This window comes from Leucopleurus acutus, assembly GCF_964270905.1.
Source record: "Leucopleurus acutus genome assembly, chromosome: 6".
In the NCBI taxonomy this organism is placed as follows: domain Eukaryota; kingdom Metazoa; phylum Chordata; class Mammalia; order Artiodactyla; family Delphinidae; genus Leucopleurus; species Leucopleurus acutus.
This window is the reverse complement of record NC_139149.1, coordinates 82,258,586-82,402,764: the sequence shown is the minus strand read 5'-3', so window position 1 is coordinate 82,402,764 and position 144,179 is coordinate 82,258,586.

Genomic DNA, 144,179 nt, shown 5'->3' with positions numbered 1-144,179 from the left:
TGGACATTTTCTGAAATTACATCACTTCCACTTACTACATCCCGTTGACTTGAAATCACTCACGTGGGTCTTCTTAGCTACAAGGAGCTGCTTTTACAAAGGAAGAAGAATAGAACTGATTTTGGAGCACAGCCAATAGTGTCTGCCTTAGTGGGCTCATTCCCTGGTGGCTCCAAGTTTTACAAAGTTGATCCTGTGTCCTGGGGTGGTCAAAGATCAGGAACAGGGATGGTGTGTCAGTTAAGCTTCACACAGGAAAACAAAACCATTCCCTGTCTTATGGGAATGAAAGGGGTGATATAGAAATAAGGAAATGCAGGTATGTGGGAAAGAGCTGCATGACTAAAGGTCACGAAGGCTGCAGCTGAAGACTGGAGAAATGGTCACTGCAGACCTCCTTTGAAGACTCAAACTGAGTAGTTCTCAAAAGTTTCATGGGGAAACTGCTGAAATTCTCAAAAGATTCTACAAGGCTCGCACTAAACATCTGAGTCTGTATAGCCTCGTGGGTACCCCCAGTAACCTGGAAAGTCTCTGTGACCTCATTTCAACCGTGTGACATGCCATAACTCCTAAAAATAATGACCTCTCCTCACTTTCATCTTCCATCTACTTGTATTCCTTTCATTGACAAACTCTGACTTAGAGCAATATGGGACAGGAGCTCTGGGAAGTGTGGCTTTGGGGGACAGAAACAATGCTGAGTTAACAAAAGACAATCAAACATAAGAGGTCTGAGTATCATTTATCACCAAATTTGTCTCACTAAGATCAAAATCCTGCCCACAGGCCAGCAATTAAGATGGATCATATTACTATGAAAAGTGGATCATAGTATTATGACTTCTAATGTCCAACACCTTAGCACTCCTTCCTTCTGCCAAAATCAGAAAGTTATGGTATAGTGTGAGAATGCTCAGTGACAGGTCCAGGTTCTGTTGCTTAAACCATTCAAAATCACTTAGGAGGATGGACCTTCAAGATGGCAGAGGAATAAGACATGGAGATCACCTTCCTCCCCACAAATACATCAAAAATACAACATGTGGAACAACTCCTACAGAACACCTACTGAACGCTGGCAGAAGACCTCAGACCTCCCAAAAGGCAAGAAACTTCCCCGTACCTGGGTAGGGCAAAAGAAAAAAGAAAAGACAGAGACAAAAGAATAGGGACAGGACCTGCACCTCTGGGAGAGAGCTATGAAGGAGGAAAAGTTTCTACACACCAAGAAGACTCTTCACTGGTGGAGATGGTGGGTAGGTGTGGGTGAAGCTTCAGAGCCATGGAGGAGAGCGCAGCAATAGGGGTGCAGAGGGTAAAGCAGAGACATTCCTTCACAGAGTATCGGTGCCGACCAGCACTCACCAGCCCGAGAGGCTTCTCTGCTCACCCGCGGTGGTGGGCGGGGGCTGGGAGCTGAGACTCGGGCTTCGGTCGGAGCGCACGGAGAGGACTGGGGTTGGCTGAGTGAACACAGCCTGAAGGGAGTGCACCACAGCTAGTGGGCAGGGAGTCCACGAAAAAGTCAGGACCTGCCTAAGAGGCAAGAGACCATTGTTTCGGGGTGTGTGAGGAGAGGAGATTCAGAGCGCCGCCTAAACAAGCTCCAGAGATGGACGCGAGCTACGGCTATCAGTGTGGACATGAGAGACAGGCATGAAATGCTAAGGCTGCTGCTGCTGCCACCAAGAAGCCTGTGTGCGAGCACAGGTCACTATCCACACCTCCCCTCCCAGGAGCCTGTGCAGCCCGCCACTGCCAGGGTCCTGTGATCCAGGGACAGCTTCTCTGGGAGAACACATGGTGTGCCGCAGGCTGTTGCAACGTCACACCGGACTCTGCCACCTCAGGCTTGCCCTGCATTTTGTACCCCTCCCTCCCCCCTAGCCTGAGTGAGCCAGAGCCACCTAATCAGCTGCTACTTTAACCCTGTCCTGTCTGGGCGGGAACAGATGCCCTCTGACGGCCTAACGTAGAGGCGGGGCCAAATCCAAAGCGGAACCCCAGGAGCTGTGCGAACAAAGAAGAGAAAGGGAAATCTCTCCCAGCAGCCTCAGGCACAGTGGATTAAATCTCCACAATAAACTTGATGTACCCTGCATCTGTGGAATACCTGAATAGACAACGAATCATCCTAAAATTGAGGCGGTGGACTTTGGGGGCAACTGTAGACTTGGGGTTTGCTGTATGTGACTGACTAGTTTCTGATTTATAAGTTTATCTTAGTTAAGTTTGTAGCGCTTGTTATCATTGGTGGATTTATTTATTGGTTTGGTTGCTCCCTTCTTTTCTTTTGTTAGTTTTTATTTTTAGTAATATATTTTTAATTTTAATAACATTATTTTATTTTATTTTCTAGATTTATTTTTCTTTCTTTCTTTTTTTCTCCTTTTTCTTCTGAGCCATGTGACTGACAGGGTCTTAGTGCTCTGGCCGGTGTCAGGCCTGAGCTTCAGAGGTGAGAGAGCTGAGTTCAGGACACTGGACCACCAGAGACCTCAGACCCCACGTAATATCAATTGGCGAGAGCTCTCACAGAGATCTCCATCTCAACACTAAGACCCAGCTCTACTCAACGACCAGCAAGCTCCAGTGCTGGACACCCCATACCAAACAATTAGCAAGACAGGAACACAACCCCACCCATTAACAGAGAGGTTGACTAAAATCATAATAAGTTCACAGACACCCCAAAACACACCACTGGACTCGATCCTGCCAACTAGAAAGATAAGATCCAGCTTTATCCACCAGAACACAAGCACCAGTCCCCTCCACCAGGAAGCCTACAAAACCCACTGAACCAACCTTACCCACTGAGAGCAGACACCAAAAACAATGGGAATTATGAACCTGCAGCCTGCAAAAAGGAGACCCCAAACACAGTAAGTTAAGCAAAATGAGAAGACAGAGAAATACACAGCAGATGAAGGAGCAAGGTAAAAACCCACCAGACCAAACAAATGAAGAGGAAATAGGCAGTCTACCTGAAAAAGAATGCAGAGTGATGATAGTAAAGATGATTCAAAATCTTAAAATAGAATGGAGAAAATAAAAGAAACGTTTAACAAGGACCTAGGAGAACTAAAGAGCAAGCAAACAGTGATGAGCAACAGGATAAATGAAATTAAAAATTCTCTAGAAGGAATCAATAGCAGAATAACTGAGGCAGAAGAACGGATAAGTGACCTGGAAGATAAAATAGTGGAAATAACTACTGCAGAGCAGAATAAAGAAAAAAGACTGAAGAGAATTGAGGACAGTCTCAGAGACTTCTGGGACAACATTAAACACACCAACATTCAAATAATAGGGGTCCCAGAGGAAGAAGAGAAAAAGAAAAGGATTGAGAAAATATTTGAAGAGATTATAGTTGAAAATTTCCCTAATATGGGAAAGGAAATAGTCAATCAAGTCTAGGAAGTTCAGAGAGTCCCATACAGGATAAATCCAAGGAGAAACACTCTGAGACACATATTAAACAAACTATCAAAAATTAAATACAAAGAGAAAATATTAAAAGCAGCAAGGGAAAAGCAACAAATAACATACAAGGGAATCCCCATAAGGTTAACAGCTGTTCTTTCACCAGAAACTCTGCAAGCCAGAAGGGAGTGGCAGGACATATCTAAAGTGATGAAAGGGAAAAACCTACAACCAAGATTACCCAGCAAGGATCTCATTCAGATTTGATGGAGAAATTAAAACCTTTACAGACAATCAAAAGCTAAGAGAATTCAGCACCACCAAACCAGCTTTACAACAAATGCTAAAGGAACTTCTCTAGACAGGTAACAAAAGAGAAGGAAAAGACGTACAATAACACCCCCAAAACAATTAAGAAAATGGTAATAGGAACATACATATCGATAACTACCTTAAATGTAAATGGATTAAATGCTCCAACCAAAAGACATAGAATGGTTGAATGGATACAAAAACAAGACCTGTATATATGCTGTCTACAAGAGACCAATTCAGACATCAGGACACATACAGATTGAAAGTGAGGATATGGAAAAAGATATTCCATGCAAATGGAAATCAAAAGCTGGAGTAGCAATTCTCATATTAGAAAAGAATTACACTTTAAAATAAAGACTATTACAAGAGACAAAGAAGGACACTACATAACGATCAAGGGATCCATCCAAGAAGAAGATATAACAATTGTAAATATTTGTGTACCCAATATAGGAGCACCTCAATACATAAGGCAAATGCTAACAGCCATAAAATGGGAAATTGACAGTAACACAATCATAGTAGGGGACTTTAACACCCCACTTTCACCAATGGACAGATCAACCAAAATGAAAATAAATAAGGAAACACAAACTTTAAATGACATATTAAACAAGATGGATTTAATTTATATTTATAGGACAATTGCATCCAAAAACAACAGAATACACTTTCTTCTCAGGTGCTCATGGAACATTCTCCAGGATAACTCATATCTGGGGTCACAAATCAAGCCTCCATAAATTTAAGAAAATTGGAATCATATCACATATCTTTTCCAACCACAGCACTATGAGATTAGATATCAATTACAGGAAAAAAAAGTAAAAATTACAAACACATGGAGGCTAAACAATACCCTACTAAATAACCAAGAGATCATTGAAGAAATCAAAGAGGAAATCAAAAATACCTAGAAACAGATGACAATGAAAACACAATGGCCCAAAACCTATACAATTCAGCAAAAGCAGTTCTAAGAGGGAAGTTTATAGCAATACAATCCTACCTCAAGAAAAAAGGAATATCTCAGATAAACAACCTAACCTTACACCTAAAGCAATTAGAGAAAGAAGAACAAAAAAACCCCAAAGTTAGCAGAAGGAAAGAAATCATAAAGATCAGATCAGAAATGTATGAAAAAGAAATGAAAGAAATGATAGCAAATATCAGTGAAACTAAAAGCTGGTTCTTTGAGAAGGTAAACAAAATTGATAAACCATAAGCCAGATTCATCAGGAAAAACAGGGAGAAGACTCAAATCAACAGAATTAGAAATGAAAAAGGAGAAGTAACAACTGACACTGCAGAAATACAAAGTATTGTGAGAGATTACTATAAGCAACTATATGCCAATATATTGGACAACCTGGAATAAATGGACAAATTCCTAAAAAGCACAACCTTCCAAGACTGAACCAGGGATAAAGAGAAAATATGAACAAACCAATCACAAGCATTGAAATTGAAACTGTAATTAAAAATCTTCCAACAAACAAAAGCCCAGGACCAGATGGCTTCATAGGCGAATTCTATCAAACATTTAGAGAAGAGCTAACACCTATCCTTCTCAAACTCTTCCAAAATATAGCAGAGGGAGGAACACTCCCAAACTCATTCTACAAGGCCACCATTACCCTGGTACCAAAACCAGACAAAGACGTCACAAGGAAAACAGATGTGGTACATATATACAATGGAATATTACTCAGAAACGAAATTGAGTTATTTGTAGTGAGGTGGATGGACCTAGAGTCTGTCATACAGAGTGAAGTAAGTCAGAAAGACAAAAAAAAAAATACAGTATGCTGACACATATATATGGCATCTAAAAAAAATTATAATGGTTCTCAAGAACCTAGGGGGAGGAGAGGAATGAAGACACAGACATAGAGAGTGGACATGGGGAGGAGGAAGGGTAAGCTGGGACAAAGTGAGAGAGTGGCATGGACATATATACACGACCAAATGTAAAATAGATAGCTAGTGGGAAGCAACTGCATAGCACAGGGAGATCAGCTCAGTGCTTTGTGACCACCTAGAGGGGTGGGATAGAGAGGGTGGGAGGGAGACGCAAGAGAGAGGGGATATTGGGATATATGTATACGTACAGCCGATTCACTTTGTTATACAGCAGAAACTAACAAAACAGTGTAAAGCAATTTGACTTCCATAAGGATGTTAAAAAAAAATTACTTCTCAGCTCGGTGAATGTGCCATGCTCTGTGCTAGTTGTGTGGCCTGGGAAAAGTTTTTTGGCTTCTTTGGATCTCCAGTTCTTTCATTAAAAATAGGTTAAACACTTACTTGTAGAATAGATGTGAAGATAAGATAAAAGAACATGCAAGGAAAAGCACTCAGGCAAATGCTTAATATGCAGTAAAAGTTCATTTCACACTCATAACTCATTTTTATCAAAAAGGTTCTATAATCAGTATATCACGATATTCAATCCAGTGCCAGAAAGTCATATCATTCTAGGCTAATACCAAATTTGTTTCTTATACTGAGTTTGCTTAATACACTTTGTAAGTACAGTTTGTAAATATACTTTGTTTAAGAAATATTATTTTAACATAAATATTTTCAATACTAGAACCAATTCTTTTCTGTGAGTAAAACTCCTTGGCACTGAGAAGAAGCTGACTCACCATCTATTACAGATGTGGTTGTAATAATTTTTGTGCTGGTTTATTGGCAAGAGCAGGTGAATTAAAAATTAACCTTTACACCCTGAGATTCAAGTGATGTATATCTTCATAGTTTATCTATTTTCTTTATGTCTTACATTTTTCCAAGGATAATTTTAGGCTACTATTTCCTTGTTTAAAGGAGATTTTAGTTTTTCAAGGAGGTGAGGTGTAGGAGAGGGGACAGGCTGTGTGCTGGCAGGATTTGCCAGTAAAACTCTGAGTCCATGGGGTATGAAAAGCCATTAAATAATAGAAAGAGATTTTCTTCTGTGGGCCATCTATTTATTCATAGGTTAACAACTCCCATGTATCCAGGCAGAGAGCATATATGAAAGAAGGAACCAGGAAGGCACTTCGTAGAACAGGTGGATCCCACATAGTCAATAGTGGCAGTTCAACCAGTACCCAGTTCTAAAAGATTGCTGTCAGATTAAGATTGTGTACTTATGATTTCGGGTGGCCTCAGCCTGCAGCGGCTTGAAGCAGGGTTTCGGTTCCCTTCCAGAGATTGAGGTCGGGTCACGGCAGTGAGAGTACTGAATCCTAGCCACTAGGCCAGTGGTCAGTGACAAGGCCCTGGCTCTACGGCTTTGCAGAAAAGGAATTCCCCACAAGACGGAAAATAGTGAAACAAGTAAAGTATTTATTAGGAGAAATATAGAGTACCGTACATGTGGATAGACACACGGCGGGCTCAGAGAGAAAGTCGCGCCCTTGGGGTATTTCTTCTGGGTTTCACATATTACCCAGCCTTTGGCCAATCATTTTGATTTGCCTGGTTCAAAGTCCATATTTGGTATATCTCAGGATCTTCCCATGTATGCACACATCTCTTAGCCTAGATGGATTCTACCAAAGAGGCTTATGGGTAGACTTAGCCACTTAGCATCACTCCCCTTTTGACCTCCAGGGAGCCTTTCTGTGTACGTGTAGTCAGGGAGGTCTCCTGACTTCAGGAATGAGGAATATGTGGTCTTTTATCTTCTATCTGTGCAGGGCCCAGACTCCTCTCTCAATTGTCCTGTTATTATCGTCTCGGAGTATTGGTCCACAGAGAACAAATTCCAACTGTTTGCCCTGGGGACGCATCTATCTTCTGCCTCACTTAGAGCTTTTGTTGTAACCAATACAATTTTTTAAAAATACTATGCCTGCCTGTTAGTTAGATCCAGACTACAGGACACCAGCTTTCAAACTATGATTTCAGACTTAATCCAGCAAATGAAATCCATTGCTCTCTAAGTGCTAAAGTGTGCAGGAATGTTCCTTTAAACTCTTCCAGTCTAAAAATGTTACTCGGTATTTTTGCCCAAACATCTTAGGAAGATGAATCAGTCTCTTAGATTCTATCAGATAGTTTCCTTTTGGGGATTCGTAAAGCAAAGTGATTTCCTACCTGCAGTCAAATAAGAGGGAAATTGGATTGCTTTTAGAAACTGTGGTCAGAGAGTTCTGAGGGGTGAAACAAGGCTGACCCTACAGTTTCTTCCTGGCACTGCCAGCAAGGCTGCTTCAGGTTCCTGAACCCATGGTTGGCCCTTCACAGGGAGATTCGCTCTTCCCACTGCATGTTTATAGGTGCATATTGGCTCCTGCAACTAAACCTAATAAGCATGGCTCCTCACCACTGTGGCATAATAAAAATATGTTTGTAATTTAATCATAGTTTATTACTTATTAAGTTTAATGGCCCATGCCTCATAAACCTGGTGCTATTCTTTTGGTGGTGGTGGTTGCTATGGGTCTAAATACATATTTGCCATGTTGTTTGTGCTGATTTCTCTAGTTCAGTAGTGCTACTGCAGTTACCATGCACCACCAAATTTTGTTAGGCCACGTTTGAATTACATGGGGGAGCCTTTCACCAGACTTTGCATTTAATCCAAATGGCTTTGTCTTTGGCCTCAAGTGCATGAGCACTCAGAACACAGAGACATACAATATTCATTTGTCCGATGAGGTCCATTGACTAAGATTTTTCTTTGCAATGGTCACTTCTCAGGCTATTGGTTCTAGAATTAAAACCTTGGAATCAACCATTATAACACCAGCTGAGGTGCTGGTCCGTTATCTTTTAAATTGTGCCATGGGCACAAACAGGAATTCCATGGCTCCAAAGAAAAATGGCTACATCAGAAAAATACTTAGGAATACAAAGAGAACTTAACTCCCGAATCCATCTATTATTTCCGCCTTAAGGCTCTGATTGCCATAGCGACAAATATTTTCTTGATCTAGCCAATTAAAACTGACTTTATAGAACATTAGCTCCCCCAAGAACTCCTAAAATTGTTACATGAAGGTTACTTCCAGTGAATTTTGCTTTAAATGAAATAACTGTTCTTTTACTGAGAAAACGTATAGTTAATATTTTAAAAAACGATTTATTTCCATAGTCATGCAAAGAAAAGCATAAGAACATTTGAATGAAGAGAAAGTTAAGCCATCTTCTAATTCAAAATTAAATATCATGAGATTTGCTTTTAATTTTAATTTCTTTATGGGTCATCTGAGCATATGGGTCAAGTTTTCTTTTGCCTAATTTCTTTAATAAAATTATACTTCTATCTATCTGTGAATTATTTAGTTTGAAATGACTAGTAAAAGTGGAAAAGCCTCTTGGAAAACTTGGATAAAGACTACCTTTAAGGAGATTTAAGTCTTCACGTTTTTACATTAGTCTAAAATATAACTAGATTTGACAATCTTAGTGTCGTTAATTGGTAGTATACTCCAAGGGTCAGCCTACTGAGCTTCCTTAGGCAAAATGACACATCTAAAATGCACAGAAAGTAACTGACCAAGAAACAGCCACTGGAAGCAAGATGTGGGAAACACATGCACATAAGAGAAGTAGCATGGCTTTGGAGCCAGAAGAGCAGGGATAAAAATCTCAAGTCTGCACCTGACTAGCTATATTCTTGGGTAAGATACCTAAGTTACCTGCATCTCAGTTTCCTCATTTATAAAATGAAGATCATAATAGTTACTTTTCAGTGTTGTTTTGAAGTTTAAATTCTGGAATCTGTGTAAGATGCTAGCACAATCTCTAACACATCACAGATGCTCAGTCAATGTTAATGATTATTATTATTACTCGTATGTATGATATTAGGGCAATTAGTGTACTCATTGCACTATCTTCTCTGGCCAATGACATTTGATGAAACAAAAATACCATGTCTTGTGTGTTTAATTGAAACTCATTTAGGATAAAAAAAATACATTGAGAATTGCACGATTCTTTTGGAAAATAAATCTCAGACATTAGTTTATATTAGGACAATGCTGGGGAGGTACAGGAGGAGGGAAAGGTAACTTCTGGGGGTTCATTGTAACCTTGCTTCTCTATTGGAAACAGCAGGCAATTGTGGTATGCATATGATGTGGCTTCTCTTCCTCAGTGATCATGCTGAGACTAGCAAGTGACACTCAGATGTTAGCAATTTGGGGTCACATTTGAACTGGTGACTCAGGGGACAAGTATTCTATATCCCACCAGTTCCTTTAGTCAGCTCCTGAGTCACAACTTCCTTTATTTTCTCAAATAGAGGGAGCTTGCCTCCTGGGAGCCATTTGAACTGAATAAAATATAGTGTTTGAGATTTGTTATAATCTCTAGTGTTATAGATTTGTTTGAGACAATGCAAAAGAAAGAAAAACTACCTAGCTTCTCACATTTAAGATATCACATAGCAATATGAAAGCTTTGAAATCAGGTTGTTGTAGAGTGAATTTTATAAGTTCATTTTTCTCATCTTTTTGCAACCCAATGAAGATTTGTGTTCTCCAGCATAGAAAAAAAATCTATTACTGATCTTCTATAGAGGGGTGATATAGGACAAATAAGAAAGCTCTGGGTGAGTTTGTAAAAGAGAAGAGAGAAAGCAATCAAATATTTGTTCTGATTTGCTTTCTCTCTACTTTGGTCCTATGGTACTGGAATGGTGTTGTGATACCTAGAACCCAGAGGGGGAAGGACACATGGGACTCTGGAAGGGGGAGCGCCATGCCAACATAAGGAGGGTCCAATTAGGAAGAGGGAAGAGCAGGCATGCCAGACAAGCTAGTTGGTGATTAGCGGAGGGGACCAATAAGTCAGGGGAGCTTCATGAGGGACATGGCGACTTAAGATCTGTACCCCGGTGAACTGACGGGAAGCGTCTCAGTGCCAAGATGGCCATGAATAAAAGAATGGATCACAAGCTCATCAGAGATTTCAGAACTGCATGCCAGCAGGGCAGATAGTAGGAAAACATTCCATCCACCTGATCCTCACCTTAGGGAAGACATCAAGGGATACAGGATACAGCCTTTTACGGAGCCTTTTTATCCAACCTAAGGGACTGTTCGCATTTTTGGAAATTCCTAAGTATTAGGTTGGCCCAAAATTTCGTTCGGGTTTTTCTGTGCCATCTTACAGAAAAACCTGAATGAACTTTTTGACCAACCCAATATTAAACTTGAGAGGAGGGACTTCCCTGGTGTCACGGTGGTTAAGAATCCGCCTGCCAATGCAGGGGACACGGGTTCAAGCCCTGGTCCGGGAAGATGGCACGGAGCAACTAAGCCTGTGTGCCAGAACTACTGGGTCTGCACTCTGGAGCCTGTGAGCCAAAACTACTGAGTCTGCGTGCCACAACTATTGAAGTTCGCGTGCCTAGAGCCCATGCTCCGCAACAAGAAAAGCCACCGCAATGAGAAGCCCGTGAACCGCGACGAAGAGTAGCACCCACTCGCCGCAACTAGAGAAAGCCCGTGCGCAGCAACGAAGACCCAACGCAGTCAAAAATAAATAAATAAATTTATTTTAAAAAAAAGTCTTGAGAGGAGCATTTTTTTTTTTTTTCAATCTAGCAAATGCAGGCTCAGGAGGTTTACCAGTTTACTTCTAGATTAGAGAATGTACATTTTCTCATCATTCCCCTTGAGTTAAAGTTTTAAACTATGACACTTGTAACCCATATGAAAAATTGTGTTTAAAAAAAGAATGCTTCATATTTTGGTAACTTGCTATTGCAGGGTTTGCAACACCTTTGCCATTTTCTCTTTCCCAGGGCACACTGCCTAACTCGCAGTTCTGGGTATCCCAGGAAGGATCATTCCACATATGCTCACAAAGAAGTCTCATTGGAAATGGACCCAGTATCATTTCTCTTTTTCTGCTCTGACATCCTTAGGTGTCTGGTTCTCAACCCCAGCTGAACATTAGAGTCATGGAGAACGTGAAAAAATAGACCCATGCTGGGGATATTTGAGCTAATTGTGCTAGAGTGAGGTCACAGGCATGAATATTTCTTAAGAGCTCCCAAGTTAATTTTTATCTGCAGCCCAAGTTGATGACCAATGCCTTAGTGTACTATGCTCAGGAGTCTGGCCCCAGAGAAGCTGTATGAAGGCGCCTTACCACAGCTGACAGGGCTGATACGTGGCTCACCAATTTGTCTTTCCTGGGAGTTGCTGCTACTTCTCCCAAATACTGTCCCTTCCCTTGGCAGGACCACCTTAGCCTGGTCCTTCTGGTTCCTGCAGTGGTACTGTTGATGTGCCAGAGTCCTTGAGGTAACTAATTGTGCTTCGCCCATCCAGTAAGAGGCTTAGCAAGGATTCAAACTCCTGACGCTAACTTTATTACCTCTGTTCTCTACAAAAGGAAAAACGAGTACAATTCAAGAGAAAGGAAGTCTTAAATCAGATTATGTGTTCAGTCAGTACAAAGATTAGAAACTTGCCAATATGATGGGAGAGAACCACTTAACTACAGTGATAATTCTCCCACCCTTAATCTGTATCTGAAGAGGATACAATACTACCCAGGACTGGAGTAGGAGAAAAGTATTATAGACCGTTCTGATATCTAGTGGGAGAACATTCATTCAACAAATTACATCTAATGATGATGACTCGGTGTGAAGCTCTGAGCTAGGAGCTGAAAATAAAATAAGTAAGAGTCACAACCTCCTGCCTTTGGGAAACTCACGTTTGTTTGGTTGTTTCCAATTTTATCAACAACTTTTATTTACTTACTACTGTATATTTGAAATATTTTTATCTATCTGTATAGGAGCATACAATAATATACAGTTTCACTTATTTCCAATTGGATTCAAAATAGTTATCTTACGAACAGATATCCTTCAAAATAAGGACAATATGATATAGCCTGGTGAATTAAAGTGAATAGGGTAAGAAAGAAATGGAAAGAAAATTTCCTAAAAATAAATGAGTGCTGCCAGCAAGTAGTATATTACTTGGCTGCCTCCTCCTGGCAGTGCTGGGGGCCGATGACTTGATTTAGCTCAGACTTTAAATAACCTCATAAAAGAGTCCAATCCACAAAGTATTTACACCTTTATTGAAGTAACAAACTTTTTTATTTTATAAAATAGGTAAGAATTCTGAGGGTAAATGTACTGAAGGGAGTAGCAATTGGGAAAAGTCAACACCTATAAAGTATTATAATAAATTTTGCTTTCCAATGGAAAAGAATCTGAGATGATTTCATGAGGTATTCATGAGAATGGGGCAAGAGGTCAGTGGCCTATGAAACCCTCAAGATCACTTCAACACTATCTTGGTGTATGCCATAAACACCATCCAAATTCAGCATGGGAAAGAACCTGTAATGGGAACACAGTCCACCCTAACTGGTCTTTCCTCTGAAACAATAGCTGAACTGATCTGGAACTAGAAAAACTATGGGTGGGACCCCAGTGATAGGTTTTATAAGATGCCAATATATTGGAAACTTGGTAATAAAAGTATATAAAATTTTAATCTTCAACTTTTTCTTTTAAAAAAGGTGACAAAGCAAATGAGGAAGTGATGTGAAAAGGTATTTTTAACAGTGTCAGGAGAGCAATGAATTTGAAGTTCAAGTCAGTTATTTTGAAGATATTTTAAAACTGAAAACAAACGAGAAAGAATTTGACAAAGATTGCCGATTCCTTGTCTCTCCCTTTCAGTATACAGTCTATTGCTAAGAATGATCATGCGATATGGACAATAAAGAGATTCTTTTGATGCCTTCCTTTGCAACTTCTTTTTATATTTCTAAAGATTTCTGTGTTTCCTAATAATCAGGAATCCTTCATCCTTAGTGCTACTTGGCTAATTTTATTGAATAGCCACATTTGGAGTGAGTATTCATCAGATAATGAAAGGACTGAGACAATTTTTTCTTTTTTTTTTTTTTTCTTTTTGGCCAAGCCACGTGGCATGTGGGATCTTAGTTCCCTGACCGGCAATCGAACCCACGTCCCTGCATTGGAAGTGCAGAGTCTTAACCACTGGACTGCCAGGGAAGTCCCCAAGACACAATTTTAAGGCAAGTTTAATTAATATTTTTATCAGAATATGAGTTATTTATCATTAACATTTTCATAGCCAATAAGCACTTAATTAGGCTTATAGATGCTTAGTGTATATTCTTGATCATGAGACTGATGGGAGAATCTGCTTTCAAACTAGCTGAGTGAAGTCCTGTCAATGTACTATTTGCAGAAAAAACCAGAGTAGAGTCAGACTTCTATTATGTTACCTGTGAGTATTCTTCAAAATGTATTTGCATACCACAGTTCTGATGAGGGTAATGTCATTCGCAGTCATAGTAGGCATCATTTAGTGTTTAAGTTGAATTGTTTAAAGAGATATGAATGGAGCATGCCTTTTGGCTCTGCTTAGCCACGGCAAATTCCTGACACCAGGTAATCTACTGGCATGCTGAAAATCTGCCCCTGGAGGCATTCAAGCTGGTCCTTCAGAGCCAGCTTGTGAAACCTCAAATAGCTATACAATTAGACAGCATAGAAGGGCCATAGCTCAGCCTCTGAATACCATTGAGGAGATTCTAATTTTTGGAGGAATCAAGTGAAGCTAATATCTCTATTTCTAGCCCGCCTGCTTTTGGTCTACAGCTCAGTAACAGCTAGGAAATCAATGGCAGAAAGAACGCCTTGGTACCATCATTCTATGAATGCCTTTTGATATCCAGAAAGGTGGAGATTGGTCATTTTACCTTGGCTTAACACAAAGATCACATACATGTTGTTATGACACTGAGCAGAAAAATCCAAACACAGAAAAGAGTACTTGGTGTAATCTCAGCTGGAGTGTTCTCTCTAGCCCCCTGTCCCTCTTTATTTATTTATTTATTTAATTTTTTTTTTTTTTTTTTTTTTTGCGGTACGTGGGCCTCTCACTGTTGTGGCCTCTCCCGTTGCGGAGCACAGGCTCCAGACGCGCAGACTCAGTGGCCATGGCTCACGGGCCCAGCTGCTCCATGGCATGTGGGATCCTCCCAGACCGCGGCACGAACACTGCGTTCCCTGCATCGGCAGGCGGACTCCCAACCGCTGCGCCACCAGGGAAGCCCCCCGTCCCTCTTTAATCCCCCTCTCCTACATGATTTGCTAATCTGAAAACAAACCCTTTTTTGTGTCATCCTCATCCATCCAGTTCTCAGAGTACGATGAAATATCTCCCCTCCCCCCTTTTAAAATTCTTGGGTGTTAACATGCATAAAATTACGTGTCCATCATAAGAAATACTAGGTATAGTTTCCTTTGTGAGAAGGTGCTTAATTTATAAGTTTAAAAAACAATCTTATTGATAACATAAAAGGGAGTTAAAAGTACCATTCCAAACTTTTTTTTCAATGGGAAATGTGGGAAAGAGTGTGCTACCATTTCATGGCACGTTGGACACTTTCACTTCTTCTCTGGGTTCATAGCATTATTTCTGGTGCCATGGCAATAAAGGTAGAAATTTTATTGAGTTTGTGCCTGAAAAAATGTGTGTACGTATTTGTAAATTAAACTAAAAAAAATACTATATTGATTAAATGGATCAAAAATTTAATCATTTTGTAGAAGTAGTGTAATTCAGAACCAGATGAGGGGAGATTAAAAATGCACATCACTAGGTTAGACAGGGGGTCAAATGATCATATCACTAATCACAAATCCATTCTGAGCCGGTCAGGGAACTTCCCAGGTGCCTTTGTGGAATGATCTCCCTGTGCTTACTTAGGTGTGTCTCTTTGTTCCTGTGTTTGTTTAAACATATAAGCTTAAGTCACATCCTGTTATCAATCATAATAGCCACAATGAGAAATTCGGCTTATGAAACAGAAGACCTTGACCCTAATTAGCAATCAGGTGAGTGAAGCTACTTTTGAGCTTAGAAATGCTGTGTATCAGTGTATCATCACCCAAATTCTAAATATTATCTGGAGACTAAGACTATCATTATAATCAAATATTTTCCCAACTTGGCAAAAGCCCTGGAAATTTGGATTTATTTGCCAATAGACCTAAATGGATAGTGCCAAGCCTTTACTTAGAGATAGGGTTGATCTGGGTTAGTTAATCCAAATTACAATGATTTTTAGAAATAAGTGGATAAGAATGATTGCCTGTCGGTAGTAGCTGGGAATAGCAAGGTGTTTGTAAGATTGTTGAGCAATTCACATTAGAGCTACATACCAGGATTTGGTTCTTTACATCAGCAATCTCTACTAAGTTCATTTTAATCCTGATAAATTTACGATCAGAGAAATCATTCATTCATTCATTCAGTAATGCAATCAGCAGCCACTCTTTGGAAAGCCTGCGGTGTGTCAGTCATTCTGCTTAGGGTGGAGAATTCAGAGAAAAATGAGATGACCTCTTCACATTCAAGAAACTCACAATTCTTCACAGTGACTTGAATATGGTTAACTAACACCACACATTTGAAGTATGACTATTTTGATAAGAAATACAGTGAATTAAAGGGATACCAACAACAGAAGTGCTTCCTCCAGCAGATTTTATTTATCTCATTTAATAACTATTCTGTTGTTTACAGGATTCTGCTCCTCTCGCCTGCTACTTTGGGAAAACACAGGGAGAAATATTGTTCTCCCAGATCTGCACTCAGGGTTCCCCTTAGTCCCACCTTTTTATAGCTTTTAAAATATGTTCAACTTTGAAATCAACGGCTGTAAAAGGAGCAAGAGAAGTGACATGAAAAACCTTTAATGAATGAAATTTCAAAAATGTATTGGCAATGACTCTCATCTACTTTACCTTGACAAAACAAAACAAAGCCCCCACACAAAAAATCATGGCTACTTTCCTTAAAGCAGTTAGCTTTCTGACAAACAATACAGGGTTGGTAGAAGTCCTACTAGCAGAGGAAACTCTGTTTGTGCTTCTGAGTGACAGGCCCACGCCAGTCAGTCCCCTGACCAGCGCTCTCTGCTACAGCAGCAGCAGCATGAAAAAACAATTCTTTTCCCCAGCACTTCAAACTAAGATGGGCCATAATAAATGCTTTACTCTCAGAGTAACAGAGCTCGATCTGTCTTTTCATTAACTATGCAAATTATGTAGACGGCAGAGGGATTGTTTTTCAAAAGTATAAATCAGTGTCTTCTATTTCATGGATAAGAGATCAGAACTGAGGAGAACATCAGCTTTCTAAGGTAGTTATTCCAGTAAAGTTCATGTGCTTTCCTAAATTAAGGCAGTAAGGACAGGCAACTGAAGAAATAGATGAGTTGAAGCAAGCTGTGACATTTCTTTGGGCAAAAAATTTTTAAATTTTTAAAAATTGGTTAGGAACAAATGGACTACAAAATGTCAAGTATTTTATACTCTATATGCATAATCAGAAGTCAATCTGATATTGAATTAATAATACCAAACCGTGAAATATTAGTAGATCTAAGGATAATGGGATTCTCTTGCTTTATAGTAATTCTCATTTGCTAGAGTACAAATAATAAGTCCTTGTGGCTTACTTGGATGGAGAAGACAGTAAATGAAGATATATTTAGAATTTTCTTTTCATAATAACTTCCTAAGTATTGCTTACTGTCCACAATGAATAAATCTAATTTTACTTTCTCTTTTCAAACACTAAATATTAAATAACATTTTCATAGTAGGAGTAAAATATCATTTTCGGATAAGATTAACTCTTATGCACAAGCTTCTACATAGTACAAAAGATAATTAATGATCAATATACTGTGAATACACAATAAAGTTAAAAAAAAAAAGATCTAATTTAAAATAGTGATGAGATCCCTGATTTTGGATTCTTGAGCCCACATTCCTTAAAGAGTAGTGCCAATTTTCACACGAGGAAGCCTAAAATTATCAGAGTAAAATTAATTTTAACTCACTTTAAAAATCCACCTATTTGAATATATACATATGTATCTCCCCAAGATCATTTTTAGGAAGAGGGAGAACATAAAGAGAAGGAAACAAACTTCTATTAAATGTCTAGCATAAGGTTATTTTTTATCCTCACGGCAATCCTGTAATGCTGGCTTTATAATCCCTGCTTTCACAGAGGGAGTACTGCAGTCTTGGAGAGTTTAAGTAACTTTCCCAGGATTGTAAGGTAAGTGGCAGAACAATGAATCACTCTCCGAGAGTCTACCAAAGTTTTCCATCTTATGCACCTCTGAAACTCTGGAAGGGCATCACAACATAAAAGGTTTTTGCTTTTGTTTGTACATTTCTTTGTTTGACGGGAGAATATAAGGTCAAAGAGGTGATACTTTGGGTTCAGTGTCCAGAGGCCTAAATTAATAAATTTCCTTTCTGGGAAATTACCTAGCATGTGAGTACTCAGAGGTATGGGGGTGGGGGGAGGGATCTGTCTTTCTTGTCATTCCTGTTATAATTAGAGGAATAGATCCAACTTGTCTCACTGATTTGGTATAAGGAATAATTAATTTAAATTGTTTGACATCAACATAAAGACACTGAATTTTTAAACTAAATGTAATCTTTAATAATTGGTCTCAGAAAGCTGTATTTTAACTTCAAAAACAATTTTTCCTTCTCTCAAAATGCGATTTCCACAATGGTTTTTAGTGGCTCAGTGGGAAGACTGCCATCTACTGAATCAACAATACCTTTTCACGGACTACCTGAATAATTCTTAAAAATCAATACCATATAGAAGCTAAAGACATATCTATATGAATATATATGAAGACATATGTATATATTTTCATATATATATATATATATATACACACATGCACAATGATAGTCATTTTACTTTCGTTTTGAACGCTTACCTGTGATTTGTTCTTTGACCCCAGATATGTAGAAAATGCATTCTTTAGAAATTCAGATATTCAGCTAAAAGATCTAATTTGTAAAGAATTAGATTTATGTACTACGAAGAAATTCTAAATGTTAACCTAATTCTCTGTTCCATTGCTTTTTGTCAGGTCTTGCAGTCACGATATGTCTGATGATCTTAAACATATTATTTTCTTTGCTCTCTCCCTCATGTCTCTGCTCCTAACTCACACTTCTCTCATAAATCCAGACATGGAAAGTAGAGTTTTTCCAAGTAATTTTTATAATCATTTTACTTTCATTGTGAACATAGGTCTCATTGTCTAAAAAAGTCTGTCACTAAGTTAATAACAATATGAAAGGACCATCATCCAGGACAGCCTTTGTCCTTCAGACACTCGATCCTTCAGCCAAAAGGAAACTGTTTATTTTTCAGTTTAATTGTAATTAGTAACAAAGTCTCTAATCATGCGGCTTATTTGTTGAATGTGTGTGCCCCTTTCTTGCACTGAGCTGCCCATTTTCCTCTCTTCTGCTCAGTGACAGCCTAGCCCTAGGAGTCAGCAGAAAAACAGCATGTTTCCTCCTTCTACTGAATCTTTTTGTTTGTTTTTGGTTTCTGGGATATGTCACTCTTTGGGGGGATAAAAGTTTGACCTGGATTCCCTCATACAAAGGAGAGCCAAGTTAGGATTTAATTTTTTTCCTTAGCTCAGGACCCCACTAAGGAGGCACATAGGTTTGGTATGAAGAATCTTTCCATCTATTTGGTTATACAGATATTACTTTTCTCTTGATTGGTATTACTAGTAAAATGCCATGAAGTTTAAAAAAACTCTGTTGAGGGGACATTAAAAAAATCACTAGGTTTTCAAAGACTATCTTTTAATATAAGATTCAAAATCACCATAACGAGACATAGTCTTAAAGCTTAAAAATGGTCAGAAAAAGAAGAAAGAAATCTACACTATTTCTTCATTCTAATCGGTTTCAATATATGCTTATAATATATAGTAATTTATATTATATTATGTAATGAAAATATAACAATAACTGATGCATAGTATATACAACAAAATTGGTCACTTATGTGTTTTCACTTTCACAGAGAGTTAAGTCCATAAATTTTGCAGTCATTGTTAAAATATTTACCTCTGTAAAATTTTTGTGGTTATAAATAATTTTAGTAAAATCCCTATTTGTATCACTTTAATAACAAAAGTTACTTTATGCTATAGCTTTTTGGAAATTCCTCAACTTCCTCATATATATCTTTGCAGTTACAGTTTCTCACCAAAAGTTCAAAATGGGAGGGGAAAAGTTACATTCATACTCACAGACTTGTTGGAAACCATGATTTAAAAATGAATAATACACAAATTATTCCAAAGTAAAGTTATTTTCATTGGGGAAGAAGAGACAATTTTCCAGGGAAAAATAATAGAAACTATATATTTGATACGGTTGAAGCCGTTTTAAAGTTGTTGAATTTTTAAGTGTGATTCTGCCCAACATGTATGTTAGCCCAACTTTTTAGGTCCTCATACAACCTCAGTATCTCTGACGCACCTAGGCATATCACATAATTGAAAGGACAACAGAGAATCCAGAACTGAAATATGTAACCTGTGGTAGTTCATTATAATATCTAATCCTTAGTTGTTGTTGTTGTTTTCCTTTCATCTGTGAAACGTAAGACTTTGGGGCTTTTGTTTCTAAGGTCACATCCAGGTTTTTTATCCTACAATTCCATGAAATGTCTTAAATAATCATCATCTTCATCAGGTACTTCTTTCTTAAGATATATCCACCTACAATTATAACTGGATACTCACTTCTCTCTGTAGCATCTCTGTTCTCCATCGTCAGTCCTCTGTTAAGTAGAAAGCCCATGAGTGTTTAAGTATATAACTTTGACCTATGAAAAATGGTTAAGATACCATAAAAAAAAGGAAAGAAAAAATACGGAAGTCAACAATGTACTAATAGAGGATCAGAAAAGAAATTTCTCTCTTTGAAAGAATGTTCTTTCTTGTTATCCTGAGTTTTCACCTAAAATTCAATTAGTCTTTAGATTTTCTCAGTTTTTATTTTTTCTTTGTTCTTTTCCATATACCTTTGTTCTCTATTTACTGCCCGTTTATAGCACAAGGGCTAGGCTTGCAATTAGTTTATCTCCTCCAATACACATTTCACTTTTACCACCAACATTCTAACCAGCCCTTGTGTCAACTTTATCTTCCTGCACCCATGAACTGGTCCTGTCTGCTTGACTGTGATGCAGGGGTGATTTCAGGACCCAACACGTAGGGAGACATAAGGGTGCAACTTTCTTCTGGTTTGAGTAAAAGACTAGAGATCAGGAAGTTTCATGTTTTTAAACTTGATTCTGCTAGAAAAATAATTTGTCAAATATAGTTTTAAAGTTTATGCAAGTATCCTTTTCCTCTCCTCATTGTAACAGCTATAAATGATCAGTTAATATACCTCTACGGGGGATAATACTAGTTTAGTCTAATAAATTTACCAGGTTTTCTCTAATACTTCCTAATTCCATCTAAAGACAAAGGTTACCATGAAGAGTCACTTGGGAAAAAGAAGTGCTGGTCATAGTTGATTTCAATTATTCTGTTTAAGATTATGTCAATGTAATGCTTGGATACTGCTTTCCCAGTGGTATTTGTATTATAAGTTATTCAAACTTGATTAAATCTAGTCCTGGTAACCATATTAACTAAGAAGACATATTTAAACAAATTGTCTAAGTATTAACAAGGATTCAAAATATTTATATCCTTCAAATAAAAAGAAAACATATTCCTTTTGTTTCTTCGATTTATGACTAGGAAAAAATTTTGATGGAAATACTGATGACTTTAGTTTTCTGAACCTAATTCACAGGCAATATTTAGAGGAGAAAGTAAAATGTCCATTGTTTAAGTCGTGAACAAAAATAGGAACTTTAAAATTATGAATTGGGTTAACATCTGTTGGGCAAACTGTTTGCTTAGCCTTATTTTAACATTTCACTTCCCTCACTATCCCCTCTGTCTCTCTTGCACATCTGGGAATGTGGTGAGAGTACCACAGAGGCAATTATAAAGCCAGAGTCCAGTTAAGGGCCCTGAATTTTCCATTTTTAACCTCTGCTGCAACGTAAGGATGAACCAAGAGTGGCCTGTGTGGACGCCACAGGAAGAAAGATCTTGATTTAAAATATGAATAAAACCAAAGTTGCAACCAAACAAGAGGGAGAATCTTAAAAGGCCAATTGACACAAATAAAACAAACAAAACTATAAAGAGTCCATTTTAAACATGCTATTAAAGTTGCTGAAGTATTTTCCTTTGAAGGAGAGTATATCATCTATTGAAGAGAAATATTTTGGAAACAAGAGTTAAAAGTTAAAACTAGTGGAAACTAGTTTCTAGTGGAAACTGGTTCAAACAGGCAGGATATAGAAATTATCAAGCACACAGGCTTTCGTGTAAATCAGCTTTGGGTTCCTATCCTGGCTCTGCCATGTCCTGGTGTTGCCAGGGAGCAGATCACATAATTTCTTTAAGCCTCAGTTTCTTCATATGTAAAATGGGGATATGATGATGATGATGATGGAATTGGCCTCATAGAGTTACTGGAGGATTTAAGACAATAATGTACATGTATGCTTATCACAGTGCTTAGCACGTGATAAACAAAATGAATATTACTAACAGCTGCTGGTCATAATAAGACTGTTGAAGAAGGACCATGATACTGATGATTTATAGTGGCATCAAAAAAAAAAAAGATTTAACAAATAAATCCCAATAGAGAAACTATGACAATGATTTTTATGATGAAATGGGAAGCAAAGTGACTTGCCAAATAGCATGTGGAAGAACACATTATCTGCTTTTCTGCCTTTTTTTTTTTTCTTTTCTGGCTGCGCTGCAGCTTGTGGGATCTTAGTTCCCTGACCAGGGACCGAACCCGGCCCTTGGCTGTGAGAGTGCAGAGTCCTAACCACTGGACCACCAGGGAATTCCTACCTGCTTTGTCTTGACTATCTGGAATTATCATGGTTCTAGTGCCTTTCCTATAAGCCAGCTGACTGAGTGAGGATGCATTCTAATAAGGCATGATGGTAGTTGTACTTTCAGGAATTAAAACTGAAGAGAAAAACCGTGGTGATATCTCAAAATAAGTTAAAACACCAATCATTCCTCTCCAATCATTTCAGTCTTATCTTCTTAAAAAATTTACTATGTGGTGCCAGTAAATTTTTTTAAAGGTAAAACTGATTCCTGACACTCATCTACTTGGAGGTTTTCAAAAGTGCGGCAGTGCTGTCAATGTAAATCCCAGAGTATCCTACAAAGTCCTCTGGAATTGCCTCTATCCTCATCTCGGACCACTCCCCTGCATGCCCCAGCCTACCAACCTGTACTGGCAAGTTGCTCTCATGCCCAAAGGTCTCCTTTGCTTCTACTTCTTGACTATATACCATTGTCCCTTCTTTGAACACTCTATCTCCAGCCCTTGGACAGGCTAATTTTCCATTAAACTGTTAAGACTCAGCTCAACCACATTCTTCCTCGGGGAAGATTTCTCTCTCCTTATGTTGCACTCCAGCTGTTAGGGGTACCCAGTGTGCAATTCCCTATGCCTGTGAAACTGCAGTGCAGTTTTCTTTTACATATTTGTATCCCTGGTATCCCCTGTCACTAGATTGTGAGTTTTTGAGGTCAGTAATAATGTCTTGTTTCTCACTTAGAGTATAATCTCAATAAATATCACATGAAGGAACGATCAGTTCCTATGAAGCTCTTCTAGACCTACCTGACTTTTGTATATCAATGTGAATATTCATAGTTACTAACTTTCTATTCCTTTGGATTAACAACAGCCAGTTCCCCAAAAGTAAGACTCCTTGAGACTTAGGTCTTAAATACATAAATTGAGAACAAACCTAAGAAAATTATGGTACCCGCAATACACACCATAACATTTGGCAGGAGTGTGACTTGGATTATTTGATCATAGATTCAAGGAGAATTCTTTGACCTCATGCGTTATATTTGAAGAGTAATATCAATTTGGTTCTTATCCCAGTGGTAGAGATCTGGATTTGCCCTTTACATAAAAACAACATGTAGGATTCATCAAGACCAGTTGATGTTTTATTCATCATGAAGTGCATCACTGGCATTTTATGAATGTTAAATAATGACAACAGTGAGGTTAATCAAAGTCTGGTTTTAGATATGTCTGTGCTGAATGGAAAAAGTTAACCTCTCTGTCTCCACTGGCATCTGTTTGAGTGTACTCATGGCTCTTGGCTTGAGGATTACTACACGTGATTGAGGCACAGACGCTTTCACAGTAGGATTACATGGTTTGATCACTGCCATCTCAAGCACCCTCCCAAACATCTGCAAGCGCGAATTTAACAAATTTGTCTGCCATGTCATTGTTTTATCAAGTTCTTCATTTCTAAGTAACATTTTTAAGTTTATTTTTTTGTACAACCTTGGGTTGTACACTTCTTTAGCACTGTGTTATATGTATGTATAACCTCACATTCCTCAGGCTCTCTGAAGAAAAATGAGATGCTTTTAAATACAAAGTTGTAGATGTCTAAACTATAGGAGCAAAGAGGTGTTTCTAAGATAACTTAAGATAGTCTTAATTCTGTTAAGGGGGGAACTGAATACTTAGCAAGAATGGTTTATTGCCATTGACCTGATTCTTATATGCTTCTCATTTTGTCTGCTGTACAATACGCCTCTTCATGTAGTAAATTCCATGTGCCGAAAGAAATGGGTTCAGTTCACAGGAATGTAAAACTATGTCCAACTGTATTCTATAATAAGGAAATTGCCATAAATATGAAGTAAGTCAAGTCATTCAATTATTGCCCCTTTTCCTTTGAAGTAAAATGATATTTTGTCCAATTGAAAATACAGTAGCTTATCTGTTCATAATAAATTTGTAACCTATCAGAAAGCCATTCATTGCCTGGGAAATCCCATTTTCCCCCAATTATGCTACTCCATGTGTTTAATCGTTAACTTGAAAAGAAGAAATTCAGTTGAAGAAAAAAGGAATCATAAGTCTTCATTGTTATTGCTAAATTATCTCTTAATTAGTATGATGGTAAGCACTGAATGGAAAAAAAGAAAAAAAAAACCTAAATAGCTTTTTTTCCCCTAAACGTAGAAAAGCTTAAGATTTTCTCTGCAAATTGATGTTAAATACCAAATATTTATTTAAAATAAAAGGCTCCCACCATCATAAATAAAGGACAGATTGAAATTTAGAATAAAGATTTAGCTCTGATTTCTTATATAGCTCTCTGATTTCTTGTTTCTTTTGATGAAAGGTAATATAGTTTTGAAACCCTAAAAATGTACCTTTAATGAGTTCCTTGGGATTCAAATAAAGATAAAAATAATATTTTCAAAGTCCAGATAAATGAATCAAACCTATTTATTGGTTTTGCCTTTGGACTACATATGTTTCAAACTGGAACAAAAAAGTGTTTGTCTTATAAGTTCCAGGTCCAGTGAGAATATCAAAATGAACAAGACACACCCCTTCACTTGAGTTCAGTTTGGAGGGGAGACAGATATCTATATGGAGGTAGAAGGACATTATAAAACTCATGGGAAGCAGCCGCATAGCACAGGGAGATCAGCTCAGTGCTTTGTGACCACCTAGAGGGGTGGGATAAGGGGGTTGGGATATGGAGGGTGGGAGGGAGATGCAAGAGGGAGGAGATATGGGGATATATGTATATGTATAGCTGATTCACTTTGTTATAAAGCGGAAACTAACACACCATTGTAAAGCAATTATACTCCAATGAAGATGTTTAAAAAAAAACACACTTAAGAATAAAAATTCAAGGCTAATTTCTATGTGCTCTTTTAATTACTTCGTTTCCACAAGCGAAACTTCCTTTGGCCTTTCTTGTATAAATAGTGAAACAAATACTAAATTCTACTTGTCCTTGTAGGCAGCTGGTGAGAGCTCTCTAAGAGGTTATCAGTGTCTTTAGGTTTCCTTTTGAAGCCGGGTTTAAAGAAAAAATACTAGACCATAGATAGATAGTATAAATGTTTGAAGGTAACTGAATACTTCTTTTCATATTTTCCCTTTCTCATTGTTCCTGTCTCCTTTCCCTCTGAATGGTTGCTTATTATATATATTTTTATATATCTATATATGGAGAAGATGGGCCTGAAAGCATTTTACGAAACATAATTACAAGATACCACAAAAGCCACAAGAAGAGAAAGAGAGCTTAAAAGAAAGAACAAACTAAATCTTCATATTTTACATCCAGTAATTCAAGTGCCTTGGTATGGTAGAATGGTAACAGAAACAGGTGAAAATGCAAAGGAACTGTGGCTTTCAAAGTATAGGGACTTCTTGGGAAGTGGAAAAATCTCACTGTGGAAAGATCAGGTTCTTGAGATTAAAGGGCAAAAATTTAGGTATTTTTAATGTGGGGAAATAACAATATAAGTTTCATAACCAGTTGCTTTTATTTTATTTAATGTGATTTATTGTGATTTGGAACAAAATACTTTTTTGTATTATTTTAGTAAGTCTTAAGTGTGTTCCAAAAGCCTGATTCTGAGACACTATCTGCAAGAGGCAATCCAGTGTGTGTATATAAGCCCTCCCTCTCCAAGGCTACCCCTTTTGAACTTTATTCGGAGGGGATTGTGAGTGAGTATGTGCGGAAGGGGAGTGGATATAAATGTGTTTTTCTAAGCAATTTCCCTTTAATTAAAAATGTGTTTTGGATTTATATTTATTTACACTTGAATTATCAAAATGTTCCTTTGGAAGAATTTTTTCCCTTTGAGGCATCTTAACTCACCCTCCCGGAAGCCACATTTTGCCATAAGTAGAAAAACTCCACACCAGGAGGTTGGAGTTTTGTTCCAGACTCTAACCCTACAATTTTGTGTGGGTTTTAAACTTGGCGAAACGTATGATCCCATCCCTAATCACAATCCGTAATAGTACAGTGTGTGACAGTGGGGACAGAAGAAGGACTCTCCTGAAATAAACCAATAAATCCACCTGGGAGAATTGTCTGTGTTTTACTGTTCCCTCTGTTCACTGATGCCAAGAATTTTTCCTCCAGACAAACCTTTCTTTTGTCCCCAAGATATTTGATAAAAAGAGATCCTGAAGCCTGGTAACATAACAGTGTATCTCATACTTTAAAATTACAGGTCTAATTACAGAGATGCTCATCTCACTCACTACCCACCATTTGTTTTAAATGTGCAACTCACATGTTCTTCTTTGATTCTTGGAACCTGGACCATATTCCACGTAGGAGATTAAGACACAGCTGTCTGTATGACCCATCGGGTTCTGTACTCAAGAGAGAGTTTTACTTGTAAACTTTCCTTTCTCAAAGGCGGGGTATAAAAAAGACAAAATAGAATTTACACATAAACCCACTAAAATTGAAGATTTTTATCTATCATCTCCTTACTGGGAAAAAAAAGAAGGTTTTCTCTGAGTCATCCCAATTAAGCCAAACATTATTTCCTCCTCTGAGGGGCTTAGATGGAGGCCTGGTTAATCCTGACAAAGAGTCCTTAACTCAGCTAGTTTTGCTTCCTGTAAATGTGGCCTGGCCTGGCCCTCTAGATAACAATGTACTCCACCCTGGAGGATGGGCTGATGGGCTGAGGCCTCTGCTCAATTGTTAACCACAATCTCTAAATCTCATGGGCCAAAGCTCAGGTCTTTTACTGCTTCTAATAGCATATGTGGAAAGTGCAAAAGCATCAAAAGAATGAAAGTAATAAGAGCATCTTTAAAAGGTATTTGTTAGCGCTCACCCCACGGACTTAACTATTATTTAAGGGAAACATTATAATTGTGGTGAAATTATAGATTACCATTTTTCTCAGACTTCCTACAGTTAACCTCTACCCATTATGCTCCTATATTTGGACTAGTCCACTGAGCTACTTGGAGGAAGGCCATTAGCTCAGTGCTTGCAACTGGAGTTATAGGAGAAAAAAAGAGAGAAACTTTTATGATAATTCTTATTTCATAAAGTGTCACGTTATTTATAGGAAAATGAGACAGTAAAGTGTGCTTTCTTTTAAATCTGGCCTTTACTGTACCCTATAATTTATGGTAATATAATAAGTGATTTGAAAATAAAGATTTGAGACAACATTTCAGCATTAGTGTTTTTAAGACAAAACAAACATTCAAAATAAAACCTAAACCACCGAAGTGAACTCTATCATTAAATGCCTACTTTTTGCTAAATTTGTAGTTATGGCAGCTCAAAATCTCAAACTCTTCAATTGCGACCTCTTGCAAAGTAAAATGAATTATATTATTTTCTGTGGCACAAGGGCATTACGGCCCATTATATTTTTCCTCCCCAAAGTCCAAGTGGATTTGCATCAGCTGCTATTAAATGGGATTAATGAACTTAGAGGAATTTAAATAACAGTATGAGATTTCAGAGATGAACAAACTGCCTATAATATTTCAGCCTCCTGATTCTGAATTATTTCAGCTTTGTCTCATCAAGGCTCATTGAATCTTATTCCCTTGTACACTTATAAACCAGTGTAAACTTTTTAGTTTACATGAAGTAAATTAAATTCAAAAACCTCCTTTCCTGCCCATGGTATGCAATCTACTAACACACTATTGTGCCAAAAATTAATGTGAGAAATATTGTAAATAATAAATGTCAGCAGTCCAATTGAGATCATTAATGCTGTGAAACAACTCTCTCACCTTCATTCATTATTATTTCTGTCATTTAAGAAGAGAACACTGCATGTCTGAAGGCCCCTGGTGTGGGGTAAAATGATGATGAGGAAAAATCCCTAAGTTAAGGATGTAATAGCAAACTTTCCTTCCACTCCTACATCCCCATTCCCCATTCCCTTGTCTGGGTGGGCTACTCTAAAATGTTTTTATCCACCTCACTACAAATAACTCTGTCATACAGAGTGAAGTAAGTCAGAAAGAGAAAAACAAACACCGTATGCTAAAAAAAAAAGGTTCTGAAGAACCTAGGGGCAGGACAGGAATAAAGACACAGACGTAGAGAATGGACTTGAGGACACGAGGAGGGGGAAGGGTAAGCTGGGACGAAGTGAGAGAGTGGCATGGACATATATACACGACCAAATGTAAAATAGATAGCTAGTGGGAAGCAACTGCATAGCACAGGGAGATCAGCTCTGTGCTTTGTGACCACCTAGAGGGCTGGGATAGGGAGGGTGGGAGGGAGACGCAAGAGGGAGGGGATATGGGGATATATGTACACATATAGCTGATTCACTTTGTTATAAAGCAGAAACTAACACACCATGGTAAAGCAATTATACTACAATAAAGATGTTAAAAATAAATAAATAAATAAAATGTTTTTAAAACATTCTGTGTCCATTTTACCTTTGCATTCTCAAGCTGTTCACTTTTCTTACAAGCTTTCTAGATAATTGATTTTATTCCAGAACCTCCTTCTGCAGTCAGAGAAACCTCATTATGAGGGCAAAACAGAATCTGCGTCTTATCCCATCGTTAAGGCTAAAGTGTTTCCTCTCATTTGTATTTACTGAAAAGATTAAAAAAAAAAAAGACCCCAGTTTATAAATCCATTTAAAATTTTAGTTTTTGTATGGGGTCTAAAGGAATTCTAGTATCATCTTAAAGTTCTATATTCATGATCAAATTTCTCTACTAAAATCCCTTCTGGGCTAAATGTCCTGCTTCCTCCTCTTGAGGTGTACAGTAAATATCTGTTGAATAAATTTAATTGGAAAGGATTGGTATGGATTAGAGGTTCTCAAATTTGACCCCATGCCAGAATCATCAGAGGCTTATTAAAACACAGATTTCTGGGCTGAACCCTTTTGGTCAGGGATGTAGCCGGAGATTTTGCATTTCCAACAAAATCTCAAATTTTGCTGATGCTGCTGGTCTGGGGACGACACCTGATAACCCTGGTGTAGATGAGCTTGAAGGGCTCTCAATTTCTTGTTTCCAGACACTGAAATATGTGAAATATCTGTGATATAAATGAAAGAGAATCTTGTCTTTTGTCATTATATTTGAAAGACATCCTTAAGATGTCTTGATCCTTAAGAATCAAGTGCATTTTATTGGTTCATCATTCTATTATGTCAATAAATTAATATTATCTCTGGTAGAGACGTCAATCTGACTGCTTTATATATTACTGGAGAAAAAAAATTTAAGTTTTTCACCAGCCTAAAGAATTGGCTTAATTATAGAGTTCTTTTCATGCAATTCCCTTGCCCTCAGGTTTAGTTGTTGTTTAATGAATCTTTTGTGTGTGTTCCAACATTTAAAAGCAGGCAGATGTGAGGAGATATTACAATTTGCAATACCATTTAAGGTATTACACAATTTTTAATAGGTGTCCCAAGTAATAAACCTAGTACAACAAATTCTAAAGAAGCTAGTTCAGTGTTAAGGACTTTGACTCTGCACGTAGAATGCAAACTGTCACTGGGTGCTTCAGGCCTCAGCAAGACAGTATCTCTGGGACCTGCAGAAAGTCAAGCTCTGCATTGTTAACAATCCCTGAATTAATTTAATTCACCTTTATAAGCTGCTCTGTGGACAATGCTTGTCACTAATTTGATCACAAATACTAGGACCAGCCTGTGAATAGGCACAGTCTAATTCCTCTGCCCACAAATAGTGATTCAGGCTGTAGAATGGATTGTCCAAAGAAACACCAGCATCTGGATTAGCCCGCTGTACATCCCCATTTATAAGATTAATAACTTCTCACGACATTCACTGAGCACTAAAGGTGTTCAGTATCACTCAGTGGGCTCCTAAGATGGGGACTCCATTGCCTCAGTAGTTAAGTCAAGTATCCTTTTTGGTCCAAATGTCTGATATGTCATGTCTATTCAAGCTATTGGATAACCCACAGATGCTTCTTGGAAACACCTACAAAAAGGATCAGCCCAGTTGTTACTGGCAGCAGGGATAGAAGAAGGGCCAAACTTTAGAAAAAATTTAGGAAAGGGACCACTAGCCCATCTGGGGTCACACAAAGGCTCTGAAGATTATTTGTATGAAATTTGTGAAGCAAAGGATTGAGAATGTTGTCTATAGACATCCCAAGTCACCTTCTCACTCTTTACCTCACAACTAAACAAATTGGATTCAAAATGGCCAAACAATGAAGACCCTGAGATGGTCCCTTAAAGTCTCACTACTCAAAGTGTGGTCAGCAGGTCTGTAGCTCCAGCATCACCTGGAAGCCTACCAGGAACGCAGCCTCTAAATAACTCAGAATCTTCATTTTCACAAGATTTCCAGTAATCTATATGCATAGTACAGTTTAAGAAGCATGTTCTAAAGCATTTGTTCTTAAAATGTGGGCTACAGACCACCTTACCAGCACCACCTGGGTTGCTTCTTGAAAATTCCTGTTTTGTTCACCATCTGGGTCCCATTTAGATTTCCTTAATCAGAATTCCTGAAGGTTATGCCCAAGAATTTGCATTTTTAAACAAGTACTGTAGGTCCTTGATGCTCCAAATGTGCTCCAAAGACTGATGGGATCAGCATCACCTGGGAGCTTGTTAGAAATTCAGACTCTCAGGCCCCACCTGCAACCTGCTGACTCAGTACCTGCAGTTTAACAAGATCCCCAGGTGTTTCCTATGCACATTAAATTTGGACACTCATTGCTCCAGGTGATTCTTGTGCATGCTAAAATCTAAAAAATACCATTCTAAGATGCATAATATTGTGGTAGCATTAAAAAACACTTTGTGGTATTCAGTCTCCTGTAGTTTTAAAAGGTAAAGAAAGAACTCGACATCCAGTCCCACTCCTAACAATTGCAGGGCCTGGGACAAGAAGATAGTTGAGGCCCATATACCATGGGCCTAAATATTTAAGTGTTTTCAATCAGGCTTAAACAGCTGTAAAATAAAATGTTCTCTGTCCTACTTGCAAAACATTTCCATTCTATTACCTGGAAGGCCAGATTTTAGGATCTTTAGACTTTTTGGATTTCTGAGCTAGAAATGTGGTAGGGCAGAGAAAGCCCAGTCCCAAGCCGTGGTTTGCCACCTGTGCCCTTTCTCCTGACAGTCCTGGCTCTATCCCACTCCCTGAGGCCTCAAGTACACTTTTGTGGGCACCCCTTGGCAACACCTGGGCGTAGCTAGAGGTATGGACTCCGACATCTTGGTCTTTGCTCAGGAGCACAGATCTGGGAAAGAGGCCTGTGCGTGGCCTGGAAGTGGCACAAAGGCTATTGCGAAGGCAGTTCCAGCTTTAGGTTCTCCAGGCATCCTTAGAGGAGAGGACCTGCCCTTTGGGTTGTATGTGCCCTTTGCACAGCAGACTCCTTACCCTGTGGAGAAGGGTTAGAACAGAGCCGGGCATGGGACCCAAGTGAGGGCTCTCCTTCCTTTGGTCTAAGGGTAATACTGCTGGAAATACCAGATGCTGGTAATGTTCTGAATTTACCATATCACAAGGCCATTGATAGGTAGAATCTGGCTAACAACGTGGAATCTAAAATTATGTCTATCTAGGTTCACACCTTAGACCCACCCCTTACTCATTCTGTGACTTTGAGCAAGTTATTACCCTCCAATTTTGTTGTCAGGAAATGAAGGTAATGATGAGAACATCTCATAGAATTATTCTGAGAATTAAATAAGAATATTCATTTAAAGCAATTAGCACAATGTCTGAAAGACAGCAACTCTCAATAAATGCCAGGTTATCATTATAGATGATTATTTTCCCAACATTGCTACTTAGGCATGACTTATACTGACAAAAGCATTTTAATATATATAAATTACCATTTATGAGAATTCACGTTTTAAAGGAGTTGAAGCGTGTTCATTTCTCTTTCAAGAAGCCTAATTCTAAGAGAAGTGGGAAAGACAAAGACAAATGACGTCCTCAGGGGAGAACAGGGTCAAAAGTAGATAATTGGGTGCGTTGTATTTGTTTTTACATGTTTGAGAATAAAGCCTTCATCTTATACATTTATTGAAAGCCCACTACTGTGTATCAAATTTGATGCTATTAAATACTGGGACAAATTTAAAAGATGAGGGGAAAGATTCAGAGGAAAAGGATAAGAAAAAGAAGGTATAAATGGCACAGCAGTATCCCAGAGAAATAAAGAGATTCTGACCCCTGTGTTGGTAAAATTATGGGACTTTTCAGAAGATTTTTCTAATTAATTGTGTTTTCTCTGTAAAGAATAAAGACGGTCATCTGCTGATGTGAGGAGGGTGAAGATGGAGCAAGGAACAAGAGATCATCTACAGAACATTAGGCATAAAAAAGTGAAATAAACCGAAGAGGTAAATACACACATTTTGGACTTGGTTATCTGGATATGGCTGGGTGGGCAAGCTTTTTATGACATTGATCGTGTAGATAATTGCCTCATATTTCCACTGTCTGGGTAGATACTACTTAAGGATTTTAGATGTTTCCCTAGAGCTCTGAACTGTCACCATAGTTCATGCCTTACAATAGAAACTGAACAAGCCTTTTTGGAAAGAGAGAAGAAATGTTTTGCATCAGACTTCATGACATGCCATGCTGCTAATGCGTTTTGGATTCCGCACTCCAAAACATCTGGCAAGGCTCCTATGATTCATACATCCATTGAGAGGTTGGAGCTCCAAATTTAGTTAAATAAATTGTTAAGAACATGTTTTTATTGTATAAACTTGAGCTCCAAATAAGTCCAAATACTCTTGGAAATTTCAAACATGAATCCCATAAATAGTTCTAGATTTTGACTGTAAGAGTCTTAAGAGCTAAAGGATTATTTAACAGTCATTTTAGTACAAGGACATAGCATTGAATTGTTGCTTGCCTTTAACCATTGTGAACAATTTCAGTAATAGATATTTCAATATTGGATGCTTAGCATGGCTACTTCTACCCTACGAGGAAATATGTATACACTCAAAATATTTTGCTGTGTTTTGAGTAAATTTTAAACCTTGAAACTGTTGGCACCATGCCTAGAGTAATTGTTTCCTAGTGAAACATTTTCCATAACAATAATTAAATTTGAATTTATGAAAGTGTTAAGGCTATTTTACATTAAAATGATAATTAACTACAAGGAAGCTAATTTTAAATTTCCTTTCGAAGCTCTAATTTATACATTATTTTGAAATCATTTTTCCCAGTACCTAAAGCAGTGCTTCTTAAACTTCAATGTGTACAAAAATTCCCTTGAATATCTTGATAAAATGCAGTTTCAGATTCAGTGGGTCAGGGGTGGGACTCTTCATGATGCCGCTGGTCTGCAGAACTCACTTTGAGTAGCAAGAATCCAGGATCTTTCAGAATGTGCAACCTACAGGTAGTTCAGGGAATGTATTTTGGGTCTGTACTCTAGCCAAATAAAATAATAAGGGAAAGGCAATTCTGTACTTTAGAATTGTTCTAATCACCATATTTTGTTGATTTGGATACTTTTTTTCTGGAAATGGTAACTTCAGGTAAGCATTATTAAGCCTCAGACTCTCATTATTAAGCCTCTATTATTATTATTAGTTACTGTGTTCATAATTCAGAAAACTCTGCAAGCATTCTGTATGCCGGTAAGCAAGCTTCTTCTTCATTAGAGAGGCTACTCAGAGAAAAATGATTCAATACAGTGTCCAAGATAAAGCACATTATTTCTTGCCATCGCAGAAGTGGAAGGTGTTCTGTGGATTCCTAGGAATTTTTTTAGAACTATTTCTCAGCAGCTAATCAAAAGGGTGTTTATAGTCTAGCCCGCAAGCCCTTGCATGATGTGGCCCCTGCCTAACTCGCCAACTTCTACTATTCCTCTTCCCTTGAGGGAGTGACAACAGCCTTCTTTCACCTTCTCTAGTGAGTCTAGGGCCTTTGCACTTACTGTTACATTTGCCTTGCACACTTTAACAGTCTCTTCACCCTGAATCCCAACACCCAATTAACTCCTGCTTGTACCATACATACATATACATATTATATATACATCCTGCATATTCTATACTATACATCTCAGCTCAAAGGACTCATACAACTCAATAGCAAAAAAACAAACAACCCAATTAAAAAATAGAGAATCTGAATAGACATTCTGCTAAAGAAAAAAATGGCCAACAGGTACGGGAAAAGGTACTCAACATCACTAATCATCAGGGAAATGCAAATCAAAACCACAATGAGATACCACCTCACACCTGTCAGAATGGCTATTATCAAAAAGACAAATAACAAGTATTGGCAAGGATGTAGAGAAAAGGGAACACTTGTGCATTGTTGGTAGGAATGTAAATTGGTGCAGTCACTATGGAAAACAGTATGGAGGTTCCTCAAAAAATTAAAAATAGAATTACCATACGATCCAATGGTGATCATTTCTCAATATATACAAAAAATGAATCATTATGTTGTATACCTGAAACTCATATAATGTTATATGTCAGTTATACCTCAAAAAAACCCCACATGGATTCTCCTCAAGGGCTTCCCTTAGACCCCAGCTCGTGGTAAATTCCTCCTAGAACCTTATGCCTTTTTCCAAATCAGTTAACATAATTAGCAATTATACATTTGTTTCTTCCCTCAAGTGTTTAATGTCTCCCAAACTAAAAGCTCCATGAATACAGGAACTGGGTTTGTTTTGCACCTCCCTGTGTCTCCATGCCAAGCACAGTTCCTGGCATATAACTGGGCTCTCTCAGAGTAAACGGTTGAGGAAAGAAAGCCTGATTATTTCCTTTTTATTGATACGTGTGCTTTGTACTTGTATGGAGCCCATTAACAGGCATTTATAAAGGTATTGAGATTGTCAGGAAAGGGTTTTAACGCACACGTTATCCCCACAACTGTAAGATGGTTATTGACATATAACAGAATTCTAGAATGCAAGGGCCAAAAGGGATCTAAATTTACAGGAGGAAGAGGAAGAGGAAGAAGGAGACTGACTTGTTTATTATCACTCAACTAGTTAGTGTCCAAGGGAGATGAGCACTTAGATCCCTTGACCCACAAACATATGGTCATCCTATAGCACATGTATATTTATATCACAGAGGAAATATTTGCAAACATAGGCAAGAAGGACATTTTATCCAGTTTCGGGTCTCACTGAATGTTGAACTATACAACCATGAACAACACAACCTATGACTAATATCCATAGTATAAGGTAGATTTAGACTATCAAAATAAGGCATCAGCATTTCCCCCAGTTTACGGCTTTTTAAAAATCTTTCCAGACTAATGCCACTTAAATCTGTTTACTCCCATCAGTTCAGGACTCCTATAGATGTATATATATTATGACCAGCCAGAATTAGTTTTGAACTCCTTTATATTTTTTTGATGCCTGGATTATCTATCTTTCTTATGGGTTAAGAGTTCCCTTTAAATTGTTAATTCCTAAGGGCCAGGGGGATCGTATCTACAATTCCTCCTATAACTTCACACATTATATCAAAATAAATATTGTTCACTGACTTTGGCACCAGGAAAATGAAGATCAAAAGGTATAACTTTACCCAAGAGTAAAATTCATTTATTTGTCCCATCTTTCCTTTCCAAAGAAATTTCCCAAATTTGAAATTTATATTTTGTATCAGTTATTTAATTCATGACCCACTTTAACATCCTCAGAAACTCTATCTCCCCTATATAAAATAAAATAAGAAATCATGCAGTAAACCTATTAGTATGGTGGTTAATTCTGATAATAAGTATTCAGAAGGCTCCAAGATGCTGATGAGGGAAACACACATGCGTTCCACATATGAAAAGCCTTTAAGGAATTTGCCAACACTTCATATGTCAGTCCATGACAACCTAATATTAATGAATACATGTCTTGAGGGGAATTCTGAATTAAGTGATAGTTTTTATTAATTTCTCAAACTGCTCTGGCCTAGTGAACCGTGGGCTTTGACTACAGAAGGTAGGGAGCGTGGGCTCCGGCCCAAACACTGTCAAAAGATAAGAAATGGCTCCGACAGACATCAATCTGTTACTGTTCACAGGGCTGTCTCTTCCACTCCTTCTCCTTCAGTTATTAAGCAACAGTGTCAGTCATGGGCCCGATCCTCTTTTCTCTTTTTATTAATGATTTAACATGGATATGTCATTACTGCTCTATACATCTTTATGCAGATGGCACGACTGTGCATTTTAATGGCAAATCTGTTTCTCACTTAACTACTGAACTGCAAAAAGACTTTGGCAGACTGGTTCCAGGAAAACAAACTGGTTTTAAAAGCAGCAAAAACTAAAACAATGGTTTTTGGCTCTACTGCTCATCGGAGCTTGAATAGTGATTACATAAAAAGCCAGAATGATTTGAGAAAATGGCTTATTAGAGGCAATTTTAAAATATTAGAATGAATTTGAGTATATTATATTGTTTTTTGAAAGGTTAGAAGACTGGACCAGAGAAAGAATTTCCTTGGCTTTAAGCTATAGAGGTTTTTTTTAAACAATATGTAATATTTCTCATTTACTAATTAATACCAGCGTTAAGTTTTCTTTTATTCAGTTTTCTAAAGATCAACCATTAAAAAAATGAATTGATCTTAAAAATCTTATTGTTTAATGTATGTACTCAATGAATATAAACTACATCTGCTAATATAATTTATAAGAATGGAAAGCACCTGAAACAAATATTATAATTTGGGGCTGATTTTGGTTATGTAAGTCATAATTCATGTTCTAATATATATAAAATGATTTTTAAATGCCATGCTGTAAAAACATCAACCCATAACTGTTTACTTTTCTCCCTGTCTCTTTTTCTCCCCTATATTTATTCAGTATATCATATATATATATATATATATATATATATATATATATATATATATTTCAGTGAAATTTTTAAAAAATCTATAGTTTTTCTTGACTGTTACATTGTACATGCTCATTTTAGCTATTTTTAAAGAGTATTAATTTTTGCATAATAATGATAATATATGCTCACTATAGAAAATACAGGAAAAAAAGAAATTACAAACCTTGCATAATCTCACCACCCAGAGTGCTTTTATTTTCTTTATTTCTTGTGTAATCTACAGATCAAGAAGATCAAAACTAATATAATAAAAATAGTTAATACTAGAAAGAGACTTGATGATCCTCTAGCCCAGAGATTTCCAAACTTGTATTAATTTTGTGATTCTTTCATTATCAAAAAACTCAATATGCAAAACAAATCAAATAGAATCTGCCCTGGTGAGAATAGGAAAACCAGATGTCTGCTTATTCTGTTCCCTCTTTTCCTCTTCCATTTTCTAGGACAGCAGTTTGAAGTCAGCCTTCTAGCTCAATTCTCTTAATTTACAGGTTAGAGAAGCTGTTTCCAGAGTGGTTACTGACTTGTCCAAGGTCACACCATTTATAAAAGAAACAAAGAACTCTGCCGGCTCTGTGTCAAGTATTAATCAATGCATTGGATTCAGACAGGGTCCTTAATCTAAGAGTACCTACAATGGTATGGAAGACCAGTTATTGCCAGACGGTGGAACATGTAACCACTTAAAAAGAACTAACCAGGGGTAATGGGCTCATGAAGGAATGGCACCCAATTCAGTTCAATCGATTTAATTTGAAAACTGAAACTTCCAAGCCAAAATCTAGTCTTATATAAGGTACAGGTTGAAAACTACTGAATGTTTTTTACTGTTTTCTTCCAGTCTTTGTCTAGCTTGTTATAAATGAAACCAGTGTTCATGGGGTCAGGGTCTATAAATTGCTTTAGAAGTTAAGGGCACTGACCATTTTGGAAACATTTATATTTGTTATAACCTGACGTAGTAGAAATCCAAAAGCACCCTGAAATTACATAAAAGGTCCACTTCCTCTTTTTTTTCTCCTTGTAATCTTGAGAGTATTACAAGCAATACTTTCCTATGTCAAAAACAAAAGAATAATAATGGTCCCCAATGAAATCTCTATCAAAGTAATAAATGTGCATGAGTGCACACACATGAGAGACAGGACACACACACACAGAGTATACGCTAATGGAAATCAAATTGCTAGTGAAAGAATAGTGCAATGCACACATATTCTATAGTCAAAGTACTGTCAGCCTAAAAGTATGTAACTCCAAATGCTGGAAAATAATGCCAGGGAGAAAGAAAAATCCCTTAAGGTTTCCCAGTGAAGACTAGTCTCCTAGTATAGCACATAAAATTAAAGTATGATAAGATCAGAGACCTTAAATCATGTGTGAATTTTATTCCATTGGCAGGTGAGTACTAATATCTCCAGAGATGAAAACCAAATTGGTGCTCTCTTGGGGAAAACTTGGGAATGGATAAGGTATTAAGACTTCTAGTCTAATGGAAAATGCATCCATCCTTACATGGTGGCTGAGCACACGCCTTTTTATATCAACTACCATAGCACGTGCATAGTGGCATCTATAATCATAAATCAGGAAAGAGTTGTTTCAAGTACAGTGTATATATTTTTAAAAGCATCACTTAAAGTATTGTTTCATGACAAAGTGGAACATCATTTTTGTTTTATCATAAATAAAGAGAATGCAGGATAAATTCTTGGCACCAAGTTCCCTGCCAAAAGTAAATGCTGTTTGAATTTATAAGTGATTGATTACTATTATTAGGATTCTCTGATACACTGAGTTAGTTGGTCTCATCTTTTTATAGGCTACATTGACTTCTTTTCCTTTATTCTCCTCCACTGTGACACAAAAACTGTCTACCAGGTGGATAAATCTTAAGGGACTCATACTGTGATGAACTGGTTTTGCAAAATGCTTGTTTTGTTTTTTCTTTTAACTTCCATATATATATATCATCCTCTCTGTTGTAGAAGAAAATGATTGGCAGGATCAGTGTTCTAGACATGATAGTGAACTTTTCTTTAAAAGTTCAATAATTCATCAAACATATTCAAAATCTCTTTATTTAGCACCTACTGTGTGCCAGGTACTGTGGGCAGAAGGGACCCAGCAACAGACAAAACAGATTAAGCCCTGTCCCCACCAAGCTCATCTTCTAGTGGAAGGAGTGACAAGCCAGCAAACAAATATTACAAATATATCCATAAGATGCCCGATGGTAAGTACTATCAAAAAATTAAGGAGTATAAGAGCAAAGGGATTGAGTCATGGTGGGTCAAATATTATTTTATGTATTGGTCAGATGGATAGGATTTCTGAAATATATGGTGCCAAGGCTACATTAGGGAAAATAAACCATTGATGAAAGAAAGGATACACAATCTCAATATCTTGAGAAATCAAAAGGAAAAACAACAGTAAGGGGAACAATGTAATCAGAATGGTTTCTAAAGAAGTATACATTTTTTGGCAATAGAAATTTTAATATTTATTTTTATTTATTTATTTGGTTGCACTGGGTCTTAGTCATGGCAGCCTGGCTCCTTAGTTGCAGCTTGCCGGCTCCTTAGTTGTGGCATGCATGTGGGATCGAGTTCCCTGACCAGGGATCGAACCTGCCGCCCCTGCATTGGGAGCGCGGAGTCTTATCCACTGCGCCATGAGGGAAGTCCCCAGAAATTTTAATTCAAGTTCTAAACTTTCCAGGTTTGTTCTCATAAAGGATTCGGACTCCAGATTTTTTTTAAATGCTAAAGTAATTGTCATTTTGAAACAAAGAAATAATAGAGTATTAGAAATGCAGTTCAAAGGACAGTGCTCTTATGCTACATCTAAACAGTTTCTTGTTTCTCAACTTTGAAAATCATCCCAGGTGGTAGTGATGCCTTCAGAAACCAAAGCGCTGCCAGCTTTGTTTTTTGTTTTGTTTTTTTGGGTTTTTTGTGGCCACGCAGCATGTAGGATCTTAGTTTCCCAACCAGGGATCTAACACATGCCCCCTGCAGCGGAAGCACGGGGAGTCTTAATCACTGGACCTCCAGGGAAGCCTCAGGGCTGCCAGCTTTTATGGTAAGGAAATTGCCATCCTGAAAAGGCCTCTCTGAACATTCAACCTCTTCACTCTTTCCTATCCACTAAGGAAGGGTTATGCATTAATAAATCATTTTCAATGTTAGGTTTACATGGTATTTAACCCTTAGTTTCTTAACATGAACATTGGTTTTAAAATGAGCTAGACAACTCACTTTGAGGATAATTTTAGAAAGGCAACCAAATATATCATTGAACACAATTATTTAATACTTTCTTCTAGAAGTTACTGCTAATCATAAGTATTTCATGTTATAATTATATAATGTACATATATTTAGAAAAATGTAGTTATGTGTATTATTCTCACTCTATAAATTCTCTCCTTTGATTGAGAAACTACTATAGGATGTTAAATTTATAACTGATCCCAGCATACAGAAAATAGAATTCATTTTAAGTTTAATTTTAACTTGTCATTTTATTATACATCCAGACGCATATAGATATTAAGTCATCTGAATTACATGCCCATTTGGTTTTACTTTTAGAAGAATCACCATGAACTGGTACTTTGTTTTAGCTAGGGCTTGTTAGCATAGATACCATCAACATCTACTGAAATCATCTTTAAAAGATCTAGATTTATGATATCTGTGGAGTGAGAGTCACACTGGCCAACATCCAATGAAGGCATTAAAATTTAGAGGCAGATCTTCCAAAATGAGAGAGTAAAATCCTCTTTGTGTATAAATTGTTTTATTAGATAATGTGTTGTTACTGCAATATTTCAATTCAGGTAGAAGGCATTTTAATTAATTTGTGGGTTAAAATACCTATAAGTTTTAATGAAGATAAAATCCACGCCTGAGCTACATGCGTCTTAGCCAGGCTGCAAATGGAGCAGGTCCTTGAATCAGACCTTACTTTGGGACTCATGCTTCTTTAACTTGAGACTTGCTTAGAGGTATAGGCTTATGAAACTTTCTGCCTTGGGTCTCCAATAGTTTCAGCAAGTAAAATAAAATTCAGTATACCTGAAGTTAAGACTTCATACTACCAAATCTGAAATAGCAACGTGTTAGAAATGTCCAGCCCTAAGAAAGGCTTGATGATCTTGGCACCAAACAACACTTATAATGGCTCCTAAACATGTCTTCCACCATTACTCCAAAGATGGATTTTCTCAGTCTTCTAGTACAAAGCAGCATGAGAGGTGCTATGTCTCAGAAATTCTTGACTGACTGAGTAGCACATGTATGATCGTGCAGAGAATCAGAGCAAGTCTTGCATAGGAGCTAATTTACCTAAACTCCTGAGATTGGAAGGAAGAAACTTTTGCATTGCTCAAAAAGTAGCCATTTTTATTAGTTCAATCCATCACTTGTACCAACTGGGCCTCAGTTTTCGGACCAACAGGTCAGAAAATAAGGGGATTAGATTAATCACTAAATCTTTTACAACTCAAAATATCTAAACTTTATTTTCCTGAGTCCTAATATCCATTATTCCTTAAAGAAGAATTACATTTTAAAAATGATCATCCATTACAATATAAATGGGTTACCTAGACACAGGACACATAATTTTTGATGTTGGAGAGGTTTATGATGAAGAACAAGGGCATGGAGAAATAGTCTCAGAAATAGCTTCATGTAAATGATAATTAATAAATTCAAAGAAATAATAGATTTCATATCAAGATAGATTAAGTACTAATTAACTTATGAAACAAATATACCTAGTATTTTAAAGTCAGGATAACCATTTACCTATGAAAATAGCGATTACGGGAAATACATGTTTTTCAAGGCCAGTTGCTTAGTCTTTCAAAATGTCTCATGTACAGTTTTTCCCAAGGTTTCTACAAACCTCCAGCTTGGGCTTCCTCCTTATTTCACACCTAATTACTGCACAGCTACTCACCTGGTCCCTCTGAGTCCAGTCTCTCCCAACATATTCCTCTACCTACAGTTACCTATAAAATACCACTTTCCTTGTATCATATTACCTCCTTCCTAAAATTCCTTTACTGGATCCTCATTTCTGACCAAATTAGACTAAACACAAATACTTCTTTATTCCCTTCGTGTGGAATGTGAGTCTCACTTGTCTACTGAAATCCTCAGAGCGCAGGCTACCATGATCATTCATGCCTCGAGGCCTCACTCATCCTATTTTTCCCTTACTAGGAGCCTTCCTTTCCCCCTTTTGACTATCCCAAGTCCTTTTATATTCACCTTTAAATTCCCATATTAAATCTCTTCTTTTCATGAATCATTCTTTAAATACTTCACTCTCCATTACTCTTCATTCCTTTCTACTCTGATGTTTGAGGTGGCTTTGAATATCTAAAGCAGAGGTAAAAAAAACTTAAAATACCGACAGGAGCCAAGCAGGTTATGTAAATGACTGAAGCAGGCTAGAACAGGGTAGTATGGAGAGATCACGGCAAACCTGAGTGTATGTATTGCACCTAAATGGGACAGCTCCTATTCAGAGCAAACCAACTGTTGCTGTGTGGGAATGCCCACTGTTGCCTGAAATCAGAAATCCAGATTTTTTGTGTGTGAAATGTCCCTATGTTTAAAACACTATGGGCCAAACAAAGTCTCCATGTCTGCAGGCTGAATTTGCACGCAAATTCACCACGAGCTTGTAGTCCCTGGATCTAGAGCATTTACACTTTGCATTACACAATAAGATATGGACACCCACACTCACACACCCCCCTACACAGCCACCCACCCACACACTTATATGTTCAATATTGTTTCATGAAAATTAAAGAGGACTTCTCACTTTCTCTATGAACTCTGTGAATATTTTCTGCATTCTTAAAATGGATAGTCCAATGCTAAATGTGTAGGCAATGCACTTACCTATGTAAATGAGCCATTGCACATGTTTGAAGATACCTCTCTGATGACAGGTAAGCCTCAGTATGAAGTAGTTACTATACCGTCCTAAGCAACAGAAATTTATCTCCTGTGATGCCAGCAAGATCACAGATTTTTATTGATAAGAGAGTCACATTAGACTACATATTTAAATCCTGCCTCGATTTATTACTATTAATACTTAAGTCAATTTGTATCTGTCAGCAAATATCAGATCTGTCACCTTTAGTAATATGACTCAGATGTATTATTAGTAGCATGTGCTTTATAATTTCATTTCCTTGAGACAGACCTCTTTAGTAAGGTAAAGTATCAGGCCAACTTGTTAGAATTAGGCATGCATAAGATCTAGCAGACCTCTGCTACTTTAGCCGATTAAGTAATTCGGTATATCAATTAAGTAATATGGTAGTGTTTACTAATTTTTTAAATTCAGTAATACGGTAAATCTTTAATTGAAACATTATCACATTTCTTTCTACTAAACAGCTCATATCTCCACCCCAGCCCCTTATCTGTTGTATAGAGTTTAATGAATCAGGATCTCATTAAGCAGGTTCACCTAGAAGGATGAGGCTTGACCACTTTCTGGGAAAGGAGTTAATAAACATGGATTTCTAAGAAACAAACTGGATTCTTTGGAAAAAATATCAGGCCATGGAAGTATTGCTGTATGGCAATAGCAAGACAGAAATGATGTAGTCTAGAAGTCACGAAAAGCCTGCTGCTTGGACAAGAACAGAGCAGAGGGCTGGTATCAAACTCAGAAATGGAGATTGTGGGGCAGGGAAAAGGGACATCTGCACTGAGCCACTGTATATCCGTCCAGAAAACTGAGGGCTCTATGACCTCGGAAGACGTGAAGAAGGGCCACTGGGCTGGTTGGGTCTCTGCAGCACTGTCCCAGCTTGCAGTTGTCACCACACTGCCGGGGTGTGCTTTGGGGCTTTGCCTTCCATGGCTCCATCGTCCCTCTGTGGCAGGGCCCAGGCTCTATCCCATGGAAATGACAATGCCTGGGCCTTTGACAGTAGCTGGACCAAGTGGGATGATTCAAAAGAGCTGCATTGTAGGACACAGAGGAGCACCAGCTGTGGAAGACATCTATAAGCCTCTTGGCAGGCCCTGTTCAGGTGGTAACCAGGCCAGCTAGCTGAGCTCCCCAACTTCAGCATGAGCGGTGGTGCCCCCCTCCCCCAACCCCCCGCCCCTTGCATTGAACGGTCTGGAGGACAGTCAGTGCTGGCTCATCTCCCAAGCCGCCCTTAGTGCTTAGTGTTGGCCATGGACTGTGCTGCTGTGAGGACCTCGGGAAATCTCTCCTGCTCACTCTGTTCCTCCCCGCCAGCTCATCACAGCTACCGAAGACCCTGATGACCTCACTCCTCACCCCCTCAAATTCCCCACTCTTCCTGGGATAAGGTTCGTTTCTGGATTAGCTACTGTGGGTAGTCTTTCTGTCCTACTCCCTTATGACTCTTTCGTTTGTTTGTTTGTTTGTTTGTTTTTTGCGGTACGCGGGCCTCTCACTGCTGTGGCCTCTCCCGTTGCGGAGCACAGGCTCCGGACGCGCAGGCTCAGCGGCCATGGCTCACGGGCCCAGCCGCTCCGCAGCATGTGGGATCTTCCCGGACCGGGGCACGAACCCGCGTCCCCTGCATCGGCAGGCGGACTCTCAACCACTGCGCCACCAGGGAAGCCCCGTGACTCTTTCTTTCGATTCTCAACATTTTCTGTTCTCAAAAAGCCCAACTCCTGTAGTCAAAATCTTTGACTTACTGACATAGGATTAAATAGACCATTTTGGAGGCCAGAAGCTGACCAATGACTGTTTTGCTTTTTCACAAAAGCCCAAAGCCATTCAAAGGAATGGACTCTTCCAACTGAACGAGTCGTGGGGGGTCACCCACCAGAACATGTGGGAAAATCAATGCACGTTAATTAATATTTTTAAAGTGTTACTAATGTCCCTGTTTGCTATTCTATCTCCCTTTTTGGATGGTAAGTTCCTCTAGGATAAGGACCGTGTCTCTCTTATCTTTAGAGCCTCCACCATGACACGGTACCAGACATATAAAAGTTTTCTTTTTTTAGTGAATCATTAGAATGAGAAATAAGAATTATAAAGGTGTCTTGATTTGAACTGGATTTTTAAAAGTTATTGTAGACTTATCTAGACAGGACTGTGCAGAGGAGAGGTGATGAAAAGGATACTGACTGCCTTTCTCCTTCCATCCCAAGGCTTTGATTTGGCACAGTTATCCTCTTTAATCTGTCTCAGAGGAATAGTTCTGTTTGCAAATGAGTATGAGGCTGGAAATCTATAGCTAACCCATCAAAGAGTTTAAGAAAAAGTGACTATTCTCACGTTCGTTGTTCGCTGTTATTTTCTGGGAAATACTCCCTGGGAGTGTGGCTTTGAAGCAGTGTGAAGCAGCTCTCAACCTCACACCTCCACAAACTTTCTTTCTGGATCTCTCCCCTTCCCCACCTAACAGCTCCCTTCCCTTAATTAAGGCTTAGTTTAAACAACAGAAGAGGATCTTTCCTTTTGCAAGCCTTTTAATATAAGAGAAAGCCTTTTAATATAAGGCACAGGAGATAAGGTAACATAGAATTAAGCAGAAATGTTCTGATTTTACTTCAGAGATTCTTCCACAGACTAGACCTCCAAGACAGCCTCCATTTCTTACCCAGAGGAGTCCTGCGAGGCAGAGAATGACCGCTGGTCTGGAGAGGGAGGTAGAACCTGGGGACAAAGGACAGGGAGTAAAGGGACTGAGGGAACATGTGTGAGTCGGGGAGGGGAGTGCCAGCTTGACCATCCTTTCTCCCTAAATAGGAGGCCTGGTGCCTCTCTGGGTTACAGTAGTTTTCTACTCAGAAAGCAATTTGAGAGAATATTAGATGAATATGCTTCTAATTTAATTAATCTCATTGTTATCTTAGGACTGTATTAATTTTGTACAAATAATTACACTTACTTTCCCAGGCTCCTGGGCCTTTCACTAAGGAGATCTTGAGCCATATGTTGGTATCGAGGAAGGTCTACTGTGGCAGCCAGTAGTTCTGAATTCACACCGGTGCTGTACTGGAAAGCAGTGGGCATGTGTTGGACGTACACACATTCTAGTTTCCTACGGATGTCTTCAACTTACTTTCTATGTGATATTGGGCCAAGTTTTGAAGATTTCTAAACCCCAGTTTCTTCATCTATAATTATAACTTCCCTCACAAAGTTGGTGGGAGAACTAATTAATATATACTAAGTGCCCAGTAGGTAGTAGAATTCTCTCACTCTCAGCTAGGCAATTTGCAGCCATATAGAAAAACTCAGTGTTCTTCCAATTCAGAATTCTTGGCTGGGTGTTTCTTTGTCTAGCTTTTATTTTTCTTGTCTCACATAGTTTACTTTTAAGGTAAGAAAAAGTTGACAGATTTATGAAAAAAAAATCTGGGCATGAATTTTAATATTTAATTTACTTCCAAAACGCTTTAGAAAAAATGTCTTCATTTTGTAGAAAAGTTACATTCATATTGTGGTATGACTACCAATTCGTGTGGTAGAGAAGTTTGTCTTTGTAGCAGTAAATAGCAATGTAAGTGTATTGAAATATCCGGACATTGTCACCGTGACACTGAGATGACTTAAATTCTCTTTGTTAATGTGGTCTGAACACTTGTGATTTAAATTTGATATTCACCTGTCTTGAAGGAGTGACATCTTTTGATAAGTGCAAATAAGGGAAGTCTTCAGAGAAAAAAACTTTCTTCAAGTTTGCTAAAATTTGTTTAATTATCAGTGTCAAATGACAAGGTGAAAATAGATTTTAGTATCATAAGTATGATATGAATGGAATAATGCAACTGAGTATTGACTCAGTAAAAAATCTTGTTTTTTTTCCTTTTCTCTTTTTTACTGTGTATGCTTTTAAAAATATGTACTACTCATTTGTTAAATATAGAAAATAAAAAAAGAAAAATCGACATTAAGATTGTGATCTGTGAATTATAGAAACTTGCTAAAATGAAAAACAAGCTATAAAAATCCCAACTGGCAAATTATTGGGGATTTACACAAAAGTATATCTTCAAAGATATATGTACAAATATATTTGTGATGGCATTATTCAAATTTGAAAAAAAAAAAAAACCATAGAAACAATCTTAAATTTCCAAATCTGGGAGACTAGTTAAGTGAGTTATGTTGTATGCCCATATGATAGTATACCATGCTGCAGCCCAAAATCATTTCATAAAATACTTGTAAAGAATGGTAAATATTTACATTAAGCTATAATTCATTCAGCAAAACGTCAGTTTACCAAAACTTTTGCATGTCTATCACAATATCCCAGACTTTACCAACTGGCATGGTCAAGAAAGGGTCACAACTGTAAAATAACTTCCGACCCCTCCTGGCAAATTAGTAGAGTCTAGCCACTTTCCTTGGTTTCCACTTGGTATAAGATGGAGTCCTGTGCGTTGTCTTGTATTTGTCCCTGTTGTTCACCTGGTGCCTCCCTCAGACCTAGGTGATGCCAGGCTCTGAAACGTTAGGCTCCCAGACATCAGCTCCCGCCTGGGATGTGCACATCTGTAGTTCTCCACTGACAGCAGCACAGCCTCCACCATACTGAGGGCGGCTGCAGGTAGACTGCTGGAGAGCCGGAGTGGCTGCCAGTACTGCCAAACCTCTGTAGACCTTTCAGAGATAGCCTCTGCCAGAGTCACTTTTGGTAAAAACAGAAATTGTGCTGCCCGCTTGCTAAAGACCTGAGCAGCCTACTAACTCCAGGTCTTTCTACATGTGCCCTCAGTGTGGGTCTCTCTCTGCCCTTGCCACACTTGGATGGATTGTAAAGATACAAGGGAAGAGAGTCCTTGCCTGAGTGATGTTTAGTCAGAGACTGTATAGGAAAACTGCCTGGGCCCCCCGTTCACTAATCTTGGAGTTCATGTTCTCTAACATAAGAGCAGCCCTTCTCCCCAGTGTGCCAGAATGACAACGTCCTTGGCTTTGGTGTGGGGTGTAAGTTACCAGAGGAAACTCTCCCACTTTCTGCTCTCATCGTGATTTTCCTTTCATAGGTTTCTCTGAGACTATTCTGCCACCTGACCTCACTCAACGCCTTTGCCATCCATTGGATGTGTTTTATTAACTTTGAACCACAAAGTGAAAGGTCTCATGAACTCAATCCCTTTTCTCTCAAACTACCTGGAAATGGGCAATCAAGAGTATCACAGGGGATTTGAATCCAGTGATGTTCTGAGTTTAGTTTATCTTTTCAATTTTGTTCTTTGCATAGAGGTCACTGTGTGTGTGTGTGTGTGTGTGTGTGTGTGTGTGTGTGTGTGTGTGTGTGTGTATCAGCCCCTCTCCCTAGTTATAGACAAATCTTCATCTTATGTAAAATACACAAGGAAGATCCACTGCTACCTTACGTTTTCCCCTTTATATCCTTTTAGCCATGAAGGATATAAGGGTATAATTTAGCTTATATCCTTTCAGCTGTGGATAGGCTTCATCCTGAACTTATTTCAGTTCAGAAGCACATTACCATTTTAGGCAGGGAAACAAACTGAGTCTTCCTGTCTGTCTACTTTTTATACCACCCAGACCTACAATTTAATTTTGTCTCTTACGATCCCATATAAAATTTAGTATCCTGTTTTCATCCCTAGCCTAGATCAACATATCATGGCCTCTCCTCAGTTCAAGGATCCGAAGAGAAACCCATTACACGCTTTATCAGATTGGACCTTTGTGGTCCCAGATCTCTAAAATTTGGAACTGTAACACCAGGGATGCCCATAGTTAGCTCTCATGGCTCTTGGTGTTATCAAATTTCCAAGAAAAAAGTCAGAAACCTCAATTCTGAAGTTGCTTGTGTCTTTTGGAGGCTGAGACTTACAAAGGACATATTTTTAATTTCCTCCATCAGAGATAAACAGAGGTTAAAAAATGCATTAAGGACTAGAGAAGGAAAAGAAGAGGAAGGAGGGAGAGAGGAAGGGAGGTGGGAGGAGGGAAGGGAAAGGTAAGGGAAGAGAAAGGAAGGGAAGGGAAAGAAAAGAAAAGGAAAGACAAGGCAAGTTAAGGCCAGGAAGTGAAAGAGGAAAGAAAAATCAAGGAGAGGGTTTTTTCAATGCCTGTGAAAAGCCTGAATAAAGGCAGAAATCTTGTCAGAGAGAATTTATCCTTAAGGTATCAGTACCCAGGTCTTTGATCCCTGAGAGGGCATACCCTACAAATAATGGACTTAGAAAATTCACGATACCTCCTCAGAAGAAGTCTCTTTTTATTGACTTTATCACTCCATCAGCTAAATCTTAAATTTTGACTAATTAGAAATGAACCAAATTAGAGTAACTTCTTCCTCAGAATAAGCCTAGGTAACAAAAGGACAGAGGTGAAAAAATGGCTGGCATTGAAAAGGATCCTATTCCAAAAGAACGTTTGAATATATATTAACATTCAAATACACCTTATGGGAAGCGGTTCTCCCCGAAAAGAGCAAGGAGTTCTGAGTTTGATACATTGAATTTAAAATGACATCTTTAGATTTCAGGATCTTAAGAGTGGAACCATTGGAAAATATTCAGCTGAAATCATGGAGTTTCAACTGGCAACGTTATGAAATGTAAAGAACTATGTTTGATTATTTAGGTATAGATTTTTTTATTGAATATAATTGCTTTAAAATGTTGTGTTAGTTTCTGCTGTACAACGAAGTGTATCAGCTCTATGTATACATATATCCCCTCCCTCTTGGACCTCTCTCTCACCAACCCCCCATCCCACCCATCTAGGTCATCACGGAGCACCAAGCTGAGCTCCCTGTGCTATACAGCAGGTTCCCACTAGCTATGTATTTTACACATGGCAGTGTATATATGTCAATCCTAATCTCCCAATTCATCCCACCCTCCCCTTCCCCCGCCTGTGTTTCTAGCCAGCAAAACAGTATGACATTGTGAGTATATATGTATAAGGCTGTCAGTTGTTCTTTCACTTGACCCCACTAGATTTAAAGTCAAAAAATAAATTTATCTTTGGAATGAAATGAACACTCCCAGGCTAAGTAATAAATGGGAGACTAAGGCAGAAAAAAAGAAAAAAGTGTCAGCTTTCAATTTGTATCATTAGCAAGAGCCATGATTCTAGAAGGTTAGAAGTCAAATCAACCATCTCTCCTTTCTTGGTTAATGAATCGTCTGTGCCTTATCACAAGTTGATAAAAATATATTGTACAGTAAAACTGCAAAACTTAATGCTTTGCCCTAAATTTAAATGATATTGTTTTGTGGTTTTTTTTTTTTTCTTTTCTCTGTAGAGTTTAATACAATTACTACAAAAAGAAGAGGTGGGGTTGCTGGGCATGGCATATTTTGATTCTGTGAAGGAACTCAATTTCTATTTCAAAAGTAAATATCTAAAGTTTCACATTAGTGTTTTATACAACATACATTTAGAATTTAAATATATCATAATAAAGTATGTTAAAAGTAGAAAAACTGATTTTTTATGAATTAGTTCTAGAAGAAACCACTAATTATATAATCTGTATAAAATTTTAGTGATACATGTTCCTAATATTTATTTATTTACATTTTATCTGGAGTGATTCTAGGTTTTCTTTTTTTAGATTAGATTTTAGAAGTATGAACTTAAGAAGCATTATAATAAGTCCACTGAAAAATTTAAGTTCTTTGCTAGGGCTATTTTTAATTAAAATAAAGATTCATATATATACACACACACGTATATCTATATAATTTTATATACTGTGTGTATAAGTTATATAAATTAAAATTATATCCTCTAATGATAAAAGTCAAAAGAGGATTGTGGATAAAACTCAATAGCCTATATTTACACTTACTTCTCTGATAATCTAACTCTGACTATGAAATAATTTGGATCTTTATTTCACAAACTTTGCTATAACAATTTATAGCATGTATATCATATTGATAAGGAATCTTGCATAGTATAAAGAAGAAGCGTTTGTAGTTTCAAAAAGGTAGCAAGATAAATTTAAAAGCTTTAATATCAGAACCGGATTTAGAAAAGCTGCTATGTATTTGAATATATGAAAATATGATAGTTCTAATATCACTAGAAATTAAATAGTAGGAAGCAGATTTTCTTTTTTTGTGTGCCAGCCAGAACTGAAATATATAAATCTTGCACTTATAAATATACATTATCTCATTGTGGATGAACCAGATGGTGGTGAAATGAAACTCATGTACAAATTTTTGGATACAGAGCTGCTCAAGTTTTCCTATCTTCTCAAGGTAGAATGGGAGTGCGGAATTCACCCTCTTCTGTGAGGTGAACTCTGCCCCCAGGAAAAGATGAGTAGCTTAGAAGTCACCTTCTAAGAACTCCTGACTGTCGGCTGGACAAATGCCAATGCCTTTAAATTGAAAATGAACTGAAACTACTGCAAGAACTATCCAGGGAAGCCCTTACATGGTAAAACTGAATGAGAATTTGGGAATGATGCAAGGATACAGAAATTTGTATGTAGCTGGTAGCAGTGGTATATGGGGGGCGAGGGGTGGGACTTTGAAAGGGGGATAACCTGGGTTCAGGCAAGAAGCCTGAACATTGCCTAAAAAACACTTAGAAACAATTCTAAGAGTGACTAAAAATCAGTCTGCCTTTTGTTATAACTGTGCACCAGCAGTTCTAACACTGTCAATAAGATGTTCCTCCATGGGGCAGATGGCTCCCACTGCCCTCCCCGACCTTGGAATACCACTGTTTAGTGGGGTGCATTTTAAGGACAGAAAGGATTACATAGAAAACCTTGAATTTCATTCAAGAGTGTTATTGTTTGCATTATTATTGGCATTGATACTCTGGAAAAAAATTCTAAAGATTATCAGATAAATACTTTTATTTTCTCAAAGAAGTAAGATTTTCATATAAATCTGGCTATATAATTTTAGAACTAAAAAAAGTATAGGAAGACTCTGTTGTTAGAACAGAATACTAAGCATCAATATGCATATATTTCCTGAGCTTGGTCTAGTGATATAATCCAGAAGCGGTATTTTACCATGATTCATCTTAATGCCTAAATTATTAGATTATTATCTCTGTGCTATTTGTTCTTTTTGTTTGTTTGTTTTTCCTATGGAGACCTGGGCTTAATATGAAGAAACAGGTAATTTCAAATCTGGAGCAGGGACGCCGAGCCTAGAACAGCTAGTGTAAGAAAACACAACATTTTTCAAAGAGTCATGGGGCAATATCAAAAGGCCACAAGCGCCAGCCTTAAAAGGGCTCCCACTATTCAAAACTACTACAAGACAGGGCTTTCCTGGTGGCGCAGTGGTTGAGAGTCCGCCTGCCGATGCAGGGGACACGGGTTCGTGCCCCAATCCGGGAAGATCCCACATGCCGCGGAGTGGCTGGGCCCGTGAGCCATGGCCGCTGAGCCTGCGCGTCCGGAGCCTGTGCTCCGCAGCGGGAGGAGCCACAACAGTGAGAGGCCCGCGTTCCGCAAAAAAAAAAAAAAAAAATAGATAAATAAAACATATATATCCTTCTTTAAAAAAAAAAAAAAAAAAAAACTACTACAAGATGAGCGTCAAAAGGAGAATGTGAATTATGGTTGATTGAAAAACATGGAATTTATGAAAAGCCACAACTCTCCAATGTTACACAAAAAAGAGAAAAGTTAATCTAAAATACTCTACAGAAAGCCTAGAGGAGAAAGAGAAAACCCTGTGGCATCCACAGGGGACAGGCAGCAGGCCACAGAGAAGCCTAGCACTGCCTGGGGATGCAGGACAGAAAACCACAGGACCTGTGGGCTACACCTACCTCACCATCCACATCCCCCTCTCTCAGAGCCCCTCGCCCTACCCTTGGCTACTGCAACAGACAGAACCTCATGCTGTGAAAAATGCCAGTTACAGAAAATGTTACAGTCTTAGCAAAGGAAAAGGATCTTAGTGTTTTCCCGAAGGAGCGCTGTGAATGCCTTGGCATGTATGCTATCACCCTCCCCCATGGCCCACCAACCCACCCCTTACAAGTTGACTCTTGCCATTTGCTGACTTGGAAATCCACGATTTCGCCCACCTCCAGCCCTCACCTGAATTAGAGGGGTATTCTTTTCTTTTTACTTTATTTTATTGAAGTATAGTTGATTTACAATGTCGTGTTAGTTTCTGGTATATAGCAAAGTGACGCAGTTATACATATATACATTCTTTTTCATATTCTTTTCCATATGGTTTATAGCAGGACACTGAATATAGGTCCCTGTGTAGAGGGGTATTCCTAAGTTGAGGCGTGTTGAAAAGGGAGCCTGAAAGTTGATGTGTTAAGGAAGCGCATTGTGATGGTCAGGCAGCCTCAGAAGTAAACACTCTTATCCTTCCTTCCTATCAACATAATTATTAGTGAACAACAGATTCTAGCTTTACTTTAGAAGTCTGTGGATTTTCTTCTACACTAATGTCTGTGTGAATGTATATATTAATAGCCACTTTCCATCTGCAAAGGAATTAAGTCCACTATGAGCTTGTGGCACAAATTTTAAGAGAATGATACAAGGGGGATATTCAGTCACTGAATAAATGAAAGTTGATTGTATTTCTGAGAATGTGCTTCTTCACCGTGTTTCTCAGTCTGTTAGATGAGACCATTACAAAATTCTTATGATGCATCTTGCTCCATTCAATGATATGGTTTGACCTTGTACAGGCCATTTAACCTCCATGATCTTCATTATATTCACCAGTAAAGTGAGGTGAAAAATTCCTAACTCATAGAGTTGTCATGAGAATATAAAACTTAGATAACAAACTAATATCTACAACAGGGGATGACATATAGAAGGTGCCCAATAACCATTAGTTCCTTTCGTTAGTAAAAGTTGAATATAGAATTTGTGAGAGAAATCATGTACTGAGCATCCACTGCAAAGCACCAAGCTAAGGTTCAGGTGCCTTACCTGCAGGCTCTCATTAGGCATCATAACAACTGTGGTACTATTATCACCTTTTGCAAATGAAAAGCCTGAGGCTCAGAGAAGAATACACATTTCCAAAGGTCACATAGCTCCTAAATGATGGAGTTGGGATTGGATCTTAGTTCCATCAACTTCAGAGATGGCTCTTCCACGCCTTTCTGCCTGGAAACCGAATTGGAGAATAGAAAATAGAGCAAGTTGGGAGTACAACTGGAGGAAAAGATTATACCAGAGCTTTCCAACCATGCTACAATTTTATTAGAGGAAGAGACTGGGATTTGAGTAAGAGGAGTCCAAATTACAGGGCAAATATTTTGCCTTATCCTGGGGTTCTTGCCCTGAAGTCACCATGGCCATGATGGCCAGTAATAAGACTACATTATTGGGCTTCCCTGGTGGCGCAGTGGTTGAGAGTCTGCCTGCCGATGCAGGGGACACGGGTTCCTGCCCCGGTCTAGGAAGATCCCACATGCCGCGGAGCAACTGGGCCCGTGAGCCATGGTCGCTGAGCCTGCGTGTCTGGAGCCTGTGATCCGCAACGGGAGATGCCACAACAGTGAGAGGCCCATGTACCGCAAATAATAATAATAATAATAATTTTTAAAAAAAGACTACATTATTCTACTCAGGCCATTTTGAAGACATAAAGATATTTTGAGTCCCCATTCTATGTAATATCAAACATATTAAAATGATTCTCATCCCATGATAAATAAAACTTAGTAAACTTTTGAAAGATACTTTTGCTTTTGAGATTGTTTAGACTATGAGTAACAATTTACAGCATGCTATGACGTCTCCAAAAGCATCATGCATACTCAGGATTCTTGTGACATAAGCACAAGACATGAGTCTACAAGTTTATTTCAAATGTGATGATATTTTAATGAACATTAAACTTCTTAAAAATTATCAACTTTGGTAGATTTTGTATTTTGTGGGTGTTTAATAAACCTTTATTATTTTAAATTTTTCAGTTATTTTAATATTTTGGAACTAATATTTTTAAGGTTTTAGACCCTTGAAAAGTATATAGTTCTAGACTTACACTTTCCAATATGGTAGCCACTAGCCACAAATGGCTATTGAGCATTTGAAATATGACTAGTGTGAATTAAGTATGCAGTAAGAATGAAATATACACTGGATTTCTGTGACTTAGTACAAAAAAAGATGTAAAATTTCTCATTAATAATTTTTATGCTTATTATCTGTTGTAATGGTAACATTTTTGATATATTGTCATAATGTATATTAAAATTAATTTCATCAGCTTTTTAAAACTTTTTAAATGTGCCTACAAGGAAATTTAACATTACACATATGGCTTGCATTATATTTCTACTGGACAACACTACTCTAGACATGGATCATCATGTCTAATGGTTAAAATTGTCCTAATCCTTTACATGAGTTTGGTGGTCCATTTGACCTCACCTCCACCCTGAGAAGCTGCATACCTTTTGGCATATAGTAGACTTTTCTCACTATAATATTAGAAACTCTAAGAAATACATGTATTATTTTTATTATCTTTATAAAGAAGTTTTAATTTATAGCTATGACAATTTTCACAGCATCTGTGTTTTTGTTTTTGTTTTGTGGTACGCGGGCCTCTCACTGTTGTGGCCTTTCCCATTGCGGAGCACAGGCTCCGGACGCGAAGGCTCCGGACACGCAGGCTCAGTGGCCATGGCTCATGGGCCCAGCCGCTCCGCGGCATGTGGGATCTTCCCAGACCGGGGCAGGAACCCGTGTCCCCTGCATCGTCAGGCGGACTCTCAACCACTGCGCCACCAGGGAAGCCCAGCATCTGTGTTTAAGAGAGAAAAACAAATACTTTCACATACACACATACACATATATGAATTTCATACTTACTCCTTCCTGCACAGTTTGAGAGTAGATTTACTTATCCAGAATGCATATAAATAAATGGACTTTTTGCTTAGTTTTCAACATTTAATGAGTGTCTGCTGTTTGTTCTAAGCACTTATTTGTATTAATTCATTAAATCCTCAAAACTATAAGATAGGCACTATTACTAGTCTCATTTTATAGAGTGGGAAATGGAGGCATTATGAGGTTGAGTAACTTGCCATGGTCACATAGCTAAGAATTAAATGGACCTGGGATTCAAACCCAGGCAGTATGGCTCCAGAGGCTGTGCTTCTACCATTATTCAGTCTTCCCTCTCGTCAATGACAGTTTTTCACTTTCTAAAGTGAAAAGCAGAGTGATTTAAATTAAGGTTTAATGATTATTTGGTACACGCGTAGTTTCTGTAGTAGCTTGAAGAATCTGGAGACTGCACCTTTCTCCCTACCCCTGTAAATAAAAGTCTCTCCTTTGGCATTATCATCTGGAGGCACATCAGTGTCACCAAGACCAGTACAGGTGTTCCACTGACATCATAAGATCTAATGGTTCACCAGAATTTGCATGTTACGTGGCTTCTAATCAAAGACAGCAGACACTATTGAGGACTCTTTTTTAAAACTTTTTTTGTTTTATTTAGCAAAAATACGTCTTGCTGAGAACCTAGATGCCAATTTCATGTGTATTAAAATATCGGAATTCCCTTCAGAGCTTATAATGGGAATGCTGGCAGACCCTTCCGTGCCTCAGGTTTGGGTGGGTGGTACTACTGTATATATCCGTTGTCATGGCATATTTGTGCAATAAAATTAAAATCTTGGTCAGGAATCAGATAGAAGCTTGATATTTTTGATTCACTCTTTTCTGTTACTGCTTATCATCCTTGACGTTATATTTTCTTGGCATCTTGAAAACAAGGAATCTGGTTCCTATTCCTTTAGGCTATGTAAATATACCCTATTTATATTAAAATGATAAGCAAATATATAAAGTTGGAAAACATGACCAAAGAAAACATTCTTTTCTCTCTCTTTACTAAACACGCTGCTACACTTTTATTATTGCTAAACTTTGCCCATGACAAAAAGAGCCTTCTTCACATTTGAACATATTCAGAGACTCCTTTCATGTGGTCTGAATATATTCTATTGTAGATATTACTGTGTTTATAAAAATATCAAAGCACATATTTTACAACACATAATATGGCAATATATGTTCTAGTATTTGTGGATGATGTTACCATATTTTTCTTTTTTTACAGTTACAAGTATTTCAGTGTTTTGCCTTATAAAACAACTAACTTTTAAGACAGCAAAACAAAGTGGAAAGGAGAATCAGGAAGATATGGATTTGAGTCCAGACTTTATCATTGACTAGCTGTGTGACTTTGAACAAGCCCTCTACCCACCTGATCCTAAGTGTCCTTCTATTTACAGAGGGATGATAGTACCTACTTCCAAGGGTGGTTGTGAAGTATACAAAATTAATAGATATAAAAAACCTCATAGTGGAAACTCAATAAATATTACCTCCCTACCCCTCAATCTCTTTTCTCTCTTTTCTCTTTCACCCATTTAGCAAGTTCAGTTAAAGGCAATTTATATGTGAATGAATATTCATTTACAGTTTTGAAAACTACAAATAAACCACACTAAGAAACATCTTATTCTTTCTATTTTAAAAAGCAAGTTTATTCTTGCTTCTTTTAATGTTTACATTCTGTCTATACATCTTTTGGCTGGTGTCATATTTTTGGAAGGCATTATTAGTATAGCATGGGTTTCAGATTACAGGTTCCTAGCAGATAAGAACTATTTGTGTAAAAGACTTTAATTCTAAATATTACATCATAACATTCATGCATCAATCAATATTTTCTTCTACTCTTGGGTTTCTTGCAAATGATTCCCTTTTAACTGCTATGATTGTAATATAATAGCAAAATATATTTATAATGTATATTATAACTGTGAAAGTTGTATTTATGATGTAAATTGCAGATTAATTTCTGATTGTAGCAGATACTCTTGGTGCCTACCATCTCATCCCCTGGGCTAGGGCTTTAATTTTAGCCATAATCTCATATTTGTGTACAGAGTCCCACCTCAAACAAGTGTGCCACCCCTGCTTTCTCCCTGCCAAGCTAGGAAAGGTACTGGAAACTACTTGACCTGTGCATCTGATAGACCTGGGAGTAGAGACTTATCAACATCCAGTCCCAGGCAACCCTCAAGCAATGAGGGATGGGGGTCACTGGATAAATGCCTCAGCTTCTATCTTTCCCAAGGCTGGAATGCATTTTGTACCCTCCTCAGAAATACTTATGGAATCAAAACCCTGTGTTTGATTCCCAATTGACTCTTTTTTTTTTTTTCACATCTTTATTGGAGTATAATAGCTTTACAATGGTGTGTTAGCTTCTACTTTATAACAAAGTGAATCAGCTATACATATACGTATATCCCCGTATCTCCTCCCAATTGACTTTTATTGGTTTTTCCTCCTTCTCTACCCAGCTCTCTCTGCTCCCTCATCCCTGCTTCCTGGGATCACCTCCTAAATAAACTACTGACACGAAAGTCCTTGCCTCAGGCTCCACTTTCAAAAGAACCCAATCTAAGACCCTGACCTTGCAGTTCTCTTCTTAAAATTCTTAATGGTTTATTTTTCCCTCAGGGTGAAGCCCAAACTCTTTAGCAAGATAAAGAAGATGCTTCAAAATCTAAACTATGCTTAATCTCCTACTGTCTGTCCCACAAGCCTCCTAAACTCTAACAGCGTTCAGCAACTTACCTTTCTGGACTAGTCTATGTTCTCACCTGCCTTTGTATCTTTACAGATGCTTTTCTCGGTCCAGAAAACTCTTTTCTCCCTCTTTTCTCCTTCCATTTTCAGTTCACCAGTACCACCCCTGCCAACAGCCCAATCAGGTGTTTCTATGCACACAGCATACGCCCATTATATTCACCATTCCGTTTTACTATAATTGTAGCTTCCCATCTAGGAACTGGTAAAAATTGGTGGACAAATATCACACCTCAGTTCCTGAGCATTGTCAGTAAGAAAAGAGCTCACTTTGAGGGGAAAGATAATTAGGTGGAACAAAGTTGTCATTGGTGATAAACTATGTTAGAAGTAGGAAAACATTGACTGCCATTTTTTTCAGAGCCTTAGGTGGCTCTGAAAAACCTTACACAATTTTTTAAATTAATGTCAGAATTCAGGGAAAAAGGAAGACCGTAAAGAGACTGAGTTAAATAAAAGTTGTATTGCTGGATATTCTGAAAGAAACTGAGGGCATAAAACAGTTTAGGGGGGTGGGAGATACCCAGCTGATATATATTTTTTCTCTGTACATATATGTTATATTATTTACATATTACATATGATATTATGTATATATGAAAACTGATATATCTATATCTATCTACATAAAAAAAGAAAGTACTTAGCAGAGGTATACCATGGAATCTCAGGAGTGGCAGCTATGGTGTCCTTCTTTAGGCTGCATCAACCAGCCTCATACATGGGGAATGGTTGGTCAGGGTCATTTTTCACTGTATGCTGCATTAGGTTCACAAATTTAGCAAATAAAAATATAGTTTGAATTTCAGATAAACAATAATTTTTAAAGTATAGGTATGTCCCATATATTGCCTGGGAATACTTGTACTAAAGAAATATTTATTTATCTGAAATTTACATTTAACTGGGCATCTTGTGTTTTATATGGTAACCCTATCTGGGAGCCTGGGAATCATGGGAATATTCATGTAAGAAAGAGACTCACAGCTCTAAGTCTCTAGTCTCTTATTTGAAGCCTTCTAGATAAAGGGCCTCAGGGAGGCCAGGGTTAAAGCAATCTAACTGGTGGACTAGAACAAAGAATTACTACCAGTTCATTGTTTTTAGACCGTATAAGAATACCCAAACAGGCCTGGGAAATAACTCTGTGCTTAACCCTCCCTCTTTCTACAATATGAACCCTTAAGAGCAGGTACTATGTTGTATTCACTTCAGATCACCACCATCAAGTAGAACGTATGGCATGTAGTAAGTATCATATGTATACATAAGTAAAGTGCATATTTAGTATATAATGTATATTAATATTTATGGATATACATTAATATATAATGCATAATGATTTATTAACTCAGAGAAGGAAAACTAGAATGTGAAAATGTTATTTTTGGTAAGTTATTTACTTTACAGTGTCATTTATTAACTCTTAGTGTCACGATTCAGATTTTTCCAGTTATTAGCCTCCATTTTAGCTCCTATTTCAAAACATTCATACTTAGAACTAAAAGGTACCTTTTTAAAAACAATTTCTACTCCTTTTCTTTTTTATTCTTCCAACATGATTAAAGTAAATGTTTAAGAATATATTGATTCAGCTCTCTTTCTAGATCCTTATTCTGTAACGGAAAAAATCACCTGCGTGCCGCAGTCTTTCCCTGTCATGGATGCATGCCACAGACTTGGAGAATCTTTTTCTCTTTTGAACATTCCATGTAGTTGTCTAAAAAAGCCCACTAGAATTATTTTCCAAAAAAATTAGTCAATATTAGAAAAATAGAATCACAAGCAAAAGGCAAAAGATCACAATAGCTAACACAATATTGAAGGAAAGAACAAAGTTGGAGGACTTATACAATCTGACTTCAAGGCATACTAGAAACCTACAGTAATCAAGACAGTGTGATACTGGCAAAAGAAGAGACAAATAGATCAGTGGAACAGAATAGAGAATGTAGAAATAAACTCATCTATAGGCAACTGATTTTTGAGAAAGGAGCAAAGGCAATAAAATGGAGAAAAGATAGTCTTCAACAAATGGTACTGGGACAACTGTACATCTACATGTAAAAAAAAACTGAGTCTTAGCAAAGACCTTACGCCCTTCACAAAAATAACCTCAAAATGAATCACAGACCTTAGTGTACAATGCAAAACTATACAAATCCTAGAAGATAACATTAAAAAAAAAACCTAGATGCCCTTGAGTATGGTGATTTTTCAGATACAACACCAAAGACATGATCCATGGAGTAATAATTGATAAGCTTGACTTCATTAAAGTTCGAAACTTTTGCTCTGTGTTCGACAGTGTCAAGAGAATGAGAAGACAAACACAGACTGGGGTAAAATATTTGCAAAAGACATTTCTGATAAAGAACCGTTATCCCCAAATCACCAAAACCCCTTAAAACTCAACAATAAGAAAAGAAATAACCCAAATAAAAAATAGGCCAAAGACCTTAACAGACACTTCACCAAAAGAGATATACAGATGGCAAATAGCATATGAAAAGATGCTCCACATCATATGTCATCAGGGAAATGCAAATTAAAACAATGAGATACCACTAGACACCCATTAGAATGGCCAAAATCTGGAATACTGACAACATTAAATGCTGGTGAGGATGTGGAGTTACAGAAACTCTCCTTCATTGCTGATGGGAATACAAAATGGTACAGTCACTTTGGAAGACAGTTTGGTAGTTCCTTACAAAACTAAATCTACTCTTACCATACCATCCAGCAATATTTATCCAAAAGAGTTGAAAACTTATGTCCACACAAAAACCCACACATAATGTTTATAGAAACTTTATTCATAATTGCCAAAACGTGAAAGCAACCAAGATGTCCTTCAGTAGGTGAATGGATAAACTTTGGTACATCTGGATACTGAACTATTATTCAACATTAAAAAGAAATGGGCTGGGGCTTCCCTGGTGGCGCAGTGGTTGAGAGTCCGCCTGCCGATGCAGGGGACGCGGGTTCGTGCCCCGGTCCGGGAGGATCCCACATGCCACGGAGCGGCTGGGCCCGTGAGCCATGGCCGCTGAGCCTGCACGTCCGGAGCCTGTGCTCCGCAACGGGAGAGGCCACAACAGTGAGAGGCCCGCGTACAGCAAAAAAAAAAAAAAAAAAAAAAAAAAAACATGGAAAAATCTTAAATGCACATTACTAAATGAAAACAGTCAATCTGAAAAGGCTACATGTTGATTCTAACTATATAACATTCCGGAAAAGGCAAAACTATGGAAACAGTAAAAAGATCAGTGGTTGCCAGGGATGGCAGGGGGAGATGAATAGGCAGCGCACAGAGGATTTTTAGGACAGTGAAAATACTCTGTACATTATCATAATGATGGATACAAGTCATTATACATTTGTCCAAACCCATAGAATGTACTACACCAAGAGTGAATCCTAATGTAAACTATGGATTTTAGGTGACTGTGATGTGTCAGTGTAGGTTCTTCAGTTGTAACAAATGTGTCACTCTGGTGGGAGACGTTGATAATGGAAGAGGCTATGTATTTACGGAGGAACGGGGTAAATGGGAAATCTCTGTACCTTCCCCTCAATTTTACTGTGAACCTAAAATGGCTCTAAAAAATAAAATCTTAATTAGAAAAAGTCACAAGCATTCTAGGTGGAAATGTATAACAACCAACTAATTCTCATAAGAGTAGAGGTATTAGTTCATAACTTTTCAATTGTACTGCATAAAGACATTATAAAAGTGTACCAGTCCCCTTTATTATCTTTTGGAGAACAGTATCAGATTTTGCAAGGTTTCCAGGAACAACTCTCTGGTATTTTCAGAACTGGGCTGGGGCTCTGAAGAATAGACTTTTGTTTTGAGATTAGTCACAGATATCATTTCACCTCTCAGTTCAGTTGTTCTTTGTTCTAGAATGAATTAGACATATAATTTAACAAGGCACAATGAACACATAGATGAGTTAAAACCAGACTTCAAGGAAATGGATGGGTGAATTGAAGAAAGATAAGGCTTTTTGCTTCATTAGTGTCTTTCCTGATAAACACTCATAAAGATGGTTCTTCCTTGTTGAAAAGTAAGAACAATCTAAAATAATGATTTTTTTTAGTTTTAAACTTTAAAGATTTTCTTTAAATGGTCTATCATTAAATATTTGATTGATAGTGATCATATCAGCGAGTAAAATTTCAACCACAAAAGAATAAAAAAGAGAATATTTTTTAGCAATGGGATTGCAACCTTAGTTCCCCAGGAAATTTAACAGGTTTGATTCAGATATGATTTTTAAAATTTGATTAGAACCTGAAAAAAAGCCTCCTAAAATAATTCCCCCAAATTTGATCTATTTGGATTTGAAACATGCTCCCTATTAAAATCTGATTCTTTTGTTAACAGGACTTGGAATGCTGCATCTGTTAAATCATAATAGTAAATCCTGGAATCAAAGTTAGGATAATATTTCAAATCCATCATTAGTGCTTCAAATAACAAAAGCTGACATTTTGTGCTCATTTGCAGTCAGCAGGGATTTGGCAGGAAGATATCAAGTAGAGGGTTTCAGAAATTTTTCACAGAACTGATGGGATGTCTATATGGTACTCCCTCTGGTGAGGAGCAAACTTTTGTAACCGTTGTGAATAACAAGATTAAAGCCAGTATGTGCCTGATCAGACCACTCTTTTGCACCTAGAAAATGACAGTTATCCAGAATCTATAAAACTAAGTGGGCAAAATACCCATGGTATCCATGTAGGCCTTATCACTTTATTTTTTCACACTTGATTTTCTGTGTTGGATCCTTGGCAAGTGAACAGATCACTACTCACTACACAAATCTCCTTTTTATACTTGATATCTTTTTAGAAAATGAACAGAAGAGAACTAATGAGAGCATGGCAGTCAACTTCTTTTCTTCTGATTATCTTTACATATGAAAACTAATATAAAATGAACGTTATTTTAAACATTTTTTTATTTAAAAAGATAAAAGTACCTACTATACATATATTTTATTTAAAAATAAAATACAATACTGACTACAGAGTAAGCATTTTTCTAAGTTACGGGGATGTAGCAGCCAGAAAAACAGGGGCTCTGTTCTTACCTAGCTTAGGTGTTAATGGGGAGATATGCATGAAGACACGAACAATGTGGCAAGTTGTGAGAAGTGCCCTAAAGAAGGATAATAAAGAGTAAGGTGGGCAGGGGATGGTCAAGAATGACTAGAAAATGGTCAGCGTGGCCTCTTTGATGTCACATGAGGGAATGAACCTTTGTAGCTCTGGGAGGAAAGAGCATTCCGGGCAGAGAGATTAGTCACATACAAAGATCCTGTGCCATGAATGGACTTGACTTGTTTGAAAACTTGCCTATATGGCCAGGGTGGGGCAAGGTGCCAGGCAGAGAGAAGTAGGAGATCAGGTCAAAGAGGCAGTGGATGGTCAGATTATAGAGGAATTCGAAGGCTGTGATAAGGATTTCACCAGGGGCAGGTGGAAACAAATAGAAATGACATGATCTGGTTTGTGATTTTAAAGGATTCCTTTGTCTACTGTATGGAGCATAGACCATACAGGGACAAATGTAGATGCTAGGAGACAGTAATCCAAAGTCACAGGATTGTGGCTTCGACCACAGTGGGGAATTATCATATTAAGTGAAGTAAGTCAGGAGGAGAAAGACAAATATCATGATATCACTTATATGTGGAATCTAAAAAACGGATATAAATGAACTTATTTACAAAAGAGAAATAGACTCACAGACATAGAAAACAAACTTATGGTTACCAAAGGGTATAGTGCCAGGAGGGGGGGATAGATAAATGAGGAGTTTGGGATTAACATATACACACTACTATATATAAAATAGATAAACAACAAGTACCAACTGTATAGCATAGGGAACTATAGTCAATATCTTGTAATAACCTATAATAGAAAAGAATCTGAAAAGAATATATATATATATGACTGAAACAATTTGCTGTACATCTGAAACTAACACAACATTGTAAATTAACTATACTTCAATTTTTAAAATGGGTAAAAAAAAGAATGACTTTAATGTTTTTGTCATGAATAACTGGTAGATAACAATTGCATTATATTGAGATAGGGAAGACTAAAGGACAAATTTGGAGAGAACAATCAAGAGTTGGATTTCATACATGTTAAATTTGAGCTGCCCATTAAACATTGATGAGGTGATGCCAAGCTCACAGCTGATATATTGATTTGTTAATTGGAGGAATACTAAGGCTGGAAATGCTCATTTAAGAGTAATCATCTATGCATGGAATGTAAAGACATGAGTATGAGTGACATCACCCTGGGAGTGAGTGTAGATAGAAAAGAGAAGAATTCTAAGGATTGAGCCTTCAACTGTCCAACATTTAGAGGTTGGAGAGATAAAAAGAAAAGAGATCATGGGACCAAGAAAGGGTGGTCAATAAAGTAGCTGGAGAATCAAGAGAAAGAAGAGCCTTGGAGTCCAGCTGAAGAAAGTATTTCAAGAAGAAAGAAGTGATCAGCAGTATCAGATGTGACTGAGAGGTCAAATAAAAAGTAAACAGAAATGCGTGTTGGATTTGGCAACTTTATGTTCATAGGTGACCGTAACAAGGATGATTTCTGTGGAATGGTAGGTGAGCAGTGGTATGTTGGTAAATTTTAAAAACTGACCATCTGGGCAAAAAAATACAAAAGCTCTGATTTGAAGCATTTTCCAATATCCATGGTGTAAACACTCCTACCATTGCCAATTTCAAGCTGCCAACATGACATTTGAATGTGGAATTGGAAAACAATGTGCACAATTGGCTCTTGCAAGCCAGCGAAAACCACCCTGGCACACAACTTCTGGTGTGGATAAAAATTTTTTTTAATTCTATTAAAATATACATGCAACAAAGTAAAAATAGCTTATTTATTTATTTTTAAGGTACATTGGAAAGGTTTATGATGTCTAGTGATAAAAAATTATATTCCTGGGGCTAGTTACAAGGTCTTGCCAGTTATGGACACCATAAATGGGTTTAATATTTGGTACAGTAGTTTTCTAACTAACATTATTAAAATGTCTTTACATATTCTCAAGGTTTCAAAAGAGAAAAAAGAAGATCTCTAGATTTGATCTTGAACATATATATCTTGATATTTATTTCTTTACTGGTATTTGTGCAACATACTGGGTTTGTTAGCCCTCTTTTCTGTCCTGGTGTGACAGTGCTGAGCACCTAGTGCACTTATACATGGAATTTAATTTGTACCTTCATTTTTAAATACTTTTTTTTTTTCTTTTTTTTGGCTGTGTTGGGTCTTTGTTGCTTCTCACTGGCTTTCTCTAGTTGGGGCAAGTGGGGACTGCTCTCCGTTCCAGTATGCGGGTTTCTCACTGCGGTGGCTTCTCTTGTGGAGCACAGGCTCTGGGCCCTCAGGCTTCAGTAGTTGTGGCTCACGGGCCCTAGAGCGCAGGCTCAGTAGTTGTGGCGCACGGGCTAGTTGCTCCGCAGGATGTGGGATCTTCCCAGACCAGGGCTCGAACCTGTGTCCCCTGCATTGGCAGGTGGATTCTTAACCACTGGGCCACCAGGGAAGCCCCTTAAATATTTTTTTGAAACTTTACTGGTAGCATGTGTTCCTTATAGAAAAAAATATATAATAAAAATAAGCAAAATAGAATATACTTGTACTTATAATGTACAAAGTATTGTAACCCACAATACATAAAGGACCTCTAAGAATCAATAAGAAAATGATAAACAACCAGTGGAAAGACTGGCAAATTAAACAGGAATTTCATACATAAGAAAGCTCAAATGGCCTATAAACATATGAAAAGATGCTTAATCTAATTAGTAATCAGAGAAATGCAAATTGGAATAATAAAGTGACATGGTTTCACACCTACCAGATTGGGGAAAAAAACTTGTTTTTTAATTGGACAATATAAATTACCAAGGATATAGAACCAGAAAAACTCTAATAGGGGTATAAATTGATATAACCAAATTGAAAAGCTGACTGTCATTAATCAGCAAGGCTGAACAAGCACACACATCTTACAATCCAGCATTTCCTATTTCCCAAAGAGATGCCTACACATGTACACCACAAAACTTGCATGAGGATATCTGAAAGAGCACTGATTGTAGTGTAAAGAAAAAATGAGCAAGCATTAGAATAGAGAAGGAAACTTAGGTCGATTTATATGATGGGATATTACTAGCAGTGAAGATAAACACGCTACTGCTACATACATCAAATTAGATGAGTCTCAAATATGTAATATTAAGTGAAAGGAATAAGTCACTGATGAATATATATAGTATGATTTATCCTATAAAAATGTTTTTAAAAACAGGCAAACAATACACATACATTGGGGGTTAAAAATAGAAGGAGATGGAAGGGGCTGATGAACATAAAATTCAGGATAATGGTTACTTCTGGGTGGAGGAAAGAGGAGATGAGAGTGGAGAGGGGTACACAGAGGGTTTCTATTTTACCGATAATGTTTTTTTATGCCTTAACCTTGGTGGTAGAAACATGGCTGCCCATTTTATGATTTCTAAACTATAAAATGTTTATATGTTGTTTTGCGCGCATGCTGTTTTTCATTTATGTCTAACCTATAGCATAATATTAGTGTATATGTACCAAACATGAACAACTGGAGTAATAAGAAACAGTAGACAGACTTAAAGAGTCGTTATCAGGAATCTAGATAAACAACATAGATCTGATACATCGATAAGAATGGGAATGGAAAGAAAAAATGCAAAAGACAATAGAAAGTATAAAGCTGTCAACCCTGATCAATGGAATAAGAGAAGGGAGGAAACTGAAGATGTCCCCATGCTGTGAAGCCCAGCTGATGCTGGAACACAGCAGCATCAGAAAGGAAATGACTTAAAGCAGGCTGAAGTAGAATGGACCTTATTTGGGAGCAAGGTCAGAGGCAGAAAATAAGATTTAATAGTCATCTAGTTGTTAGGAATATTGACTATACAGTAGTGGATACATTGTCCCAGGAAAAGAATGTGAAATAACAGCATAGGTTATGAGGAATTTCCTTAACAGGGGAAAAGAAGAAAGTTAAGTAAAGGAAGTCTTGCCCTCCTCCAATTTATTCTTCACATTGATGCCAGAATAATATTTCTAAAGCACGAATTGATCATGTCACCTCCACTGGCCAGAACTCTTCATAGCTTCAGGATGATTTCCAAACTTGATAGCTTGCCAGAAAACGCTACTTACATTGTGATCATATATCCAGCCAGCTCCATCTCCTGTGACTGTCACCAAGACAGCTTATATTCCAACCTCACTGAAGGACTGGGCCCTTCTCCCACAGCTGCACAACCTTGCTGTGACTTTCTCTTCTCACTGGGTAAAGTGGATCATCATAGCACACCCAGTGTCTCCTCTTGGAAGCCTTCCCTTACTCCTCTCAGTTGATCAGGCTCCCCACTTCCCCACTTTGTAGAAACCTTTCCCTGGCTCTATGATGCATGTGTCATACTCATTTTTAACCGTTTCACTTTTTGTCTCCTGCTTACAGACTGGACTTTCATTTCTGTATCTGCATTTCTTAGCTATAACTGCACCAAGCGGGCCTTTAATAATGGTCCGCTTGGTGCAGTTATGTGTGCTAAAGAATATGAATGTGTGCTAAATAAATGAATGGATGATCGGATAGGTCAATAGTAAATGAATCAGCCAAAGAAGATGTGAGGACAATGTATCAGGAGAGATTTTGGAAGGGGCATGAATGGGCAATAGTATCATGTTACACCCAGGCTATGGGGAATGTCAAAGGCAAAACACTTTATCTAACACTGAGGCAGTCAGTGGAGAGCTCTGAGAGTTATGGTTCAGCAAATGGTTTGATGAGAAGCCACGAGAAGGCTGGGAGAACGTGGTCAGGGCACTGAAGGTTAAGTGAAGCATGGAGTCATTGTGTGTGATTAATCTTAGTTGTGAAGTCCAGTGACTAAAGGGAACAACAGCGAGGTCAAGGTCAAGCAAAGACTTTTAGTAGAGTATGTACACACACATGCTGGGGAGAAGCAGTGATGGAGGCCGCACTAAGAAGGAGCCACTAAAGAGCAAAAGGGTCCTGGGGGCTGGAAGGTGGGTTTGCATCAATGGCACCAGTAGGCATGGATTCTGAAGAAAGGATGGGATTATGATTGCAGAGAAATTGAAGGTTAAGAGGAGAGGAAGAAGATGAAAGCCTTTTTTTTTTTTTATGAAAGCCTTTTAAAAGTCAGAAGTCTGCTCAGTATTATGTAACAACCTAAGTGGGAAAAGAATTTGAAAAGAATAGATACATGTATATGTAAAAAGAAAAAAAAAAATTCAGAGGTGGGATTATCCCCAGAATGCTGAGGGTCTGGTTGGAAACATCTGCATTAGGAAAATTGCTTGAGTATAAATGGGGTAAGAGAAAGGGATTTAACTGAAGGGTGAAGGTCTGGCAAATGCAGTGTGCTTACAGTTGTCGGGGGGGTTTCACCACATTATAGCAGCACTAGGGTCTGGAATGTATGTCAAAAGCTACTGCTCACAGCTAATGAAGATAAACCATCCAACCTGCCATTTGCTGCCATTTCCAAAGCGTCCAAAGCACCTGTGTAGTTCCTGTCTCCCAAACCTGCTGTGTAGAAAGTACTCAGCACTTAATCCAGACACCTTCCTTTGTTTAAATGTTTAAAGTCCTCTTGGTTCACATCCCTTGACACAAACAATAGCACATTTGCCCTGTCCCTGCCCCCAATACACGCCAAATGTCATACACTGACTATTCTATTACTGTGGTAGTGATGGCTCAAAATTTGAAATTACTTTTTATACGTATATTCATGTTTCTGAGTTTCTGTGTCTGTATGTTAAAATAGGTGGATGTTGGGCTCTAACCAGTGATTTTGATGGCAGCCATAAAATATTATTTATGAATATATTAAAACACTCTGTCCTCGATTTTCCACCTCCTGCCTTCACGGTTGTATAATATCTACTTGAGATCTTGATAACTTTTTGAAACTGCAATGGGTTGTTGTATTTAACATTGTTCAAAACAAACTCCTCTCTCAGATGTCTATAAAATCTTGTTTTTGTAGCATAGTAGTTAATCCCCAGCATCAGACTGGCTATGTCTAAACACTGGTCCATCACTTTCCAGTTGTGCGAGTTTAAGCATGCCACTCTCTCTCTAAGCCTCAGTTTCCTTATCTGTAAGGTCAGGATTAGAGTAGACCTAGCTCATGAAGTTACTGAATAGAGTAAGTGAACCTGGTGCTGGCAATAAGGGTATTCAACAAACATTTATTCCTGGTAGAACAATTATAATGCTATTATGATTTAAAAGGCAAGTTTGCTCTTTATCCTGCATCGCTTTTGCAATAGGTTTTTTTTTTTTTTTTTTTTTTTTTTCCGGTACGCAGGCCTCTCACTGTTGTGGCCTCTCCCCTTGCGGAGCTCAGGCTCCGGACGCACAGGCTCAGCGGCCATGGCTCACGGGCCCAGCCGCTCCGTGGCATGTGGGTTCTTCCCGGACCGGGGAACGAACCCATGTCGCCTGCATTGGCAGGCGGACTCTCAACCACTGCGCCACCAGGGAAGCCCTGCAATAGGTTTTTAATAATAAATAACATATATCTCTCTCCCTCATCCCTTAATCTGGTGGAATAATTGGTCATGTTATTGTGAGGCCGAGACAATCAGTTTCTGATACGTTAAAAAAAATCTGAAAAATGATGTTGGATATTTAAGAGTTTCATAGCTAGAGAAAGTCACGTGAACCATCACATCCAAGGTATTCAGGAGTTAGCATTACAAAGCTGAGGCTGCAGGAGTCTTCCTTTCAAATATGGTTAATAAGAACACATTGAAGGTATGAGCTGTACGGCCGCCTGGTTTGATGTCATTTTTTTAGCGGTTGCCAAAGAAATGAAAGCTCTGTAATTTAGGGTGAGTGAGCTGGGAAAGAATAAGCAAACTAAAAATTGTTAGTTGATTTCAGGGAATGAAGTTGGTCCTCTGGAACCATTTCTCTTTAATATTAAGTGACTCTCAGTTGCTGCTCCAAAAATCGTGACAATGTCTTTGAATTTCGTTTCTGTAAAAAGACTGGGACTTATTAAACCCACCACAGCCCCAGCTTTCAGGACCATATTAGGCATTTGCGAGAGCCTTGCCCCACAGAACGTGATCTAAAGGCTGCCAAAATGAATGGCAAAGAGGCTGCGTCTCAGGATATCATTAGTGGATTACTTCTATCTATAGATTATGTTAAAAGGTTATTTAGCACAACTGTAATTTTAAGCCTATTTCATGTGCCTGGCATTGAGAAAGCAATAAAAATTTGAGTTGCCAACAAACTTTCTAGAGAGAGCACAACATTTACAAAAGTATCAACAGAAAGTCGCCATTAAAATTCAAGTGCTCACGGAGATTAGAGAGCTACAGATCCTAAAATTTAGAGAACTGAGTATTTGTACGTTTTATAATAAAATTAGTTATCGTACAAAACCATGACCATGACATGTGAATGTTATCAAAACAACTGACCAGATGATTTTAAAAAGTAAGAAAAAAGTCCATTGTCTGGTGTCATGGAAAACTGTTTTCTGACTGAAATTTTACTTACCTACCCATTATTTTTAAACTAGCTAAGCTCATCATCACAAAATAGTTTAAAGATCTCAGAGCACTCTCCTCTATGCTCTGAAGATGGAAACAGATTTTTTTTTTTATGTACTGAATAGGCTTTTGATTTAGTACTACTGTTATTGCACTGAAAAATAATACAGCTGTTTTTACTGGTGAAGCACTCTGAGGAAGAATTTTACCAAATGTATCAACTAGCTGCCTTATCATTCAAGTATATCTTGGAAGACCCTCTTACAGGCAACTATTAATTAATCATCAAATATTTATGGACTCCCACTCCGTGGCAAGCCCAGTGCTTGGCATTGACAGTTACAGACATGAACAAGACAGGCATGGTTTCTGTTTCCTAGGGCTTGCACTCTGTTGTGGAAGATGGGCAAAATGTAAATCATTACGAGAGAGCTGAGAATCTTGCCAAGACTGAGTACAAAGCACTGTGGGAACACTTAGCAAGAGAATTAACTGATTTCCAGCAAATAAAAATAGACATTACATTTAGATGAGAAGTACCTCAAAACCCCTTTTATTGGAAGTTCTCTTCAGTACACTGCACAGAAATACTTCAAAGCTGTAAAATTTGTATACCCTGCCACCTCCCCAAAATGATTTGAGGCAGCTAATTTTTCAGTTAGCAAATTAGCCTTCTCTATCTGTAAAACAAACACCAGTACTTTTCTTTCTCTTACCAATAAACTCTAAACAAGATAAGCAACCCCAATCTTTGTTGCTAAATGTAAACGTCAGAGTACTTTGAGCTCATACAAAAGAGCAAAGAGCTCGTTCTAGAAGGCGCGGATCTCTGCACCTCCTTCCATGTACCGCACTTTTAGTTAAAGGTCTGTCTTCATGTCTGCTGCAGCAATAAATATTTTTCCTTTACCACATGACAAGCATTTAATTGACAATCTGATAAATGCTACCAACAAAAAAGCTATCAGTTCTTTCCTTCAGTGTTCTATCATCGATTATCTTACCATTCAGAATATCCATAAAATATTCAGATCACCATGTAATAAGAAGTTGTGGCTGTGTGCCACTGTGAGGTAGCATATGCTCAGCGGCAAATGCTCAGTGACCTAGGAAGTGTGCCTTCCTTTCCTAACACATGCCTTGGACAATCTTAACAGAAGTTCTGAAGTGGCAACCAAAACACACTTCCTTCCCGACAGATGATGCATCCTGTCATATTTTTTTTAGAAAAGTGATTTAATCATTTCAATGAAATGTTTTTTGGAAACAAAGTTGAATTTTAGCAGTTTACATACTTTCTACCTGATTCTTTGCTTCTTTCACTTACTTGCCTTGTGAATGACAAGGATACAAGGGAGAGTATATGAAACGCTAAGCTCTAGTTCTATAAGAATATATATCTAAACGTAAATATAAAATCATTCATCCTCTGTGTATTTTTCCTCTCTCAAAAGGTTCAGGAAGGAGTCAGGGCCTTGATGATCTGATCTCCTAGTTTCCTTCAGGACTATTTTTATGTGAAATAAAAGTAAGCAATTTGAGAAAAAAATGGACTTAACAGTCTTATAGAAAGAAGATTGGACTTTGTCACATGGGTTTGCAAAGTTAAAACTAAAGGGAACTATAGGAATCATTTAGCCAAATCCTCTTGATTTATACAGGAAAAACTGGAACCAAAAGCTGTTAAAGAGATTGCCCCAAGCTACACGGCTGGTTGGGGACAGAAGTGAGAGTAGGTTCCTGCCTTCTTGGCTCCTGGCTTAAATTTTACCAACAATGTTGGTACTTACGAACCTGTTTCCTATTTGTAAAGAAGATTGGTTGAAATTAACAAATGATAATGATGACTGAAATTAAAGAGGCGATGTGACAGACTAGAACAAACACTAATGGAAGGAGTCTGAAACCCTGAACTCATATTGGGTGCCGTGGCCACCTCTGGCCTAAGATAACTCCTGCCCCTTCAACTGCCATGTCAGAAAAGTGACACCCTCTCTCAAGTCTTTATCTAATTATACAGAAAAGAAAATGAAACCCTTTAGGGAAAAAAAAAAGAACAAGTAAATTCAAAACACAATATAAGGAACAAAACCAAAGAGCAAGACTCAAAACTTACGAGTGTAGTTTAGGCCTTAAGAATTCAGGCATCACACGTCTGAGTTCACATTTCACCTCTGCCACTTCACACTGTTTATTTAGTTCACCTCTCTGCCCCTCACTTTCCTCATCTGTCAAATAGATTTAATAATATTTACTTCATAAGGTTGCTGTTAGGACTGACCAAGATTGTGTATATAGGACTGATTTATAACACTGGTATATAAACATGAATCAATTTAACTCTTTTCCATAATTATCTCACTCTAAATTGTGGCAGTTCCTTTGATGACATCATAGTCACATTCCTTAATTTTAAAGTCACTTTTGGTTACAGAATAAGATGTATTTGTATATCAGAATAGTATATATATCAGCATATAAAAAGCTGGGCTTGGAGTGGACCATGTGAAAACAGGAGCAGAGATGTGCCTTTACACTTTTTCTTTCTTTCTTTCCTTTCTTTCTCTTTCTTTCCTTCTTTCTTTCTCTTTCTTTCTTTCTTTCCTTCCTTCCTTCCTTCCTTCCTTCCTTCTTTCCTTCTTTCCTTCTTTCCTTCTTTCTCCTACTTTCCATTCCCAAACCCATTCAGCCTCTAGAACCCAGTCACTTCCGCAGTGTCTCTGTTCCCGCAAGAATGCGGTGCTGCTCAGGTGATTTGCCGTCTGTAGGTGTAAGGAGGTGGCGGCTCTGGCATCTCAAGGTGTCTCTGCCTGCTGCTGGAACACAGCGACCGGTCCTCTTTCACCTCCGCTGCTGTTTATAAAGCCTGGGAGCCTGGTGTTCCAGGACTCCCTGAGAGCTGTGCAGAACTGGGAGGGAGACCCTCTGCATTTTGGTCTCTCCAAGCACCTTTGCTCTGGCAACCCATACGGGCTTCTCGCCTTCAGAAATCTCTAAACTGGGAGTAGACACCTCCAGTCCTCAGGGGGTGTTAACCATTTCCAGCTTCTGTGAGCTTGATGTTTTAACAACTGCCCCACATGTACATGCCAGACATGTCTTGTTCTGGACAATCTGATAAAATGCTTGAGTCACTTTGCCTTGGCCTCCTGCCCCTCCCCCATCACTTCTCCTACTCCCCAAATCATGCTGTTCAAATACAAACCACTGGAAAGAATCCATAGCCCTCAAGCCCTTCTATTATCAGGCTCCTACACTTCGGGTGACTATACACCTGCCTTTACCACCCCAGGGACAGGTACTAGACAACTACAGACAGTCCTTATGCAACAGAGCCTGTAAAATTATTTAAACTAGCCAGTCTAAGCCTGATTGCCTTGCCTCACCTGTTCTTTCCTGTATAAAACACAATAAAGCCTCTTTCCCACAGTTCCCCCTTCTCCCTTTGCCCCATGACTGACTCTGGTGTCCCCATGTGTCTCTCCTGGTGTAGCATCCCCCCTCCTTTTGGGAACTGTGAGTAACAAACTATGGCAATCATCTGCTGAGCTGATGGCCTTATTATACCTCAAGTTTTCTATTAGTACACTATATTTTAAAACACAGGGAATGTCTGTCAAATATCCCTTTCATTCTCCCCGTGTTGAAGGAGCTGGGTCTACGCGTCTTTCCTATTCTCACCACATTCACCTCTGGAGTGAACCTGGGAGGTCTGAAACTCAGAAAGCATTTAACCAGGAAATAAGGTACCAGGCTTTCCTTCTTAAGGGCACCTCCAGTCTTTAACAGTGATGACCCTTCACTTAGCTTTGGGTAGGAGAAACATGTCCCACTCCTTCCCATGGAAAGGCAATATCATAACCTCAATATAAATAGTAAAGCCTACACAAGACCACAAGTCTTTCAGATTCCACTGGAAAAAAGTGGGTGGCTTTATAGATAGTGTTCTAACCAGGTATTCTGACCAGCAATTCTGAATTCCAGTCAATCACATGTTGCCAGTTACCCCTGCTCCAGGAGCAGGGAACATACCTTAATAATGGCCCAATTTTTGGACCTAGGCATAGTTCCACAATCCAGTATCATTTATCTATTGCTTTATAACAAACTTCCGAAAACTTGTTGGCTTAAGCCAACAATAATTCATTATTTTTCATAATTCTGTCCTTTGATAATCTGGGCAGTTCTTCAGCTGGTCTTGCTTATGCTTACTCATGCAGCTGAAGTCATCTGAGAGTGAGACTGGCCTCACCCACATACCTGGCGGTTGGTACCGGCTGTTGGTTGAGGCACCGCAGATCGCTTCCATGAGACCTCTCATCCTTAGGTAGCCTTTATTGGATTTTTTTTTACAGCACGAATTTCTAGGGTCTCAAGAGGATTAGAGCAGAGGTAAGAGGTCTCTTAAGGCCTATGCTGTAGCACTCATATGCTACTTCTGCCACGTGCTCTTGGTAAAAGCAAATCACAAGGCCAGCTCAGACTCAGGAGAGCAAAGAAATAGACTCTCACCTTTTTATTGGAAGAGTGACAATGCCACACTCAAAGGAGCATGGAAAAAGCACATCATGACTAATTGGGGGCCATTATTATAATGACCTTAGACCTCTTCCCTGTTTCCCCTTCCTCTTGCATTGCAGACTCAATGCTAGGAGAAGAGAGAGCATCTTACAAACATGAGGATGAACACAGTATATACTAAGGATGACCTGGGCTCTTTATGACATCCTGGAGTAGCTTCAGCAGTCTTGACTTACTACCACTGGACTTCTTGTTTTGTTTAAAAATAGTTCCGGGCTTCCCTGGTGGCGTAGTGGTTGAGAGTCCGTCTGCCGATGCAGGGGACACAGGTTTGTGCCCCGGTCCGGGAAGATCCCACATGCCGCGGAGCAGCTGGGCCCGTGAGCCATGGCCGCTGAGCCTGCGCGTCCGGAGCCTGCGCGTCCGGAGCCTGTGCTCCGCAACGGGAGAGGCCACAACAGTGAGAGGCCCGCGTACCGCAAAAAAAAAAAAAAAAAGTTCCATATCTGGTTAAGTCACTATGATGAGGTGTTCATATGCATAGATTCAGTTAGGAATGATTTTGCAGCAAGCAAGGTCTCTGCCCTCAAGATGTGTACATGGATGTGAATGTACTTAACCCTATTTATTCTAAATCACAGTTCTGGAGCAAAAGCAAAATCTCACTTATATTCTATTACATATATAAAGAAATTCTCCTTGTGCCTAGCTCAAAATAAATACTGAATAAATTACAGCTGTTGCTATCACAACTTTTACACAGTATTAGTTATTGTTGACCTAAAACAGACTACCAGTTATTTCCCCACCACCACTAACAAAATTATTCAGGATCAGCACAGAATTGCAGTTCGAGTTCTGCAACCACGGTGAGCCATGCACAAGTCCCTGCATGGCAAAGGAAAGAGAACACTTTTATAGAGGGGAAAAGGAAGTGGCGAGGGCCATAGTAAACAAAGACTCCATGGCTTTTCATTGGCTGAGTCCTTCAGGAAAGCAGAGGAGTCTTTCTTCTTCCTGTTGGGCTCTGCTATACTCACAGGGCGTGAGAGCTTCCCCCTCTAGTCTCCCAACTCTATTTGAGGGATCAAGATTTTTCTCTGAAAGCATCACTGATCAAGAGTCAGTTTTCCTGGTTTAAGTGGCTTTGTGTCCTTCAATGCCAGGAAGGACCTTTCCTGGATGTAGTGTCTCAACTGGAGGGAAAGTGCACAGACTGGAAACCTGCTGAGGTCACATGCGAGTAACAAAGAGGGGTAGGAGGGAGAATTCACAGTCACTTTTTATCTAAAGTCCATGTGTTATCAAGATCATAGACACTGGAGAGTATCTGAAGCGCCATGTCGTCATCAAAGTTGTGGTGACAAATTTCCAGTAGGCCTGGTCTGGATGTCTTGGGAAAACTGCCTCATCACATGATGTCTGCTTCAATTCCAGAAAATCTTTACAGTCAGATCACCCACCAGATGATGTGTGGCTCTACTCAGGGTTCAGTGCTTTCTTTAGGTGTGTCACGTGACTCTAACTGTTTATCTTCTGAGTTGGGACGTGCAAGGGTTGGTTAGCAGTACCTGATAAGGACCTTTCCAGCAAAGTTGAATAGACTCTTTCTGGAGGTGTCTTTTCCAATAGACGAAATCCCCAGTGTGAAAGCTGTGATGCATAAAGTCTTCATCTCCCAAAAGTGCAGTGTGAAAATATTGCTCTGTCAAAACATGGTTATTTTTGATAGAAGCAATTAGGCCTTTGCAATATTGGAGTACCTCTCCTTTTTTTTTTTTTTTTTGTGGTACACGGGCCTCTCACTGTTGTGGCCTCTCCCATTGTGGAGCACAGCCTCCGGACACGCAGGCTCAGTGGCCATGGCTCACGGGTCCAGCCGCTCCGCGGCATGTGGGATCTTCCCGGACCGGGGCACGAACCCGTGTCCCCTGCATCGGCAGGGGGACTGTCAACCACTGCGCCACCAGGGAAGCCCCTACCTCTCCTTTTATAAGTTGTGGATAGAAAGGGGCAGAAATCAAGTGCATTGGGCATCCTGTGACTATCTCAAAGGGTAAGAGTTTATGAGTTTCAAAAGGGATGGATCTGAGATTTAGAAGGACCAACTGCAATGCTTTTGGCCAAGGTATTTGGAGGGCCTCTACAAATTTTGCCAATTGAGTTTTAATAATGCTGTTACCATGTTGGACTAAACCAAAGGATTGAGGGTGGTAAGCACAATGAAAGTGCTGTAAAACCAGCCAAACAGGACAGGCTTGTCAAAGTACCTGACTAGTAAAATGGGTTCCTTGATCACTACGTAGTTCGATAGGAGTTCCTAAGATGGGGATAATCTTTTCCAAAATGACTTTAGCCCCAGACAAGGCAGTAGGCTGTCTTGAAGGGACGGCTTCAGTCCAGTAATAAAAACATATAGACCATGACTATAACCATTAAATGGAGGAAGTCGTATGAAATCCATTTGCCAGACCTCAAGTTGTCCATTGGACAATTTTAAATGCCCAGGAGTAGTATGGACAGGAATCCCCAAGGTTGTACTTTGGACAAGTGGGACAAATGAGGTGGACAGTTTTTGCAGCCTTATTAATGCTTTCCCCACCAATGGGGAATGCTATCATTTTGTCACTAGACCGATGGTTTAATGCATATACAGTGGTAAGGAGTGAGACTTTTACAGTCTTCAGTAGGACTGGATTGTTATTTGGTCTGAACCAGAGCTTTCTATTTTTATCAAACCAACAATTGTTGAATTTACAATCTTGTTTTTCCTTTTCTGAGGCCAGCTGTTGGGATCTTCTAGCCAGTTTTTCTAAGTTATCATTTGGGAAAATATCCCTTTATATCATGACAGAGGTTTAGCTGCTGCTGGTAGCTTTAAGAGCAGCATTCCTTGTGGAAATGTCAGCAAGGTGATTTTCCTTAGCTTCCAGAGTCAAGTTTAGAATGCCCAGGAATCTTCATAATAACTAAAGCAGCAGGTAAAAAGTATTGCGTCCAATAATTCCTGAACATGAGTCATTTTTAATTTTATTTCCACTGTAAGTAAGGAAGCCATGTTGCTTCCACAACATTCTAAAATCATGAGCTACTCCTAAATTATGTCTGCTATCAGTATAAATATTGGCAATTTTGTCCTTGGCTAAAGTACAAGCCTGTGTAAGAGCATATCATTCAGCCTGTTGGGCCAAAGTAGCTATAGGTAAATTGTGGCCTCAACAACCTCAAAGGAGTTACAGTAGCATAGCCAGCATCGTACTTGCCATTGTCACCTTTTAAATAAGAACCATTATGAGAAGTCAGTGCTACCCAATGGAATTTCCCATAGACCGTCATGGGGAGTCAAAAGGTGATCCATCAGTGTTAAGTAGTTGTGAGGGACTTCATCAGTGACAGAGCAGAGGAGCAGGGTTAAGATTATCACAAAGTAAAAGAGTTATGTAAGGAGCAGTTAACAAAAGGACTTCATAGGAGGTGAGGCAGGCGACTGAGAAATGTCATGTGATGACAAGTCAGGAGGGCTTCTACTGCATGAGGTACAAAAAATGGCTAAAGGAGATCCCACAACAATTTCTCTATGGCCTTAACCAAAAAAGGAGTGGCCGTGATTCCTCTAAGGCAAGAAGGTAGCCCCGTGCCACAGGGTCCAGTTTCTGGCTATAATACTCAATGGACTGATGAAGGTCCCTGAGTTATTTGGATGAGTACCCCCAAGACATTCCCTTCCTTTATACATACAAAAAGGGAAAAGGGAATCTGATAACTGGGATACCCAAGGGCAGGTGTGTTTATCAAACTCTCCTTTAAAGCCCTAAAAGCTATGTTGTCCTGTTCTTCCCATAAAATTGGGTCAGGGTTATTGTTCTTTAGTAAAACATTCAGAGGTTGGGCCGTAAGAGAGAAATTTGGAATCCAATTCTGGCAATAACCAACTAACCTGAGAAAATCTTGCAGTTGGCACTTAGTTTTGGAGTTTGGGAAACTTAGGACACCATGAAGTCTATCTGGATCTAAGTGTAGCCCTTGTTCAGATGCCCTAAATATCAAACCTGGTTTTGGGCAAACTGCAATTTTTCTTTCGTGACTTTATGTCCCTTTAAGGCTAAAAGCTTTAGCAAGTCGATGCTGTCTTCCTGCGAGGAGGCTTGAGAAGGAGAGCAAAGAAGCAAATCATCCACATATTGCAACAAAGTAGAACCTCTAGGGAAATTATATCATCCAGATTAGTCTTCAGGATTTGTGAGAAATAAGGACTCTCAGTAAAACCCTGAGGCATTTCTGTTGAAGTGAATTGTTTTTATTCCCAAGTGAAGACAAAAAGGTATTGGCTAGCTTCATCAACTGGAATTCTAAAGAATGTACTGCATAAATCAATTACAGTAAAGAAGTTGCTTCCAGTGGGAATGGATGTTAGCAGTGTATGAGGCTTAGGAATAGCAGGGTGTCAAGGGATAACAATGTTGTTTATTGCTTGGAGGTCCTGAACAAACCTTTACCCTCAGCCCTTAGGTTTTCCCACTGGTAAAATGGGAGCGTTACAGGGACTAGTACAAGGGATGATGAAGCCTTGAGCCTTGTAATCTTCTATTATGGACTTTATGCCTTGAAGGGCTTCTTTACTTAGAGGGTATTGATTAATTCTTGGAAGAGGTTTTGAGGGGTCAATCCAAATCTTGATGGGAGGTGTGCTGTGAATTTTGCCAATGTCAGTTTGGAAGTTTTGCCCATAAGGAGAATGGTAGCTGATTCAATAGGGACAAATGATCATTGTTTCCAGAATCAGCTCTAGCACTGTCAAAGATGAAGATGGAACAAACAAAAGATGTCAAAAGGTCATTTAATTCACATGGTTGGCTGCTCTGATGACCACTGTCAAGTTCTAGAATTACTTTCCCCTTTTGGAAGAAAGAAATTCTGGCATGATATTTGTCTAAAAAGTCTTGGCCTAATGAATGGATGGGGTGGAGGAACTAAGAAGAAAAGGCTGTGTATCTCTCAAGAGGCCTAAACAAAAAGGAATAGGCTCAGAGAGAGGAATCTCTTGAGGTTCATTAGAGCTCCCCACTATGTGAATTGTTCCAGTACTCCAAGGCAAGGGCTGTTTTATAGTAGTGGGGTTGAGCACCGAGTGTCGCTCTGGTGTCAATTACAACTGGAAGAGATTCATTCTCAACCTGGAGAAATGTTTCTCCAAGCCAATTAAGAGGGAGGGTTGGGAAGAGCCCCTGTAGTTCATTGGAGCCCCATCAGTGAGAATTGGGAGGATGTTGGAAATGCTGGTTAGAGGGCTGAAGGTGCCTGAAGTGCTTAAATTTGTAACAATCTCTTTTTCAGTGTCCTGGCTCTCTGCAATAATAGCAAACACTAGGCGAGTTTTGGCTTTGTTTAGGGGCCTTCAGTTGCTGGAGTTGAAGATTAAGAATTCTGGTGATCTTCCTTAAAGGTGAGTCATCTAGAGTACGAGAGTGCTGGATTGCCAGATTCACTAAATCCGGAGTGGACAGTTTCCCGTTCCATTCTGATCCTTTTTACTAGAAGGGAGAGGTCCCAGTGCAGCCCATTAATAGAGTTAAAAGCTACCTTGGTGGAATCAACATCTAAAGGAAGACTAGAATTTTCTTTAAAAACGATCTGAAGTCAATTGTAATAGTTATGAACAAGTTCATCAGATTTTTGTGTGCAAGCCTGAATTTTGTTCCAACCAATAGGTTTTGGAAAAGCCCTGGGGATTGCCTGATAAATTTTCCTAGCAGCTGCCCAAGCCTGATAATATAATAAGTTAGCAGGCCAGTCTCCTGGTTGTAATTCTAGAGATCTTTTAATACTTTCCCAATTAGCAGTTTTCATCCAATTCTGGCCCTGGCCTCCACTGACAAGTGTATGATCTAGCGGATACAAGTTGGAGAAACCAGGTTGATAAGTTTGAATAAGCATATTAAATGCCTCAGCAAAGCTGTGAGGATCTTCAGTTACTTTGGGAAGATCATTGACTGTGGCTTGCAGTTCAGCTTTAGTCCAGGGAATATGAGAAATTCAAGGTTTATCCTCTAGATTATCAGAAGGCTTAATATCTCTTGCTGCCTTAAAATTCTTTCTTTACCTTTAATTTTTTTGCCATTTTAATTATGATATGTCTCAGTGTGGACCTGTCTGGGTTCATCTTGTTTGAGACCCTCTGTACTTCCTGTACCTGGATATCTGTTTCCTTCTTTATGTTTTTCTTTTTGCGGTACGTGGGCCTCTCACTGTTGTGGCCTCTCCCGCTGCAGAGCACAGGCTCCGGACGCACAGGCTCAGCGGCCATGGCTCACGGGCCCAGCTGCTCCGCGGCATGTGGGATCTTCCCGGACCGGGGTACGAACCTGTGTCCCCTGCATCGGCAGGCGGACTTTCAACCACTGCACCACCAGGGAAGCCCTCTTTATGAGTTTTTAACCAAAATTTTATCAAAAACATTTTCTACCCCTTTCTCTCTCTTCCAATTCTGGGACCCCTACAGTTGGTATGCTTCGTGCTATCCTAGCGATCTCTTAAATTGTTCTCATTTATTATTTGTTTTTTTCTTTTTGTTGTTCTGATTGGGTGATTTCCATTATTCTATCTTCCAGATCACTTATGCATTCTTTAGTATCACCTAGTCTGCTATTTATTCCTTCTAGTGTTTTGTTTTCTTTTAAATCAGTTATTGTATTCTTCAGTTATCACTGGTTCTTTTTTATATTTTCTAGTTCCTTGTTAAAATTCTCACTATGTTTATCTATTCTTTTCCTTAATTCAGCTAACATTCTTATCACTAATGCTTTGAATTCTTTATCTGGAAAATTGTGGGGGTTTTGGTTTTATTATTTTTTTTTGCAGGGGTTTTCTCTTGCCCTTTCAATTGAGACCAATAGCTCTGTCTTCTCATTTTGTTTAACTTTCTTTATGAAATTAAGTGACACTGTTACCTATTGTGGTCTTGAAGGGGTGTCCTTACCTGGGAGTGTCCCTATACAGTCTGTGTGTACCCAGTGGCTTTGGTGTGAGAGCTGGATTTGACGTGCACACAGGTCATGTCGTCCCTCAGGATATACTGTCAGCTATCACTTTGTAGGAGATGGGGCTGGAGAAGGAAAGGCTAAACCCAGAACCAGGTATGGGCCAGGCTTCCCCTCTGCTCAGTGGTCACCATGACCCTATAGGGGGCAGGGGTGGGTCCCAAGTTGCTGGAGCAGAAGCCTTGAGGTTTGGGTCCAAGCTGGCTCTGTTGCCTTTGTGTGGCCTCTCAGCCTTCCCAACAGTGGTACCCTTGCCCCAGAGGGGAGCAGTGCTGGAGCAAGAGAGATTCGTGGGGGTTCTCAGTATGTGATGGTAGCAGGCTGCCGTAGTCCAGCTACAGAGAGATGTCTGGGCTGTTTCTGATGCACTGTCAGTGTTAAGCGCCAGTAATGGCCCTCACCCTGCTCACACACCCCTTCCGGTCTGCCCACCTCTGACTCATGGTCGAATTCTTTTCTCTGTCATGGCAGCCCTCACTCCAGTGTGGAGGTGCAACATGAAGTAAGTGGGCTGGAGCGCTCACTAGACTTGGGCTGGAGCACGCACCAGGGGGTCATGGGAAACCAGTCAGCCACCCGCATAGTTTCAGTCCCCCATCTCTGCCCTGCAGAGGCTGTAAGTAAGTGAATGCAGCCTCCTCCCAAGTGGAGTCTGGGCTTCCCACAGCCCACTAGTTAGTGTCAAAGGCCCTCCAACCAGCCAAGGGGGCTCATTTTCCTTGTGTTGGATGCCAGGATTGGGGCACCCAATATGTGGCTTGAACTGCCCACTCCCAGGGAGGATCTCTGCCTGAGCAACCTCCCTTTTCCTCTGAGTCCCCTGCCTGGGGCATAGGGCCCAACCTGATCTCTTCTCTTCCCTTCCTACCTGATCAGTATGTGGATCTTTCTTTCCTGCTTTGTTGTACAGGAGTTTTTCTGTCAGTCTCCACTTCTTAGTTTTCCATGAGAATTATTCCACACATAGATGTATTTTTGATGTGTTCATGGTGGGGAGGTGAGTTTTACATCCTCCTACTCTGCTATCTTAATCTCCTCTTCCCATTTTATCTTAAAAATTTTTGTTTGTTTGTTTCAGTTAATCTTAAAATCTGTTTTGCAGAGGAGACAATTTTAGGCTTCTGATAATGTTTGGAAGCCTCAAAATACCAATTGAGATAGGGATTCTATTCAATTCTGGAAATTTTGGAGATATTAGAGTCTAATTCAGTTTTAAGAAAATTCCAAAAGTATGGGGTTTGAGGAGCTTCTGGGTCATTGAACAAGTGGAGGTGCTTGGAGGGTGGTGTACCCGGAGAGGGCATGGGAGCTCCACGTCCCTTCCCACATACCTTCCCCCATATCTCTTCCACCTGGATGTTCATCTGTAGCCTTTTTCATATCCTTCTATAATAAATGGGTAAAACATAAGCAAACTGTTTTCCCAAGTTCTATAAGCCACTCTAGCAAATTAATTTAACTCTAGGAGGGTGTCATGGAAACTTCTGATTTATAGCCAGTTGGTTAGATGCACAGGTAACAACCTAGACTTGCATTTGGCATCTCAGGGCAGTCTTATGGGACTGAGCCCTTAACCTGTGGGATCTGATACTCTCTCCAAGTAGATAGTTTTAGAACTGAGTTAAATTGTAGGACATCCAGCTGTTGTCCTAGAATTGCTTGGTGTGGGAAATACCCATGCACATTTGGTGACCAGAAGTGTCAGAAGTGAGTGCTCTGTGTGAGTAGTTAAGGAAGGACACACAGCAGAAATGAGATTTTCTTTACAATGGATTAAATTCTATATAACTACTAATAGATTTTCAAACTGTATAATGTAAAAAAAATACTAAACATAAATCTCAATTAAATAGAATCAGGATATCAGAAGGAAGAGCTCTCATATTTAACAAGGATAGCAGAGCCCAACAGGAAGAAGAAAGACTCTTCTTCTTTCCTGACAAGGACTCAGCCAATGAAAAGCAGCACAATTCTCAGAGAAGGTAGAGACACTGAAAATGTATTGCAGACTGGAAAGCCGTGTGCTCAAGTGCTCTTTGTTCATTATAAAAAGATGTGAAAAAGGCTACAGATGAATATCTAGGTGGAAGAGATATGGGGGAAGGTATGTGGGAAGGGGCGTGGAGCTCCCATGCCCTCTCTAGGTACACCACCCTCCAAGCACCTCCACCTGTTCAGAAGGTCCTCAAACCCCATACTTCTGCAATTTTCATGGAAGTTTCATCACACAGGTATGATAGATCATTAACTCCTTTTCCAATCCCTCTCCCCTCTCCAGAGAATGGGGGGTGAGGCTGAAAATACCAACCTTCTAATCATGGCTTGGTCTTTCTGGTGACCAGTCCCCATCCAGGAACCCACAAAGAATTACTTCATTAGAACAAAAGACATTCTTATCACCCAGGAATTCCAAGGGATTTAGAAGCCCTGTCCTCAGGAACTGAGGTCAAAAACCAAATATTTCAACAAAAGATGCTCCTTGTACTCTTACACTTAGGAAGATACAAGGGTTTTAGGAGCTCTGTGCCAGGAACAGTGGGCAGAGGCCAATATATATATTTTCTATTATCTCATATCCATTATTTTCCTCACTATAAAAAAAAGCCTGGTATATTATTAAGTAAAAAATAAGTTAAAACACTATAAACTCTTAATTTCAGGATGCCAGGAAAATATACTGAGTTAGTATATTGCTTTTCTTTCTTACCTCTTTTGAGGGCACTCTTTGTTAGTATAACTTTATCTGAAAACAAAGTATGTGCTATTAGAAGTTTCTAACACTAAGCTAGTCTGTGAGAACACCATTAAAAATTTTCTGTCTTTTCCCATTATTTTTAGAGAGAAAAGAATCACCTGTAATTCAAAGTGGTGGGTATTATTCTACAAAAGTCAATACCAGGATGAAAAAGCCACAGAGAAAGTTTCCTATAGGGCTTGATTTAAACTGATATTTTTCTTTTCAAACTTTCCCTAATTCCATAATTTCCATAATTCCTAATTCCATAATTTCCTAACTTCCATAATTCCTGTATGCCTCTCCCAGTCTCTCTAAGAACACATACTTATCCTTATGCTTAAATTTTTTAGAGGATGACATTAGGTCTTGAAGATTTTTTTAATCTTTTGGAAACCTCTGGATTGAAAATAAGAGAAACCTATTTCAATTTAGTTAAAGCAAATTAAGCTGGCCTCAGGAACCAGATCCAGGAATTCAATTCTCTCTTTCCCTTTCTCTTTCTCACCCCCTCCTCCCGTCTTTCCCTCCCTCTCTCCCTCCCGCTTTGTCTCTCTGTTTCTCTCTACACCTGTCTCTAGTGTTGGCTACATCCTTTCCTATTGCAGAGGGGATTTCCCACCACCAGAGAAAACGGCCACTGATAGCACTAGGCTTATATCCTTCCAGATCAATAACCTGAGAGGAAAATGTTTTGTTCTTGCTTTTTGTTTTGGGGGTTTTTGTTCTGATTTTTGTTTTTGCTTTTTCCTCCTTTCCCCCCTCTATCTCAGGTTCAATTTGGAAATCCAGGGAGCTATTCTGGACTAGTTCACGTCAGGTCTAGTCCCTGGGTGGGGTGATCAGGGTGACCAACCATCTAGGAGAAGATACTGAGATAGATTTTCTACAAACATGGCTGCCAACAATTCCTTCCATCTCTTTGCATGCATGACACTCCCTTCATCAGAAGAGGTATCACTTTATCCTACCCTGGAATCCACACTGATATTGTGTCTTGCTATGACCAAAAAAAAAAGCAACCAAAGGTTACTGTGCCAGCTGTGTGTCTAGGCCTTCAGAAGCCTGTCAGTTTCTGCTTCTGCCCTTCTTGGAAGGCAGCTACCAGCTACCATGTAAAGAAGCTTGGGTAAGTAGCAAATGATGAGAGATCTGGTATTGGAGGAAAACCAAGGCACGCTGACCTTTCCAGGCATCCCAGCTGAGGTACCAAGTATGTGACTGAAGCCATTCAGACATTCCATCTCCCACTAAGCTCCCAGCTGAATGCTGCTGCATGAGTGACTCAGTCACCTCCACCTCCACCACTTGGAGCAGAGACAAGCTGTCCTAGGACTAAATTGCAGAAGTTGCAGTTGTCATTCTAAGTCACTAAGTTATGGAGTAGTTTGTTATGCAGGAATAGGTAACTGGCACAGATACAGTGTGGCCAAGCCTGGGTCACGTGCTTCATTGTCTCTGGGGCCAGGAAGCAGTATCTGTTACCAGCAGGAGGGTGAGTGTTAGAAAAGATATGGCTGGGTCAGCTTTTCTCTCCCACCACCTGACAAAAGGCAAGAGAAAGTTATGACCTGAGTAGAGAGGAAAGTGTCTTTTAGGGACAGGCATTCGAGTGTGTCAGGAGTATTAGAACTTCCTAAAAGGGAGGTAAAATGGTGTACACTTCTTATTTGTTCAGCGTTAGCCCTGAACATACTACTGCCTTGTTATTCATGTTGCCAGAGATACCACTGTGTGACAGGAAACTGTTACCTGGAAGGCAGAGACTGGAGAGGAAGAATATGAGACCTTCAGAAAAGTCCTCTGTGACACAAACAAGGGTTTTTAAAAATTGTATCTTAAAACCTCTTATTATTCTTTCACAAGGCTTTTAAATAATTATTCGAGAATTATCTTTATCTGTTTAAAAGAGTCTAAGTTTACTGCCTTCCATGAATGGGTAACTACCTAACTTTGACACTAAAAGACTTAATAGTATTCTATATCACAACACGTTCCTTTGTTCAATGTTTCCTTTATCAAAAATATGAGAGGACTTCATACCTCTGCTGGTTTTTGCAAATAAGTGTCTCTAAAGGAATTATAATTAATCTTATACTAGAACCACATATGCAGCCTGCTAGACTTAAAATCAAAACAAAGTAAATAAAACAACACTTTCCCACCTTTTGTTATTTGCTGAAATTCTCTCTATATATGTGCATATATGTATATATATATATTTTTTTTTTCCTTTTGAATTACCCAGGAAATAAATATAATTGATATGGATACAGGCACCACCAAAAGCAGATAAAATTGGTTTACCATACATAATGGTTCATAATTTTCTTCCATGGTTGGAGAAAATTAGTAGTGTGTGAGAGATGGGTATGGTGCCCATATAAAATAGGTGGTAGAGAGATGGTCTGTGTACCTCACAGAGAATAGAGTCTACTCTGCTACCACAAGTAGATCTTGTCCTCTACAAACCAATTTAGGGATAGCAAACCCTCTAAACTCCCTGAATTGGGCAGTGAAGAAGTCACTAACCAAAATTTCATTCTCTATAACACACTAACCAGCATTCAGATTAGTGGGCCAGGAACAGACTTGCTTTAGACTCATGAATCTCTTATTTTGCAAAACACAGGACAGTATAAAATAAAAAGACAATACATCAAAATAGCAGTAAGAAAACATACCAAGGGGGAAAAACCTTTTTTAAAAAGTAGGAAAAGAATTTACCATTGGCTATATTTATCACATTATCTCCAAGGAAGAATTCTGGCAAAGCAACTTAGATATGGCTGTTTTGATGTCATCATTTTAAAGAATCTACGTCAAAAAGATGGCTTAAAAATGAAATGACACCATGTGTTGATTATCAACTACTCTGAAGAGCTAGCATCTCTGGTCTGTGCTCCATCTCTACCCCCAGCCTGGACTCACCATTAGAGGAGACATTATTTTTGGCTTTGTTCTCTTTTGTTTATGTGATGTGCCCATATTTATAAATATGCATTTCTTTTATAACCAGATAAAGCAATAATGATATTACACACACACACACACACACACACACACACACACAGTATGGTAGAACTGAAGTTGCTTTTAAGGGTTAGTTACTTGTTCCCCAAATTATCATAATTAAAAGAGGTTTAGTAATATTATATTTAGTAATATAATGTATGTTTATTTGTTAGCCAACAGAACTCTTCCAAATGAAATTGAAGCTTTCCTATATGGTTCAGATTAATGGAAAAGAGATGATATTATTGCTCAAAGATCTCTGTCTCCTTCATCTAACGCCCCCAACACACATAGACACATATACACACACAGAGTATAATTTAATATATACCCAATTAAATAAGGATAACTTATTCAGGAAACCTACAAAATCCTCTAGAATGGGGATCTAATCTCCTATTCAAGCCAATACTAAGACAAATCTGTCAGTTGAAAGAAAATGAGTATGACTGTTGTAACTTTAAGAGAAATAATCACATGATATGAGGTACAGACCATTTAATACGCAAGTACGTTCTCAGAGAATCTAGAAACTCTTTTCTTTCTTTGGGTTGCTGGATGACACTTTTTGAGTAATTGATAGTAATAAACATGAAACTCCTAGTTAGACATAATTTATCTGCAAAACCTTTTCTAACCCCCGCCTTAAAGCAAAATGTGTAGATGAAGTTAGTTTTAAAAGTAGAAAGGATATATTTATCTTTTTGAGGTCCACACACACTCTTTTAAGACATCTCAGTGACTCTGCATTCCTCTTAAGATAAAACCAGTTTCCTTCAAAGGGCCAACCTGGCTTGGTCTGCCCTGGCCCCCCTCCCTCTCACCTCCTTTTCACCCCTCCTCTGTGGCTGCTCTCCAGCTGCAGACCCCTTAAGTACACTGTCTCTTCTGTCTTGACCATGCCCGTTACACAAAATGCTTCTTCTGCCTTGGCCATGCCTGTGGACTCATTCTCGACCCCTTACTTTAAAGGCTGTCCTTCAGATTTTAGCCCTGTCTTCTCTTCAGAGTTTACTCCCCTCCCTAAACAGTTTCTCCACCATGCATTCTCATAGCTCACTGTTGCAGTCCTTCAAAGCACTTTATACTGTTGTAATTTTACATTCGTGTGACCATTGACTAATATCTGCCTCTCTCACAAAACTCTAATTTCCATGAAGGCAGGGGCCATGCTTTTTTGCTCATTATTGCATCCCAAAGGCCTAACATAGAGCGTGGACATGGTAGCCATTAAAACCTACTTTAACTAAATGAATGAATCAATTTAAATAATAATTGCTGTTATTCTAGATTTTAGGACTCAGCCTACACTAAAATTAATGGTGTATTTGCACATTTCCACCCACCAAAATTCTGTCTTACTTCTCTTTTTTCCTGACATCTGAGAATGTTTCATGAGATCAGTATACTAGGACTATTTTTCCTCTCCCCATTTATTTTTTAATCGAGTCACACAATTTAACTCACTCTACAATTTGGATATTTAGAAAAAGGAGAGTACTTTTAATTTTGTCTAAATTTAATCTAGTTGTCTTCTGCCAATTACCACCACCTTCATCTGAAACTCCCACACATTGGTTAGCAGTATAAAAATATGGCTTAAAGTCTAGTCAAATCTAGTAATTTCAATAGTTCATTCAGAGATCAGTCCCTCATATATGCATGTGCAATCTCTCAGATAGCCCCTCACTCCTGTTTCCCTCCTAAAGTCTGAGTCTATGTTTGTATGTCTATGATTTCATGACAACAGAAATGGAATGGAGACTCCAGTCATGATGCCCTGTGCTTTCAGCAGGGCAACGCCATTAGTGTTTGCCTTGCTGCCATTTGTGCCTGGAGTGTGATGCCCGGTGTAACTCATTGCTTAGTCCGTCTGACTGTGTCGAAGTTCTTTGACTGGTAAACAAAGCACCTTGCTCCTATGTGTATCTAAAGGTATCCAGCGTATCTAAAGGCTACTGTTCACTGATTTTCTGCCAAGATAGCCATCAAATAAGTTGACACCTTATTGATTGTCTTGTGTCAGCTCTAAAACATTCTTCTCTGATAAGGGGTAATATCTGCTAATAGGTTAATGTCCAAAATATACAAAGAACTCATACAACTCCATAGCAAAAACAGCAGCAACAACAAAAACCAATCTAATTTTAAAAATGGGTGGAGAAACTGAGTAGACATTTTTCCAGAGAAGACATAAAAATGGCCAACAGGTACATGAAAAAGTGTTCAGCATCACAGATCATCAGGGAAATGCAAATCAAAGCCGTTATGAAATTTCACCTCACACCTGTTAGGATCATCAAAAAGACAAGAGAAAACAAGTGTTGGCAAGGATGTGGAGAAAAGGTAAACCTTTTTCACTGTTGGTGGGAATTTAAATTGGTGCAGCCAGTATCTATGGAAAACAGTATGGAGTTTCCTCAAAAAAACCCCAAACAAACAACAAAAAACAATAGTACTACTATATCATCCAGGAATCTCACTTCTCGGTATACATTCAAACGAAATGAAAACAAGATATCAAAGAGATATCTGTACTTCCATGTTCATCATAGCATTATTTGCAATAACCAAGATACAGAAATAATTTAAATCTTCTCAACAGATGAATGGATAAAGAAGAGGTGATATATATGAATACTATTCAGCCATAAGAGAGAAGGACAGCCTGCCATTTTTGACAAGGTGGATGGACCTTGAGGGCGTTATGCCAAGTGAAATAAGCCAGACAGAGAAAGGCAAATATTGCATGGTATCACTTATATGTGGAACCTAAAAAAAGCTGAACTAATAGATATAAGAGACTGGAATGGTGGTTACCAGGGGCTGGAAGATGGGGGGAAAAGGGTAGTTGTTGGTCAGAGTACAAACTTCCAGCTATAAGATGAATCAGTTCTAGGGATCTCATGTACAGCATAGTGATTATAATTAATAATATTGTATTCTATTCTTGAAAGTTGCTAAGACATTAGATCTTAAATGTTCTCACCACAAAAATTAAATGGTAGTAATATAACGTGATGTAAACATTAACTAATGCTACGGTGGTAGTCATTTTGCAATATATATGTGTATCAAATCAACACATGGTACATCTTAAGCTCACAATATTGTATGTCAATTATATCTCAATAAAGCTGGAAAATAAGCCAAAGCATGCTATAATTTTTAAACTTAATATTGTGGGGAGGTTGATACCTCACCTTGGCTCCCCTCACCTGGTCCATATTCTCAACAGCTATTTACACAGCCCAGGTAGAAGTTCACGTCTGGTCTGCTTATGCACATATAGATGCATAAGTGGGGAAAGCCTTTCAGCTCTTCCCTGGCTTGGGGACATGTAAGTTGTCAGGTTTAGGATTTTATTCAGAATGGAACCAAACCAGGTTGATTTCAGAGAGGCCTACTTCATAAAAGCCACCCGATATGAGAAAAGGTGAGATAGCATAGAATTTTGACAGCTCACTAAAGGAACTTTAGAAGCCATGTTGCCCAGATCTTTAATTTTACAGTTGATGAAACTACATCTTCGAGTGGTTAAGCGATTCACCCAAGACCACACAGGGAGTAGATGTCAGAGCCTAGATACAAACCCTTGTCTTTCCATTACCAGCCCCTTGGGTCTTTCCTCTATACCACACAGCCTTTTGGACTCATCATAAGGTGGGATGAATTGAAAAAGTCACCCAGGGCTCAGGCCTCGGTCTTCACTTCAGAGACTTGCTATTCTTGCCAGAGAAGGTTAGAGAGTCAAGATACCCACACCTGACTTCCTTCACTCGCCTCCCAGAAGTAAGAAAAATGGGAACCTTAACACTAAGGATCAATTCCTAGTGAGTCAAGAGATGAGTAAAGAACAAAGAAATAGAAAGACAGAGAAAAGAGCAAAAAATGAAGGATGTAAGGGAAGACAGGAAGAAGGAAGGAAAGCAGGGAGGGAGGGAGGGATAGCAGAAAGAAAGAAAGAAGGAAGGAAGGAAGGAAGGAAGGAAGGGAGGAAGGAAGGGAGGGAGGAAAAAGAGTATGTGCAGGTGAAGTAGAATATTACTAGAACCCACAGGATCACCTCTGGCCACCACACCATTCAGTGGCAAATGCTTCTCTCTGTCTGAGTCAGGGAAAGGAATAGAAGGTTGTAGAAAACTGTGCTACTCTAGTCTAGACCTGTTCTGGTGGGAACAGAACAGGATTAGAAATGTTGAAATTAGAAATGGAGATACCAGAGGCAACTTCTGCATCACTCAAACTGCAGAAGATCTACAACTATCCAGAGAGTCGTAAGGGAGCACACAGCCGTACGTTTAATTTTGTTAATCAGTTTGCATAGCATTTCAAGATTAATGGATGGAATGCAGTTTATAAATGTCAGTTATAGCTATAATATTCACCCTGTACCATAATTTAATTCAGTGGAGCTAAAGGCTAGTAAATTTAGAACCAATAAAAGGAAATACTTCCTCCCATTGTACACTTCACCCCTCTGAGACCGTTGCCAGGAGGTCATTGACATGGTGCCAGCTTTGAGAAAGAATTTGACAGGCCTCAATTAGATATATATCTGGGTAGTCAAAGGGAAGGTGATTTAAGAGTTACAAAATCTTGTGTGGATGCCAAATGTCCCACTGAATCCAGGTACTCTGCTTCCAGCCGGGAAAGAACCTGAAAAAGGACAAAGGGACCCCCTGGAAATAGCCTTCTCCAGCCTTCTGAGAACTGTCTCCAAGTCTCCCTGAAGATTAGGTGTGGGGCATCTTTGAGTCAAAGGACTCCTCTCTCTCTAATCCCTCTAACCCCTCTAACCTCTAATGTGCCTTCTCCCATTGAAGAAATCCATCTTGGAAACAATTCCCACTGGTTTCCACCTCAATTCTACCTCTGTATCAATAACTTCCTTGGAAATAAAGAGACGGCAGAAAGCCCTAAATACTCTTCCTTCCCATTTTAGCTCAGAGCAGGGTCTAATGAGAAAGTCTTTACTAATGTGCCTGGATCCATCTAACCTATGTATTTAGGGGGGCTTGCCCCTAGGGGCAGTTTGGAAATGCCAAACTGAAAGAAAGACGAGTACGTCTGTCTTCTAGAGTAGGCATCCCCCGATATTTACATATTGAAATAAATTGGTTAGTTATATACGTTATTTCTTCCTTCTATTACAACAGGGCATTATCCTGTTTCTTTAAAGTTCTCATATTATCTCTGAATTCTATTTTATTTTATTTTTTAAATTTTATTTATTTATTTATTTTTCATTTTTGGCTGCGTTAGGTCTTCCTTCCTGCATGCAGGCTTTCTCTAGTTGCAGTGAGAGGGGGCTATTCTTCGTTGCGCTGCACAGGCTTCTCATTGCTGTTGCTTCTCTTGTTGTGGAGCATAGGCTCTAGGCACACAGGCTTCAGTAGTTATGGCACATGGGCTCAGTAGTTGTGGCTCATGGGCTCTAGAACACAGACTCAGTAGTTGTAGCGCACGGGCTTTGTTGCTCCGCGGCATGTGGGATCTTCCCAGACCAAGGATCGAACCAGCGTTCCCTGCATTGGCAGGCGGATTCTTAACCACTGCACCACCAAGGAAGTCCTGAATTCTATTTTATAGTGGTAAAGGGGATTTTACAAAATATTTGTTGTAAAAGAGGAGCATGACATCAGAGGGTTTAAGAACCACAGATACAGTGCACGAGTAGCAACATTCACATATACTTGAGTGAAATTTTCCCACTGAGTATTCAGTTTCCTGCTCTGTATCTCAAAGTTGCTTTCCTCAACCTCACTGGTTGCTTACTAAGGCTTCTACTTCTGTTAAATACTGACTTTATTGCGTTTGGTTACTTGCTATTGCTACCTTTATTTTTCCAAGTTCTGGATTTCTCATTAGTTTAAAGGCCTTATTCCCTTGTCCCGAAGTCAAAGCCCTTCCATGTGACTCCTAGTAGGTCCTTCAGTATCTTAGAGCAAACTGTAGCTGTAAGGGTTTTCTCAGGCAATAGTAGAAATCATTGATATAGGGGTTAAGATATCAAAGTTGGAGAAATATTTGTTCAACTCTAAAGAAATTACTGAACATCTCTAAAATTTAGTTTTCTCATCTAAAAATGTAGACACTAATATCAACTTCACTTGGTTGTTTTAAGGGTTAAAAGCGATACCACATGTGAAGGACTTAGCATGGTATAAATTGTAGACATGTGGAACTCTTTATTCTCTGCTTTTAAATTACTTGTGTGATTCTTTTGAATATCAATTATATATTAGGCTTTTAATAATATCCATTTCTTGCAGAGTTTTGTCATTAAGACCTATGAAACTCACCCCAAATTGAATCTGAAATGCACTTACCAGTTATTGGAGATACACTAGTGCAATTGTTTATTATTTCAATTTGATCTTAATTAACAGGGTAAGAGATGCTTTGGATACAGCATGAACGTATTTACTTAATTCTCCTATTCAGTACTCTCAAGGGTGAAAGCTTCTGCTTTAGTGCTTGGTCAAGCCTTAAACTTTATGTATTTTGGCACGGCTCAGTAACAGAAGTGTTCATGGCTGAGACTGCCAAGTACACAGAATAAATATAAATTTTTATCAGTACAGTAAGTGTTCATAATACTGTCAGTGGAAGGCTATGCAGTGCTTTTATGATTCCAAGTATTAGAAAAGCAGCAAGGCTTGGGTGTGGCTGTGGATCCTTCTAATCTAAGCTGCCTATGCCCACAAATCACTATGTACACATAATAATGCCCATATATTTAGCATGGAACAAGCGAGGAACCAAGAGGCCAGGGACCAGGATCTAATCCAAGCTTCACCAGGACTCTCTATGAGCCAGATAAAGTCCCCAACAGTCTTACTGTGATGAGTCTTATTACTGGTAGAGATCCACCTTCCAGGGCTGCTAGGAGAAAAATAAGTGAAGTATCACATGTGAAAATGACATCAAAGTTATAAAACATGACTATACAGTTGTGATGGCCTTCAAGTTGCTGCATTATTGATAAAGAATCCAGAGATTTTTCAAGTAAGCCAGTTGCATTAACACAGGCTATGGGATGATGCAGAATAACCTGTTTTACATTCAGAACCATCAACTTCAGGGGGATCTTCAGAAGTCATGTTGCCTGTATCATTCTACTTCCAAGAATTTCAATTTTAACAAATGAAGGTAGCAAAGAAACCATCCTTCATACACTCTCCTTAGAGTTGATGACCTACATTTTTATTGTCTATCAACTAGCAAATCCTGGTTAAGCAAGATCTGTGCTGAGCTATGAAACATCTCTCAAGAAATGAAGGTACCACCTCGTGTATCCTAGGAGAGATTCTAGTGTAGTGAGGAGAAATCAAATAAGGTCACAGACAAGAAGAAACAGCCTCTATAAAGCAATGCCTCCTGCAGCAATTTCAATCTGTTCTTCTTTTCTTGATCCATCCTATTCAAAACTGGGCCTATGCTATCAATAGCCTTGGAGCAGTCTGAGACACTCAGGCACTTTTCTATAAATATTAAATCCACTTACTCTTTGAAAAAATGAATCATGCTCCTCCTTCATTGAACGTTATTAATTTAATTCTCAAATGCTGATATTTTTGGAGCCCAGAAAGATAGCTTCTTGACCCAGAAGAAAGGACTTGAGTGAAATCAGAACCTTTTCTACCCTAGAAGGCCATTGAATTAAGATGTTATGCCTGATCTATGGTTCCTGAAGCCCTGGTGAATCAAATTTGATGATCTATTATACCTTGGATTGCTTTCTAATTGTTTTATGATCCTTCGTTTTATATCCTCAACTGTAAAAGGGCAGAGACAGCATCTTTTACTTCTGCCGTATCCCCTATAATACCCAACACAGGGCTGCCATACAGTGCAATTTTAATACATATTTTTAAGTGCTCCTAGGTAACATGAATAATTCAATAACTCTTCTGTTAGAGTGATCCATTCATTCATTCAACAGCACATGCTGTTTATCCTTTTATTTAGAAAAAGAAATATTCCAAATCTTTAAACTGGAAGGGCCCGAGGGACATTTTCTGTCTGGTTCATTCCGTGCTGAGTGGGTCTCTCTTACTCTCACCATGTTCCAGCTGGTTATCCAATTTTATCAATTCCATCCATAAAATACCTTTCTAATCCACTTCTTCCTCTCTACCTTTAGTCTTACTGCCCAAGTTCAGACCCTCATATCTTTAACCTAGATTCCTTCAAGAGCCTTCAAATTGACTTTTGCTATATCTACTTTTAAAAATTCAATTAAAATGTCTTTATTGAGTAACAACAATGTACCCAGTGCTTCCTGGGTACTGAGAATATGGACCAGATCTCTGCTCTCCTGGGGTTTTCATTCTGATGCTCAGAGAAAGACAAGGAAACAAACTGGATAACTTCAGGTGGTTTAAGTACTATAAAGGAAATAAAATAGTGATGTGATACTGACTAATGGGTATAAAGTGACAATATGTTTTTTAAGAAATGCATTTTGAGTTTGTAACATTTAGTTGAGTTTTGAAGGATAAGAAGGACCCAGCCATTTGAGGAACTGGGTAGAGAGTCTTCCAAACGTAAGTAGGGGCATGAAAGTGGAACAGAGAACGACCCAGTATGGACAGAGAATAGCACAGGTGAAAGTGTTATATGAGCTGAGATGGAGAGGTGGGCCGACAGCAGATCATGTAGCTCTGAAGACAGTTGAAAGGAGTCTGGAATTTATTCTAGGAGCAATAGGTAGGTACTAGAGAGTTTTAAGCAGAGAAGTGGTATCATATGATTTAATTTTAATAAGCTCACCCTCCTTGTCCTGAGGAGACTGGATTCACACAGGCAAAGCCTGAATCAAAATGGTGAGTTAGGAGACTATTAAAATAATCCAGGTAAGAGAAGATAGTGGCTTACACTATGGTGATGGAAAACGAAATGAAGAAAACAGTTAGATTGGTTGTATTTTGGATATTGGGAGTGAAACAAAATGAAAAATAAAGAATCACACTTAGGTTTGGGGCTTGAACATCTAGATGACTGATTTTACCATTTATTGAGACGGGCAAGGATGGAGAAAGAATACATTTCACAAATAGAACAATTTTTCTAAAACTTGAGTCTGGTTATGTTTTTTTTTTGTTTAGTTAATATATTTGAATAATTTCCTATCCCTTTCAGTATAAAATCCAAGCTTTATATTATATCGATACATATGACATCACCTGTACTCATCCTTCCAGTCCAGCCCCCTTTCCCATCACTCCCCCACAAGGCACCTGCGGCTGCAGCCATAATGAGCTACCCACTTCTTTTTTTTACAGGCTGTACTTTCTCGCTTCTCCATACCTCAGAACTCAGTGTTTCTTCGCCTGAGAGAGTTTATTTGTTTTCTGCACCACGCGGCTTGGGGGGTCCTTTTTCCCCGACCAGGGATCGAACCTGGGCCCCCGGCAGTGGAAGTGCGAAATCCTAACGACTGGACCACCAGGGAATTCCCCCAGCCTAAAATTATTTTGACCCTCATCCTCTATGTTCTAATGTCTAACCTTTCTTTCAAATGCACCCTAGGTTACCTCCTCACCAAGGTAAGATGGGTGCTTCCCTGTGTTAGTCTCCTGAGCCAGCCTCAGATAATGGGCCAATCACATTGTATTGATGGATACGCCTTGGCTGTGAGCTCGTCATCGGTAGGGAGTGTCGTTCACCTTTGTACCCCCAGAATCCAGGAAACACATGATCATTGCGGAATAACGGTTTTTAAGGAAATGAAAGCTTGTGACACATTTAACACACTATCTTCTAAAACGATCAGTCTATTTATGCAATTCTTCCACCTATGTAGATAGACTGATAGCTGGACAGAGGACATTTAGAAGCCCACAGCTGCAACTTGTCATCCATCCCAATACCCCCAGGACCTAGGCTGAGATGAACTTCACCTCCAAGTCATCTTTGGAGGGTAATAAACTCTTTGGTAACTGCTCTGACGCTATTCTTGGTTTGATTTATTTTCAGCTTATTTTGATCCCTTAGGGGCATGAACCCACAACTGGAAAGGAAGTTCCAACCTGTATATATACCTGGATTGTAGCACAATCCATGTTGGTATCTAGAATGCCACCATGACACAGCACAACGGTCTTTAGGAGTTGCCAGTGAAATCACTCTATCTAATAAAGCACATCATAGCTTGATGAATGGGCCAAGATAGATGTACCTCATCCCAGTGACAACAGTCATTTTCCTCCTTCTGGGTAACAGGTTGGGAGTCTTTATTAACTGTCCATATGTTTTTTACATGCATTACATACAGCCCACCACATGCCATTCTTACACAGTTGTGTTGGTAAAGCTCTCTCTCTCTCTTCCCTCTAGCTTAGCTTCATCGATGTTTAGAAATGTGAAAAACATTTTTGCACAGAAGAAAGAATGTTATCGGGTAATTAGTTTATGGGCTCTGAGACCCTTAGACTAGCCACTACAATTTGAGACGAGATGTTTTCTTAATGAGGAAGTCATTTTCACTGTGTCAGTCATAAAACTTAACACTGACCCCTCCCTATATCTTATACTGAGTTTGTGTTGTGCTTGCCTAAATATGCTGCCAGTAGATTTATACTCTAATAACTTGATTTTTAATTAGTGAAAAACCAAGGCAGTACTAGTTAAATGTCTCACAAAGCACTGCAGATGACTCTAAATGCCTTATGATATAAATACCTTTAGTAAAATGAAAACACAAGTAGCTTTGCATATATTTATATGTTTTGCCCTTTAAGTTTTGAGTTTAAAGGCTGAAAGCAGAGGCAGTGGTAAAAGAAAGGAAGCTTCTTCTGAAGATTCATGCATTAAATTAGTTTGATTCAACTCAACACACATTCACCAGGCGCCTGCTAGGTGCCAAGGCGTGTGCAGGTCATGGTGGGAATTGCAGAGACAGGTGACATAAAGGACCTACTGCCAAGTTGCTCTTCAAAATAATGTATTTCCCAAGGAAAACCTTTGCTGTTCCTCTGAGTGGTCTCAGAAGACAGCTGAGGCCAGAAATAATGTATCAATTCTGGGGTACTAAGCATTTTGTTGGACTTGCTAAATCAAACCCTAAGTGGAAGTGATGCAGCTCTATTCATTATAATTCATTTCTGAAAAGTAAAGATTCATTTTCCCTAAGAAGTTATGGTATGTTTTTAAAGTAAAATATTAAAAATTCTGAAGTAAAATAATTTAAAACGAAACAGTTTAAAGGCTAAATAATCTGAATGAATAAAATAATTTATTCCATGACATTTAGGCTCTGGACTAGAATAAAATTTCTCGTTCATTTTAGCTCAAGACAAATAAAATTCCTAACCAAGCATGATCAAAAGTCTCTCTTTCATTAGGGAACTAAGATGATGCAAATTTTCTACTCAGACCTTTGTAACAGAATTGGTGTTCAAGACTGGGAAAGAGTACAGTAATTCTGAAATTGATGTCCGCACTTCCTTCATTCTTCCAGCCAGATAGCAGCCCATGAATGCCCTGAACACAGATTTGTCGGGCACCCTCTCTGTTTCAGGCTCTGTAGCCCATGCTTTAATTTCCTATTGTCTTAGGATTTCAAATACAATTCTCGCATTGGACAGTGCCATTTTGTTCTCCCTTCATTTACGGAACAGCATGTTTTGTTTGTCTGTTTGTTTGCTTGTTTGTTTTACCAGTACTAGCATACCATCTGCATTCTGGGGCACCTCTTTTCTTTCCTTAAAGAATCATGAACATCCTCCAGACTGTTTTACTATCCTCTTGTCCCAGCCCAGCCTGGTTATTGGTCAACAGTATTGCAGGAAGCTGGAGGTCCTCAGTTGAATGGTCAGCATTTCCAAGAGGCAGTGAATAGAAGACAGACTAATGTCTCGGTGAACACTGTGGAAGACTCCAGGCCAACACTGTATATTTCTTATTGTCACCACTCCTCTGCGTGTTGGACAGGTTCTGTTTGTCTTCTGTTTTGTCTTTGGTAGCTATATTAGTTTGCTAGAGAAGCCATAACCAAGTACCACAAACTGGGTGACTTAAAACAATGACAGAAATTTATTCTCTTGCAGTTCTGGAGGCTAGAAGTCTAAAATCAAGGTGTTGACAGAGCCATACTCCCTCTGAGACTCTGGGTAGAATTCTTCTTTGCTTCTTCTAGCTTCTGATGGTTGCCAGCATTCCTTGGCTTGTAGATGCATCACTCCAATCTCTGCCTCTGTCTTTACCTTGCTCTACCCCTTAGGTGTCTGTGTCTAAACTTACTCTCTTCTTATAAAAACAGTAGTTATTGGGATAGGACTCATCCTAATCCAGTATGACTTGATTTTAACTTGATTACATCTTCAAAGACACTATTCCCAAATAAAGTCACTTTTACAGGTTCCAGGTGGAAATGAAGTTTGAGGGGATACTATTCAACCCAGTACATTATCCAATTCCCTTTCCTTACCCCTCAAATGCTTATTACTATCCAAGAGTCCTATACTCTTCTTTGTTCATTTCCTTGGACTTGTTCATGCAATTGTAACTTGTTCCATCGTGTGTAAACCCTTTCTTAAAATCTCCTCAAATTACCCAGTGTGAATATGTCATTTGTATTCTACAGGGACCCTGACTGATACACATGTCCTCCCATAAACCTCCTTCATTGCCTTTAATGTTTTAGTTTGCTTTCACTATCACTTGCTGCAGAAATGTTAAGGATAGAAAATATTGAGCCAGGAATGGTTTGCTTTGGGGCCCCACAGCCTTTGTAGAGAAGGACCATCCTTCTTGAATAGGCTTCTGCTCTTAATCCTAGCTGGACAGAAAATTTTTAAGATGTGTGGCACTAATAAAAAGAGTTCCACAGGGCTTCCCTGGTGGCGCAGTGGTAGAGAGTCCGCCTGCCGGTGCAGGGGGCACGCGTTCGTGCCCCGGTCTGGGAAGATCCCACATGCTGTGGAGCGGCTGGGCCCGTGAGCCATGGCCGCTGAGCCTGCGCATCCAGGAGGCTCCGCAACGGGAGAGGCCACAACAGTGAGAGGCCCGCGTACCGCAAAAAAAAAAAAAAAAAAAAAAAAATGCTTGACTTAAAAAAAAAGAGTTCTAGGATAAAGAAAGCCAAAAGTGTGAGAAAGAAGATGGCATTAGAATGCTTTGGGGAAAAAGATATCAATACTTCTATGCAGCCAAATGTTTTTAATATTTAATATTTTAATAACTATGGAAAAGTGGGAAGGGGACAAAACCATTAACAAATTGGATATTCCTTTTCTAATCTGGCCACAGGAGTGCTTTAGTTTTTTCTCCTTTTACTGTGATTTATATTGACACATTCTTGAAATCCTAGAATAAATCCTTTTAGTATTCTTATATTGCACATTAATTTAGGAATTTTACATTTATTATAAATGAAATTAGTTCATAGTTTTCATTTTTAGGCTAACATTTTCAGGTTTGGGATCAGATTTATGTTAAATTTGAAAAATTATCTGGGAAGCCTTTTATTCTTTATTTACATTCTGAAACAGCTCAGCTAGAACAGGGTTTAATTGTTTTGTTACTGTTTCCCTCTTGAAGATTTCAAAGAATTTTCTTTTTTTTTAAAATCTATTTATTTTATTTATTCATTTTTGACTGCGTTGAGTCTTCGTTGCTGCGAGCAGGCTTTCTCTAGTTGCGGCGATGGGGGGCTACTCTTCGTTGCGGTGCACGTGCTTCTCACTGCGGTGCCTTCTCTTGTTGCGGAGCACGGGCTCTAGACGCATGGGCTCAGTAGTTATGGTGCACGGGCTTAGTTGCTCCACAGCATGTGGGATCTTCCCAGACCAGGGATTGAACCCATGTCCCCTGCACTGGCAGGTAGATTCTTAACCACTGTGCCACCAGGGAAGTCCCTCAAAGAATTTTCTGATGAAACTATTTTGGCTTAACAAATATTTTGATAATCATTGATCAATTTAAAATTTTCTTCTATAGGAACTAATATATTTAAGTTTTACATTACTTTGGCAGTTTTGATTTTATTACAAAGATCCAATTCATTAAGATTTTTAAATAATTAGTTTAGAGCTACACATGGAAGGTAGTTATAATTTTTGAATTTTCCTGTCTCTGATTATACCCTCCTCTTCTTTCTCCATAATAGTAAAAATATTAGTAATATGATAGTAATAATACTGTTTGCCAGGCTAAGCACTGTATACATATTACAATCTTTAATCTTCACAACAGTCCTAGGAGGTAGATTCTGCCATTTGCCCATTTCAGATGAGAAAACTGAGATATATTTTTCTCTTCTGATGTACTAATATATGAAAGATAGCAGTAGGTCTTGCTACTTCGAGACAACATTTCTCAGAGTCGTGTGGATCAGCGTGGCAACAGGCAATTCAATCCAGGCTGTCTAGCTTCAGAAACCATCCTCCTAACCTCCACCCTATGTGTATTTGTATTTCCTTTCTTTTTGCCTCTATTGGTCTTACCAGAGGTTTGTTTTACAGAGAATCGATTCTTGGCTTGTTAACAAACCATCTCTTTTTTCTTTTCTTAAAAAAATCATTAATTGGGGGGTTTTATCCTTATACTTAGGTTTATTTTTGCTATCTTTTTAGTTTCTTGAATTTAATCTTAGGCATTTTCTTTAATTCCTTCTTGTTTAATAATAAAAGTATTCAAAACTCTGAAATTTTCTCTGATTATAACTAGTAAGAAATCGTACACCTTGCAATATTAGATTGAACCTATGAAATTGACATCAATAATTGACAGTTTTTGACATCACAAAAATGATCATTTCATATGGTTCAACCTAATGCATAATATTATTTTCTCAATATCCTATAATTATAGTTTGATATGCTTTCTTGTTTCAAGGATTATTTTGTACCAGAGGGAAATTTTTAAAATTATTTTCTAAAGTATAGCCAGTGATCTTTCTTTACTCCTTTACTCAAAATAATTTCCTTTTTTTTTTTTTTTTGGCCACACCACGCAGCACGTGGGATCTTAGTTTCCCGACCGGAGATCTAACCTGTGCCCCCTGCAGTGGAAGTGCACTGGACCACCAGGGAAGTCCCCCTAACTTTTCTAGGGTGACATTCATTGCCCACCACACCACTTCTCAATGTGTTGCCAGGCTGCCTCTATGTACCCCTCACAACCAGCCAGACTGAACCTACCTTTCCCCTGCCCTTTCCCCTGCCCACATCCCCTGTCTTTGCTCATACACTTCTTTCCCTATGAAGTACCCTCTCTGCTCAGCTCCACTTGCTGAAAATCCTTTCTAATCTTTGAGAAACAGAGCAAAGGCACATCTTCCAAGAAGGTTTCTCTTATTCCCTCAATTCTAACTTGTACTACCTATTTGAACTTGGTTCAATTATTGAATTTAATGGCTGAATTCCAGTTTATTCATTTGTAAAATAATACTTTATAGATTTCTGTGGGGATTAAGTTATATAAAATGTCTACATCAATAGAAGAGTTCCTGGCATGTATAAGGTCAATTAATTTTTTTTCTGTGCTATTCCCAGTTGACCCCCCTCCCATAACGGTCCTCCCTCTCCTGCCAAACCTCATCTCAGGGTGCTCTACATGCATAGACCTCATTTCTTCAACCCCTCCTTGTACTCTACTCTAATTGGCTTCATGTCCCTTTCTTTCCTCTACACATGAACTACTTTCCAAACTTGTGCGTTGTCCTCATGGCATTTACTCCCATGGTCCGCATCTGCCTCTCCTCCTTGCCTGTGACTTCTCCATCACCACTCTCTGCCTCTTCTCTTACCTCTCTGGCCATTCTTTCTCTCGTTCTACTGGCAATTGTTGTTTTACCCACCTACTCCTAAGCGCAAACTGAAATTTATATTTTGCCCTTATATCTGTGCTTCTTTTTTTCAGTGAAGAAAAATATCATATAACCAGAAATCAAAGAATCATCTTTAAATTATTCTTCAGACCCAGAGGTCCACTTCCTGTCTGTCCTATTGTTTCATGTCTTTCATGTGTACCAGATCCCCACTCTCTCTCCCTTAGATGGCTCTAACAGGTTTCTAAAACTACTAGCTTCCTCTTCCTTTCTTATTCAGTACATTCTCATTGCTGACTGAATTATAATCCTAGAACATAAATGAAGTGTGTTTTAAAATTTTTTAGAGCCCACCTTTGCTTAGAGTTTATCATGAACACAAATCCCTCAAAACATACTTTTCTGAAACACTCCAGTTATTCATTCTTTAGCAACGGTTTTATCAGTTGGCCCATAATTGCAATAGAACTTTCGTGTCTTTGAGTTGTTTGAAATTAAAAGCTGTAATTTCTCCTTTATAGTTTCCAATGAACCTGTTACAATACCTGACAGGTAATCACTCACCAACACTGTTGTCAACCTGAATCCTGGAGATAAATGCTACCATTATTGAGTGCTTACTTCATGCCTACTACTCTGTATGTGCTTGCATATGTTCTCATTTAATTCCTATGTAATAAGTATTGATACTATCAAAGTGAAGCAAGGATCCACAGCTAATAATCAGAAGAGCTAGGATCTGAATCCAGGCAACTACAGAACTTGCCTCTATAAATATTGCATTATTTACATAGTGCACATGTTTGTCGAGAAAATGCACAAAGGACTAAAATGAAAACAAACGTATATCTAGAATTCTACTATTTAGCATTTTTTTTTTTTTTTTTTTTTGCGGTACACGGGCCTCTCACTGCTGTGGCCTCTCCCATTGCGGAGCACAGGCTCCGGACGCGCAGGCTCAGTGGCCATAGCTCACGGGCCTAGCCACTCCGCGGCATGTGGGATCCTCCCGGACCGGGGCATGAACCCGTGTCCCCTGCACCGGCAGGCGGACTCTCAACCACTGCGCCACCAGGGAAGCCCTATTTAGCAATATTCATTAAATAAGAATCTGTTACATAGTTATCACATGCAAAACCATTCTGCAAGAAGACACAACAATGAATTCCTGGTGCCCTTCTTCCTGAGATCAACTTATTTTTGACTTTTGTCATTCTGAAACAGATGGGAAAATACATAAATAAATAAAAGCACAAGGGGTATTTGGGGCAACCATTCATATTGTTAAGATGATTTTTTTTTTCTCTCAGTGTGTTCCTAAGTAATGGAAGAGTTCATTGTACTCAACATGTATAAAATGTTTCAGAATTTGAGTAAAAACTGTATTCGTCTACAGTAATATAATTTAGCCCTGTTAAGAGAACTCTCTTACAGAATTTGAATGTAGCAGGGTATCAATTAAAATTATGAGTTAAAATTGTTATAGACCTATTCCAGATAAGACACACTCCCTGATTCCCACATTTTGGATATGCATTTTACCCAATGAGAATTTAATCAATAAATACAAATGTAAGCACTCTAGTACCAGTAAAGGAGAGATTTTAAGTTGCAATTCTTGTCCTCTCTCCAAGTAAACAGAAAATAAAGAAATAAATAATCTAAAAAAAATAAATAAAAAAGATGGAAAACTTAAACCATAAGACACGTTATTTTCTGTGGTACTTTCTCAAAGGTAAATCAGTCAACTAGTTCCATATTTTCTTAGCACTTACAACGTCTATTTTAATGCCAGAAGCCCAAAAAGGAGAAATTTTGAGATTAGCAGTTCCCATATCCCGTTTCAAAACCTTCAATGTCTCTTTTACCCCATCTTTTAACATGTGTGTTCTGTTCTTTCTCAAGCAGGAAAATCAATAAAGAAGTTACCAGAGTTAAATTTAAAGATTCATAGAAGGGTGGGAGGGAGACACAAGAGGGAGATTTGGGGATATATGTATATGTATAGCTGATGCACTTTGTTATAAAGCAGAAACTAGCACACCATCGTAAAGCAATTATACTCCAATAAAGATGTTAAAAAAAAAGATTCATAGAGACGTCTTGTAAATAAAATAGGAAAGCAATGACTATGGTGCTGATTTAGGCTCTCCTTCTGGGCAGGGTATTATGAGAGATCTAATCAGTTCCTAAGTAATCTCTAAAAGACTTGTAAGAAGAGTCATTGGCAAGATTAAACTCAATGGCAAAATCCCTGGATGCTGGCCCAAAGCAACTAGCTTTATCTCAGTTGGCTAAGTTTAAACATGCATTTACCAGCAAGTCGTACCTGCCATCTCTTCTTTGTGACCCAGTTCTTCTTATTAATCATATACATGTCTTATTAATCTAAAAATTGAAACCTTTGGAATGAATATCTTACTTTTCAATTTCTAAGATGATATTTTCATCTATATTATCAGTGACCTTTTATTGATGGCAGTGCTATAGAACGAAAAATAACTTTAATAGCTTGCTTAACTTATAAAACTGCATACTTAAGAATAAAGGAAACTGGTGTAAAATAAGAACTTTATCAAGTAGGATTTGTTTTATGGAAATCACTCTACCTTGAGCAGAGTACAAACATCAGTTATGATGCGTGTCTGACTTGCATGGGAAAGTTGTTGCTTCAATCGTTGTTGACCAATTACCGTTTTATTATATTTTCTTTTTATTTATTTGTTTATTTATTTATTTTTAACATCTTTACTGGAGTATAATTCCTTTACAATGGTGTGTTAGCTTCTGCTGTATAACAAAGTGAATCAGCTAAATGTATACATATATCACCATACCCTCCCTCTTGCAATTTTTATGGTAGAGAATGCAGTTTTCCCCACAATCAGTCCTTGAGCACAAATACAATAACAATTTGGGGAGGGAGAGAAAAAAAGGAATCTTAGTTTTATCTGCACAAACGGACCAACTGGAGTCCAGTTGTGCATATAGCTGTATTCAATAGAGCATTCTAAAAATATCTTCCTATTGTAAATCGTTCTTTTAAACAATAATTAAGAGGAAACTTGTTTTCCTTGATTGTGTGGTTTGGAAATATTTTACTCCCTAGAGATTTTATATTTGCTTATGCAGAATAGATTTGCAGAGATGTAAGTGTGATAAAATAGAACATGACACTGATTATATTCCAGAAAAAAAGTTATTATTGTGGTCATTAGGAGCATAGCCAGGAAAAAAAAGGAAAGGAAATTTAAAGGAAAGGAAGTGGAAGGAAAGGAAGAAAAGGAAAAAGCTGTCATTTAAAGGAAAAGAAAAGAAAAAAGCTGATTTTCATGAAAAACAACTTTCTTCAAAAAATTATTAGGGGTTTGATTTTTAAAACCTAAGGGCTTATTTACCACTTGAACAAATAAATGCATATGTTTTAATGAGATACGCACAAGCTCTTTGATTATTTTAACGTAACACCTGTATTCAACTGCCCCCTGCTCCATGCCTTGTTTTAATACTATCCTAGGGAAGGAATGCCCTTTCTGTCTTCATAACTCACCCTATTTTATAGGGAAAAGTAGTAAAAGAAGTAGCCCAACAGTGATTCCACATTTCCTTTGCCTGTTCCCTCTGCACAGGTGGTGTGATGCAGTGGGGATGTGGGTAACAGTCCAGTAGAGTTACTATTTAGCTCCACTAAGAAGCTAAATAAAGAAATAAATACCAAATTAGGTGCTTTCTCCTTCCCATCCTTTCTTCTGGTACTTTTTCAGGGGTGTCAACAGCAGCCCTAAGAAAATGGAAGATTGTGATAGAATGTCTTAATAATGCCTCTGATGAAAGAAAGAAAAAGAAAGAAAGGAAGGGAGGAAGGAAGAGAGGGAGGGAGAAAGAGTGAGCGTGGAGGAGGGAAGAAGGGAGGAAGAAAAGAAAGAAATTTAATATTTACCTCTTATTGGTAAATATTAAGACATAACTAAATAAGTGGACTTTATTATTTAGAGAATCTAATTTCATTTGTATATTGTGTGTTTCCTTTATACCAATGCTTATAGTTGTGTGTAAAAAATGAAGTCACGGGGGCTTGTGTGGTGGCGCAGTGGTTGAGAGTCCGCCTGACAATGCAGGGGACACGGGTTCGTGCCCCGGTCCGGGAGGATCCCACATGCCGCGGAGCGGCTGGGCCCCGAAAAAAAAAAAAAATGAAGTCACATAATTTTTTCTGTGTAACTCAGAGAACTTTCTAATGTGGTATGTCGTCTACTCTCCCACAAAAATTGGCCTCACATCACTACTTTATGGAAATGTAATTTTATCTTCATAGAAGATTATTCCATAAATATGATACATGTGGATTAAAGCATAACATATAATTATTTTCTAATAATAACTATAAATATACAATAATTTAGGTTACAAGTAAGGATTAAAATAGGGAGGGTAGGTAATGGAGCATTTACTATTTTTAAAGTAACACTCTAAATATAATATGGAGTCTCAAAATTTCAATTTAACAGATTGCCATCTGTTAAAAGATACTGTCATTTTTTCTCTTCCTTCCTCCCTTTCTTCCTTCCTTCCTTTCTTTCTTTCTCTCCTTCTTTCAAGTATATAAGATTTCTATTTGGTATTATCTATAAAGCCTGAAGCAGACTTTGAAAGGTTACACATGTATTGTAGAATGTTCCCAGTTCTTTCTAAGATAGATCTCCAATGAGATAGTAGGATTTGGCTTTTATAACATAACAATAGGAAGGCAATATTCAAATGCTAAAAAATCCAAAGAACTAAAACATGTTTTCATCTGGTATATTTGTTTTCTTCTTATATTTGCTGGCATATCTATTAACTGACAAACTCTAACAATTTGAAATAAGATTAAGTCTATATCCTCCTCTTTTCAAAAGCATTTTAGACAATTATTAAAAGAATGCTACAAAGTTCTCTTTGGCTCAGAAAATAACTTGGAATAGTTTTTAACTGAAGAAAATGTATAATATTTAATTATTATTTCTTCCACATCAATAAATGGGATTTTTTTTTTAAGGAATTCTGCATAGTGAATTAAGTTGTGAAACTTAAAGCAAAGAATAGAAATTGGGGCAGGCAGTAGCTTCATCCTTTTGCATTTTATTTCTAGAGAAGAGTCTAAAATGTCCAACGTTAGAAAAGGCTATAACTCATTCGGGATAAAGATTATTATTGAATAATTAATGTCAAGCAGTTAAGTAGACAATGGTTTATTTGTTAATTTGTTCATCACTGGTTGAGCTGAATTCCTCACAGCTCACAAAGACGTTAAGTAATGAACATTGACTACATAGATATTTGGATTTCTGTGCATAGAAAGTACATGCTACTGCTTCCCAAGGAATCATTCCTAGCCTCCTGTCATTGCTGAGACCTAAGAAACGTTAAAGGTGAGGGAGCTCTGTTCTGAGTTCTGTTTCATTTCATAAACCTTCGGTTCTGACTTTAATTTTCTTCCGCTTGCCTTTGAGAGGCTGGAAACTGCAAGATCTTATTCGAGAGCGTGTTCAGAATCTTTCTTTTAAACCCGCCCCAGCTTTATTTTTTTAAGTGACTTAATCAAAGGTAATTCGAGTTCACATTTTTGTATCAATGGTTGTATTTAAAGAGGTCTTATCTGATTTCCATCACCAATTACAGGCTTGCATTTCTTGTTTATATCCATCTTGAAGCTGACAAGGGCCCGCTTTGGTTTTGATAGGAAGTCAAGCCTTCATCTCATGTCAAAAGTCCCTAAAGCACATTTGTTCTGGTAAAATTATATCTCGGGAATGATGGGTTCTAATATGAAATGAGGATGTGGTGGCATGGGGTGGTCCCTGCCACTTTGTTTGAAAAAATAAATAGTGAAACCTCAGTAGTAAATATTTGCCTGAGAGAACACAGTGGGAGGGAAATTACAGTGCTGGGGAATATTGCCATTAAGAGGACTGAAGTCAGAGGTTAACGTAACAGGAGTTGGTCTAGTCAAAAAGGTCAAAGCGGGTTGGCTCACTCAGCAGAGAGCTCCTAGATGACTTTTAACTATTTCTGGCAAGATAAACATCATATGTCGTTGCCTTTGGGAGCAAAGAACAAAGGTCGAAGACCCATGGGGATTAACTTCTTAAAAAGAGATACAATATTTAACTTGGCTGCCCTCAAATGCCTCGGGTTTTCTGGCCTGCTTTCCTCAGCAGTGGAATTCCAGGTTTTGTTTAAAACAAATAGAGTATCTTTCACAAGTCAAGATTCTAACGCTGCAAACCTAATACCACAAGAAACCGTAGATTGTAAGTTAAATTTTAGACTCATAGTTATTTAGCTCAGTGGTCCTATTTGTTCTACGGTGTGGGACACTGCCCCACCTTGAAGCGCACCTCCCCTTGGTCCTCACAGCACCTTGGACATCTCTAGCACCTGCTTTTCTCGCTGTGCTCTGTACCTATCAACCACACGTCTGTCTCTTCCAACTGGACTCTGAGTTTCCTGAGCTCCTTAGTCTAACTTATTTGTCGTTGACATGGTTTGGTTCAGCCAGATTGCTTTCGTTTGCTTCCTTCTACCTGGATAAAATGAGACAAGTTCTTTAACTTCACTGTGCCTCAGTTTCCCTGAACCAGAAGTGACAATAATAATACCAACCTCATAGGTTAAACGGGGACACAATATCTTATTTTCAATTCTGAAATCCCAAATGTTCAGGAAACTGATCATTCTTTCTTAAATTTGTAGCAAACCCATGTGGTGGCTTTAACTAATGTGAAACTATTTAAAGACGTTATTCCTTTAAGTGTAACTATTCACTTATTTCAGTGTAGAAAAGTTAATGTGTTTGATTACGAGATGTTGTCCTAGACCCCCTGGGGATATTATATTATATACTCTACAAGCGTTGTATTGCTGTTTTAGCATCTTAAACAATTTTTAATTCTGAATCATATCTGACTCCAAAACTTTTAGATAAGGAATTTTGCTTACTGACACATAGAAATCAATCACAATCTGTTAGCAATAATCGTTATTATTTGGATCCTAACACCTGGAACAGTATCTGGCACAAAAAAGGTGTTCAGTAAATCCTAGTGTTATTCCTTTTAGAAACAATGCTCATTGGTCCCTTCTAGAATATGGTGAGTTCTTCACCCAAGGCTTGGTGAGGCCAAGGTCACACACTTAGGAGGTGGCAGGGTAAGAATTCAAAAACAGGCAGGTTAACTCCAAAGTGTATGCACTGAACTAGTTCACACACTGCTAATACTAAAACACTGACCATCCACATCTATAGCAGAGTTGTGGTGCCGCTGTGAATGGGATCTGAACGACACATGACCAAGGACATTCTTAGGTTTTGTGCTTTCTGTTGAATTTTATGCTGACACTAATGGAATCAAGACCAGACAACTAAATTGTGAGCATCCTAAAGAAAAATCAGTGACATACTCTGTGTGTGTGTGTGTGTGTGTGTGTGTGTGTGTGTGTGTATTTCAATCTACTCTAGCATCAGTTAGTGCTAGATATTAAGAAACTGCTCAAGTAATATGTATTGAAGTAAACTGATGAAAGCCTGTGGGCACAGGTTCTCTATTGTTCTACCTTCTGTGAGTCCCTTCTATAAACTAGATGGGCAAATATTTGAATGCTAAAGTTGTTAAGTCTTTATCCTTTTATTTTATTATTGTCTTAAATATCTATAACACAAAAAATAGCCTCAGCGTCATCCATTTCTTTTACATTGGATCCAAGCCTGTTGGAAAAGATGGGGTCATTTACTGATTGATGATATCCTTTACTATATAAGCATCTCACCAATTCTTTATGGGAAAAAAAACAGTGTATGCATAAATAAAATTGTTTTCTCCTTTTTAGTTCCAATTAAAATAACTTCTCTGAGGCTTATGTATTCTTTTAAAATATATTAGCTTATCTATCTAATGGAAACGTGATATACACAATTATGATCCATCAATTTAAACTTTGTTTACTGTTTTTTATCTAAAAAAGATTACTTTATTTAACTTATATAGTAAAGGACATTAGTAATAATTATTTGATGTGATAGTAAGAGCTTAAGAGGGGGATGCCAACTGCTAAAATACTCTGTGGTTTTGCACATGTTATTCAGTGGAGTTGATTGTACGAATGTTATTCAGTACAATTCCATGTTATTCAGTGGAATTGATTCAGTACGAATTGATTTTACTTTTCCATCATTCCCAGTATCCACACTCCTTGGGCCCAGCCACACAGACTCTGGGCTTGATTTTCGAACTTAATTTAGTCAGTAAACATTAGAGAAGTTGATGAAAATAAAGGCCTAAAAAGAGTGCATTTCCATTGTGTCTCATGAGCCCCTCAACCTCCCGTCACCATGTGAATATGTCCAGGATACCTTGCTGAAGGAATAGGGGAGGCATTTGAATGGGGAGCTAAGTCATTAAGCTGAGGCCATCCATGACCAGCCAGCTTCTAGCCAAGTCATCAGCTCATTGCAAATGCTTGAGCAAGCCTAGTCGACATCAACAGAGCCCAGTCAGAGAGCAGACCTGCTAAGTCAACCCATGGACTCATAAGAAATCATAAGCAGTTGCTATTTTAAGCCACTATGTTTTGCAGTAGTTTGTATCATTAGCAGTAACTATCAGAATTTACCCTGCTGTGTCTCATTTCCCCTGTCCATGGAATAGATGAGATTGAATTTCAGTCCAGTTTTGAAATTCTATGCTAATTGTTTGTATTAATTTTATGTGTTCAAAGAATTATGGAGTTTACATTTCAATATTATTATCATCAGCAGCAGTAATATCATCATGACCCACAAACATTTATTCAACACACACATGCTTGGCAATCCCTTTAAATGGGATTAAGCGAGATTCATTAAAGTTAAGATATTCCCTACCATCTAGAGCTGAATTTGGCAAACTTTTTCTGTAAAAGGTCAGATAGTAAATAGTTTAGGTTTTGTGCGTCATATGGTCCCTGTCACACTTACACAACTCTGTCCTTGTAGCACAAAAGTGACCAAGGAAAATACATAAACAATTGAGCATGGATATGTTCCAATAAAAAATTATTTACAAGAATAGATGTCAAGCTGGATTTGGCCCATGGGCAGTAGTTAGCCAATCACTCATAAGGAAACCATTGAAACCAGACAACTCTGCTACTGTTATAAAGGAATGAATATATAGCAGCCAATCAGCATAAACATCTGATTATTTTTCTTTTTTTATTGTGGTAAAAAAAATCACATGAGATCTGCCCTTTTAATAAATTAAGTATATAGTATAGTATTAACTACATACACATTGTTCTACTGCAGATCTCTAGAACATTTTTATCTTGCATGAGTAAAACTCTATACTCATTGAACAGTAACTCCTCATTTCCCTCTCCCCCTAGCCCGTGGAAACAATGATTCTTCTCTCTGCTTCTATGAATTTGAATATTTTAGATACCTCATATAAGTGGTGTCATGCAGTATTTGTCCTGTGACTAGCTTATTACACTTAGCATAATGTCCTCAAGTTTTTTGTAGCATGTGACAGGATTTTCTTCTTTTTTAAGGCTGAATTTTATTACATTGTATTATATACTACATTTTCTTTATCTATTCATCCGCTGATGGACATTTAGATTGCTTCTACCTCTTGGACATAGTGAATAAGACTGTAATGAGCACAGGAGTGCAAATATCACTTCAATAACCTGTTTTCACTTCTTTTGGATAAATACCCAGAAGTGGGATTGCTGGATCATATGGTAGCTTTACTTTTTACTTTTTTGAGGAAACTCCATACTGTCTTTCATAGTGGCTGCACCATAGTATATTCCCACCAACAGTGTGCAAGGGTTCCAATTTATCCACATCCTCACCAACAGTTGTTATCTTTTGTTTTCTTGATAATGGCCATCCTAGCAGGTGTAAGTGATATCTCACTGTGGTCTTGATTTGTATTTCCCTGATGATTAGTGATACTGACCACCTTTTTCACATATCTATAGGCCATTTTTATGTCTTCTTTGGAGAAATGTCTATTCAAGTTCTTTGCCCATTTTTTAAATTGAGTTATTTATGTTTTGGGTATTGAATCATATGAGTTCCTTATATATTTTAGATATTAACTCCTTAATTGATATATGCTTGGCAAATATTTCTCTTAATCCATAGATTGCTTCTTCATTTTGTTGATTGTTTCCTTTACTGCACACATGATTTTTACTTTGATGTAATCCTTCTTGTTTATTTTTGCTTTTGCTGCCTGAGCCTTCAGTATCATAGCCAAAAAAATTCATTGCCAAGGTCAATGTCAAGGAGCTTTTCTCCTGTTTTCTTCTAGGACTTTTATATTCTCAGGTCTTACATTTAAATCTTTAATTCATTTTGAGTTGATTTTTGTGTATGCTAAAAGGGTTCAGTTTCATTGTTTTGCATGAAGATATTCAGTTTTCCCAATGTCCTTTAATGAAGAAACTAGTCTTTCCCTATTGTATATTCTTGGCCACTTTGTCATAAATTAATTCAACATATATGCATTAGTTCATTTCTGGGCTCTCTATTCTGTTCCATTGGTGTATGTTTTTATGCCAGTACCATACTGTTATGATTACTCTAACTTTGTTTTATAATTTGAAACCAGGAAGTGTGATTCCTTCAACCCTTTTCTCCTTTCTCAAGATTACATTAGCATCAAGGCTTTTGTGTGTGTGTGGTTCCATTTGAATTTTAGGAATTTTTTTTTCTATTTCTATGAAAAATATCATTGGGATTCTGACAGGGATTGTATTTAATGTGTATATCCCTTTAGAAAGTATGGATATTTCAACAATATTAATTCTTCCAATCCATGAACACAGAATATCTTTCCATTTATTTGGGTCTTCTTCAATATTTTTCATGAATGCTTTATAGTTTTCAGTGTACAGAGCTGTGAATGTGGTGTATTGCATTGATTAATTTTCTTGTGTTGAACTATACCTGCATCTCAGTGATAAGTCCCCTGGGTGATAGTGTATGATCCTTTCAATGTGATGTTGAATTTTGTTAGTATTTTGTGAAGGACTTTTGCATCCATGTGTATCAGGGATACTGGTCTGTAATTTTCTTTTCTTGTGGTGTCTTTGCTTGACTTTGGTATAGGTTATTAATGGCCTCATAAAATGAGCTTGCAAGTGTTTCCTCTTCTTCAATCTTTTAGAAGGGTTTTGGTGTTAATTCTTCTTTAAATGTTTGGTAAAATTCTCTAGTGAAGCCTGGGAGTTTTGTTGTTGTTGGGAGGTGTTTGCCAAATTAATCTCCTTACTAGTTTTATGTTTGTTCATATTTTTGATTTCTTCATAACTCAGTTTTGGTAGGTTGTATGTTTCTAAGAATTTATTCATTTCTTCTAGGTTATCCAATTTGTTGGTGTGTAATTGTTACAAGTGGAAGCTTATAATTTTTTTTTTTTGGGAAAACTTGTCATGTTTATTTATTTTTAAAAAACCTCTTTATTGGAGTATAATTGCTTTACAATGGTGTGTTAGTTTCTGCTTTGTAACAAAGTGAATCAGTTATACATATACATATGTCCCCATATCTCTTCCCTCTTGCGTCTCCCTCCCTCCCACCCTCCCTATCCCACCCCTCTAGGTGGTCACAAAGCACTGAGCTGATCTCCCTGTGCTATGCGGCTGCTTCCCACTAGCTATCTATTTTACGTTTGGTAATGTATATATGTCCATTCCACTCTCTCACTTTGTCCCAGCTTACCCTTCCCCCTCCCCGTATCCTCAAGTCCATTCTCTAGTAGGTCTGTGTCTTTATTCCCGTCTTGCCCCTAGGTTCTTCATGATCTTTTTTTTTTTTTAGATTCCATATATATGTGTTAGCATCTGGTATTTGTTTTTCTCTTTCTGCCTTACTTCACTCTGTATGACAGACTCTAAGTCCATCCACCTCACTAAAAGGAATCTTATAATTCTTAAGTTTTATGTAATATGAGGAAGTGAAAATAAATAACATGTTCCCGAATGAAACAATTCAAATAAATCTGAGATTTTAAAAGTTAAACTAAATTAATCTATAAATTTATTGCAACTCTAATTAAAATTCCAGTCTAGTTTTACAGAACTTGGCCAGTTGATTATTAAGTTATTTGGAAGTGACTATGCATGGACATAGCTGAAAATTTTTTGAAAAAAATAGTAATAATGGTAATGCCCAAAGAGATATTAAAACATATTGTAAAGCTATTTGAAATAGAAACATGCTGTTTGATACAAGAATAAACAAATATTAATGGAACAGAATAGAGAACAAAGAATTATATTCACTGTATATGGGAATTTAGTATGTGATATGATGCTATTTTAAATAATTAGGGAAGAGATAGGCTATTTAATAACTGCTGTTGGACATGGCTATTTATATGGTGAAAGTAAGACAAATAAACCTCACACTTTCTATTACAGAAACATAAATTTCATATGAATTCAAGAGCCATACATTTAAAAATTACCAAAATTAGAAAAATATGAATATATATTAAACAGAACACAAAATGAAGAAGCCATTACAAATAATATTATCTTTTTTACTACATTGAAAGGTAAAGATTTTATAATAATAAAAAAGACATTCTCCAATTTTTTTTAATGTTTATTTATTTATTTTTTGGCCATGTCACACAGCATGTGGGATCTTAGTTCCCTGACCAGGGATTGAACCCACACCCCTGCATTGGGAGCACGGAGTCTTAACCACTGGACCGCCAGGGAAGTCCCAACATTCACAAAATTTTAAAAAGCAGGTAAAAGGATAGGATAAATTATTTGACATATATGATTCAAATGATTAATATCTATAATATGTTCGATCATAAAAATCATCAGTTTAAAGAAACAGCAAATACTTAAAGAAATACACGTGATCCATGAAAAGATGCTCAACCTCACCTTTAATCAGAGAAGTGCAACATTTTTTTTAAGACCTTTTTTTTTTTTGCCTATCAGGTTACAAATTTAAAAGTCATACCATTTTATTTAGTGGTGAATGCCCAACTGCACCATTGAGAGAAATGCACATTTGTGGGGGGGGGGGGGTTAAGAAATATTAATTGTGATACCATTTGATCTAACAATTCTATTTCTAAAAATTTATTTATAGATACAGTCACATAAATTCATACACACACATACAGGGATGCTCATTACAACATTATACTAATTGGAAAAAAAAAAAAAAGGAAGCAAACTTAAGGTCCATCCAAAAGACAGTAGTTAAATAAATTACTTCCAGAGTCCAGAATACTATGCAGTGTTTAAAATGAATCTAATAGACCTTTATGGAGTGATCTGGAAAGATCAGAAGATGTATTATTAAGTGAAAAGAGGGTGTTGAAGTATAAAATAATGATACTAACACTATCAATATATGACTAATTTAATGCTTACTGTGTGCTAGGAATAATTCTTACTTCATGCATATGTGTGTGTGTGTGTGTGTGTGTGTGTATATATATATATAGTTGATATGTGAAATATCCAGAACAATGGAATACACACACACATACACACACATGCTCACAACCACAACAACATTCCCCACAAAAATTCTTTAAAGTGAGTACTATTATTATGCATACTTTAAATATGAGGAAACTGAAGCACAGAGCTGTCAAGCGACTGTGGAAGGTTAAAGATTCTGAATCTAGGCAGTCTAATTCCTGAGTCTTGTGTGCATATGAGATGATACTGCTTAAAAACCAAGTTAAAGGAAATAAAAATTTATAAAGTCCAAAAGTCTACAGGGATAAGTAGACAGATGATAAATAGACACTATGACTGTATGGTAAAAAGCTTCAAAGGATTTATATTAATGTATTGATAGTATTTGGTTTTAGGATAAATGTGGAAAGGGAGAGAACGTATTTTTACTCAATATGTTTATGTATTCATTGAAGTTTTACAACAAGCATGTATTTATTTAATACTTGTGTAATAAAAAATAATTGTTTACTTTAAAAATAATCTTCTAACCATTATATACATACATTTGTTCAGCTTGCTCTCTGTAAGATATTGGTGGTATTTGTGAAAAATCACACATTGATTATGACAAAAATAGCTAGAATTTAAGAATTGGTGAGATCATATATTTCAAATAGTTTATCAACGAATTAAACCATATTCAGATTTCAATCTGTCAAGCCACTATTGGACAGTTACACAATAGAAAACTTATTGGAGCATAATGATACATACATCTTGTATTATTAAGTAGTTTATCTTCCTTTCCATCACTTGTACTTTCCTTTCGCTTTTCTGTAAATAGGTGACTTTTTTTGTGTGTGTGAATGGATGATCTTTAAGTCAATAACTAGTCCCTGTGATAAGAAAGCAGTCCATAACAGTGAAAAATGTTGGCAAACCAAGTCCCCTCGTTTTTTAAATAATTCTTTTACTCAAATTGATTTCTAATACAAACTTCCAGAACAATCCCAGGTGTCTTAAGGCCTGCAACCTGGAGCAGACCCACCTTCTAACCTGAGTGCCACCTTATTGTGCCCAAAGCAATTCAGAAATACAACCTGAGAAAATAATTGTTTACCAAGCACATATTTGGAGACCTTGAGAAGCATCTTATGGCAAAGGGGGCCCCTGCTGGAATAGAAGGGGATGGTCTGATCTGCGTTTTCCTGGATAATTACATTGGTCTGAATTTAATGCAGGAAAGATTTTCGATAGAAATGCTAGACAACAACCAAAATTCTTTATGATACAACATGATATGAAATTATTTTATGCAGACGAAAATTTAAGGCTAGCAAAATTCTAAAGCTTGATTGCTCATGGGATAATATTTCAAGCCTCCAATCATTCCATTTTAAAATACCTCAAGTTTACAATGATGAATCTAAAAAGCACTAACAAATCCTACTCATTCAACTCTAATTCTTGAAATGGCATCTGCCTTTAAGCTGTAAAAATAACAGATGAATTTTTGATAGCTTATCAGTTAACAGACTGCTGAGTTAGGGTAGCACATTTTTATGCTAATGTCAGCAGAGAAGGAGAGGGAAAGAGGAAAGTAGAAACACAGAGAACCATGGTGAGATAGAGATTTAAGGACTCATTTTGATTAAAAAAAAATATAGAGAGATTTTTCTTTTCTGGGCTTCTTTCTCCATAAGGTAAGGTGAACTTTTGTGACCTGAAATTGTTCAAACTTAAAATAGGTCTCAGGGCTAGTTTGGGGGAAGTAATGAAATGTGATTTAATGTTTAAGTGCTATAAAATATGCCTTATACTGAGTACAAAATAAATGAAGAAACTTCATGAATAAAGAATTCTGTTGAAGTGCCAGTGAGCTACAAGATGTATTTTTTGAAATGTCAATGTGACATTGTAGTCTTAGAGTTAGGATTGCAATATTAATTCCAGGAATTCTAGCCTAACCAATTGACAAATATCTTTGATGTCTTAATATAGTGTTGTCATATAAACTGAAGGAGAAAAGAAATGGGATTAATCTTAGATTTTCTAAACACTTAGTTTAAGGTAAATCATAGACTCATAGGATCTTAGATTGGAAGGAACTCAGAGTTCTATTGGTACAACCTGTTATCCAGAGGCTGCAACCCACCTTCAACAGCATAATAATAAAATAACAGGTATATATAATAATACATTTAAAGTTTAACACTTATTAAGTATTTGCTATGTTCCAGACACTCTACTAGCTACTAACCAACTGGGGGATTAAAGAGTTTTAATGAGAATGATGAATTTTACTTGAATAATGAAGGAAGGGTAAAGTTCACAGATAGATAAAGAGGTGAATGGTAATTAGGAAAAGGTAATAGCAAAGATAACAGCTAAGATTAAAAAAAAAAAGCGTTGTGCATTCAAAGAACTTCAAGTAACACAACAGGAGAAGACATTGTATTGGGGGACTGGAAAAGATAACCTGGGCTAGAAGATAGAAAACTTGTGTGCCATGCCAACTGATGGGCCAAGATGGAGCCAAATGAACAAAAAGATTTTATTTATGTCCAGAAGAGATCATTTGGACAGCGTTGAAGGATAGACTGAAGATGATGGTGGTAGGTAGATGAGATTTCATTCAGGAAGAATAGAAAATATAGGGCTACTTCCCTCTGATATTAGTCCAAATAAAATGTAATAAAAGGCTAAACCTAGCCAGTGGGATGGAAAAAAGAAGGCAACTGATTTGAGACATATTTAGTAGGTAATCACTCCAAGTTTTAGAGAGGAAAGACCTCAGTTTCCTCCTGAACTTCCGGAGCAAGGGATCGGACAGTTGTGTACCACTGCATTTGAAAATGAAGAGAAAGGTTTGAAGGGAAAATGACAGTGGCCCTGCTCAGTCCAGCTGATGGCTGGTAAGATGTTGGAAACATAGCTCTTGGGCATCCTGGACCAGGTTTTGCAGAAATGACTTTCTCAACCTGAGTTCTAAGAGGGAAATAAGTCTTACAGAAAATGATATGAGTGACCACTTTTTTAATTCTCCTAAGGACAGTACATAGCTGGTACCATTCCGAATGCATAGGACAAAAGTTAAGATATTACATGGAATGGAGAATTAGGTTATTAGAGTTTCATTATCTCTAAGTACTCTAGTTTGAATGCGATGAGTTTACTCAAGGAGAAAAGAGGAGTTAAGTGTTGTGTCCTCCCATATTTCAAGGTTGAGGGAAAGAAAATCCCACAAAAGAACCTAAAAACAGCCAAAAAATGTTTGGGTGAGATGTTTTAAATCTGGACTTCTCAAACGGATTTGTGGAAACCAAAGAAAAAGTTTCAAGAGAAAAAAAATCAATTATATCAAAGTCTTAGGCTTAAGAGATAGGGTCATGATTATAACATTTACTGAGTACCCACTGAAAACCAGCAGTAACATGTATAAGGAATGAAGGTTTGCTTATTAGATTCAGGAATTAGAACCTCATCAACGGCGGCACAAAGAACTATCAACTGGTTAATCTAGAAAATAGATGCGAACAACTTGAAGTAAAGAAATAGAAAATATAGAAGAACAACTTTTGGTTTAAGTATAACGAAAATTTCTTCAATAGCAAATTTTTTGGTGAGGCTTGAATCAGGTCTTAGATCTCTCACCACTGAACTACAGTGCCCCTGAGTAATTTGATGCTTGAGATAGTCCGTTCCATTTCTGGGTGAGCTCTGACATTAAAGGTGCTCTTGTTTACAGAGAGCCAAATTCTGTTGTCACGTAGCTTCTGCTCACCTTGTTACAACCTACCCTTGAGCATCATGGGAATATGTCTCAAGACTTCCATGAAACTTCCTGTAGTAAATACTAGGTGATAACATCATGTTCAGTCTGAGCTACTGACAACCCGACAAACAGTCATTTGTTCTATAACATGGTTTCCCTTCACTCAGTGTTCTCCTTACACTTCCCTGACCAAGCTCTATTTTCCTTTAGGAAGTCTTTTTGGGGTTTGTACACAGTAAAAACAAAATCAATCTGTAGAAGAGAAGGACATACTACCACTTACTACAAGTGAGGGATAATATTTACTTCTTTACCTTTTTTGAGCTTATGAGGAAAATAAAATGATGAGATAACCACAACTCAAGAAAACAAAACTTTAATTCTTAAGAGTTGTCATTAAATGAATCTTTATGGATAATAATTGCAGTACTTACTATGTGTAAGGTGCTATGGTAACTCCTTATCCGTGTTTCCTCAATTAATTATTGAAATATCCCCATGATGTACATATTTTCCAAAAAATGGGGAGACTGAAGCAATCAGAAGATATGTAGCTTGCCCAAGGTTACACGGTGGTAAGTGACAGGCCTGGAAATTGAATCCAAGTCCATCTTACTACAGCCAATACCTTCTTCATAATACATATGAGGAAACTGAGGCCCCAAAGATGACTTATTGAGAGTCATCAACTAGCCAACAGTAGAATTAGGGCTGGAACCCAGGCTCTCTGACTAGTGGTCCAGTACCGTGTTAAACTTACTGCTTCTGAGAGAGGTTCTCATGAGGTTACAAGGCATGTATTAAATAAGAAATTATGGTTCTGTAAGTTTGTTCATCTTATGTTTAGAAGCAGACAGGTTTAACAGTATTCATGAGACTAAGGGAAATTAAAATACACCTGGATATCTGACAGAGTATTTACAGATCTCTGATGCTTTATTAATGCTGATAAAATTCAATGAAGCAGATTTGGCCAGTGTTGCATAAATTCCACAAATGAAATCTCTTTACAAAACTCCTCTCACAGAATGCTTAACATCTCTTTTGTGTTGAACTTTATTATCTTCAAATAGGTTTTTCAATAGAAGAAATTACAAATATTTGTTGCCGCAACGAGGACATTTCCTAGATGTTTTCTAGATGTCCAAATCCTTTTTTTTTTTTTTTTTTTTTTTTTGGCGATGGTATGGAAGGCAGGGAGAAAAACAAGAGCTTCCAATAATCATATCTTGGTAAATTATAATATGACTTTCTAAACTTTTCCTCTTTATGCCCTCCCTCCCCGTTTCTTTAATCTTTATTGTTAATATATAAAACATTACCAGAACCGTGTAGTCTCGGTACCTAACAATGTCAACAACTACACTTGATTCATGGCCCCTTAACCTTTAATGGTAGAAATAATCTTCAACATTTTATCAATGTTATTAATTAGAAATGTAGTACTTGAAAAATGAAATTCAAAAACTCTCAAAAGAGCATTTTATTTTATTGTCTAAAATATCACTTTCTATACTTATATACACAGACATACATCATACTGTGATAAGTGCAGACATTTAATCATTCAACATCCAGCAAATAGTCAATTGCCAACTCATTTTTATGATTTGTACTAAACTAAAGAGTCAAATACAAATAGGACACCATTCCAATATCCTACAGACTCATAAGTAATAGGGGAAAGCAAGTAAGTAGCAACAGAAAAACTGATCTAAAAACTTTGTTTCCAAAAAAAATAATTGTTGGTTCAAGCAGGCTAAATAGTTTATTCTTATTAGTTATGTATATTGTTTTTCATATTTGAATAGATAAATAGGAAAGACTTGAGGTGGAATTTCAAATTACTATAGTAGAACACTGCCCAATTCTTCTCCATTGGTCTTTTTATTTTTTTCCAATCAAGTAAAGCATTTCATAAAGTCGTACCTCTCCGAGCTCTGTTATCTCTCAGATATTAAGTTCATGTATAATCACTGCAACCCAAGTCTTTGAATTTAAATATAGATCTCAATTTTTAAGAGATATCAATAAATGGGGCGGGGGAAATTGGGGTTCCCTGGTACAGTCCCCTGTCTAATAATTGGAGGAAAAGGCTGTGCTTAAGGTTGTGAGCTCTGAGTTGCATTGGTGCTTCTCATCTTCTCTGTATCAAAACTGTCTGTATGCATGAAGGCTGATGAAAATGGAAGTTATGTCCCCCTCCTCCCATTACTTATTTTCCATCTCTCTGCACACTTAGTAGCTTGAGTTATTTAAGTATATGTATTCCTATAGTGGATTGTCACAGGTTCCTGTACAAACTGGTGGAAGTAATGGGCTCTGTCCCTAGGTAAAATAAATTATGTATGTTAACCACCTTGAAGAGAGTGCCTGTGCCCAAGACAATGCACGTTAGGTAGGGAAAAATGAGGAAAGGGGCTGAATCTAAGCTAAAAGTAGAGAAGGAAGAGGATCATCAAGACTGACTAGACTGTTTCAACCCTACCAGAAGGCTGATCTTTTTTACTGCAGATTTTTATATGGGCACTAAAAGTATTCATGTCAAATAGGTTTAATGTTGCTACCTCATAGAAAAAATAAAAGATGTGATTTTACCTCAATATTTTGCTTTAAATTAACATATGATACATAACCAAAGATATAACAATAAAAATACAATTTTGCTTCATGATTTTGACCAACTCAAACCACTTCCATGAAATTATAGAATTTAATTTTTTCTAACTGCAGGGGTAAATCAGAAACTTCTGTAATGCATAAGGTTTTGAAGATGGGCCATTTGGGCTTATAAATCAGTTTTTTAAATGTTTATAACAAAATGTATTAATGGATCTGTTGTAAACCAGTTGAGAAATTCAAGTACACTGAGCCTCATACATTTTCTAATCTGATGAATCACACACAATCACATATATTCAACATATTCCAGGACAATTCTGAATGTGCTTGCTTCCTATTGAAAACAAGTCTATTTAGGTGAATTATTTAACTGACAGAGGAAGAATATTCTAGTCACTATGGCTAGCATTATGTCCACCCTGATTTCTGAATTTTATTTTGAAATATGTCTGTACATGGAAGGTAAACATACATAAAGAAAACAATTCAGCATAAAAAGGTAGACAAATATGCCTACATAGCTAAGGCCTTTGAAAACAGTCATGCCACTTACGTATTGATGACTGTAATAATACATTTTTACTTTGCAGAAATATATAGGTTAAACTTTGTATCTGCAAATCAGGGGATAAAAGGGGGACTTTATCATAATATTATCTACCATAATAAATCTGTGGCTTGCTTCATTTGAAAAGTTCATCAAGCATACACAAATGTAGATGTGTGGCAAAAATATTTCATGCATAGCTGATGTGTACCTTTAAATATTGGGGGCTCTCTTCCATGTTCTTATCAGTAACAGCCACTCTTTGAAAAAAAGTAACCAGATATACAGTGGAGTGAATGTGGATTTTAAATGGAGTGTGTTACTCCTTCCCACTCTACTGAATGAACTGTTAAAAGACCAAGAAGGCTGTCATAGAGATATCACAGGAAATAAAGAACTCCAAGCCAAGGGTGTGTCCAATGGGGTTGGCATGGAATGACAGACCGCCCTCCCCACATGGAAAATCTCGTCACCCATCTGAGATATCACATAACGGTGGCAGCGCTCCAGAGACAGAATGAGCTCCACCTGTTTGCAATGTGTTTAGCTATTAATATTTATGTAGTAATTCAAGGGAGTAAAAAATGACAAAATGAACCAAGTTGTATCACTGTTGGTGCTTTCAACCAAGATTTCTCAAAAAAAAAAAAGTAACAGCATGAATCTGTCCTTCGCTGTAGGAAGAAACCGTGTGACATCCTTAGGATGCCAAAGACTATTGAAGAGAAGGCAGTAGCCATGTCGTTGGCATACCCAGAACGCTTACTCTACCATGACTTAATAAGAAAATTTGCTATATGTAGCTGTGCTTCTGACTCATGTAAAAGCCATATAAATCAGGAAAATATGTTCTCAGAGCTCTGCTAATATTAGTAAGTCATATCATTAAACTTAGAAGAAACAAAAATAGCTCAAATTTTTCATCTCTCATCTGAAACAAGAGAAGGGTAGTTGTCATCTCATCAGAAAGATAGTTGTCTTTATCAATGTCCCCAAGGATATTTGGAATAAGGTGGTGGCCGTCCTTCATGACAGCAGCCTCAAAAGTGAGCAAGACTCCATGAAGATCATTTTCTTGATGTTTATGACCCTGTGACCCACTAGTTTAGCTACACTTTACTCAAAATTATTTTTTTGAACTATACTCTGTCTTAAGGCAATGGACTCCTTAAATGTAGTGGTAAGATGACATGTTCTCCTATTTATCTTGAAATGGCCTCCTTTGAGCATTGATTGTCATGCATGGCATAATGGCAAAACCCCAAACTGGATCCAAGGACATTTAACCTCCAGTCCTGCTTCTGAGCAGTAAGATTGGTATGATGAAATAATCATCAGGGTGGGGGTCAGGCTGATTTGAATCCTAATCACAGATCCACTCCAAATTAGCTGTATGACTTCATAAATATATTGTACTTTTGAGCCATGATTTATTATTTGTCAAACGGGGATAATATTATTTCACTGAGTTGCTGTGAGAACTGAGTATTACGGCACATGTAAAGTGCCCAACACATTTCTGAATTTCCCTTCTACTATGTTCTGGGCTAGGACTGACCCCAAGGATACTGATGTAATTTGGATGATATAATGCTATGCCAAAGAATACATAAAACTTATTTTAGTTTATTTATTTCTAGAGTGGAACTTCTTCTAAGAAATCTAGAATTGTGAACTGGAACCTAAGAAATCATCTGGCATATAGACAGAATTTATCTTGGATAGTTTTTTTTTTTTTAATAATAATAATAACAAAACTCCCAGCATTGGGTGTATAGTTCAAGTTAAATGAAGATCCTACTTTGGAAGTTTTAACTCATCTCAGTAGAACTGTGAAAGGACCTGCCGGTGATCACAGAGAAGACTCCTTCAGACTTAATCCATATGGAAACCACAAAATGACATTGGCCTTGCCCTCATATTTCTTATAATCCACTTAACCTCTACAAGTAAGCCCTAAATTACTCAAAGCATCTTTGTGATCACTTGTTCTTAGAGACCTTTCTCATGCCCACATGGCCCTTACAGCACAGAAGGGCCAGAGTTCTATAGTCATATCCAGACCAAGGGTGCATGGTTCTTTCCACACTGGCATTTGACTTAAATCCTAGAATAGTTGAATGTAGGACTATCCACCCTTTTTCTCAACACTGAAGTCCTAAATATGAGAAATGTGAATAAGTACTGGGGTAGACTGAAACATACCCCCTCTTTAAAGATATCAGATCCTAATCCCTGGAACCTTCAACTGTTACCATATATGTCAGTCTTTGCCGATGTGATAGTTAAGAACCTTGAGATGGAAGGTTATCCTGGATAATCAGGGTGGACCCTAAATGCTATCACAATTGTTCTTATTTAAAAAAAATGGTACAGATGAACCTATTTGCAGGGCAGGAATAGAGACGCGGACGTAGAGAACAGGCATGTGGACACAGGGTGGGAAGGAGAGGGTGGGACGAATTGGGAGATTAGGAATAACATATATACACTACCATGTGTAAAACAGATAGCTAGTGGGAACATGCTATAAAGCAGAGGAAGCTCAGCTCGGTGCTCTGTGACGACCTAGATGGGTGGGATGGAGCGGGAGAAGTCCTAGAGGGGGCGATATATGTATACATATAGCTGACTCACTTCACTATACAGCAGAAACTAACAAAACATTGTAAAGCAGTTATACTCCAATAAAAAATTTTTTTAATTAAAAATAAAGTTTAGATAATAAAAAAAAAGAGAGAGAGAGAAGCAGGGGGAGATTAGACAGATACACACAAAGGAGATGGCAATGTGAAGAGAGAGACAGAGAATAGAGTGAGGCAACCACAAACCAAGGAATGCCAGGAGGCACCAGAAGCTGGAAGAAACAAGGACTGAATTCTCCTCTAGAAGCTCTGAATGAGTATAGCTCTACCAACATCTTGAGTTGGACTGATTTCAGGCTTATAACGACCAGAATGGTGAGAGAATAAATTTCTGTTGTTTTGAGCCACTCAGTTTGTGGTAACTTGGTAAATCAGTCATAATACAAATACATCCTCTGGATTCTATTTCACAACAGTTTATTGAACAGCTACTATTTGCCAGTCACTAGGTTGGAACTGTGAAAGGGTTTATGAGTATGTGAAGACAAATATGGCTTTAACCAGTTCTGTAGCAATGTATGAAATTCTGAAACACTCTTTAGCTACAGAAAGTAAAGAAGTACCAACTAAACTTCTGTTTTGACATGCCAAGAGTTATATGGTCTTTCCCAGATCTTTTCAGCCAATCCAGGTGATTAGTTTTCCATCCCTTCTGCTGTGATTGTCATGTTTTAGTTCCTCCAATATACCACCATTTACACCAAGCCTTTAGCCTTACCACTCCCTCTTCTAGAACACTCTTTTCTTTCCTTTCATCCGTGACTTCTAGGTTAGATTACATCCCCATACTCTATGCCTCCATAAATACCCTATATATCCTCTACCACATCTTTATTATCATTTATTATAATTACTGGCCTCATATTTCTTCCCTGATGGACTACAAGTTCTGGAAAGATAGAACGTGTGTCCATCTTATTTATTGCTGCATCCTTAATGCCTGTCATTGTGTGTCTACCTGGCTTGCAAAACGGGTGTTAAATATTTGTTGGTAAATAGGTGATTGAATTAGTGAATGGATGAACAGCCTTCCTGAGAGACTGAAGTCCCAGCTAGCATGTTTATTTTCTTTTCAAAATATGATTCAATTATTTCAAGACACCATGATTTCATTTAAATCCTGGGCACATAGACCTGAGTCTGAAAAATATTTCATTGCTGCAATAAAGGTCCTGTTTCTCAGATTTAACTTTGTCTCACTCCATCTGCTCTATTTATTGAACTGGGTGTGTGATCTATTTCAAATATATAGATAGCCTCTGTCAACACGGCCCCACCCACCAGGGAAGCGAGTTGATTCCACATGAAATGAGATCTATAAAAGTTGCAAACACTCAGGACTTACCTCCACTTGTTTTAGAGAACGTCCCTGAGGTGGGGTTGTCGTTGTTTTATCTCCGTAAGCTTTTTAGGAAGCTACACAGAGTGGCTGAGGTTACTTACAGGACACTCCTGTGCTCTGCATTTCATAGGTTAGCCCATTATTGGAGTTGATGCCAATTTGATAGTGATCAAAATTTGCTCTCATCAAATGCCAAGTCTTTGGACCTTCTGGAATTAGTTAGTGACCATAACTCATTTCTAGTGGAAAACGCTGTATGCAACAGCCAGCTGTCTTAGCAGGAAGGAAAATGATTTGCTTTTTCAAATTGGCTTTAAAAAGTGTATAGGCTGCCAGACGGCCTCTGGGCATGTGTATGAAACATCGAAAACAGACACAACAATACACAGGAAAAAGAAACGAATTCCCAAAGCAGGCTCCCCATGAGGTAGCCAAGGGGGTTCTACTGATGGAACTGAATAAGACTTAGAAACATCACTCTTCACTTCTATAAATGGCTTTTCTCCATGAAGCTTGAAATATATGGAGGAGGGGGGGTGGCTATATACTGGTATCGTTCTGTGAATTAAGATTAAAAAAAATCAATACCACACCTACAATGTTTTACTATTACTACCTAAATCGCTTTACTATTTTTAAGTGTTTTCTGGTTTAGAAAAGCATTACATCTCAGAAATACTATCGTTTATTTTTAAGGATCCACAAAGAGTACAAATGTGCAAGCTCTCTTAAAATTTAGAGAGGCTTATTTAACTTAACTGTGGTAACTCTTTTGAAAAAGACTAACTTGCTGGTTTCTTTATCCAAATAGTTTCTTATTTACTCTCTTGCTCATAAGGGAATCTAGAATTCACATTTAATGTCCTGATTAATGATCATAAACAATGCTTTTAAGATTTTTTTTTTTTTTTACCTGTGTATAATCAAGCAATCTAGTTACCAGTAACTGCAAATGTCACAGATTTCAATGGTCTCTTTGGGACTTTTAATCTGTTCGTTTTTATAAAGAAGGTGATTTTATTTTTACATTAAGGAAGCATTAACATCATTAAATGGGCTCCCACTTTATGATAACTGCAAATGTCACATTGATCCAGAAAGATAAGAAAATGTGCTCATCTTTGGAACAAGTATCCAAGGCATGAGCAGGCAACCCACACTATTTGCATTAAAAAACAAATTGTATAAATGCAGAAGATTGATGTACCATCTGTTCATGTCCTTCACTTTTCTGGCTCTTCTGTGTTGAGATATTTTTATGGAATAGTTACGTTTATTATCTTGAAAATGAGCCACAGGTTAAAGAAGTTTACGACGGGTAATATAACTCAGAGCTACTGGCTTACTGTATTCCAGGTATTAAAGCTTGCATTATGTTACATTTCATGCCATTAAATGCATCACTCTATACTTATATAGTCTGACGTTCAGACCAAGATAAAATGTATACAAAACTATAAAGGATGTTTAGGGCCAAATCCAAAATATCTCACTAAGATGCCTCTTGGCAAGAAGAAAAAAGTCCTTTAAAAATTAATGGCTTCAAAACCCCCTGGCCATACGCATCAACTTACTCTGTCACTCCTAAGGAAAACAAAGGAGTAACACAGAGTAAATGAATATCTCTTTGGGGTGAGGTACACTGGAGTTTCAATCATCTAATAAGGCACAACTTTCTTCTTTCAATTTGTCGTATCAAAATCTACTAGCAAATCTTCCATCGAGAAATTTCACTTTCCTTCTTTATTCACTATCAACAATGATTACTTCCTTTTTGAAATCGAAAATGAACTCTCAGAGTTATCCTGCATAAAGTTTAAGGTTCCATTGTGAGTATGTTACATTTTTGTTAACTGGACAACTAGGACAAAAAAAAAAAAAGCAATTGCGTAGACTGAAGCTTTGTTACAATAATCGCCCTCTGGTGGCAACTGCCTTAGACACCCAAGGCCAGATTTTTTTTCTATGGCAGCTTTCCAAATTGCCCAAGCCTCTTCTTTTTCCTGTGAAAATTCTACATCGTGTGATATATATGTTTAAATACCCTTGTATGTGTGCATATGAATGATTTACTAAGGTTGATGCCCCTCAGAGTCTGACTTCATGCTTTTGTCATCCTTGGTTCCTGATTAGAAAAAGAATGACCAAAATAAAAAAATAGATGAAAATTTTCTGATTTCTGACAAATTTTGGGCACTAAAGTCAAAAGCCTCAAAGAATTTTGCAACATGTACTTTCCCCGTGTGTTCCAAAGGATACCCGACTCCCTAATCCCACCCACAAGGAGGTTGCTGTATTGGGAAAAGATTCATTCTTTTCTCATTGAACCAGTGAAGGATCTGCACAGTAATGACTTACCACACCATCAATAAAAAGCTCCTCTTATGAAATTTAATTTTTAGCATGTGTAAATTTATTATTCTTTTCGAAAAGAAATCCCTATTTCGGTTTTTTGGGGGCAGGTGATACAAGGAAGTATGTGAAAAAACAGAGTATTATCTGCTAAGAAATGCAGCCATATCACTTAGCATGTCTGGTCTTGAATGGACCATGCAGCCATGGAGGTCCTCTTTGACTTATCTAGAGTCTGAAGTATCAAAGAAAGCTTCTAAATGAGGGAAGAGGGATCAAAAACAGCAACCAGAAAGAATGAAGAAAATACACTGAGTGGAAAGAAAAAGTGCTGGTTAGGGATTTATTAGAAGCAAGAAAAAGAGTATGAACCCAGAAAAAGGCACTACAGAATACTTTAGCATACCCAAAATAGCAAAGGCATGAGCTTTTTTGATAATCAAATTGGAAAACAATTATGAAAAGTTCACATAGTCAAATATACATTAAAGAAAGGGAAAGGAAACCAAATACCTGATTTTTTTAATGTTAAAATTAAATTGTTCTTTTAATCCTCGTTTTCCTCAGCTGCAGCTTTTCCTTAGAATTCTTTTCATTTAACCCTAGACAATAAATTGGTCCACCCAACGACTTCCAGACCATAAGGATAAAGCTGGAGATCCGTTTGGAAATGTGATATGGAAAACATTAGTAAAATAGAGCCCTCACTCATTATACAACATAAGTGACCTTCATATTGTATACAGAAGAATAAAACACCGTAATATAATCTGCTCTAACATTTTATAAAGGTCAGAGAAAATTCCTGTAAATCCATATTTACTCATGAAAGGAGTAGAATCCATTCCTAGAAGAAGCAGTGTTTCAAACAATTTTGTAATATCTAATATTGGAAACAGGCAGAAAAGAAATATATATATATATACTCTTATATACATATTTTTCTCATTTTAAAACTCTAAAGGAGTATTTTTATTTGAAACCATAAACTGATCAATGAAAAAGGCTGGAAGTGACTATTTTGGCTCATTCTTCCTTATCTACTTGCAAAATTTCAAAACAAAAATTCACATTGCTGCTTTTTCTTACTGAAATTTTGTTTATAAAAGAATTCCAAATGCATTCTCTCTTGGTGCATCCACAGTGTCTAGTTCAGAATTCTACATGTTCACATAAGAAGGCACACACAGGACTTCGGGGAACTATAACATAAAATGGATCTGGACACAGTTTTCTGAATATCCAGGAGCACATAATAATCTTGCCTAACTGTTCTCCAAATCACAGTTGTGCATTTTCATTTTATGTCAAACACACTAAAATCTCAGCTTATTGAACTTGTATTCTGTTCTCTCTTTATTTCTTTCAGAAAGTTGTATTTGGCTCTTTTCCCTCATATTTTATTTAAAAATAATACTATACAGCTGCAAAATATAGCTGGTATCCAGTACACAATTGAATGTTATATCTTCTTTAATTCACTACTCTGTTCTTGATGTTTGGTCTCTTAAATCATGTACATTTCTTAAAAAGCAAGGTTAAACGTCTATCTGTTTTAAAAGACTTATAAGAGGGTCCCGTTGGTTATTGTATTTTCTTAATAGTACATTTAACTGTATATTATGTTTTCCTCACTATTTTCAAAGATTGATTTACTGAGGATTTTTAGGAATTATTTTACTTGATTGGAAGGAACTAATCAAGAGTGTAGTCAGAGTTTGTGTTGTGAGTTCTAAGGATGCTCTGATCCACATAACGATTCAAAGCTGAAATAAAATACAGTTAAGCTATGGTAGAACTGTTGTCCTGAATCCCTTCTTAATGTAAGAGAGAATGACCTTGAGTTGATTAGAAAACGGTTCCTTTAAGACACTGTTGTACATCTCCTCTTTCAGGCAACTGTCCAGTAATGTAACTGGATTTTATCAGCATAAGAGTTCCAAAGGGGATGCTACAGTGTGTCTTCAGAAAAAAGAATCAACAACTCTTCCTGTTTTCTGTATTTTTTCCTGGATGTTAGCTTAAGCTCTGCTGAGATAATGCCAGAATCGGGTTTTCCTTTTTTAAAAAAATTCTCTTAAAAGAAACTGTGTATTTTAACCAAGATCTAGATCATGATACCTACTTTAAATATTAAAATCAGAAAAAATTTCAGCTTTTTAAGAGTGGAAATCTTAGATGTTAAAATTATTCCTAAGCTTCTTCTTTGTTATTTATGCCATGACCAGTGTCTGTATATTTGATTTTTCAAAAGAAGGAAGTGGGGGGGAAGCAAATGAATTGATATAACTGTAAGAAAGCACTAAAAATACGTAATAACAAGTTTGGTAAATCTGTTTAAATCGATGCATCAGACTGTGAGAAGTTTGTCATGTTTCTTACCAGAAACTTTTAATATATGTGAGCTACAGTCAGTAAGGTAAGTGACAAGACTATAAGCTATGTCTAGCCACATTCCATCTTGGAGTTACTCTCTATCTAAAACAGATCATTCTGATGTGAAATGTCTTAAAAAAAGGTATACCTATGAACTCTCAAGACAGAACAGAGTACTATGGTTTGGGGAAAGAATGGTATCACACCACTTACTGCTAAGCAATTGGCTTCTCAGTAACAGCAGAAAACCCTCCCACAGCAAGGATCTGGGTGCCAAGCCCTCTTCATACTGGTCAAATAACCTTCTTCAACAACTAAGGGACATAATTCATCTTAATTGAAAACTAAAACAGAGACTAGAAATTCACACAGTGGCTACAAAATTAAGTGTGTGTGGAGATGGCAGGGCAAAAGCCAACTGCCTGTTTCAGTTAAAAGGCCATAAGTAATTCCTTTGGGTAAACATATTTTAGCCAAATTGACTGATTTAGCATCATGTACTATAGAAGAAGTAACAACAGGGTCAAAGCGTATTTCTTCCTTTCTTAGGCAGTAAGCCATGATGCAAGAATATTTTAAAATACTATTTAAAATGTTATCTTTTCTCATGATTTTTAACTACACTGGACAAATTTACACAAAATTAAGCAAAATTAAAGCCTTAAGACATGTGTGTTTTTCCATACATGCATGGCAGAGGAAAGAAAATAGACAGGTGAAGAGAAAAACATGAATAGTAAAATAGAAATTTCTCAATTATACATACATATCACATTTACATAAATAAATAGGCATAATTTGTTTCTTTTCCACTCATATTATAAATGAGGCTATATTATTTTAAATACTAGAAATATAAAAGCCAATACTTTACAATATCTATGATTAATAGTAGTTACAGAATTCATGAGGTAAAATAAATTTTTTGAAAGAACAAGACAAATTCTTTGGGGGAAAATAATGTTCAAGCAGGCATGAAATTGTTTCCTAAATGCCTTACAATGAAAGCTAGTTAAAAACTGTTTTCAATTTATTACTGAACTTTTATACTCTTTTAGAATAAGAACTTGCAATAACTTTTTTTGAGTTTGGCAAAAAATAGAAATTTTGCCTTTTAATGATTGAAAAAACTTCAGACTACCATCTTCTCATGTTGTACATAAAATATAGTTCTCTTAGTTCGCATTTGGCTTTGCTCTTATTTTGCCCCATTCTTCCACACTGCTACTGCATACAGAACCCCAGGTTATGTCCCCATATCCTTTTCATGCATTTCTCCTTTTGTAAGCACAGGGGGGTACCTCCTCCTCTTACTGATTAAGCACCAAAGTTATGCTCAGGATTATATAGAATATAAAATTAGATATTGTCCCTTCCCAGTGGGCTCACAGTATCTCCAAATTTGCTGTAAAATATGTCTACATATTGTATAACAGATGCACTTCAAGTGCTAAATGTCTGGAGATAAATCTATTATTGACTTCATCCTCTCAACCTTTCCAATTTCCTTTATCATTTGTCAGCTCTCTTTATGTGCATGCCCAGGCAGACTGGTAATTACAGAGCATGTCCTTTATTTTTTAAGGAGTGCCACAGTTCAAATGGACCATGACAGATATGGGTCCTATGCACTGGGGCACTAAGAACATTCTTGACCCCAACCCATGGGCATGTGTCTCCCTACACTTACAGCAATAATAAATATTCAAGTACGTTCTAAAATACCCTTTACATACTATCAACATGTCTTCTACCTTGTTGGAAAACTCAGGATTTCATCCATTTTCTAATATTTTCTAGCTTGTCTTGAAAATAGTTCTTTTTCTTCTGGGCTGGAGGGACAGTTATTGAATAGACAGTAGAAATACTGGTAAAGACACATGTGACTTTTAAACTATGTGTTTCCACACACATCTATAACATATATATTATGTGTTTTATATACATATACATGTAAACGCAACTTTACACTGGCATGTTTATATTCTGCATTTCAAATCAGACATATTTGATGCATGTAATTTATACATGTAAGCATATAAAGGTATTGTTTGCTTGATACTTCAGTGTTATCATACTTTATTTGCATACTTTAATTACAGAGCTATTGCTTTTGCAGACATCTAAGTAGAAATCTGTGAGAAAGCAGTTTTATAATACTAAAATGTTAAAATCACATCACTGACTCTCCTGCTAACTTCATATCTGTGGGTCAATAGTGACAGCTAAAAATTTCTTCAGATTTTAGAATTAAAATGTAAGTGTTCAACTTATCTCAATACAATTTTGCCATTTTTTAATAAAAGAACAGTTTCACTTCTCCTCTTAAAATAAAGCAAGAAAAAAATGTAAAATTAAAATGTCCCCTTCCTCCCTCCCCTTTTTGTTTATTTCTGAGTCTTTTCTTCATTTCAAATGAGTTTTTAAACACATTTGGCAGTCAGTACCCCTAATCATTCAAAGAGTTGTGTGACAAGGAGGGAGCTGGCTAGATCCCATCAGTTCTTTTAAAATGCATTAGTCTTTAACCACCTGTCTTCTCCTTTAAAATTTAAAAAGAAAAAAATATATATTTTGATGAAGAAATCAGCTTAATGATTCTATAATGGAGCTTTGGGATGCGTATTTCAGCATATCTCATGACTTAAGACTTGTCAACATGATGGAAATGAGCTCATTTGTTCAAAGTTTGTCTTTTGGTAAAAATCATTCCTTTTCCCACAATGGACCACATGGGGTAAATGAAATCGATCATCAAGAATGAATCTTTTCTATTGCTGTCTTTGTCTTTATGACCCAAGGTAAAGCTATATTTTGGTTTCCACGTTAGTGTTCTGTTTCTGTCCCAGGGGAAAAGAGCAGAATCTAACTGTTGTTACACTGTTGCCAATAATCTCTTGTATGTTTATTGACTTTCCACGTCATCAAATGTGATTTGACCAACAAAATACTAGTACCTGGTTATATATTTTATACATCCGCAGTCTGGTTACGCCCTGTCGCGTAAATACACACTGCATCTTCTGACTTAATGGTTTTAACTGAAAGGATGTCAGTAGAATTCTGGGACCAATTCATTAGAGCCCGAAGATCATCTATATTCTGAAAGTCATTTGCAGCTTGCATAGACCTTAGTAAATCTTGATCAGGGTGATCTGAAGCTACTTCATTTTAAAAGTACAGAGTTTCTCGAAAAACAAAAACATTTTATATAATGCTCTGCCATGTCATTAGAATTCCAAAATCTCAAAATTGTTTTGGGGAGGAAGAGCTGTATTTTCTCTTCCAGAAATTTTGGCACCTTCGCTAGAGGTAGGAGAGAGGATTCTGATAGTGGAGTCCAGGTGGAAATAACGCCGTGCACTGTAATAGGGGCAGAAGGGCTAATACCTCAGCGCTTCCTTGTCCACGGTCACATTCACAGGCTGGGGAAAGAGTGTGGAAAGCAGAGGAGGGAGAAACAAAACAGTAGCCTGAGGCACAAGGTGCAATTTGCTGGTTTGGGACATTTAAAACAGATAACACTTGGGAAATACAGAAGAGAAAACCTAATGTTTATAGAGTGATTAATAAATCAATGGTCATATTTTGAAAAAAAAGTCATAGAAATCACTCTGTGGCAATCAGATTTAATAAATGTTTGTTAAATGTCCACTAGGCACTGGGCGCTGTATTAGGGGCTAGGGATGAAATGATGAGTAAAAATCACACGTGATCTCTTGTGTAGCTTACAGGCTTGTTCACCAAATGGTAACACAAGGGCAGGTAAAAATTCAAGACCTACAAAGGGAAGACACATGGTGCTATGAAGAGCAGATAACCAGCACCTGGCCTTGTTTTGGGAGTCTGGTAAAAGTTTTGAGTTGAAACTTGAAGAATAGGTAGAAGTTACACTACCATTCCATCAAGATTAAAGGGCATAAATAACATAATAAACACATTAATAACAAATCTAGGGCTTTACTTTTGTGTTTATAAGTTTAGCATAAAGAAATTAATGTATCTGAAATTATTGTTAATTCATAACCTCATACGCTACTTAGATCTCACAATGTAACACTCACAGGCAGTAGTTTTACCATATATCTATAAACTTCAGTTTTCAGTTTAAAATCTCAGATGTTTCCATTTGCATTTAGCTAAAAATTGGCAAGAAGATCATCATCTCTGATCCAATTTTTTTAATGGAAAACTAATTTTGATTTATGGAGTGGCAAAAATATAAACATTTTAGATAAACCTTTTGCCAATTTCTAGATAAAAAAATGGTTTTAACTGTTAACTTTGGCCTTTTGACGGATTATTTTTAACTGAACATGTCAATGTTTTTACCCTATAGTGTTTTTCTATATAAAAATCACACAGTATTACCTTGTTCTGTTTCACAGTATGTAACCCTTTAATGAGACATTGGCACTTGTCTCCTCCTCAGTAATAGTCTCTGTCTAATGAGGCCAGAGTCTTCATATCCTTACCATCTTTTCAGGCAAGTGTGTGATAGTTATTAGCACATTATGTTAAATGTGGAAACTCTTTTAACATAATTTAATACCTGACATGATTGCTTTTATAAAAAGAAACAAAGATACTAGCAAAAAATATGTGCAATTATGAGTATTAGCCTTAGTCCGTTTGTTCCTGGTCTGGAGATAACCAGTTAAAGAGATGTAGTAAAAAGGAAACTTATCAAGAAAAAAAAAAAAACCCAAGATTCTGAGCAGCATCTTTATGGGAAGTCAACTATAAGCAAGTTAAGAACACTCAAGCCTTCTGAAGTTTACACGGGAAAACTAGTTTACTTCTAAACCCTTGCTTTATAACTTTATTTTTTTTCCTTTTTAGAACTTATTTTTACTAAGTCAGTAGATATTAGTACTGAAAATAATTTGCTATTTTTAAAAAATAAATCATCAGTTCCTTTTGCCTGACTTTTCCTAGCACTCTGATATTTCTCTTTCAAAGTATTTATCAAAATTTATAATTATGGTCTGATTTGGTTTTTTGCTTTTTCCGTAACTATATGTAAATAATTTAATAAGTAATATACTATGACAGCTGGACTCTCATCAGTTTTAGATGTCAGTCTAGTAAACTTGCTCTAAATGATTTTAGTACTCAGTGAAAAAAAGTGTAAGGAATTTTTGACTATTCTTAAGAATAATACACTTTGGATTTATTTCTCACATTAAATCTGAGGGAGGACTTTCTTCAAGACCTCCAAAATTCTAGTTTTACATTTCACTTAAAAAAAAAATGATATACATATGTACACATACATACATATGTATGTACATATGTACATACAATTATATATAATTTAAAACAAATTAGAAATGTCTTAAAATATGTACATGCATGTATATGTACATACTCATATTTTTATTTGTCATATATATTTGTTTAACACTGTATACATGTATATTTGTATGTATATAGATAGACATACAGGTATATATAAATTGTAACAAATTATGAGTCTGAAATATTTTTTATTTAAAATAATATTAAAATTACAAAGTTTGTGGTAATGTTTTGCCAGCTTTACTGGAATATAACTTCTTTACAATAAAATTCAACAATTTTAAGTGTACATCTTCGTACATTTTGACAAATGTATTGGGTTTCACGACCACCACGACCATCAGGATATAGAACATTCCCATCACTCCAGATGATTTCTTTGTGCCCATTTACAGTTATTTCCTATCCTCTGCTTTCTATCACTAGTTTTGCCTTTTGTAGGGTTTTGGTTTTGTTGACTGTTTTTAACCATCTATCTTCCCTAAAAGACTGTAAGCTCTCTGAGATCAGGGAATGGGTTGGCTCAACAGGAACTTGGATCTGAGAATTGAGAAGAACACTCAGACACGTAGATTTGGTGCAAATTACACTTCACTGCATCAGGCTTGGAAAAAAAACAAGGACAGGAGGTAACATCAAGTTGGATGAGTGTGATTCTCGGATCTCTCCGAGTTCCTTCATGAGACAATCTAGGGGTTGTAGTGGTTAAGCTAAATGAGGAGACACCACCATCATATTGTGCAAAGACACTAATCAACACTCCTGTATTCCTTGCCACGTCATGCTGGAACACTGTCAAAATCACCCCTTGTATTTGCATCTAACCTCATATGTTTGAATCTAACCGTCATATTTCAGGTATAATTTTATTCTGCATTACATTATTCACAAGTAAACTAATAACCACTATCCTTCATGCATGCACAGATGCACTGCAATGACCCAGGACTGACCGGTTCAGGTTCCTGTGCACTGATTTATCTTCTTCATGACTTGGCCCAGGAGGGACTGAACAGGGCAGGCCTGACCAAGATCTCTCTCAGACTGTTTAATTCATCACCATGAATTCAGCACCCAGCACACATCCTGTAACATAGCAGTCATTCAATAAAGATCTGTTGAATGAGTAAGTGTGAAGCCTCTGTTCACTCATCTGTAAAGTGGACCTAAATCACTGTGTCTACCTCTTAAGTGCAAATGTATGTAGAACACTTACTATCATGCCTGGCACATATTTGGTAAATGCAAATAAAATGCTTATTGCTGTAATTACTAGCATAGTTCTGCAATTTAAAAGTCTAGATTAACTATTCAGATGATCCGAGAAGGATCTGTGAAACTTGTCTGGATCTCAGTTTTTCTCAGACGCAGGGAACTTGGTTAATTGAATGGCTGCATATATAACTCTTCACAACCACAGTTCCTACTTTTCAGTTACTGAGTGATTGACAAATATATTGGTCTAAACAATTTTATGAGTTCAACCGGTTTTAAAGAAATCTCCAAGTCAGTTTGTACTTCTGTCTGTAGCACACATCCTATAGATTTTCATTGAGGGTAAAGGCCTTGATGAATCCTCACAAAGGGTGTGTGTGTGTGTGTGTGTGTGTGTGTGTGTGTGTGTGTGTGTGCACATGCTGACAATACAACTGTGCCTAAGAGTTTGTCACGGTGGGATTTTGTCTAATCTTCTTAGTGGGGCATTCATAACCTTGTGGATCTATTATTTACAGTGTAGTTGAGGTTCATTCTCTCGTTACCTTGTCCTTCGTTTACTCTTCTGATGCACATTTATTAAGTGCCACTGTGTTAGGCACTGTGTAGTGAGAGGCAGAGAGCCTCCAGCTGTGGAAGGCTGATTTTCTTGTAGAATTTAGAATTAGAAAGAACATGGAATATCACCCAGTCCAACCCCTTAATCACTCAGGTGAAGAGATTAGCAGATTCCCCAAGGCAGTTAAGGCTGGAACCCAGAGTCCCTTCCCTTTCTCTGCCCACTCCATTTCACCTTCTATGGTAAACTAGTTAGGCATAGAACTCCCCTCAAATTGAAATATGATTAGCCATCTACTTTTTTAATTAGAGGATTTATTTTATTTAGGTCCATTCAAAATAGTCAACTTAGGGTACATAATTTATATAACTTTTGCCACATGTATCAGCATCCTCTTCTTATTACTTGGATCTATATATTTATCTGTTAACATCATATGACTCAGGAAAAGGAAAAGAGAAACTGCATTTGTATGCACACTTTCCTCACCAATATTCAAATACAAATGAAATAAAAATGGAAACATGGTGGAGAAAAGAGATCCAGTATTAAATACTGAATTTCATGCTTATTCTCTGGTTTCTTGCAGACAGTTTTTATATGTGATAGTTTTTAATATTAAAAAAAATTAAAACATAAAATTTTCTATAAATCACTTGGGGTTCCCACTCATATTTCATCTTTGACTAAGCTACTGGTTACTTTATTTAGTGACATGGTAGCCTCGATAATGCAGATTCATAACCAACTGACCTAAGCTTCTGTCAAGTAAGTTCTAGAAGGCATTTGGTCAGGAATGCTTCCTGCAACATTATCCTGGGCAATTCAGATAACCCCAAACTGCATCAATAATGCAAAGATAACACATTTGACATATCAGAAAGAAGTAGTCCTGCAGTTGAAGGAAACCATGGGGATGGGAGGTGGGAACTAAAAACACAATGTCCATGTGGAAATAGCAAAACTGTTGAGAAATGAGATTGGCCAGTTAAAGCTCAGGAAGAGACACAGTATAATTCACTGGGATTTGTGTTTACAGAACTTAGTGCTATAAAAACATGAGTGACAGGCAGAAGGTGAGTTTAACAATGACGATAGCACTGGAAATATTTATTCCTTTCTCTTAATTAAACTTTTTAATTGTCAAAATGAGACACTTACTAGGTTAAAAGAAAAATGGTGCAAACAGATAAACTGCATCATGAAAAGTGAGCGTCTATCCACCTAAACTCCTAATTCCACTCCGCAGAGACAGCCGCTCATGTTTCCTCAGCCTCCTTTTATCTGCCTCCTGAATGCTCTCCAATGCCCACTGAGGGCACATCACAAATGCTTGAGAAAATATTACAGCTCCAAAATGATGCCCAGAGAAACAGACTGATGCCTGCAAGCCCTTTAAGGAAACCTATACATTTTTCACATTTCTAGGGCATCATTTCACAAACCTAACTAAAAATCATCCAAAATTGAACATATTGGAGGCAATCAGCCAAAAATCAAGACTACACCATGTTAAGCATTAAGAGCCAAGAAGAGTGACTGGATGTCATGTGCAGAGCTGTGAAAACCCAGCCCATCTTGACAAAAAATAGATTTACTGTATACCGTGTACTGTAAATGGCAGCATGTGGAGCGAGCAATCACAGAAGCTAAAAGAAACTCTGTGACAAGCCACATCGCAAGCTCCGCGGGGCTGAGACGCAGACGAACTTTCTGGTACTGCATCTCACACACAGCCTTTTGGGTACACTGAACTCGATCAACTCATTAAGGTGTTCATTTTTCAACTCATGTCAGCTGTTCTATGACTCGGAGCAAACAGGTCTGGGGGAAGTGAAATTGTTTAGCTCGTTCGCATCAGGACTTTCCTTGAGCCCATGATGTGGTGCATCTTGGTACGGGTCACACACAAAAGCACTTTGCTTTCCCAGGAAACAGCAACGTGAAAATGGAGTAAAGTATTGTTTTAGTGTTAGGTGGTAGCTACTTTGAATACCAGTACTCTGGCACGTTTACTCTCTATTATTTCTGAAAGTGAAGAGAATTATTTATAAGGAGAGCACCTGGCTTTGGAGCTCATATATTTCTAACCCATAGAAAAAGTTGGTAAGGAAATAACTTGGGGAAGTTCACTACTTTTAGGCCATTTATTCCTTTTATAAAATACAAAGGGGTAAATATTCAAAGCTATTTACGTTTCAGCCAGCATAGATGTTTAGTATGAAGTCAAGAGCTCCTGGCACTCTGAAATGCTAAGGACTCCTAAAATCAGTCAGTGTACATTTCTTTCTCCTTTAATGAATGATACCATTTCATTAGTATTTTCTACTTGATAATTAAGCAACACAGATGACTCTACATATAATTATTACTATGGTAGGCTCTTGTCATGGCTTAGTTTTACTAACACACTCTCAAAATATTCCAAGACTGTTATTATATAATATTAACTAGATGGTAATTTATAGTTAATTATATGATCTACCAAACATTTAACGTTATACTGTGTTATATATTTTGTTATACATTCTATATCATCTAGGACACCATATGCATTATACAAATATTTTTTTATATTATGCCATATATATGTATATTTTTATATCTATATAATTATGAAATAATAGCAGTATATCTACCTCTTAAATCTATTTATTTCATGCTCACAAATTCTTCCTTAAAATCAAAACTCTTAAGCAGTATCAGAAGACTGCATCAATTAACAGTGATATTTCAATTTAAATACTTAACTTTATTATATGACAGCCTTCAAGAAAAACAGTATTTATTGTAAAAGATGATGGCAGTTTCAATAGTCACTTCCTCTTATTACTTAAAAATATATATATTTTGCTAGATAACATACACACTAAATTTTGTTCACTTGGAAATGATTTAACTAGCTTTTTATTCATGATCTTTATATTTAAAATAGATCCCAAATAAGCTATAATTCACTGGACATGCTAAGCAGTGACTGTACATATCCTGTTTTAACAGAAAAGTATACAATTACAAAGGTATGATTAATTATTTTTTAAAATGTAACGTACTGAAATGGATGTAGGAAAAAACCATACTGGTCTTCATGTTATCTGAAAAAAAACATTGCTGGGATCCAGAGTAGTTGGGGAGAGGAAACCTAGCAGGAATTGTTTTCCTGGTAGCTGTATTATAATGA